At 37.3% G+C, this 136,830-nt stretch overlaps 2 protein-coding genes across 7 annotated transcripts; one reads left to right on the plus strand and one right to left on the minus strand.

Annotated features, from left to right (window-relative positions):
- Positions 1 to 16,530: 16,530 nt before the first annotated feature.
- LOC106928322 (inhibin beta B chain) lies at positions 16,531 to 21,269 on the minus strand. The gene is made up of 2 exons (XM_015004498.2): positions 20,387 to 21,269; positions 16,531 to 19,551 (listed from the first exon to the last, which is right to left on the minus strand). The coding sequence occupies exons 1-2, from the start codon at positions 20,754 to 20,756 to the stop codon at positions 18,770 to 18,772; spliced, it is 1,152 nt and encodes a 383-aa protein (XP_014859984.2). The 5' UTR covers positions 20,757 to 21,269; the 3' UTR covers positions 16,531 to 18,769.
- A 3,083-nt stretch (positions 21,270 to 24,352) lies between these two features.
- Positions 24,353 to 74,739, plus strand: r3hdm2 (R3H domain containing 2). Of its 6 annotated transcripts, none has more exons than XM_088005736.1 (27): positions 24,353 to 24,648; positions 24,979 to 25,032; positions 33,494 to 33,551; positions 48,452 to 48,611; positions 49,874 to 50,033; positions 50,153 to 50,372; positions 50,753 to 50,797; positions 51,697 to 51,783; positions 51,910 to 52,033; positions 52,555 to 52,633; positions 53,243 to 53,302; positions 53,971 to 54,111; positions 54,477 to 54,585; positions 55,318 to 55,413; positions 56,518 to 56,567; positions 61,322 to 61,557; positions 62,717 to 62,892; positions 64,711 to 65,004; positions 66,086 to 66,221; positions 67,649 to 67,806; positions 68,092 to 68,231; positions 68,424 to 68,524; positions 70,489 to 70,658; positions 70,855 to 70,999; positions 71,990 to 72,084; positions 72,594 to 72,678; positions 73,235 to 74,739. In XM_088005736.1, exons 6-27 carry the CDS (start codon positions 50,214 to 50,216, stop codon positions 73,615 to 73,617), a joined length of 3,069 nt encoding a protein of 1,022 aa, XP_087861862.1. In that variant the 5' UTR covers positions 24,353 to 24,648; positions 24,979 to 25,032; positions 33,494 to 33,551; positions 48,452 to 48,611; positions 49,874 to 50,033; positions 50,153 to 50,213; the 3' UTR covers positions 73,618 to 74,739. The 6 variants fall into 6 exon arrangements, with proteins under 6 accessions (XP_087861862.1, XP_087861866.1, XP_087861861.1 ...); XM_088005740.1 differs by lacking the exon at positions 33,494 to 33,551 and adding an exon at positions 63,471 to 63,569; XM_088005735.1 differs by lacking the exon at positions 33,494 to 33,551.
- The last annotated feature ends 62,091 nt before the right edge of the window (positions 74,740 to 136,830 follow it).

Below are 136,830 nucleotides of genomic sequence, written 5' to 3' on the forward strand. Positions count from 1 at the left end.
CATTAATCTTAAAATGGTATAATGTAGCTAATTAATTCATTCTATCTAGATATGATCTAGTTGTTTGTTTATTTATGTATGTTTGCTGTAATGTTACTATATCAGTTGATGAGGAGCCGTTGACTTCTTATGGTATTTTTTGTTTGTTTGATTTAATTGCGTAATAACCCATAAAATATTAATGTGCTTTTTACAGTGCTTGTTATTGAATAGATCTGTAAAGATTTAACAGCACTAACAAACAAAAAATATTGAATGTGTTAAGTGTTTTGTATTCAAATGTTTTGCAGAATCCAAACTCATCACCACGGAACCAAGAGTGTTTATTAGCCGCACGTCAGTGAATAACTACATTCATGAGGCGGTTTTATTTTCAAAGCAGCCGGGAAAGCTGAGTCAAAGCCTGAACAGTTGGTGACCCGAGCCAAGGCTGGAGTCCATTCACAGCATACGGCCAGTGGTTAAATCAGATTTTGTCAATGAGAGTTGTGGTGGGCTTTGGGCCCAATATAGCTGCAGCAGCCAAGCAGGGAAGCCTTGGCTGTTAACCCTCCCACAGATGCTGCAACCATATGTTTCATCTGACAGAGGGGAGAATCTCACACCAGCTTCACTTCAGATTATCAATGAGTGGGATTAAAGGTGAGGAGAGTTTATCGTAGTTGTCGTTACGAGCTTTTTTGGGCCTTTCTGAAACTGGAAAGCATAACTTAGCTAAATATAGGAAAATATATTTATACTTCAGATTTATTCGTTGAGAAGATTTGAACCAGATGGTTTCAGTGCAAAGTTGATGAAGATGACAGCATGCATACAAATTTTTCAGTTAATCTAGGAATATTTAGCAAGTAGTTCATCCACTCACTATTCAAACTTTTGCATGCTAATCTATTAAATAGAGATATTACTCAGCATCATGAAAAATGTTCATAGTAGAATAGTTTATATCAGTTTTGTATGCAGGAATATACAGACAATATTATACTCATACAATATTGTATACATACAGAATTTTGTTAGCTAATGTTTGCAGTTTTCTTAAAAGCTAACATTAAGAAAACATTAGCTATTTGTAGTAAAGGGAGAAAAGGTGAATGGGGCAGAAATAAAAAGTTACAGATGTCCACCTCCAAAGCCTGTAGAGGGCTTACCGCACCAAACAGATTACCAACAAGGTAAGCCAAAGGAAAAGCTTTTAGTACCGTTAAGGTCAAGAAAGGACTGAAAGCTGCTGACAGGATGAAGTCTCACTGTTTGCTAAATTCCTAAAACTGGTTTTGCACAGTGTTATCACATAGTCTTCCAGTGTTTTATGCACAGAAATGTCTTAAATATGTGGAATAACAGAAGGTTTAGTATAAGATTATATGCACACCATACAGCAACAAAAACATTTGAAACCATATTTAATATCCACTAAGTGGAAAGAAAGTGAAGCCCCTTTCCTCATGGTGATGAATCCAAGGTTACGGAAGGCTATGGAGGATCATGCATGTTAGCCAAGTGAGTAGAAGAGAAAGCAGCTGTCACCAAGGCTCAGGGCATCTGGACACCATTCCCCAGTGCTGCAAAATCCAGCAAATCTTTTACAGGATTTGTTTTTCCATTGCAGATGGTCCTCTGCACATGTTTTCCTCCCATTGGCTCGGGGTCCCGGGCTGGCAGTGCTGCAGCCATGTAGGTACCACATATAAAGGCTTGCTCTGTCTGCAGCAAGCCTCTGCATACTGAAGGGAGGAAACTGGAGTTAAAAACAACAATATGACCTGCGGCTGGACATCTCCATGAGCGCTTTAAGCATTTTCGTAACAATCAGGTGCAAAGGTAAGCGCTGCACAGATATTTTATTTCTAGTTAAAATGTTAATTTATTGCAGTGTCTGCTAAAATTTTATTCTGATTTGTGCTGCATGCACAACACATCACTATCTACCTTCCTGTAGAAATGTTTACTTCGTCTTCCTTTCTTTCTTTCCCTCTTTCTTTTGTGTGCTCTTAATTCATTTTTTTTCCGTTGTCATGTAACAGATAAAAAATATTTAGTAATCAAAAGTTAAAAGGTACACATATATAATTTTAAGTACAGAACTTAGAGTTTCTCTAGGTGATAAATTCTTGTTGATCTTATGGAATTATGCATTATTTGCCAAGAGCTAATATTTGGTGTGAGATAATAATTGGTGTTAATTGGTGTGAGAAAATAATTAGTTGAGATCAAATTCATACCCTTTCACATAGATGTGTAGATATAAAATAGAGAATTTTAACAATACAAGATAGGTTTAAAACAAGAAGCATTTTTTTTTCTTTTGCCCCTTCTGACATTAAGCAGTAAAAAAAAACCTGTTTTAGGGCGATAGTCACTAGAGGGCAGCATTTTACAAGCCGACAAGCAGACAGAGGAAATGCTCCATATATAACATCAGACACAGATACAGGTGCTGGTCATAAAATTAGAATATTGTGATAAAGTTCATTATTTTCCATAATGTCATGATAAAAATTAAATTGTCATATATTTTAGATTCATTGCACACCAACTGAAATATTTCAGGTCTTTTATTGTTTTAATTTTGATGATTTTGGCAAACAGCTCATGAAAACCCAAAATCCCTGTCTCAAAAAATTAGAATATTATGAAAAGGTTCTCTGAACGAGCAATAAAAATAATCATCTGAATCAACAAAGTAACTCTAAACACCTGAAAAAGATTCCTGAGGCCTTTAAAAACTCCCAGCCTGGTTCATTACTCAAAACCGCAATCATGGGTCAGACTGCTGACCTGACTGCTGTCCAGAAGGCCATCACTGACATCCTCAAGCAAGAGGGTGAGAAACGGAAAGAAATTTCTGAACGAATCGGCTGTTTGCAGAGTGTTATATCAAGGCACCTCAGTGGGAAGTCAGTAGGAAGGAAAAAGTGTGGCAGAAAACGCTGCACAACGAGAAGAGGTGACCGGACCCTGAGGAAGATTGTGGAGAAGGGCCAATTCCAGACCAAATTAAATTTTCATCTCCATAAAACTTTTCAGCAGATGGAAGCATGAAGTGCTCCAAAACCTTCTGATAGCTGCTGCATTGATCCTGCCCTTGATAAAACCCAGTGGACCAACACCAGCAGCTGACATGGCACCCAGACCATCACTGACTGTGGGTACTTGACACTGGACTTCTGGCATTTTGGCATTTCCTTCTCCCCAGTCTTCCTCCAGAGTCTGGCACTTTGATTTCCGAATGACATGCAAAGTTTGCTTTCATCCGAAAAAAGTACTTTGGACCACTGAACAACAGTGGTCCAAAGTGCTGCTTCTCTGTAGCCCAGGTCAGGCGCTTCTGTCGCTGTTTCTGGTTCAAAAGTGGCTTGACCTTTGACCTGGGGAATGCGGCACCTGTAGCCCATTTCCTGCACACGCCTGTGCACAGTGGCTCTGGATGTTTCTACTCCAGACTCAGTCCACTGCTTCCCCCAAGGTCTGGAATCGGCCCTTCTCCACAATCTTCCTCAGGGTCCGGTCACCTCTTCTCGTTGTGCAGCGTTTTCTGCCACACTTTTTCCTTCCTACTGACTTCCCACTGAGGTGCCTTGATATAACACTCTGCAAACAGCCGATTCGTTCAGAAATTTCTTTCCGTTTCTCACCCTCTTGCTTGAGGATGTCAGTGATGGCCTTCTGGACAGCAGTCAGGTCAGCAGTCTGACCCATGATTGCGGTTTTGAGTAACGAACCAGGCTGGGAGTTTTTAAAGGCCTCAGGAATCTTTTTCAGGTGTTTAGAGTTACTTTGTTGATTCAGATGATTATTTTTATTGCTCGTTCAGAGAACCTTTTCATAATATTCTAATTTTTTGAGACAGGGATTTTGGGTTTTCATGAGCTGTTTGCCAAAATCATCAAAATTAAAACAATAAAAGACCTGAAATATTTCAGTTGGTGTGCAATGAATCTAAAATATATGACAATTTAATTTTTATCATGACATTATGGAAAATAATGAACTTTATCACAATATTCTAATTTTATGACCAGCACCTGTAGAATGCCAGGAATTTGTGATGTAAAAAAAGTCCAACCCTTCACCATGATGTCAGCTTCAACTGAGAAATAAACAAACACGCTTGAGGGGATATAAAATAAATATAATTGCATAAGTGAGTATATCTTTTGACAAATACTCCGTTTTATTCATCTTTTGATTTATCTCACTTTGCATTTAGCCTTCTTGGATAGACACCTCACATTAATTTATAGCAAACAGTTGAGTTGTCATTTTAGGATTTTTCTGTCAGATGCATCTTTTTTTTTTATGTGTGAACTAGGAATAACAATTTCGTCTTTTTTAAAGCCTATTTCAAAGAAGACATTGAGCCCTCACTTAAACATTCAGGCTAGAATATGTCATGGTTTGACAAAACCAGACTTAAAGTTTTGTGTTACAGTTTTGCCACAAAAATGACAACATAGAGCATCACCTAAAAAAAGCACCATACCAATACAAAACTTGGTGGTTGTAGGATCCTGAATTGAGGTTGTGTTTCCTGACTAGATGGGCCGGGGTATGTTGCAAGGTGAATGGAATTAGGAAGAGATCCAAATACCAATGGATCCTGACTTACAGTCAGGTAGCAAGTTGAAGACAAAGTGGGATTCCCTTTTTCAGTGCCATAGTGGGTTCAATGCGCCTCTCAAAGAAGCAATAGAAGTTATTCTATATAAGGAAATCAAAGGTTTACATCTGAGATAGAAGAATGCTGTTCTTCTTTTTATTTTATTTTGCTTCTACGGCTAAAGCACTAAAGAAGATGTACAAAATAAGTGTGATGAACAAGAATTAACGTTATTCTATAATTTTTGTATTTTTTTCCAAATTGATTTGTTTATTTTCTGTTGAAAATAGAGCTTCAAGTTTACAGGATATATATGGGTAAAGATTTTTTTTTGGTTTGGTATTGTTTTAATGGTGTCATTTTTTAAACCCCAAAAACCTAGCACTTCAATGGGAGGACATTCAATTTTGAAATAATTTTGTTGTATGACTATGTATGTATAGCAAAATCTTTCTTACAGAAATCGGTGAGTATGTGTGGTCTTTTATAGTCTATTATATTCTTTATAAACTTCTAGTATTTATACTCATAACCTTTTCTTCAAGCAGACAAAATCTGTGAAATGCCGCTGCTGTGGAATAGTTAACATTTATATCAAACCGTTTACCTCTCATTTGTGTCTCTGCGTGATTTCTTTGTGTTTGTTGCAGAAGTTCTATCATCTGGACAGATCACACCAGCAGACATTGTCATGAAACAGCAGGAGATAGACTGAAGCGCTATCTTCAGATCAGGAAGGTATGCAATCAAACATTGCGTTGCAAGCTTCTAAACATTGCAAACATGATCTTTTTCTAAAAACCTGACCTAAAGGTTTATGTGAAAAAAAGGTCAGCCCTACTAAAAGATATCTCAACTCTCCACTAGGGGGCAGTACATTCGTTTGCAGTTCTGCTTCACAGCAAGAAGGTTTAAACCTGAAGGTGGGTGGAGCCTTTCTGTTCAAGGTTTTGTAAACTCTTCCTTGTTTTTTTCTCCTGCTTGTTTCTTTCAACTCCCACACGTTTTTGTGTTTTGTATTTGCTTCGTTTGTCATAATCTTAATCAGGTACAGTTTATTTTATATCATTTTATGTTCTCTATAATGCAGCTTAGAAATGCTGAAACATTGTGAAACATTCTGCCTTGGTAAATATATATGTAACCTTGTCCACCATACTCCTAATTTCCTGCAGCAACTCCCCAAGCTTACATTTGTAAGGTGTTACATTACACACATTAGATCCTGACATTCATTGCCCTGATTGGATGGATTCTGTTAAGTTGCCTCTGACAGAATTAGGTCCCCATCGGAAATTGAGTGGGGTAAGACCGGTTAAGATGGAGGTAAAGCAAGAACTGTGGCATTAAGTCCTTTAGCTGTGCTGATGCAAGCTCCTACTGGATCCTGGACTGTGTAAATCCAGCAGCCTCTGCTCTCATTTGAACACTTTCATTTATCCACTTTTAAGCACGTAGTGGGTAATAAACAGATATTCTGAGGAAGGTTATCGTTTTTCATAAGTCAAAGTATATGAAGTAAAATAGGTATCTAATAAATGCAGTAGGAAATTATACTTTTTGTGTGTTTTGGCAACATGAGCAACCACAGTAAGAGCTTTTGTGTTATCTATTTTACTGATTTTAATAGGTACCATCAGTCCAGAAAATCTTATGATGATGACCATAAATTAAATCTTTGAACTTGGATGAAACAGCAAGAACAATTTTTGAAATAATATTCAAAGGGAAAACTCTAGAACAGGGATTTCTGGTCTCCTCCAGCATCTCACTCCCTCTCAAAAAAAAAACCAAATCCACAACTGTGACGTTCCATTCATACGTTTCACTGATGTTGTGGGGTTTACCTGCTTTAGCTATGTAGCGCCATACATCATGCTTCAGTTGTCTTGTCATTTGCAATGCTAACACTACTGTCAGCTGTGACCTCAGTTCATTTAGCCCTTTGTTTAAAAAAAAAAAAAAAACTCTTGGAGTTTTGCAAACACTGTGGAAGTGGAGCATCTTCAGAACCAATCCAAGAAAATACCAAGTTTAAATAATTATGGTCATATTTGTGCCAAATTTTTAGTTACTTTGCTTGGCCCGGTCTTCTTACCCCTGTAACTTTAATTACTAAGAACCAATCAATTTGGTAAAGTTTGCTAAATTATCAAAATTACTTTTTCTGGTTTATTTTTTTATTTTTTTTCATTATGTTGTGCCCCCCTGAAGCTCTCTGGTGACCCCCAGAGGGGGGCACGCCCCACACTTTGTAAAGCCCTGCTCTACAATTTATGATTCTGCCTAACAAATTGGTTCCCTCATATACTCCTGTTGTGGCAGACCTATAATTTTCACTCTTTAAAGCTGCATAAAAATATTTTCTCTTGTGACTGTGGTGAAACCTAACCATGGTTCTGTATGGAGTACCTGCTGTTGGAGGAAATACCCAATTAGCTGCCAGCTGCTGAATTAAGTTGGCTGCTGGAAGTTTAGTGGAACATAGAACTGAAAGGGAAAGCAACACTAACATTTCACAGGTGAGCTCATTTCATTTCAGCACTGATATTTTGTCCTTGTTAAATTGGGTGATTAATTTATGAAGTTATAGATTAAAGATTATGTCTTCTGCAACACATGCACTTGTTTCTCTGGCTGAACGTGCCGCAAAATTAGCAGGAAAAAGACTTGCCATGTATCAGTTAATAATTTCAGAAATTATTTTAACCAAACATGGTGTCACATGCACTGAAAGGCATATCTTGGACACTTTCTAATGGTGCTTTTCTATAATGGTTCCAGTTCCTTCAAGATAAGATAGGGTGTATTACTGAGGCCCTCTGCTGAAAAAAGAAAAAAACAAAAAGACAAAAGCATTACTGTTAGATATAGCAAAATAACAGTTAACAAGCTTTCTCTAGCATTTAGTAAATGCGTCCGCAGTACAGCTAGGTGATAGAGGAAGTTTGAAAGCTATAAGTGTCCATGAGTAAAATGAGGACTCAGAGAATAACACTCAGAATTGTTTATTTATCTCAATATGGAGGTTTTAACAGGGCAGATCATTTTTGTAGTGTGCTATTTACTTTTTAACATGAGTACCTTGCTTTGATTTAGCTGTTCACTACTAGTTTGAAAACTTTTCTAGGATGATGCAATAGGTCAAGTGTTACCAATGAAGTGTGAGGGGTTGGCAGGGGTCAGGAGGGTATTATTATGATATTTATTCCTAAATTAAGGTGTAATATTGACATAATCAAGTCAAAAGTGTAAAGCAATTTGGTTATTGCTAAGAAACCAAAAGCTTAGCTGTAGCAGCGGAAAGGAATTTTCTGCATTAAATTACATTTTTTAAAATGTACTGTTGAGTCATTAGTACCTTTACTGTGTGGCTTCCACTTGTTACCCACTAAATTTGGACTTTTTTCCAACATGTTATGCTTGAATCTTGTACTCTGGCAGATCAATTCTTGATCAGAATCATGGTCTTGTGAGGCTTGTCAGTATCCACAAGTCTTCTGAGGCATTTTGCTGCCCTCAAGTGGCCGTAAAACTGTTCATTTTAGATTACATTATGAAATTCATAGTTTTATCAACCTTGTTTAAGCAACAAACTGTTTGCACTACAATAGTAATTTGAAGAAATGTTAGAAGTATTGCAATTACTGCTTCAGTTGTTGTTCCAGTGTGTTGTAATCAAATAATGCTAGGACATGTCTTCCTTACATACAATTCTTAACTAACATCAATATATGTGTGTCTATTGCAGTTTTCCAAGTGTGTGCCATCTGTAGCATCTATTTTATTAAATTATTTAGCTAGGCACAGCAGATGTACAACTGTTCTTCTTTCGACAACTCATCTGAAAGTGACCAATTATAAAGCTTTACGGTGGTTCAGCACTGAGGTCCTACACTGGCAAAGGGATATAACCTTAGAAACGACCATCAAATATGTAATACTTGATTGGGCAATGTATATAAAAATGTTTAAATTTGTACACATATGAGGAACTGACTAAAACCTTTTGCTCTTACATGGTACTTTAGTTAGATCAGCATCATTCCTGGCACCTTTATTTGAGATCCCCAAATTTCTGTCATGTAACTCAAACACATTACAGTAAAGAAAAAGCCTCAAAACTGCAAAAGTTGGACACATTCATGTAGCAGTTTGGGAACAAAATTAGCTTCCTTAAGCAGCATTAACTTAGTATTTTGTCTATTGCAACTGCTAAACCACAAGCATGGCATTCATCAACCATTCCTGAACCAAGTCTCTCAGAATAGCTGGGGATGCTCGTGAGGGAGGCTCGTGGGGTTGTTGCTTTATAACACATGTTCATCACTTGCTCAATTTCTTATCTGTTGGAGTACTTCAGATGTCACTGTAAAAGTACATATGGATTTTTTTCAAACTGTCGTTAAAGGTCCCATCTGCTACAAATTCATATACCCTCGACATGTTGGCATATCTGGTGCTCCAACAAGTTTGCATTTCAATGAAAGAGGCTGATTGCTGATACTGCAAGGTATGTAGTTTCCACTAAAGAACTTATTTGAGTTGCTGTGTCCCAAAAGTAACTTTCAGTCAATGGTTTCTGAATGTTCATAAAACTACAGTCTCAACTCCCATTGCTTGTCAAACAAAATGCTAAGCACAATCAAAGTCTGGACACTGTTTCTGCCCTGCTCGTACTCAAGTATACTTTTTGCTAGGTACTGGTGGCACCCAGGAACCTTCAATCTACCACTGTCCGAGATAGGAATGCAAAAATGTGATATGCTGAAGATGTAAGCATGTTACTTCTTTTTCATAGTTCGCTTAATTTGGTTTCAAACAAATTCATATGGTGTTTTTTGTGTGACAGATAATCCCAAGAGACAGTCAATCATGTGAGAATATTTCTTTAAAGCACGCAGTCTTCTTCAACCTCAGAATTATGAGATCACATAACTGCCCCTTTCTACTTTTGGCACAGATTTGTGTCTAGATTGCAGGCATTTAAAAGTCCATAAAAAGTTTACGAGGCAGTAAATGTAAATGTTTTGATATGTTTCAACCTGTGATTCAGGCACAGATTCTGACTTGCCCCAGTCTCAGGTCTTAGAATAGATTCTTTGTGTTTTGGGTTTCAAGATATTAAAGGTAGGTTGGAGAATGCTGTTAGTGAAGACTCTCTAAAAATGAGTATTCAAGGCCTATGCTTAGTCTTTGTAAGTTACAAAAAGGGTGACAGCATACCGGTATCTTCGCCAAACAGCTCTAAAAGTTCTGTCAGTTCAATACTCGAGGGATATCTTTTAGATTTCAATCATATATGAAGGATCTATTTAGTTTAGTCTTTTATTTTACAAGTTTTAGCTTCTTCTATTGACCCTTTCCATTTTAGCAGCTAGAAATCTATTTCAACCACAAATATTGAATTGAATAGACCACTTATCTTACCATTAACTTCATCTAAGTGCTCTGCCGCTTAAGGAAATCATCCTAAAATGAGAATTTATTCATCTATACCAACAATGCATGAAAAAGCACTTGGGGTACAGGTATCAAAGAAGATATTTTGCACAGTCTTCAGGGTGAATTCCCAGGGATGTTAAAATGTTAGTACCTGAAGATGTTGAGTATCCGCTGTTGCTCTGATTAGAGTGGCTAATGGTCCCTAGATCCTTTGAGTCTTTCCACGGCCTATGAGTAACAGTCATACACCGTTTGTGCTAAAGTGCTAGTTACCATTAACATCTCCACTGCCATCAGCTTTCACTCATTCATCCTTAGAGAAAATCAGTCTAGTGCCCTCTGCTGTCCAAACAATGAACAACTAAGAAAAAAAAATCACTGTAAGCTGTATCTTCAAGTATAATGGTGTTAACACCATAAAAGGAAAAAAAGAATGCATGGATTAAGCATGCGCAATACATCTGTAGTGTGCTATTTACTAGTTCCTGCTATGATGGATTCAGTTCTCTGGATGCACCACTGATTTCAACTTGGATTTCGTATTCAAATTATGTCTATTTATGGAATGTGATTACAAATATCAGCAAAATCTACACCCCTTAGGTCCTCTGATGCTAAGTGTTATTTGTGTCTCAGTCTGACAACATTTTTGAGTTAAAATATTAGGATGCAATGGCAGCGTAAATAACATGATTACGGTAAAGTAAGCGTTAGTTTAATTGGATTATTCTCAATAGTAAATCTGAGAGTGATTCTCGGTCTTCTTACTTTAGAAACGCCACCATGTGGTAAAACTGGATCTTGTAGTTCATTTCATGATTAATATTTGTTTATCAATCCCTATATTGGTATGGTACAGCCATATGCAAATGTTAGTAAATAAAAAATAGCAATGATTTTGTATTCACAGTCATTTACAAACTTATCTTGAATCATTTGTATAAAACACATAAGAAATGTTTTAGGTAACTTATTAAAGCCAAAAAAAAACACATATTCAAAATTGATGAACCAGAAGTGAATTTAACACTTAATATTTTAAAATGATGTAATTTAATGCAAGTTTATTAAGTCTTGATTTGCTGTCATAATCTAATGTTGTAATATAAGTATTTTTATTATTATTATTATTATTATTACTGGTATAAGACTGTGTTAGCTTTGTTCTTTGTCCCTATTTTTTATTTGAACAAACACACTCAAAAAAATTGTTGGACTCAGATGAGAACTTTTAGGTTAGAAAGTAAGTTAAGAGTAAAGCTTTGCCTAGGTTCCCGTTACAGGATATTGTTCTGGAACAAGGTACTCCTGACGTAACTCAGAGAGATAAAGGAAGTAACTGGGACTGTCGTAATGGGATCATCCTGTGGATTTAAGAGTTATTTGAAGGTCTGTGTATGTTAAAACTAGAACACAGTAAACAGTGCTGTTCCAGATTCTTTAAAATGACATTGAAAGTGTCTCCTAAAGGTCTACTGCATTCCCCTATTTTACCTTTCAGAGCTGATGAATTGCAACCATGCACAGTAGAAGATAATCTATGACTTTTATATTGTATTCTGGGACCTCTGTGATCACTGGTAGAGTTAAAGAAAGTTACAGAATTTCTCTTTATTTATCATGAAAATTGGCATCTATACAGGAAACATTTCAAATTAGATATGGAATATTATCAACGTCTAATTCTCTTGATAACCCAAGTGGCTTTATGCAGTGAAGAAATACATTTTCTAGCACCTGGTATTTAATTTAACAAGACTTAACATGAAATCTAATTGTTAATCCCAGTGAAAGTCCCTTTCTAACCATTTGTATGAATTGCTGTCATTTATTTGAATCTTAGAACGTGTATCATACATTTAGTAACTTCGAGACTTGTTACATGGAAGGATCATGTAGCTGTTGTTGTACACAGTAATCTTCTCACTAAGCCTTGCATCGTTATTTACTGTTTACCTGAGGAATCAGTGGAGAGAGTGGGAACAGTTTGGTTTCACGTCTCGTCCTGCCATGACACCTTGAGCAGCGACTCTGGCTGACACCTTTGACCTTCGGTAAAGGATTTGTGGGATTGTGAGTGGAGTGAAGGATTTAGGGTTTTAGTGGCACATGGCAAAACAGTGGGTCTGTCGGTCAGTGTGTCAGTATATCAGTGAGTCAGTAGGCTTTTCATTTTCCCAAACTAGGTCAGCTATCTACTTTCATTAAATGAGGCTAATGCTGGAACTTCCTGGTGTCACTCTGCTCACCTGCTCACATGTCAACATATAACTCTCCTCATGCTCATGTTCCAACACCATCACACGTTCACTCACACCTTTAGCCTTCACCCATAGTCCTCACCAAATAAAAACAAAAAGCATTTATTCTCTGAGTTGTTAGATAGAAAGGCAAAGTGTATTTTTTTTTTGTATGTTGCCAGTCACATTTGAAACAGATGCAAAATCATGCTTCAATATCTGTTTCAACAAATCCAGCCGTGCTGAGCCGCAGAGAAAACGTGATGTCACAGGTTACTTTCAGGAATCAAATTACAAAACGTGTACCACTTAGCTGTAACTGAGGAGATAAAATTTAATTGAACCGCTTTTAAATTTTCCACATTTTTCTCACAATTTATGTTTGCGTTCAAGCCAATGTGAACCTATCCAGTTAAGATTACCAAAGCTAAATATATTTACATACTTTGCATAAATTTTCTTAGTATGTTTCAGAATTATCTGTTAAGCTTCATGACATGGGTAACCTTACACGATGTTCTCTCCATTAGTTGGCCTGCAGTGTGACTGACTCAGGTTTGTTGGCCACCATGCTGCTTGCACACACCTTTTCAGCTCTGCTCGTTCCTGCTTTGAGCCATTGCATTACCAATTTTGTTGTCATTAAGCCAAATTGCAACCATCGTGCTTTGGAGCTTTGCATGCGAGCTTTTACTTTCTGGTAAATATTTTTAAATGGTCTTTCAATAATGCTGTTTCTTCATGATGCCCGCAACTTTGTGAATTGCACCAGTCCTTCCTGTAGCGTAACACCCCCACAACGTGATGCTGCCTGCCACCATTGCACTTCACAGTTGGGATGATGTTCTTAGGCTTTGAAGCTTCCTTCTGGCTTTTCAAAATGTTGTTAAATGTATGTTTCTCTGTGAAGTTAAGCTTTATTTGGCTTTTCATGTCACTTTTGGAATAATGACTTCTTCTTCTGTGTGGGATTTCAGCTTTACCAAATAACCTTTGACAATTCTGGCCTTTAGCAAGCACCTGTTGGAACTTTGCATCTGCTGAGCTTCTGTTATGAAATATTTTGCAGTCCAGTGCACTGACAGACGTTTGTAAGTGCTTACTAGGGGGATGTTGATGTGATGACATGCTGAAGGTGGTGTGTAATTGCAAAGGAACTTCTTAAAAAGACAGAGGCTCAATTTCAAGTTGTTAAATTGTGAAGTCAAATTTCTTTTAAGTCATGTTTGATATGTACATAATTTTTATAACAACTGAAAGTGACAGTTACTTGATTGTGCTATGAAATGACACTATGTGGCTGGAAAACATACAACACTGCTCCTTTCAATATTTTTGTTCACTTGTTCTTATTGTTGTTTATTTTTTTCACTTCATTGAATTGTACAGCACTTTCATCAATTTCAGAACTGTATGTGCTTTATAAACAACTTAACATTTACATTCCAGCTGCTATTAATAGAGGACTTGTTTCACTGTGGATGATTTATTCAACATCTCCTCAATATCTTTTTATTTTTTGTTCTGGGTTTATGCATATACTTTGAGGCAAGACAGGTTTCTATAATAATTTCCTTGAAACCCAGAGGTTACTTTCTGGCTGGAAATGACACAAGTATCACCCAAAAGACCATAAGATAAGGTACAATGGCTTTTTGAAAAAAAAAAAAAAACAATCTGAGATGTTCTTTATGTCTTAACAAATAGTGTCATATTAAAGATATTTCAGGCCCTTCTCTTCAATCGTTGGAGACATCTTTTTTTCTTCACTAGCTCACTTTTTCTTCTCACAGCTGTTGACAAGCTTGTGGCATGTCTGCACAGGTATTTCCACATTTCTTTTTAAACATCATCGCTGTCTTTTAGAAACCATGTGCTCATGGAAATTACATTAAAGTTATAAGAGACATAAACCAAAGAACCTGCAATGTAACTGACAAAAGGTGGTTCACTCAAGAAGCTGAAGAAAGATGTTCCATACTGCAGGTTTTCAGTTGCGAAACATATGAATCTTAAATAAAATAAATACATGGTTAGTTGTTACATGGCAAAAAAAGCTATTTAAAAAATTCCCTTCTGGGCACTGAATGTGGGGCAGTGTTACTGAACTTTTGTTCCTCAGACAGCAGAATTGGTTGCCCAATAATTAGAAGGTCAGTAGTTTGATCAATTGCTCAATCTGTCCACATGTTCAAGTGTTCTTGTTGAAGATATTGAAACTGGAAGATCACTTTGTTTTAATGTGATTGTTTTCCCTGTATATTTTCTAAGAACCTTAAGAGGTGTAGAAAAAATATCCTTCATTTCAAAATGTTATGTCGTGGTTATTTCTTATGGCACTTCAAACCAAACTGTACAAAGCAATAGGCCGTGCTACTCCAAACTATTTTCTGAAGGAAGAGCTGTGATTATTTGCCATTCTTAGAAAATCACCTGTGATGATTGATAATTTGCTATTGACAGCAAAACAAAGTTCTCCGATATAGCTCACTCCAAACGTTGGTCCTACAGCTGCTCAAACAAGTAAACAAGCAATGTGCAGAGTGATTTTAAAGTGAAAGTTCAGTTTTCTGGCTCTTTTAGGGTCATTTAGGAATTATTTTTTAACTAGTAGCTGACTGAAATTTGATTTTGCACCTGATGGATAAACACTGAGATTGTCATGTTCAAAAACTTCATGCAAAGGACACATTTTTGAGAATACATCTCATTAACTATTCTTTTCTCTGCTTCTTGGTAATTTTCAGGTTCCCTGTGAAGTGATTCCCTTTGGTTCAACAAGGTGCTGTCACATCAGACATGATCAGGAGTTATTCACCAATCACATCTGGCAGGTTCCTTCTGATGTATGTCACAAATAATCACATTCACAAACTCAAACATATTTATAGTTCGTAGTTTTTACCAAGTTATAACCACAAACAGTGTACTTTAATGGGACTTTAAATTGTAAACCAACAAAGTTAGAAAATAAATGCAAACTTAATGAAAAATGTTACGTTATCTTTCTATTTTTGTTTCAAATTAAATGTAAAAAAAAATTTGAGAAATCTGTATTCAGGCTTTCTGAATTAATTCCTGTAGACTCACCTTTTTCTGCATTTTTGCTGCTTCCATCTATGTTGCATCTCATGACAGACATGTATCTTCCTTAATCCTCTCAAACTACTTAATGATCAGAGAAATTGGATTTGTGGCATCTGTGAACATTTTCTAATCTTACACAAATATTCTCCACATTTAAATCTTAGCGGATTTAAATGTGAACTTTGACTAGACCATTTTAACAAGCTTTTCTTCCACTGCTCGACCAGAAAAAATGTGTGTTGCTGATGATAGCGCTCAAAACCTATGGGTAGTCAAAGAAATGTTACTCAGCTGCGTGACCAAAGTTGTGCCACATAATAGTTGAGTTATTAATGATGAGGATTAGGCATTTGTTTGGGATCGAATATGGATAAACAGCATCTTTGCTCAGAAAAACTTTTTTTTTGTGCCAAAGTGCCTCAGTTGGTGATTATAGTCCATTTTGGATGATGTAACATGACTGTGCTGTTGGCCCTGTAGATAGAGTTGAGAATTTTTTTTTCAGGGAAAGAACAATATGTTATGACCTAATGATTTTCAGGAAAGTCAAATGTCAAGGTTGTCAGCATTTCACAAAATTAAACAAATTCAAAGCTAAACATAAAACATGTTTATATAAGTGCAAATGCAATTTTTCTTCTGATGTTCAAAATGTTTGGAGCATTACCTCGCTATATGTTAACATAGTAACAGTATTTTATTGTTTCCTTGCATAAATGATTATTTACTCCGATAGTAGTGCCTCAGATTTAGATTGCAATCAGTCCATAATATAAATGCGTGATATGAAAGCGATTGCATGCCAAGGGAATGGGCCGACTGTTTACTCATCAAACACAGACGGTCCATAAAGCCACTTCTACTGTTTGTATGAGCAAGCATGCTCTTTGCCCTAGAAACTGCACCAGTATGATCATAAAACACGTGCATCTTCTTGGAACTAACAAAAAAGCAAGACTGATGACTGTGTGAACAAAAAATCTTATTGTAATGAATTGATAGCTTATTTTCTTTACATAGATGCAACTACATGAGCGTTGCTTACTGTGAATGTTTAAATAAGAATGAGATTCATCTTCTCTCATGGGTTCAGCCCATGAGCCTTAAGAGTTAAGGACATGAATTAAACATACACAATTAATGCAACACAATATATTGGTTTATAATATATATTTTATTGAAAAATGCGCAGACATTAAAATTAAATAAATTCAATATTATTTTAGTTTAAAAGTCTATTATAAATTGTCAGTCTTATACAAAATATAGAATCATACAAAAATAAAGAAAATGATTATATATTTAAATAGACACAGAATGGCTTCTGTCATCAGCAAGTATATTTACAACATAATATGTTTGAACAAAGCTAAAGCTTATGAAAGTAAGCAAATGGACATTAGCTCCCTGTAGGACTGCTTACACGTTAGGTCATGCCCACTTTAGCTGTAAGTACAGTAGAAAAAAAAAAACCCTCTAGCAAAGTTTGCACTGAAACTACAGTAAGGGTGATAAAGTGCTTGCCTTAGTGGTGCTGCGGTGGCACTAACATGACACAATAAGGCCTGGGACAGGAGATATTAGAAGATATAAACAGGGTAAGCCACAAAAAAAAGACTAAAAATGTACATTCCATAAATAGAAGATATTAAGATCAGCCAAGAAAAGCTTTGATGATTTGAACCAACAGAGAAATAGTTGCCACGAGGTCCCGATTTAAGGAGAACATTGGGTTACTGAGATGTTCAGCAACTGAGAAACACCTTATTGTGAACTATGCAAAGCTATATTGTAAGCAATTTTATCATTTTTTTTTACCTCTCACTTACGCATTTGAAAATTGCAAAATAAGGCAAACGATGAATGAACAATAAATGAAAATGTGTGCTCATATACCATAACAAGCAATTTGACCACCACCGTGCTTTAAATTAAACTATTCCCATTGAGGTTGTTAATAATTTTAAACATCACACCATACATTTTCCAAATATGACTATTCTGGTTCAATAACCAAAAAAACAATGCTAATATCAAAAGAGGGGATTCTAGAGCTAATAAGATGTTCTAGCAAACAGAGACAGCTTTATTATCTATTACTGGAAAGATACTAAATTTACATCAGCCCTGAAAACTTTAGACTTTGAAGGCTATAATTGCCAACGTGCATCAGCACATGCTCATTGACCCACCTGCCTCACAGACCTTCACATGAGCAGACACTGAGGCAATAGCTAAATGTTTGCTCATGCTGCTGAGAAATGACCATGAGTTCATAAACTGTCGAAGCCACCCAGCTCATTAGAAACTTGTGTAAAGAATACAGTGAAATTGTTGTTCAAACATATTTCAAATGCATGTTGCGACTGGCTGCCCACAGTCACCTCTACATCTATGTATGTATCTAGATATCTATGCATACAAATGTAAAGCATATTTTTGATTTAGTCTTTTCAATGGTGGGATTTCACATTTCATAAATCTACAGAGAGATCCTTGAAATTGTCTTAAATGTGTTCAAAATCCCTGCAAGACTTCAATATGCATTTAGAAAAAAAGTGAACATATTTTGCCATCAGTGCTTGAATATAAAGAACACAACCAAATAGCTAGCTGTCTCTTCACACCCTAAGAGGATGCAAGGAGTTGAAGACATAAGCAATAAAATAAAGATTTCTAAAGGAATGTGGTATCTTAACTAGTCGGCCTACAATCCAGGCCTGAAAAGCAGTAAATAGAAAAAAAAAAACATAAAGCACATAAACAAAAACAAAACAAACAACTAAATAAGAAAAAAATAAAAATGAAATGGTGCAGAGATAAAAATAAAAATTGTATTACATGCCCCTGCCTCAATTTTTGGAAATTATATTGTAGATTTCCATTTTTCTTCTTTTTTTTTTTTACTGCAGGCAACAGATAAAAAAAAGATAATTTACTGAGTCTATTAAACAAAACAACAACAAAAAAGAACATTTTAAATCAATCTGATTTGTTTTACCCAATCAATGTCTCTGAAGTACTATTTATTGTTGTTCTATCTAACTTTAAAACAATATTCCAATTCTGCAAATATAAATCTTTTTTTATTTGTTTTTAAAAAAAAAAAAAAACTAAAAACTTTTCTGTAAACCCTTTGACAAAGCATTTTGTTTCTTAAAATCTCTAGAACAATTACTAATAATACCATAATTTATACACAGCGATTCAGTTTTAAAAAGTACACGGAAACGTTACAATATAGGCATTCAGTGTCTTTGGTTATATTTATCGTGTTCTATTTTAGCCACGTGTGAAAATCTCCTACTACTGTAGGCTGTCCAAAGCAAACATCCCCCTTTAATTTTTCAGTCTTTAATATCTGCGTATTTCAGATTGCCTCTAATGCTATTGCTTATGTGCATCCGCAGGACTCAACTATCATGTCGGGGACGTCTGTTTTGACGATGCTGTGCTGAGAGTTGAAGTAGACCATGGACAGAGGCCGGCGCTCGGTGGGGATGCAGCATGAAGCTGTGGCTGTGTTGATGCCATTGACTTTAAGCTGGCTGAAGACCGTAGCATGAAATGAGGATGCTATGCCCGGGGAGCCGGCTAGATGCTGGGGGCACTGACCCATGCAGTAGTTCATGTGGTAGCCTTCAGGTGCAATGATCCACTCATCCCACTGGATATCTTTAAACTTGATGTAGAAGTCTTTCTTGCAGCACACCGTCACCTCATCTCCGCAGCGCAGTGATCGCTTTCTGATTAAGTGCTTGGAGTGGTCATCATTCAGACGCACCTGGGCCACCATGAAGGGCTGGTTTGCTTTGTCAGTCGAGCTATTAAAGGAGCAAAGGTTCCTTTCACCCTCTTCGCAGCTGACCTCAAGCCGGAGTCGCCGCTGACCTCCGTCCAGAAAGGTCTGCAGCGTGTGGGTGATGGGGAAGGTATGCCAGTTGTTCTCCTTAACCTCCAGCATCTTTTCTATCACCAGGGTGCGATTAGAGCCTGAAGTCTCTTCATCTGCTGAGAGGAAGAGCTGGGCAAGGAGGCGGGAGCTCCGGTGAGGATCTTCAGACGATTTGGCATAAATCCACAGAGAGGACTGAAGGACCTGGATGCTCTTGCCCCGTTCCTGCAGAAACTGAAAGGTAAGGCTAAGGCTGGCCTTGTCACCGCTGTCTGAATCATCTATGAAACAATGACAATTTAAAAACAAACACAGACTGTTAATATTTTGAACATTTCAAGAGGTTGTCACCTTACAGCCAAAATGGAATGTACTGAAATGATTGCAAGATAAAGCTATTAGGTCCACTTTCTCTAAATAAAGGTCAGGTATTTTCTTTTACCTTTACTTTTTACTTATGTGTTAGTTTAATCTGGCATGAAGAAATAATTCAGCTGGAGCTCTTTAGCTATGTCTTAGATCCGCTTTCAAGCACTTGGCTTTTGGTGCATCCACATTTTCTTGAAAAACTTTAATGTAGCATTCAACATACACAACATTTTAATCCCAATAATTCCTATATGTTTAAAGGTTATGTTGTTTACTAAGTTATTTGTTCTGCTTTCTAAACTTGCTTGGGCGTCAAGCATCCTAGTTATTAGTAAGTCGGCTGCCTTTAAAATGAGCCTTTTCTTTTAAAATATTTCCAAATGGAAATGTTCTTTTATTACAACACAGTCTCCGACCTGTTTTAATATTCCAAATGCAAAAGCCACAATGAAATCTTCAGGACTGCTGAAGGGGGCGTGGTGTTTATCTAAAACCAGAATTTAACTAAATGAGCATTTTGCGCAGGTATTATCTAACTTCTCTGTATATGAATATGTATATTTGGAAGTAATGCGATTTCACTCATTTCTCACATGAGTATAAGAATTCAAAATAAAATAAAAAATTATCAAATGGGGAACACCGACACTATTACGCACGAACTTGCGCAAAAGGTGCGCTCATACAAAGTGTTTAAAAGTAATGCCAGAAAAGATTTACAGTATGGAAAATGAAAGAAAAACTTACTTATATCTGCAAAGCTCACTATTTCATAGCCTTGATCTTTGGTAGGTAAACTGTTTTCTAGTTCAAGGGTACCATCCTGTCTGACGCGTCCCGAGTGCAGCTTGCGCAGCGCAGTTAGAAGCGCCACTTTTGGCACCGTCTGAGTGATGTTCGGTCTCTCTTTCAGGTGGAGCTTTTCCAAAAGTTGCTGTTTGGCGAACTCTATCATCATCTTCTCTTCTGCGTCTTTCTCCATTGCCGGTAAGCCACAGGACGCGCAGGCTGGGGAGCCGCTGACCCGGAGTCCCTTCAGCAGCAAAGTTGCCAGTAGCAGCAGTGAAATAAGTGAAAAAGACGGCGTCATCCTCCAGCATAAAGAAAAGTTTTGCATTTTTTTTTTAGTTGGAGTAAGTTTACTAATAACAATAAAAAAAATCTTCTAAAACCTCTCCCCTGAGTGCTTCTTTCAACCCAATGTTGTCAGAGGTTCTTGCTGGCAGCTGTGACACAGTCAGGACAGAAGCTGGAAAGCAGAGTGGCGTCTCACCCTCCTGATGCTGCAGATATGTGGGGTAATCCACCAAAACTGGTGACACGTTGGAGAGACGCACCAATGAGCGGATCGGGGCACCGGGGAAATTACGCATCAGAGTGTCCTCTCCCACAACACGGACAATCACACACAGCACGCGCCCACAGGTTGGCAGTCGACTCACGATTACTTTTTCTTAACTTTGTGACTTTGTGATCTCATTTTATGGCACCATAATAAATGCGTAAAGTTATCGGTTTGTGGGCATAGATCAGATCTTATTTCTGTGCCACGTTGCGCTCTTTGGCACAACCATAACATCTGAAGCGTTCAAAGTTGCAAAGCTTTGCCCTTTAACCCAATGTACGAATGGTACCCGAGAAGCACAATCAGCCGTAGTTCAACATGTGAGTAAGGGCTGGGCTCTGTGAAAGCGGGGGCGGCATTTAAAGAACAGGTTCCGTCATGTTGTGTGCACGGTCACAGCACAAGAACCATGCAGCGAAGAGGACGCCTCGCTCATGTCTCTGCTGTGTGACGAAGAGGAAAAAAAGAGCAGCAGAAGAATAACTCCGTCAAGCCGCTACAAGTTTTCTCAGCCAGGGTTGTGGTGATGTCTGTCAAACAGTAACCAACAACTTTGGAAAAAATGTATATATATTTAGATCAAATAATGTGCTACACGTGATTTGCAATACGTTAGTAGCACCAGTTCTCCGTTACATAACTTACATAAGCCAAAAATACTTGCAAACAGTTATTCGATAAAGTAGGCCACTATGTAATGCTCAAATATGATGTGGCAGTTGCGTCCTTTGATACTTGCATCCATTTCGTAGTGCATAGCTAATGATGTTAAATACACAATAATGAGGTACAACTTTGACTGTTTCCATATAAATTCTAAGATGGTTTTAAATTTCCATTTAATGTTTATACCTCAAGGCGAAACAGTGAATTTTGGGGGGCGGAATTATTCTCAAGTCTCTGACACATGATTAGGCTACTTGCCTGCCGACATGTGGGCAATAGGAAGTACTACAACTAAATCCACTGGCTGTCCAAAGTGTAATAAAAGATTAAAAATGATGAAAATCTTAAATAATATAAACTATGTTCTAAAACACAATTATGTTACTGGTCAAATAAGATTATTTTAAACCTTTATCTGTCAGGGTTGTGAATAATTTTGAACTTAAGAGTAGTTTGCTTGGGAATTTTTTTAAAAAATACATTTTAATTCTTGCAACAGATTCCCAATTGAGCTCGGTCTGGACTTTAATTCCAACACAGATTAAATTATTTCACGATCTCTCTTTTCATATGATTATTTTTTTTACAGGTTGAAATTAAAACCACAGAAAATTTTGTGAATATGTGTGTTCAACTGATATTTGTGAATTGCACAAGATTGGTGAGTGGAAAAATGAAGTGGAACTCCTTCCACTTTGTCACAAATCAACAACTGGTTAAAACTTTGACAGAGTTGGATGTTCCGACAGGGTGATGACCCCAAAACATGTCAAAACTGGTTTTAGATATAATAACGAAAGGTGACGTCGTGCTGCTGGAATGGTGGCAACCTCAAAACTATTGTAAATGCAATGACTATTCTTAAGAACTGCCCCACCCATACCAGAAAACCTGATCTACCCTTAGGTCTACCAGAATTATGACAGAAGCCTGTTGCTTGATACAAAAAATGTTTTTCTTAGACTTGCCAAGCAACATTTCCACAAGAACAGGTGAGGCTATCTGATAATAAATATTGACACACACAGTATAGAAAGAGACCATTTTTTTTCTCTCTGCCTGAGATTATACCAGATTTTCTGTTTTAGGTCAGAGGATTACTGTAGAATAATTAGCAAAATTACAAGTAGCCTTAATTTCTGTTGTGATGCTAATGAAAACTCAACATCTGAAATTAGTGTATCACATCAGACAAACAAAAAATCTGACAAATGTGCCTCATTGGAATCAATATTCTAATTTATTGCATATGACTAAACATCTCCATAGCACTTCTTAGAATAACCTTTTAAATTTGACCCTATGACTTCGGTCAAACATTTGCTTTCACAATCTTCTCATTGATTGCTCATACACACCTTTTCAACTCCGTTCACAGCTTTTCAATGGAACTGAGGTCAGGGCTTTGAAATCCCTCTCCAAAACATTGACTATATGTTGTCCTCAAACCACTTTGAAAGTGATTTGGTTCTATGCTGAGAGTCAATGTCAATTTGAGAGAGTTTTTTGTATGTTTACTGGTTGATATGGTGGGCCAAAATGCACTTTCTTGCATTGGAAAATTACACAGAACAACAACAACTACAACAACAACAATAAACATATCTCCTTGGTGTTTTGGCTGTTTTATTTTTTTCTGTTGTCAGACCATGCATCCTATTCAGGTTTTTTAAGAATATGTTCTGCCATTTCAAGCATACTATATTGTCACTGTCCTAAAATAATGACATACGTCATTATTTTATTCTTAAGTTCTTCTTAAAGCTAAAAAAAATGTTGAGCATCATCCTCTGTTATTTTGACACTGCACTTATTGATAAAGTAATATTTAAAAAAACAAGTGTTAACCTGAAAGTACTATTTATGTGGCCCAGAAAAAGTTGACACAAAAGGCATCAAAGGGAGTAACCCTTCATATCACCCTGGAACCCAGAAACCAACAGATCCTGATAGTTGCACCAAATCCTCAATACCACCAATTACCTAATCAGAGGTGGGATTCATCCACAAGAAAACTACTCAACCACCCAAGTACTGCCTGATCTTTCATTATTCAGGAATTTACCGAATATAAATAATTTTGGTAATCATAGCTGACCTAAAACTGAAAAGGTTAAGCCTGAGAACTGGTCCTGAAGAATTGGTCCTGGCTCCTGGTGTGGCCCCTGTACTGAAGAGATAATACTAAGTTAATTTCTTATGATGATATGAGCTGGCACATAAACTGTATCTAAGTGGTCCCTTTAACTTATTATTATATTTTACCTTCACGGTTTTACTTTAGCAATGAAGTAAAAAAAAAAATGGTGTTGCACTTTTAGTAGGATCAAGTATGTTGACAGGATGACAGTTTTCATCTGACAGATCAGGGGTTTGCAACCTGCAAACCCCTGATATACTAATTAAGTGATGGAAATTTGCATTGTTATTTTTTTTTGTTTTGTTCATTTGTTTTGTGTTTCCTGTGAAAAAAAAAAGCAAAACAAAACACTGACCCTCTTGGTAATTTACACCACAACTGCCACTGGCTTCAGCTGAAGGTCCTTGTCTGAACGACAACCACCTACCAACGACTAAAAGGGCACCCTTTGGTTTTCGCTTATTGTTTTCGTCTTTTTGTCTTCTATTTAAGAAAGATAACGCTTTAACAACTTTCTCCGTACTCTGAACGTCTCTGAGTGAGCGACGGAAAGGTACGTCACTGACGTCAACAGTCAGTAAGGGGCGTGGGGGGCAAAAACTGACGCTGACACTCAAGCCGGAGCTGAGAAGAGGGGGACTAGTGTTTTGTTTATTTTTTCTTTAATTTATATCGTTTTATTCTTTAGTGTTGTGTTTGTATTTTGCAGTACTCCATTGACAGTATTGACTGACCTGCTTTTAAGCGCTTGCTTTACTGCCGTTAACTTTCGTGGCGCTGTCCCCTCACGCGGCGCTATTTTGACAGTCGGGTCGCAGTGATCCAACTCAGGCTAGCAGCAACATCACATTAGCAGCGGTAAGTCATTCTGGGAGCTAGCAAACCTAATCCCCCTATTTAAGGACACAACAGTGCTTGGATTGCTTTATAACAAGATTCACTTCGCTGTAGACATGTACTGTCTTGCCTGATAGACGTTGTTGACTTAAACAGTAGGATTTATGAGCCCTGGATACTTAGCGTACATTGAAAAGAAAAGGCTAGCTAGCCTGGCTAATATTAGCTTGGTAGCTAATTATACTCTTTGGAGGAAGCAGGCTAGAACGAGAAGCTAGCTATTGTTAGCGGCTAGTATTTTCAGTCAACTGCACAGCCACGACTGACCATACTGCCGTATATCCTTCACAGTGACAACTTTAAGGATTTTCCACACGGCAGTCTAAACACACGGCCACCAAAACGGTAAGCTGAACCACGAAGATGACTTGAGATAATCTATAATTGATGATCTACTATATTTAGTCCCATTTGTAATGTAACATGAAACACCATCTTTAAAGTCCGCGTACTCAATGGCAGGCACGAGATGGCTAAGATAGCTCACAATCTTCTTCGTGGTGTGAGAAAGATGTTGCTGAAACTCGGCGTTTGTGTGAATAAAGTGGAAATTAAGGCATTTATAGTTGCGGATGGGTCCAAATGTTAAAATTAGAATACATTTAGAGAGACGTTTAAAGCACGCAGCGCAGTCAATGGTATCATCACCGTGCTGTATCAGTATCAGTATCAGTAGTATATATATATACAGTAGTATAGTATCTGAAAATGTGTATCTATGTAAATATATATATTTACATACATACACATTTTCAGTGAATACAAGAAAAATGACTGTAGTTATGCTATAGCAGATGAAGTAAAATAAAAACAGAACAAAGTTTTCAATTGGATGATTATGTCAGTTTTTGTTTAGAATATGCTAATCTTCCTTGATTGAATGGATGATATTGTTCTGATACTTTTTATTTAACGTTAAAGGGACTGTATTATGGATTTTCCAAGCTTGTAGTGTCATTTTGTAGCATAATCAAGTAACTGTTACCTTCAGTTCTTATAAAATGGTGTATATGTCAAACATAACTTAAAAGAAATTTAACTTCACACTTTGACACCTTGAAATTAGGCTTGTGTCTCTTTAAGAAGCTTCTACTCTTTCTGGCATCCTGCCTTCAGCTCATAATAACAGTGCCTTTCTATTATGTCATTTCAGCTGGTCTTGGGTGTGTTGGCCTGAGAGGTGGTTTACATGATAAGCTCGGCAGATACACAGTTGTACCAGGTGTTTGCTAACTGCTGCTACCGCTAGTCTGGTGGAGCAGAGTGGGGAAGGCATGAAGGAGGGGTTGTTCAGTGAGGCAGAAGCTCAGCTGGACACTGCAGCTCCCAGGTGGAACTTTGTGAGATTAAGTGTCTAGGCAACCCCTAATGGCTGCCATGGGAGATTCAAGAATTTCTCAAACATGCATGAATGAGTCAATGCATCACTCCAAGTATGTTTTTGATGAGGGATTAATATTATAATATGAAATAAAGCTCAAAGTCAATTTTATATTAAAACAGCCTTTTAAATTGCAATTTTAAATCCCTTTAAAAGTACTCTTCATTCAGAAGCAACACCATCATGGAAACAATACATTCTTGAAAATGAAAATAATTGGATTTCATTGGAATTGAACTGAAGATCTCTTCCTACTTGAAGTATAGGTGGTTGTTGTGCTCTCCTTAAGCAGGGTTCTTGCTGTGCATTTATTGACCGTCCCAGCCTAAAATATTTAATTGTGAAATAATTATTTTAAAAATCTCACGTTGTAAGCTTGTTCTTGTGGTTGATGGTAGAGGTGTGCTGATTGATCGGCCACAGATCATAATCGGCCGATTTCCATGAAAAAGTGTATGATCTGTGATCGCCGATCACTGTCTCTTGTTGCTAATCACCAAAACCAATCACATTTATTTCACTTCGTAGCCTGCGTGTGTAGTGTATCTCTTCTTTCCTTCACACTGCGCAATTGCGCGGCAACAAATCCTGTCATGTGGAACTATAACACTCGGAGTGAATGGGCACATTTGCATGTTGTGGCGGAAAATTACCTTGGGGTGAAGCACATCAAAATACATCATCACAACAAATATAATATGGCATTTAAAAAACAAGCACTTGACAGGGTTTGGCTAAATCGAGGCTCAATGCAGGAAAAAAAGGACATCTGGAACGGCCAGATAGCAGGTAAAGCAGCGCACAATACCAACACTCACCCGGATTAGCATCATGGTCAGAAAGCTAAACAAATAATCTGAAAAATAATTTAAATCTTCAAGCTGGCGGTGTAAGACGCTGGTCCTACTTTTGCTCTTGGACCGCCTTTATGTGCTGCTGGTAGTAATATTTCACAGACATATCACCGCTCAACCTCCACCAGACAGTGAACTCTCACTCCGAACATCTGCTTAAAGCTGCAGCATGTAACTTATAAAAAGAACAATTTTAAATGTGTATTAAAAAATGTCTATTATGTCTAAATTAGGTGAATTTATTGCCAGATAATTTTTCCATTTCGCCAGATAACATAGTATCATGTATACCTAAAGCGAAAAATTAACAGCCATTCCAGGTGATCGGCCTCATGGATGATCGGTATCGGAATCGGCAGCAAACCATCAAGCCTAGTTGATGGTTGTTCAGTGTGTCAGGTGCATCTCAGCTCTCTCTCAACTAAAAAAAAATAAATGAAAGGTGTCGAATATTTTCTGGAAAAATTGAGCAGTGTGACTGGCACTGTGACTGTGTCTGATTCGTGCCCTCTTTTGCCCAGCCATGTCTCAGTTCCCACCTCCTCTCCCTCTTTTCAGCTTCTGACTAACAATAGGTCCATTAACCACTGTAACTCAGCAGCAATTTGTGCAATCTAGTGTCTTCCATCTAGCAATGTGGCACAGGTTACCATTAAGATTTTATAATGTCCTGCTTGCACAGTGTGACACATTCAAGTCGTACGATTTTGGAATTCGCAGTGTGTTTCGGGCTTTAATTAAAGGTGGAAGCTGACAGCAGAATTTGAATGTGATCAACAGGACTATGACATTTTCAATTTAGTTTATTAATATACACTGCTGTAGATTCTCAGTCATTTGCAGCTATTTACATAGTGCTAATTCGCAACAAACATTGCCCCAAGGAATTTTACAAGCAGACAAGTCAATCCAATCGTGCAGACAGACTTATAGTCAGTTACATGCATTTCAAATTGATCATAGTCATCAAATAAAGTTGGAAAGTTTAATTTTCCAATTGTATAAAAAGTTTTCTAAGGAAATCTAGTTGATTGTATTGAGTCACTGACTTGCAGCTTTCAATCCTATAGATAGCAACAGTGGACAGTTGCTTGCATTGCGTCATTGACTTTGCAGCAGTCCCTCATTCTGAGCGTGAATGTGGCGACGACGAAAAGGAAAAGTCCCTTTTTAACAGGAAGAAACCTCAAGCAAAAAAAGCCTGGCTTGGTGTGAGTGCCAATCTGCCACTACTTACTGGTATTTTAAGAAGATAAAGCGTAAATCAAAACAAAAAATGCAGGTTACGTACTGGTCAAGGATTTGCTTTTATGTTTTATGTCCTCATTTAGGATGGAAACACAGCTAAATGGATAAGATTTCAGGTCCAGAGGATAAGACAGAGCACAAAGTTGCTCACAAGAAATACTCAGCCATTGTTCCTCAAAAAGTTTATTCTTTTTGAGGAGAGACGGAGAATAAACTTTTTGAGGAACAGATATTCCTTAAATTATTACTCGATTAATTAAAACCCTATGAAGTCCTACTTGTTGAAGCCATAGATTTTTTTTTTACACTTATTTTGAGGTATTGAATCAGTATAGGTTTTCTGTAAGTTTTTTTTTTTAAGTCTAGCATTCAATAATTTTAATTTTAGACCTTATAAATAGGGGTGCACTGATTGCAGTGTCCTGGCCGATTGCCAGTCAAACTTTAATAAATCTGACCTTCCAATTGATATTTTGGCCGATACCAATTTGCAGAAAACATCCATTTAGATTTACAAAGTTTTATTTAACTTGCTTGAGCTATAAGCTCTAAATGCTTTATTTTGGTGTTGTATTTATATCTAAATAGTTTTTTAGTTTTATTTTAACTTTATGCAACTTGGAAAAAAAACTTGACTTTTGCGCAATAGGTCAGTTCTTTTCTGAATGAACAATTGCATGCTTTCATTAATTTAGTTACTGAATATTATGTCATCAATATTAAACAATGGAACAACGTGGACTGTCACAAATCAAATAATTTTCCTTTGTAACTCAGGGTGTTGCAGGTTTATGGTTGTCATTGTCTTTGTATGTACTTTGTGAATTCAGTAGGCAAGTTGTGTGGCTATTAATATGTTTTGCTTAACTTGGACAATCCTTTTGTTAAACTCAAAATTTTCCATTTGGAGTTTGAATGACATTTATTTCTTTACAGATCAGTTTTCACTATATCAATTTTAGCTTTACATAGTATTTATGTCTTTTTAAGTTTACTGTCCCATTGAAATCTAATTTCTCGATCTGGAAGATTAATTTACAGTTTGTAAAACACATTTTTGTTGAAAAATGGTCATTGCTCTTTGTGTCTTGGCTATAGCCCTACTTTTTGACAGTGAAGCTGAAAATAGCAAGATTGCTGTGATAATTAGATGGGATCACAGCACAGACTTTCAGAGCTGTGATTCAACCATCTGTTCTGGGAAAGCGACATGTGCATTTGTAAAGGGGAAAAAAAAACATTATTTGCATTCTCAAATGATGTGATTTTTAAAAATTGCCAATTGAGGATTACCAGCAGAGCCACATTTGCTGATAAAATTGCCATGAAAATCTGTTCTCTAGTAGTTTAATGGGCTATTATAGTTTTCTGTGGTTAAAGTCTCTAACAAGAGCAATTTTCCATAAAAACTGTAGGCGTCACTGAGAACTAGGTTTTCTGTTTGAGTTGTTAAAGTGCTGATTCTAGCCTAGATATGCTAGTGCTACTATAGCACCAACTGTTATTGTCCAGAGCAAAGAGCAGTTGACTTCATAGTGTTTGATTGAGACCAAACAGACTTTTTGTGCCACCTATTTAAAATCCAGTGCAATGGAACAAGATGCATTATGAGTTTTGGCCTGCCTAGTGCTTTGCCTTACATTCACAGTTACTTTTTTCAAAGCTAATATTAAAACAGTACTTGCAACATCACAATTTATGCAGTTCATGAACTAAACAACTAAACAGTTCACATGTTAGGATTAAAAAGGATGCAGGTGGAAGATGCAGGGGGAAAGATTTGCTTAAAGATTTGTCAGTAGAAATGTTCAGTGATAAACCAACATGACTCTGCTGTAGGGAAGAAATCAGACATGAGCTGTTATCAAATTGAAGTAGGGCTAGCATCAGTTTCTGGTTTTACAAAAAAAGGCTTGTTGTGGCTGCTGTCTCGATGAAAATGTGTTCTCTATACCAAAACATACCCTTCCTGAGGTGTTTGTGTAAGGGACAAATCATTGAGAAAAAATAATCTATAGTGAGATCTGCTTGAGGTGAGTCATTGAATCCACAATCTACTGTTGCTAAGGCCACCAGTGAGAGAGAGAAAATAATCTGCTTCTCTGACAACATATTTTCCCCTTTTGTACCCTGCAGCTTGTGAATCTTTGTGGTACATGTTTCTGCATTGCATGAACATTTGTAAATGGATTTAAAACGATTTGTTTTGTGAAGGTGCTTATTTTACTCTGCTAACGCCGAACTACAAGTTTTAAGACCAAACCTTATTGTTTTTGATTTCTTATTAAATACTCATAATAGCCAGAGTTATCATTGCAAAAGTATGATTTGAGTATTTTGTAGAATACCATCATGAAAACACTTGACTGTAATTATGTTCGATGTAATCAGTTTGTCAGCAAGTATCCATATCAGCTTCTATCTCTGAATCTGTCTACAGAGCAGCATAAGTAGAAGAGTGTCTTTTTCTAGAGAGATTTGAAGAGCTATTTATAGATCTCTGCCAAAGCACCAAGCGTGGTGCTGTTGCTGCTGCTTCTCTTCTCTTTACCACTCCTGAGTCTGTTCATCTCCCTCTCCATCTTTATTTGTTCCCCTTTCTTTCATGTTCTTGTGACTCCTATTGCATATCCGTTTTTAGTGTTTTTGTTTTTCAGTTTGCTTTTCATGCCCATCTTTAGCTTCAGTTATATACATTATTGATCTGAGTAGAAGGGAATTGACAGCATAAAGACTGGCCTGAGACTGGGTATGTGTCACTTAAGTGTCAGTGATCCAAAAGTGGAGGGTTCTCACAGAACACATAAAGGGAAAACGGTATGCATGGTTATACCAACATTTTAGTTTTTGCTTGGTGTTTGTGTATGCTTTTCTTATAGGTTTTCTATTGCAGCAGGCTTTACTCGCCTACTAATAAGCTCATAATGAAGAAATATATTTTCAATGAATTTTTCTTTTCTTTTTTAGTTTCTCTTTGGTTTTAGAACAGCAGTACGTTGCATGTCAAAACTGAGGGATAAACCTCATCAGTCTCTGTTCCTTTGACTGTTTATTCTCGCTGGACGACGACTCTTTCTCTTCGCTACTTTCCATATCTAGCAGTTCTGTAAAAGGAAGCAACCAGGTTGTTCAAGTGCAGTCGCAGCTGGACTTGTTTTAGGCATTAGATGGCATTAGTGCATGGCATCCCCTTTATCCCAGTCATGTGGTCACCCTAAGACAAATTTGTCCAGGGTCATGCTAGGATTACAAAGTCATCGATTGGTTTGTTGTCTTAATGGATATAAGGTTTGCAAGTTTTAATGAGAGTAGCAATTCATTTTCTCAACTTGTTAATGTTTTGCACAGTTCTTAAATTGTGAGTGTGTTGAGGTGACGGCACTCATCACAGTCAACATTGCAGCTAATGCTGCCCTGTTGCACCTAAGTAAAATGTATGATGTAAGCGTAGAAAATGTGTCCTTGATAAGAACAAAAAAGACGATGTAAATTTGAACTTTCATCTTTTTACCCATGGACAACCTTGAAGGTAAATGAAAGGGTTTCCCTCCGTGCTTTAGGTGCCTAACGAACAAGAGAAACATTTAGAGCATGTAGGGTGATTTCTTTTCAAATGAGCTGCAGATTATTGGCATTGCTCAATATTGTTTGGCCTTAAAACCAAACGTTAAAGCTTACATGGCCAATAAACATATTCTGAAAGCAATGTGTTGCTTCAGTACCTGGGCTTACTATTTATTAATGCAACTCTAAGCTTTCAGTAAATTATATTTATTGCATGATGTAAGGACAACATGCTATTAACGCATTGATAGTTATCATTGCAATAACTATATTGGTTGCAATTTATACACATTTTCCCAACTCTAATGTTGTTTCTTATTACCACAATGTGCCCACCACTTTTTATGGTTTTATTAATTATTAGTTTCTCTAAAATCTGTGTCCGATGTGGGCATCAAGGGCAGTGAAAATCCACTCAACTGGCTAGATTTATTTTTTTGCATGCTGGACATGAATGCATGTTGCTTGAAATATAATATCCTACCAAATATTGCTTACAGTCAGTTAGGGCTGTTGTAAACGAATATTTTAGTAATCGAGTAATCTATCGATTATTCTTACGATTAATCGAGTAATCGGATGAAAAAAAAATAAAATGAAATATTGGTAAATCTGGCATAATACCGGTGTTACTATCAGATATCAATATCAGTCTAATTTTTCATATTTGAGCATCCCTAACAGTTGCTTTTTTGTAGTTTAGAAAACTAACCTGTAACAATAATAGCTCACTTTCTAAGTTAACCAGAAGAAAAGTTATAGAAAAATCAGAAATTATATTGAATTTAATAATAAAGAGGTAGGCTCACAAATATGCATATAAAAAATGTCTACAATCCAGCTTTTAGTTTATGTATTCATCTTCAGTGAGTTTAATAGATTAATTAAACTCACCTTGCCACCTAACCTGTCACGCTTTGGGTTTGAAAATACGGGAAATGCCGCCTGGAGTGGGAGGAGAGGGCGAATGAACGAACGTAAGATGGGGTGGAGGGGAGGAAATAGACCAGCGGACTGACGAACCGTTAGACCGGGGGACGAACACGGGGGGAAGCAATACGGGATATTTACGACACCTTCACTGGTCACACTCAGAAACTCATCTACCAGCCATGTACGATGCGCTCCGCCACCCGTTTCTTCAGACCGGGATATGAAATTTATTGTGCGGTTCGTCGGTAAAGCTACATTTACGCGGTAAGCATCAGCTACTCAGCCGCCCGCCCTGTTCAGTCTATCCGCTCACCTCAGCGCTCTTCCCGCCGTTCGCTTTCAACCAGCAGCCCCGGAGGAGAAATGACTCCCCCAGTCATTTTAAGGATGCTTATTGGTTCCCCAAAAACGATAAAAAGTCGGGCATTATCATCAATCAATAAAATCCCCACGGGCCAATCTTGAAGATTGGACTTTATGCCGCTGAGACTTGGCTTTTGTCAACAACTCAGAGGCGGAAGTGAGAGCTCCGCGCAACGCAAATGAAGTCCCGGCCGGAACACGGTGCGCTAACTAATAAAACATAAATTAACGAAGCTTCGAGGCAGGTAAATTTTCCTCGAGGAATTTTAGTAATCGAGGTACTCGAATCATTCGAGGAATCGTTTCAGCCCTACAGTCAGTCATTTGACTGATTAGATGCAATCAGTAGACATTGATGCCGTGATGACATTTGTGATTCAATATATTATGAAGCTGTTAAGTTGTCTACGCTCAACAAAACGGTGACAGCAGTCATCATGTCTTTGGCACTTTTGTCTTATAGTTAAATCCTCCATGAAGATTGATTAAGAGCCCTGTGACATGTTCCTGTAGCTGCTGTGGTAAGTCTGTGGAAGAAATGCATTCAGTGAACTAGATGGCAGTAAGATGAGTTCCTTAGCTCATATTTATCTGACTCTTATACACACGTAATCTGTTGTTTGAGTATTAGAATTAGAAAGGCATATAATAACTTAGATATGGGGCAGAAAACTTGCAGAATTTTGGCTTCTTATGAGTAAAGAAATGTTTATATGACATTAAAAGTGAAACATTCAAAATAATTCAACAGTAGGTATCTAATCTAAGAAAAATGGTGACTATATAAAATTTTATAGATTTCATAAGATTAGGGACATTGCTAAATGTTTTTTTTTAACTCGTATCTTCAGGTGACAAAATACATAATTCCTCCATGAAACATCAGATTGACATCTTTAGAAAATGTTGTTTATGGAGTAGAACAATTTTAAGTGCAGGTTTATAGTGATGTAATTTTTATGTTTTCAAAATGAATAACATTATAGTGTCATATAACGGAACTGCATATTTAGAAGTGACAAACAATGCTGACAGTGTTTTTATTTACTGTTGTATATTCTTAACATTGTAGGTAACTTTGATTACTGTTTCTGCCATATTATCTACATATGGTGTTTTAGTTGTCAGAAACTGGCACGGTCACTATTATTCAAAGATAATTAGAAGCTGGGCCAAAACCTTAGTTGACCACACATATTTCAGTTGAAGCTTTACCCAATCAGAACACAGCTACAGAGCTTAAGTAACAACCTTACATAAAGTTTGCTGCTAAAATAATTGTTGTCGCTGAACTTTTGATTGCCCCTGTTCCGCAGCATCTTTCAGCTGACGTTTGCAGTTAAGTGACTGTATGGAGAACATGCAAATATGTTGTCTAGTGGGAGTAAGGTTTTTCTTCCTAATGAGGTGGTTTAATTTGTTTCTTCCTCAATCTCCTTTTCTTCCCTTCTCACATTGCTCCCCGGGTATAATTTTTATTTTTCATCCATTGCAGCAGTGCTAGAGTTTCACCAGCAGCTGTCAGTACTTGAAGCTTATTCAGTTTGGCCAGACACAGGCTGCAGATGATGACAGAGCTTCCGAAAAATGGAGAGTGATGAATGGCGCCTAGTGTGTCCTCAGACTATGTGACGTATCTTTTTTTTTTTTTTATTTTTTCTTTTTTTTTTAACAGAACAAAACCAAACCTTGAAACTGCATCTATTAAATTAACATTTACTGCAATTAGTCATTACAGAGAAGTGCTGTTGAATCAACTGATGTGGTAGTGGATCCAAGGAGCCCTTTTAACAGCTGGGCTTCTTGAATGCCCTGCTTCGGCCGTCATTGCAACTATATTGTTACAGAGGCAAAGAGCAAACAAGATGTGTAGGGGAGAGAGTGAGAATCTGCACGAAAGGGAGGGTTTGAGGAGCAGGGAGCGGTACAAACTGTGCGCATGATAGCATAAGAGTGGTAGGCAAAGAGGGGGCTAGTTTGCGAGCAAGGTTTTTCTCTTTTCCGCTGTAGTGCCACATTCAAATAAAGGGGGGGAAGCCAGAAGAGACTTTTTTTTTTTTTTTTTTTGTTGTTGACCATTCTCATAAAACCAATTAAAAAAGCAGAGCTGATAGTAGCTCCAGCGAGGAAGGTAACGCACCAGCCGTGAAGATGAAGAAAAGTACAATGAGCTGAAGATAGTGGCAGACCTGGAGTCTCTTGAATCTCTCTTCACTTGCTGCAGAAAATGGAATTCCTTCATTTGTACTACTACATGCTGAGGTAAATATTTTAAAAGCTTGGTCTTGATTGAGTGCTGCATTCACTAATCTTTTTTTTTTACTGTGGTAAAGTTCTTTTAGTTGTGAGACTCCTGCCTTAGCATAAGATCAACAAGGCTGTTATCTACATGCAGTTGAGGTTGTGTTGCATCTGTGTAATTGTGAGCTTTATTAAATTAGTGTATGATGTAGTCTTATTAGCTATTATTTATCAAGCATTGGCACTAATGTAATGACTTGTAATGGCAAGAACATCTTTTAAATGTTCTTCCTTTTATAAAAAATTTAAAAGATCCCTGCAGCATAGCTAAAGTCCTAGAGTAGCTTGGCAATTGTGGCATGTATCTTAAACATTTCCCCATATATATCTAATTTAATTTAGACAGTTCTGTTATGGTTTTGTTATTGTTGGTGGTCTTTAATAGATGCTTACTAGTCAAGTTTGTGCTTACTGGTCAGTTTGTGCTTAAATGGATGATATAGATGTACAGACAAACATTTTTTTTTTCTGAAGCATTGATGAGGTAATAAGGAATTCCCTTCCTCTGTCTCTGTGTGGGAGGGTGGGGTTGGTCTGGTGGGGTGGAGAGTCACCAAGAAGTAGGCGCTTCCTTCCTTAAGCAGCAACACTGACAGCTTGAGGAAGGAGGGAAGAAGTGAGGGTTTAAAACCACTTACACAAAACACATTTGACATTTCGTCATGACCTCCTCCCCAATAGACAGATAGGCGCTTTGCAATTAAGGGGCATTCAATATATATAGATTATATTGTTTTTAAAGCTAACCTTTGACCTTTCCTGTGAGTGAAATTCAGGTTTATCTGAACATTTGCAATTGCGTCTGCACCTTTATTTATGGAACACTGTGTGCAGGAACAGAGAGTAGATAGGAAGGTGAGAGGGAGGCTGCACAAGCGTGAGAAAATGCATAACAGATCCTTCTTGAATAAAAAATCTATTGCTATAAATAGCAATCCATTCTAATGGTGTGAACACAGATTCAGGTTTAGAGGGCCAGACTTGTCCTTCCTTTAGCTTGTATGGTGGTTCTGCCGTTTAAAAATCAGCACCACTATGCTCTTCATCATTTCTTCCCCTTCTGTTTTTTTTTTTTTTTTTTTTTTTTTTTTTTTGTTCACTTGGCCTAAATCTGTCTTGTGTTGTATCTGGCCTGTTTATATAATGAGTGCCTCTATGTGTATGTGCATCTATCTCAGCATTAAAAACAACAAGCATACATCTCCTCCTCATCAGCTGCTGGATCTGTTCAGTTTGCCTTATTTTTACGAAATGCAAAGGATTTAATGATATTCTCATCAGTTAGAAAAGACAAATCCCCACCAGACATTAGATAAAAAAATAAAAAAAAACTGCCTGGGTGTTAGTTTTCAAGACTGTAAGTTTTTGACTGTTATCTGTTAGTCAAAAACTTACAGAGAGATGGGAGCAAAGAATGTTTCCCAAACTGCACACCATGAACTGATGTGACCAAAGATGAATGTATACCTTTGAGTAAAATTCTGAAATCCTAATCTTTATTATGGGGAAATAGTTTTGTACATGTGATTAATAGTTGCGTAGTTTGCAACTTTGTAAACTGATTTCCTATGTTGTGCACCTACATAACACTTCTAAGGGTGCGTTCACAACTGCCCGGGTTAGTCCACTTTAATCAAACTCTAGTTTGTTTGTCTAGAAAGTCCGGTTGGTTTGGGAGGTGCGAAGGTGCAATTGAACTCTAATGCAGAGTTTCAAACTTGAACGCTTGGCAGTCAAGAGTTTGGAAGTCTTGAATGCCAAGCTGGCTGTTCCTGCTGGGCATTCTGAGTAAATAAAACCAAAACAAATGTGTGAGTCTTTTACTAGTGGGAGAAATTACTTTTAATTTTTTACCAAAGACAAAAGAGAAATCCTGCAACCATTAATATCCGACTCCACTCCACTTTTCTTTATATTTTATGATGAAGGAAGTTGTGCTCTTGTTTTCTTTTGAGGTTTTTGTGTCGTTTTCTTCAGTGCTTTTCAGTGCAGCGGCACCACAGGCAAGGGGATGAAATGGTTTTGTTGAACACAGTGCAGAGTGAAAACAAACTGCACCAGCAGGAAATGCAACACATGTTGTAGTTTTGGTCCCCAATTGACCTGAGTCTACTGGACTATCAGGTGTGAAAATGCCTGAAGTTGCCAGTATGCTAGCTGCTGAGGACTGATTTTTTTTGTTAGAGGAAGCAAAGAGAGGAGCAAAATAAGAAAAATAAATCTTATAGCAAACTTCAGAGTGAAGTAAAATTTAACCGTTATTATTGGAGAAACTATATACTCTGATACATAACAGGTTATGAAGGACAGGAGACTTATGAGGAAGAAAGAAAGATGAAAAATGCTTCAGATTTTAAGTATAAGACATCTTTAACAGATAAACAGATGGTAGAGCACATTGCTGATGTGACACTGCTGTCAAGTCAGCTATGTGACCCAGAGACTAGCTTCTAATCTGAGCCAGAGCAGCAGTGACATACACACTCACTTTCACACAGATATTATAAGTAGGAAGCAAAGCAACCATGAAATTAACAATGGGGTATTTCAAATCAAAGGACCCGGTGAAAACATGACTAACAGTTTTCGAAGTTTATTAGGGATAGAAAACAAGTTGTAAAATGTCCACTGAAGTTTAGGATTTGCTCTCTTGCAACTTTGTGTACGCTTTATAGTGACAGCCTGGCAGTTTGATTGACTAGATCTTTTTCCCAGCATGAGGCTAGCTAGCTGGCAACTCTAGAACCTTGATCACTGCTAAAAGTGTGCATGGTAAATCAGTGCGTTTGTGTTTATCACAAAGGAAAATTCTCGTCATTTGAGACAAGCCTGTTTTATATACAAAAAAAATGAACATGTAGAGTTTGATTCTTACTTTATTAACTGCCAAATTTGAAGGACTCTAATCCCTGGTTCTGTACTATAACTTCAGCCATATTAATAGAATGAGTTTTGAGTTTTGCCTGACTAAAGTAGAAAAGCACAAGGCTGAATCTAAAATCCTGAGTTCCATAAGTTTGCCAACCTAGAGAAAAGTGTAAGGAACTGGAAAATCCGTTGTTGTTGTTGTTGTTGTTTTGGAAAGATATTAACATTTATAAAAAATGTAGTTTCAACAAAATACTGAAAAATAATGAAAAATAAAAAAATCTTTTTGTGTTGAATATCAGGTACCTGCCATAATCATTTCTATTGTTCAAAATACAGCCCATACCATGTAAGCAAATATGAATGTTTTGAGTTGTTTTTAAAGTTGTTGGAATTCTGCAGTGAATAAAATTTAGTTGCATTGCAGAATATCCTAAATTTTCCTGATTTGCATAGATGGGACTACATCTCTTACAGTTGATCTCAAGTGTACAAACTTCTTTTAAAATGCTTGGTTGTATAAGCAAAAATTGGGACCATCTGATTAATCTAAAATAAAGTTCTGTCCCAGTAGGATTTTTCTGACTTTTTGTCATCTGTATCCTACATCCATGTACTGGTTTAGATTGTGAATACAAAAGATGAGAAGGATCTTGCTGTGCATAAGTCATCATACTAAAATATTAAGATTGAAACCAACACTTTGAAAAATATTTAATAGTCAATAGCTTTTTCGTTACCGTAGCAACTTTTTTTTTTTTTTAAGTCGCTGGGTTCCTTACAGTTAAGAGCTAGCATTTGTGGCATCTTTTAGCTTTTTTTTTTTTTTTTTTTTTTTTTCTGTTCATCTGCCTCATAAGAAAAGTAACTCCAGAAGATTTTTTTTTCTTGTTGGCTAAGGAGGGTTGCTTTTTTTTTTTTTCTTCTGAATTTACTTGCTATGTTAGCAGATTATAAACCTTCCAGCAGATTATTGTTTTAGTCATGTAAGCAGCTGTGGCGAGGGAAGGAGCTCTGTTGTTATTGCATCACTGTTGCTGGAAGAAGTGTGACAATTTGGGTAGGTGTGAATAGACTTAAATTGATTTTGACGCAATTGAGTATCGATGAATTTTTAATTTTCTGTAGTTTTTTTACATTGAAATAATGATTTGTTTTTCTGACAAGAAAATAATAGGCATAATTTACATCACAGCATTTGTCCCTGGCATAGTGACAAAAGTCATCAAATATTGAAGTAAAAACTGCACGCCTCTTTAAAATTAAGTAGAAGAAAAGACAAGCAGGTACTTGTTTGCATCCTACATGTAAAGACATCAAGACCCTAATAAAATCTCCCTAAAGGAAAATGTATTTTGCTCTGATGAAACAAAGTTTAAAGTTCTGTGATATTATCCAAAAAGCGCTTGCCATCTCCCAAGAACACCCTGTCCATCTTGAAACATGGTGGTGGCACTTAGCTCTGGGGTTCATTTTCTTCAAAGAAAATTAGAATGTGAACAGTTTGAAAAACCAATTAGTTTTGAACTACAGCTAGTTGAATATAGGCTAGAAAGATAAATAATGAGTTTGTTTTTCAATATTGCATTGAGTCCAAGGATATATCCTTTCTCTTTCTTATTGTTTATTCAATGTCACATGCTGTTCTTATTTTTTTTCTTTAATTATGTAAAGCACCTTGAAATGCCTTCCTGCTGAAATGTGCTATACAAATAAAATTTGGTTGGTTGATTGATTGATTGATCCTAGTTCACATAAAGAACGAGGTTATTAGAGGAAAATCAAAGTTCTGGAAAAGCGTAGCCAGGGTCTCAAACCTGGTACTTCAACGAGGAGTTGTACATGTTTGACAGTTAACTATTTGACTCGAACATTAAGATGAGTAACCGCTAACTTACCCATGAATACAAGATAAGCTTTGCATGTGAAGCTACCTACTATCTTTCCCATTGAAAAAATTGTAGGCTGTTTAATAAATCTGGATGTAATAAAGCAATATTAATACTAGCAGCAATATCAATGTCAGTAATGATGAAAGTTGGACATGAAAGTTGTCAAAACATGTTGAAATAAATATAAAGACATAAGTATAATCAACAAGGGTTTTGCTGTAATGGATTATTGTCACACCAGATTATTTAATTGCTATAGTAAACTATATGTGATTAAGACGCAGGTTGATTATTAAAAGTCACATTTATCACAGTTTTTTGTGCTTTTTTTGTCCAGCCTTATTTGGAAGTCTCACTTTGCTGATGTAAGCTCAATCTGTTCATTTCAAGGTGTAGCTTTAAGAGATCAGATAATCTCTGCCCTCATCAAGATGGAGTGGAACAGAACTGCGTGTGGTTAGACAGCGTGTTAGGGAAAGCATTCGTCTGTCTGCTCATTTCAATAACTGTGTGTTTGTGAATGAGTCACCTTCTGATCTCTCTGAAAATCCCAGAGTGTCTGTGTGGACACCTCCAAAGCATATTTTGTTGCATGTGTGGGCTTCGGTGTGTATATGTGATGGATCTGGGTTAACCAAGATTTAAGTAACTCATATTGCTTCTGTTGTTCTGTATGCTGTTTTATTTTTATGATTTTATGCAAGCATCTAAAGAAAAATACACCGGGCCTTGTGGTTGGGAAAAGCATGGGTCATAAGAGTGAAAAGGAAAGGAAAAATATGGGGGTGTTGAGGGATATGGCAGCTTTTCTCTTGGTGACAGAGCCTGTTGCCATGGAGCTGGTCCTCCCATTGGTGGAAGCACAGTCCAATCACATAAGAGTGCAGATTGTTTCATCATTGAGAACTTTTTCCTCTCTTCCTGTCTCACTATCCACCCCTTGCTCCTCCATGTTTCCCTCCTGTCTTCTCTTTCCTATCTCTCCAGCACCCTCTTCCACTGCTCCCTGCTTCCAACACTGAAGGAAGCCGATAAATTACATAAGGTTTATAATAATCGCAGTATCTGCTACCCATTTTTATTCCGTGAAAGACAAACTAGCCATACTGGCACTGCAAGCCGAGTTGTCCACAGATCTTAACATTCTTAAGAAGACAAGCTACTTAAGCACTTTGAAAATCAAAATCTATTAATTTCACAGTTAAGAAATGTCATTTAGCTGTATCTTGTCACAAAAGGTTTAAATGTTTGACGAGCACATTAGAGACGGGCCAGCAGCTAAAGGGTCTCTGGTGGTGTTAAATTTTTTAGTGCCTGCCAAACTATAGTGAGGTATCTTTCTCAGACAGCTTAAAGATAATATTATTATATTAGGTGACTGTCTTTACTCTGTTGCCTTCCCAAAGCTTATCTCAGTTTAGTGAACTATGTAGATTTATTAGTAATTCTGAGTTGTTTGTTTTTTCTATTTAGTTTTCTGTGCACAGTTTAATTATATGTTTGACTAAAAATGCATAGCTTGAGTACTTGGAAGCTTGTTTTTGATCTTGATGGAGCATAAACAGCTCTTTGTAGTTCAAATGTCATATAGAGACACAAACAGATGTTTACTTTATTACTTTTGAACACATTCATCGTAGTTTCTATTTTGTGTGCTATGATTGTATGTATAACTCCAAACCACGAACTGCACTCAGATATAAGAAGCCATGTATCTCTGGTGTACACAGTCAGTGTTTAAGAATATCACTCTGTGTGTATATGCACAGCTGCAGTGAAACAGGATATCTGCATTCATTTGTTCAGAAAGGATGATTATTTAAAAATTTCCAGTGTAAAATATTATTTCTAAATCTTGCTAGGCAGATTTCTTAGAAAGGAAATACACTGGGGAATTACCGCTGGGTTTGTTGTTTGCCAAATTATTTTTGTTCTTTTTACAAGAAGTTAAGTCGTGCATTTGTCTTGTAATCTTCACTTTTTTTTGTCAATCCTGACAAATTTTACCTGTCCTCTCAAGGATGGCAGTGTTACTGTAATACTGTGTGGAAGATTACAATTGTTAGAATTGTTATCCAACCAGAATGGCTGAGCAGTGTGGAGGTAGCCCTTTAGCAATTGGCTGATGTAAGAAAACAAATTGAATAATTACTGTATGGGAAAATGTGAGTGGCTTGTTTTGTAGCAGTTTTTACGTGAATGAGTAAAAGAATTATGATGTTCTGTGTTTATTTTTATCATATTTTCTGCACTTTTGTCACTCTGGAGTACAAGTTGCATCATTCAAAAATGTGTAAGGAACAGAAAATAAAACACACAAGTGGCATTTATTTAGAAATCATCAAATGTGAGGGGAATCTTGTACATGTTAATCATTTGATCCGGTCTTGTTTTCTGTTGCCTGCACCGTTCACAAGACTCTTTCCAGTGGCATGTTGTTTAAAAAAACCCCAACTATGGACTTGTTCTTCTGGCTCTGGCTATCTTGCTTTCAGCCAATGATTAGCCTTCCTCACGGCTGCAGATAGTAATGTTTATTCTTGGTTCATATCATTCAGTGTACTAGTCAAAAAGTGCATCTTGATGAGGGAAAAAAACATGTACATTTAAATGTATACCTCACAATAAGTCGAAGGTCCAGTCAAAATATGAAACAAGTGTGCCTTCACTTATTGTCTGGAAAATACGCTAAAATATTAATTACTTTGACAACCCTGTTATATAGACATGAATGTGCCTGTAATGATCCTAAGTCACATGTATCTCAGTGCCAGTATTTATTTTAAGATTAATTCAGTGATTATTTCAATTTTACTATTTTTAAACAAATTAGAAGGAATATTTGCATTATGTATATGTGAAAGAGAGACTAATTAGGAGGAAAGTAAATTAAAGTGGGAAAATGGGAAATACAAGTTGCTAAATAAATAGCGAGGAAATGTATACTTGTTGCTAGGCAACATCCCAAAGAAGGAAGTTGTGAGACTGTAGGAGCAGGTTTAGATTATGTGAGAAACCTGTGAAAATATTTTTGGAGAGTTGATGTTTCTTCAGGCTCTATATGTTATCAGCAATGCTTCATTTTAATACTGAGATTAAGGTTTTATCTTTGATTTTATGTTTTCTAAACTCTCTTGAAGAAGCGGTTTCAGCAGTTGTGTTTTTTATATTATTGACAAAACTTCTGTTTTATTTTAGGAAAAAATCTAAAAGTGTTGGCCAGTAAATAGTGTTTAAAGCGTTATCTAGTCTGTTTTTTTAATTGCTTGAGAATACTTTTGGAAAAATAAGTTCTGTATAGAATAGAATAGAAACAGCCTATGAATAAATAGCCCTGTTTAGTTCTTGATGATGTAGGAAATCATTCAGTTGCAATATTGTCGTCTATTATTCCAGTGAAGATATTGGTTGCAATAAGCCCTCACTTCCCTCTCTTTATGCTCTGTTATCATCTCATGATCTATCTCTACCGCTTTCATTGAGCTCAAGCATTTCAGCCACCAAAATCTCAGGTTTGGCCATCTAGAGCGGTCTCAGACCATTCTGCTCATCAGATTGACAGCAACATAAATGCATTTCACTTGAAGTGTAAAAGTTGACAAAACCATGCATCCACACAGTCCCAGTGGTTGTGGAATTGCAAACATTAAAATATGAATAACAATTAGATAAATAATGCAGCTATGTATTCTCAAGAATTTTATGTTTTTTCTTTGTGAGATTTTTAAAGTTTTGATTTTTGTTCACAAACACTCATTTCCTTCCATCATGCTCTATCTTTCTCTCCCATCTTCGTCAAAAATGCATTTGTGATCAGGATCCCCTGGTCGTCCTCTTGAATGCACTCCTTATGGAGAGTATCATGAGGACAGGATTGTCAATTTTATGGCCAACAAATATATCTCTACTTAGCTTTGCACTTTACTCATCTGTCTAATTTATCTACACAAATCCTTGTGTCCCCTCTTTCTCACAGAACACGAAGCATATCGGTGTATGTACTTTATACCTATTAGGAGAAACAGAAGAGATGTGCAGTAGAAAGGTAGGCTGGTAGGTAACTAGGGAGGGAGGGAAAAGAAGGAGAGAATGACTCATAGCTCGTCCCACAGGACTGAGTGGGTTGGCTGAGTGGAGGAGGATGGCGTCACCAGCAAACCCGACAATTTAAGAAAATACTTCAAAAGATGACGAAAGAGGGAGAGAAAGGTAACTTTTAGTGGCAGGTTTAACAAGTAAGATATTGATGTTCGAGTTCAGCATATAAGGATGGGGGTATCCTCATAACCAAGAGGAAAAAAGAAGATTGAGTGGCAAGTAGAAGTAAAGAGACAGATTAAAGAGGAGAAACCCTTTCTTCCTCTGCGTTTGACAGTTCGTGATTCCCTCATCTGTCTGTGTGTGTTTGTTGCTGGTGTTCTTTAACCTACTCTCGCTTTGTCATCCATTGATGCACTAGCTTTTTAAAACTTTCATTGATAAAAACGGGTATCTTGGTGTCAATACTGTCGTATCTAGCTAAATCTTATGTAAGGGAAGCAGAGACGTTGTTGAATTACAGTTCTCCGTGGGTTTTTCCTTTACAGTCCCTCGTTCTCTGCCATCCCCCTGCTCCCCGCCCTGTGTGAAACTGCAACCAACGCAAAGGGGAATCCTCTCTGACACAGACAAGCACTGGTGCGCAAACACTGTGAGGGCTGCTGATATATGATATGTGGAGGCACTGAGCTTGCACAAACTCTCCCGTCACCCCCTAACCCTCCCACACACACACACACCCACACACCTACACCCCCCCCACACACACACACACAGTTCAGCCTCCAATCGGTGAAGACATAACCTTACTGCCTTGAGTGAAATGAGTTCTCTCTGACGTCAAATGGGCGAGGTGCGCAGCTGAATACAGACGAGCTGAATTGGGTCGAGTTGCCTGTGTGTGTCTCCCACTTCCTTCTGTGGGTTTGTACGTGCATGCTCCCTCCTTCTTTGCGCCTCCATTCACCATTTCATTCATCTCTCATTCAGTTTCCACCAAAAACAGAGGCATTTTTACTGTGCATTATTCTTCATTGCAGACATTTTTAGGTAGTTGGGTGAATTAAATGACTTGAGCTGAGTATCAAGTGCTGCCCGTAAGTATAAATAATAGTCTTCATTTACAATGTGTCTCTTAATTAAAAAATGCTAATCAGGCATATGGCCAGAAAAAAAAAACAATGTGGTATTTGTTTTCTTGGAGTACTATGTAAGTTTATTCTTATGTTGTTTTACAGTCTTAAAGTTGTTTAGAGAAGGAATTAAAATGTCTTGGATAGAAATGTCTGTTTGGGTTTTAGGACTATATAAAATGACCTCGCCACACTTCTCAGCAGCTGTGGAGAAGGGACTTTCCCTTTTATTTCTGCAAGTGTAAACTATTTGAGATGTTGTTCTAGTTTGACAGTTGAACTTGACAAGAAACCTTGTGACATACTTTATTTTGCTTAGCCCACTATCAGATTCAGTGTGGCTGCTTACCACCCCAGTGTTGACCATTGTCATTACTCTTTCTGGCTTTTACCAAATTTCAGCTCAGGGGCTGATGTGATTTTATAGTGGTAACTTGATGCAAAGAGGCAGAGTAGGAAACTTGACCACAGCGTGTATCATCTGTTTACCTGTCATAAGGCAGCAGGAAGCAAACTGCTTATTCGATGCAGCAGTAGTTGCATATGGATTAATTAGTAATTTTATCATAAAACTGTATCATGATGATCATTAAAAATAATTGTTAATCCCAAAAATATAACCTTTAGCATACATTTATAGAATTTAGCAATCTATAGGCCAAAAAAGCAAACCTTTAATTGAAAAAGAAATACAAATATTTTTCTAAAATATAAGTATTTTAGAAAAATAACTTTTCCAAAGGCAGATTTTATGTGCGAATGCTTTACCCCATGTGTGCACCTGGGAAGCGTTTACATATCACATAAAACTTAAACTGACTACTTTTTTACTTAATGTCTAGAAGCTTTTGGATTGACCTACTTATTAATATAAACTGCACATTACAGTGCTTTATTACTTTTGAACTCTTATTTTCTTTAATGGATGCATATCACAACTTACGATATCATTTTAGACATTGCATGCTGCATAAATTGCTGTGCATCAAATACATTGACTGTCAGCCAGTCATAAATGGATACACATTAACTGTGATGTCTTATTCTTTGAAACCACTGGAGATTTAGCATTAGTTATCAGAAATCTTTATTAACTAGAGGTATCCTTATCCTTTTAACACTGACCTTTCTAAATTTTAAGGGGTGCATTGGGCAGTTGTGAAAATGTTGGTTTGTGTTTCTCAATTAGAGAACTCTTGTTTCACTGAATGTTTCGTGTGAACATGAAACATACATTTCTGCACTGCATGCTTTCTTTAACTCTCTACACATCACACACTGTAAGAAATGCATTAGAACCCAAGTTTTGCATTCCAATAATTCAAGGCCATAGATGGTTAACAATATAACAATTAGTTAGCGATATACAGAAGATAATTTGAGTGAGATTGAATGAGGATTAAACAATTTGTCTTTGCAGCTAAATGAAGTCCAGATGTTTGCTGTTTGGTGCCAAGTGACTGACCCATAGGATGGCGCTTTAAACAGATGATTTATATTTTTCCATAGGTTGGAAAGGCTACTGAAAATGTATGTTGGTAGTGTAGCAAGATACTTTAATCTGTTGTCTGTAATCATTAGAAGTTTTGCTATTTGCTATTTTGCTATTGCCTGGATATCTAGCTCACCAGATATCCAGGCAATGTAAAATGACCTCAAGTTAAAAGAACCTGGATTAAATGGTGTAACTGTCGTCAGTGTTTGTCTTTGTATTAGCGATGGTGACTGCTCTCTGCATTCAGTGTTGTTTATTATCACTCTTTCATTCATCCCCACTTTACTCACTCAAATCAAATGGCAGCAGTTAAGAATGACGTTATCGTCTCCTTGGCAACCCAGTGGGCAGCATCATGTCTGTGTTGAAAGAAGCTATGGAGTGTTGATGACAGAACTGTGTAAACATAAGAGGACTGGGAGGAGAAGCTGGTTTATTCATAAGCATCCCATTAGTAGTTTTGAGCTGCAATTTTTTTCCTGCTTCCTCTCTGTTATTAAGCAAGGACTGACATTTGAAATGAATAATTGTCGCTGCTTGGTAGTTCAGAAGCCTTCCCTCTGCTTCTCCCAGAACACACAGAGAACTATTTTTGGAATGACTGAGTCAGATCTACATTACAGTGTGGCTGTTTTTTGTGCTGCTGTGGTAGATTTCTGCAAGCAAAGTGAGGTTGGGGAATGTGGGTGTCGTTGTCAATGATCTAGTGTTGCTGCTGATGCTGTTGATAATGACGACTTTGCTGCTGCATCACCTTGGTCTTTCCCACATTGGAAATCCCTGCCTCATCGGTTTCCTCATACCAAACAATACAGAGGTCTTGGTAAATGTATTGTTTCCTTGCTTTGTTTACGCATGTCATCCATTAAACATATGCCTAAATTTGTGCCTCCTGGAATTCTGAACCCCCTACCTGGAATCTACCGACTTGTAAAACTGATGATCAGTAAATGTGTTCTTAGTGAGCACTATAGTTCAGTAGTTTGTCTTCCAAATTGCATTTTTATTTTTATATTAAATATAAAATCTAAAATGTTAGTTTTAGCCAGAATCGTCATAGTTACTGCTGTAAGATATGTTTTTGTTGATGATGACCTACCCTTTGTTGTACAATTTGTAATTGGAGTTGAAGGTGTGGAATGTAACAAAGTCTGGTAATTTAGAAATATTTGTGTTTGCATGGATCTGAAATGACAGCAATGACACAGTTTTTGCATCCTTAATTTCTTTGTAAACCCAGAATAAAACTTAGACTTGTTTAAGCTATTCTTTAAATTCTCTAAATTCTCAATTTTTTTTATACTTCCCTAATTATTACCATTAATGGAGAGCAGCTATAATAGGTGGAACTGGAATCTTAGGTAATCTGTGATTTTTTTATTTTTTATTTTTTTGTCCCTTTGGTGCTTGGTCAATTCTTTGCGATGTGAATTTTCAGAATTGCAAGCACAGCTTTCAAATGCTCATGCTCAGATAGATTTTAGCATTCTAAAAACATGTCTTCCAGGCTGTAAAAGTCAAACACTGAACAGTGAGCGTTTGTGCTGATTTTAAAGCCCATTCCCAGTAACCTCTTAGCTCTCAGCTGCTCTGTCCTCCTCCCTGCCAGAAATAGCAGCAGCAGCAGCGATGAGTCACGCAGTGTGTGAAAGATGACGTCATTCGTGTCTTCCTCTTCTGTTCATGGTGCCCAGGGCTCCAGACTGTAGGCAAGACCATGCTACTGCAGTAAGCCGAAGGCAGAGACGAGAGGCCCTAGACGACCTCTAAAGGTGGTGACTGGCCTGTTGGTGTCCCCCCTCCACCTCACACTCGGCCTGGCAGAGTGCTGCCTCTTCAATTCATCTGACTGCTGTAAATATATTTCATTTCATGTGTTTTTCATTATGTATTGTTGTTGATATTTCCTCACTAAATGTCTTTTGCAGCAAATGTTTTTTCTGTTTTGAGACAATTACTGTTTAGAAGTTTCCTTTGTGTTTTAATAGTTTGCTAAAAGGAGCCCTTAAATGTCAAAATTGTTTAATAAACCAAAAATCTCAGTTGAGCTTCACAAAATATGTTAACACTTTTCGGCCTTAGTGAAAAGTAATACTGTGCAATGTTATTTGTTTATAGCTCATGCAACATTTCACTAAAGAAATGTGATATTGTTAAAACAACAAATGATCTCATTTGATTTGTTTGAACAATATTGGAAAACACAATACTTATTTTTGTTGGTGTCTTTTGTAAAACACAATAAAATATTGTGGTAAAGCTTTAGATGACTGTTTAGTTCCAAATATATTTTTTTTCTCAAACACGTTGACACCTGGAGTGTTTAATTTTTCATTATCATAGCCGGTCTTCAGTGTAGCACAATTTTATCTAGAAATTGCTTAAATATATTTCTAAATTGTTTGAAACATAGTATCATAAGAAAATAGCACATTTCTGGTGTCTAATGCATTGTTTGCAGGATGACTCAATGAATGAACTAGATTGTTAGAATGCATAAGTTGTATTTGTTGCCATAAAGGTAATGAATCCCTTTCAAAAGAAATGTTTATTCTGAATATGTAAAAGTGGAGGAAACGATATTTAGAGAAGCAATGAGAAGAACTTCGATGCTGATTCCTGTTTTTTGTGAATCTTTGACTTGCATAAAGTAATTTTAACTGATTCTGATTTATTTTTGTAAAAATATACACAAAGAAAACATTTCAAATATTTTATTATAATAGGAGGGGAAATGATGTCATGACACTGCTGCTGTCAAATAGGAATTTGCTGTCACTTTAAAACGGAGATGAAATTACTATTGAGTTGAGATTGTAAATTGAGTTTTTTTCTTAGCAAGGCTAGGATTACACAAATAGCCTCTGTGTAAATTCTAGAAGAGGAGAGGGCCTGGTGCTTACTGAAGCTCTGAAATTTCCAAAACCATAATTTTCCATGACGCAGAGGTTGAAAACCATAAAGAATAAAATAAAGCACCGGATTATACTGTAAATTAGCAATATTTCTCTGTGCATCTCCAAACAGTTATTTTGCATTTAAAACCATTTTGCTGTCTTAAGTTGTACCTTTCATATAGTTTATTACATTTTTTGTTGTTTTTGTTTCCCCGACAGCCTTTACCCCAAGACCCAAGGCTTGCTATGGAATTCACTTTACCCCCTGCTGCTGCCCAGCCTAGTACACTACCTTAGTGGATTCCCTTCATCTCCCTGTGTGTGGTTCTTACTCACACTCACTGTAAAAAGTTCAACATAGACCTGGTACCTCCAACAGGTAGCTACTTCAAAGGACAAGGAACAGCATAAAACTTTGTGCTCAATTGTAAAAACAACAACAACAAAAAAAAAAAAAACAATTAAATCTCTTCTGAAAATTTTCTTTTACTCTCATAGCCACTACTGGGTTCTCCACCAATCCCCTCCCCACTCCCACCCTCTCCCCTCCCCTAAGAAGATGTCACTGAGCCTGACAACAGACATCCAGCAGGAGGGAGAGAGTGGGCTACAAATCGAGCCCTGCAGTCGAGGTAAAAGCTCTCCTCAACCACAGAGCACCAAGGATGGGACAGGAGAGGGACCAGAGCCAGATGATAACTCTCCACAGGATGCACAGGTAAGAGGATGTGACAATGAGAAGTCCTATCTGTATCTCACTCGGTGAATAAATTCACTTGGTTTCTCAGCGGGTTTCTCCGCTTTAAAGTTGCACCTGATCTGCACAGTGTGATGAGCTCTACAGCAGCATGGATGTCTGAGACAGGAAGATGTCCACTTTAAATCAGTTTTTGAATAGAGATCTTTGTCATTTTTGTGCTTTAACAATACAGAGGCCTAAGAAAACAGAAATGTTTGTCATGTCACTTAATATTTATGCTGCGAATAGAATGTCCTTTAATCTTTGACTTTTATAGCTTCTAATTCTAATCCATTATTGTTATGGATATTTAAATTGCACCCTAATGTTAAAGTATTATTTTTCTTTTGCTTTAATAGCAGAAGCGGGCTACTAACCACAGCCATGGCAGGAAAAGGGCCAAGGTAAGTGAATTTCAGCATAATTGATATTACTTTATAATCCTGGTGCTTGAAATGACTTTTTGCTCATTTGCTGCGTGGAATATCTTTTCATCCTTCCGGCTTTGTAATCCACTGACCTACAGTCAACTGTCTGCATTATATCATTGGCTTAAAATCCTAAATCTGATAAGAAGGTTAACAGTAAATGTGCTACTGACCTTAGTAAGGCTTTGGAACTGCACTTTACCTGTTGAACTAACTGAATGTTTCATATAATGAGAAAAAAATAGCAGAGCAAGCCAATTTCTTTTGAGACTAGAATGATAATTTCTTAAAACGGATGGAATTGGTTTAATACATCTTTCTTAGGCGCTTTTCTTTTAAACTAATTCCAGTTAACTAAATTTGCTTACTAGATGAGTGTATACATGCTATTAAAATATTATTAAATGGCTATTGTGAAAACATCATCTTGGAGCGGGGTTAACCGTCTATTCAGTTTATAGTCTGACTACATAGTTCAGTGACTTTCTCATCAGTTTATATATTAAACTGTTCTTTTTATCCTTTTCCATTTTCATGTTTTATGGGAGTTAATTTGCCCTTTTGTAGGCTTATGGCAGGTTTTTGCATTATGATGCTTTGGAATATATATTGGGTTCTTTGGAAGCAGAAATGGAAAAAACTAGGCAACAAAGGCAATAACCCGTCTTATTACAACTAGCCTCTAGATTTCGCACACATGGCAATTGTTGTGCTGTATTTGAAAGTTTATTTTATTCTTCTCATTGTAAACATCAAACATGTCAAATATTTGACAGAAAAATGCAAACAAAAAAAAAATCAAATCTCAATCTGGATGTTTTTAATATTATCATATTTTATCAAATTTCTTCTCAAATTCATCTTGTTTGTTTCAGTCTAATGCCAAAATGAAATTAGTACGGAGTCTGGCAGTATGCGAGGAGTCCTCTGGTCCTTTCCCCAACGATGGACCCCCAGAATCGGTACCACTTTTTTTTTCCTCCTACAGAACCAGTTACCACAGTCTTTAACTCTTATCTCATCCCTGAGCTTTCTTTTTTTTATTCATTACAAATATTAAAAGGCACTTTTTTTGTTGGTTTCTAAAGGAAATCATCCAGCTTCACATCAGCTGCCCATCAGACAAAGAGGAAGAAAAGTCTTCAAAGGACGAGTATGAAAATGAAGAAAAGGAGAAGAAGGACAAGACTCCTCGAAAGATGCTGTCACGTGGTAAGACAAGGTTTGATGGTGGTCGTTGTTTGTACCAGAGACTGACATCATTGTGCTGCTTTAGATCGTAGGATATTTTGTAATGTGAATCTCTCTTCATCAGTGCTAAGAGATACTTTTGAAACAGTTTCAAAGTACAAATAAAACAATTATAGTACACTGCATTCTTTCTCTGCAAGACTCCTCAGTGTCATATGGAGAGGAGCAGAGATGAAATGGCTTACCTGTGTGTCTGTGCAGTGTGGTTTAGAAGTAATGTTGCCCTCTAGAGGGTGTTTGTCTCTGTATATTCTGAACACAGCTAGCACATATCTGACTATTTTCCAAAGCATAAAACATGTCTATTCATCTTCAGCCACTTGAGACATGTTCATATGGCATATGTTCACAATGCATCTTGTTTTATTTATTTATTTATTTATTTATTTATTTATTTATTTATTTATTTATTTATTTTTCTTGGTTGTTTGTTTTTAGTGAAATGATTTTTATTCATTCTTTTTTTTTTTTTACTCCAATAGATTCCAGTCAGGAATACACCGACTCCACAGGCATCGACGTTCATGAGTTTTTGGTCAACACACTGAAAAACAATCCCAGGTATGAGTACAACCAAAGACTTATAAGGTTATAATGAACATAGTAAATAATCCAAACAGATTTTGTTTCTTTAGGCATAAAAAATAAATGCAATTTATTTGTTAATGTTGTTTATGCACTTTGTAAATATTCATGCAAAATGTATTTAGAGTAATCACAGAATCCCACATCTGTTTCCATCATGGATAACAATACAATTGATGATAATATTTCTATACACTTTTTTTTTTTTTTTTTGCTGTGGAGCTTGTACAGCTTAAAGACTTACCAAAATAGACTTACCAAAGTAGTAAAATCATTATATTGTTGCTAATTGGGTAATCGCAATTGCTATTGTTGTGTGCAAATGTTCATACTATTATCACATTGTATGTTTTTCTGCATTTTTTTTCTGGCTTAAGTTGATCTTTAGAGTTCTTATAAAGTGGTTAGATTAATGCCTTCAATTTGCATGTAGAGAAACTTCTGGTATTTTCTTCTTAACTACCATCAAAATGATTTGTTTTTATTGATTTCTCAAACTTAAGTGAAGAATTTACTATATTTTAAATGGAGGACTCAGTGGTCCCCCTGAATTCTCTAATTTGTTTTCTCCCTTTGACCCCCCAGGGATCGAATGATGCTGCTTAAACTAGAACAAGATATCCTGGAGTTCATTAATGACAACAAGTAAATATGTCTTTCATTACACTGAATTTATTTTTACACTTAAAGATCATATTTTTTTCCTAGATTGCTACATTAGTGCATTAATCTTTTCTTCCAAGTGAGTTTCCCCATTATCCCATTGTCTACAGGATCCCCATTATGTGCCAGAAATAACTGTTACATTTAGACTCTAAATAGCTCTAAATTTTAGAGCTACTCAGTAGAGAATCTTGGCCATCATCACAACCCTAATGTGTCCACTATCACATTTGAAAGTGATGCCTAGATGGCACAATTTAATGAGCTGTTATTTTGAGTGCCATACATTCACACTAAGCATACCAACAAAGACGGTTTGACTGAGTTTTTTACCATTTGATACCCATTTTTAATGACTGAGAAGGTACAGCTCACAGAGAGTGATTGAAATTATGTTGTTTTGGAAAAGAAAGCATTGAGGGAGGAAAATGGGCATTATTTGCTACTGATGTAGCCACCTCAGTATTCAGCAATAATATCACAGTTACATTCATACCTACTGTGGTTCACCCCTAATTTCAAGTCCCAACTTCTTGCTTCTCTTTTATGCTTTTTCAACATTCATCAAGAAAGAATTAAACTTAAGAGCAAATACCTTAAAGGTCATGTAACAATTACTAACTTATTCTTATGCTTTTTTTCACTTGCAGTAACCAGTATAAGAAATTTCCTCAGATGACTTCGTATCATCGAATGCTGTTGCATCGTGTGGCCGCCTACTTTGGCATGGATCACAACGTAGATCAGACAGGAAAGGCTGTCATCATCAATAAGACTGGAAACACCCGCATGTGAGTGTGTCACAATTTAGTACTGTAACCTTATAAATGTTTTGAAGTTTTGTCTAGTGGCATGTTATGAAGTTCATTTGCAATCTTGTTTGGCATACAAAATACTTTTGATTTTAATTTGGAGATGATGGAACGTAGTAGATATGTGCCATGGAAAAATCTGTGATTAGGCAGATTTTTGGCGAGTAACTTGGACTCACAAAATATATGAACCATGAATAGATGAATAGACAAAGGTCAACTCTACAAGAAAAAGCTTTTTAACATTTTTCCTTAGTTCCTTGCCTTTTGCCGTCTCTTAAATGTGGTTCACTGTCTTTTTGCATCCTTTAAAGAATAACTGTTCATTATATTTTATCCAACAGCCCAGAGCAACGGTTTTCTGAACACATCAAGGATGAACGCAACATGGACTTTCAGAAGAAGTTCATCCTTAAAAGAGATGATGCTAGTATGGACAAAGATGATAATCAGGTTGGTTGGTTGTCATTACCAAATCCATTTAAATCACCATACTTTTTTTATACCGACATACATTTGTTAGTGGTCAGTAAGTCACAAAAGGTGTCAAGTAAACCAAAGCGAGGCAAAAACAAAGTGCTTAATCTTCTATCTGCACATTTGGTGTCTTTCTTTTAAATCCTGATACATACAGTCTTAGAATTGAAAAAGAGAAAACTTGCATATTTGTCAGCACTGTTACTTTCTGGAACAGTAGTTTTTGCAATGCAGACGAGGAGTTTGCAGTTTGTCCACTTTGCTGTCAAACGACTAAACTTTCTCCTCTTTAGGAGTCACGACTACAGCTAAATGACAGGGCAGGCCATTTGTTTCAAAATTGCCCTGCTGGCAAGTTATGAAATCTCAGCATGTTCTATACTTTGTCCACTTTCAAAGTAACAACTGCACTATTTTCCATTTGTTTAAAACTACCCATACACCTTTGTAAGATTTGGTACTTTTTCTTAGTGCTTTATTTAATTTGGTCCAGCATTTTTCTTTAAGCTGAAATAATTTTATTTAGCCCTGTTTGCATAGAAGATATAGGTCCAATATTCAAATGAAGAATCTCTAATTTGATCTTTCAAATTGTTTTCAGCATTTTCCCTTTTTTTGACATGTTTAGCGAGGTGAACAAACATGGGATAGATTATCACTTCCTTTACCATTTTAAGTTATAATACATTTTGTCTTTGCAAATTTTAGATCCGTGTGCCACTGCAGGACGGGAGGCGTAGCAAATCTATTGAAGAGCGAGAAGAAGAATATCAGCGGGTACGAGACAGGATCTTTGCCCGAGAAGTAAGTATTTATTTTCTACATTCCTTTTTCTTTATTTCATGTTATATCATATTTGCAACATTTGCTTAGAAGATTTTTGAGTGTTTTCTAATTATTGAGCAATTATTTGGAGAAGCTTTAGATGTCTTGGGTATTTTAATTATATAAACTACAAAATTGTGGTAAGTTTTAGACTAGTCAGGAAATCAGGAAAAAAATTGTTGTACAAAAAAAATGTTGAACTTACATGTAAAGGAAAGTACACTGTAATTGCTTTTCAGTTATAAGTTGATAATTACATTAGGACAATCTGAAATTGCTTCACTTTCAGAACGTCAGGGAAAGAAAGTTGTGCAACCTTTTGTAGAACATGCTGTTCTTAAGAGACTTTCAGACAGGTAAAAAAAGAGAAGAAAAAGTACATTATGTATTTTGTCTAAACTTAAAAGGCTTATGTAAGAATGTCTCAAAAGGGAAAATATGGCATTGAAGGCCTTATTATTAAAGTAATTCTTTTTTTATACAGTGGAAAACAAGTTATTGTGCCTTTTTCTATTTTACCGTAATCATCTAGTGCTAACAAATTATTAGTTATATCCTATAAGGGTAATCTTTGGTTTGGAGGAAACTCCTGCTGGGTTTTCTTAAGGCTTTTCCACCAAAACTGTTCCAGTGCTAATTCAGGTTCAGTTAATACACCATTTTGACAGCATTTGTGAACAACCCCAGCCAAGCAATCTCTGTAATCAACATTTTTCTGAGTGGATGTGTTACCCACATTTACATATGCAGCTCTAAATAGTGTTTGTTGGGCAGATTAGAAGCCAGACTGACTCAGGAGTTTTAACCATGATATCACAACATCTGATTTGATTGTTTGCCTCAAATCTTCTGAAAAAAGTGGTTCTCTCTTTATAGACCGGCCAAGACTTAGTGTTGTGATAGAACAGATGTTTTGTTGCTGGCAGCTGTAGAAATGGAAAAACCTGGTGCTAAGCCAGCATTTGCATCAGTTAGGTGGAAAATCCTCGCTGTAGCCTAAACTGTTGAATTTTGAAATGTTGACAAGCCAAAATGATGCTGGGAACGTGTCACTAATAGAATTATGCATTTCATAATGTGCAGGTGTCCTTTTTTTTGCAGTCGTCTCAAAATGGATACATCAATGACAACAGGTAAGTTGGTGATTTCCTTTGGATAGCTTTGTGTGTGTTTCATATAACTGTCGTTTTCACCTCTTTCATAATTAAAACTGCTTATTTAGTTCTCAGTTGAGAAGGGGGATCATAAGACATTGGTAATCAAGTCTTGTACATTGGTTCCTCTAAACTTGTCTTTGTAGTATTTCCTTTAATGAGAATCTATGAAATAACTTGTTTAAAGATGTTTATTTTTCACTTACATTAACTACTACGTTATTTATTATGACACGCAGGTTTATCATACATTCTGTGAAGCTAAGTTTTAGTAATTTTGCTGTTTTTACTAATGAGTTAGGTCACACAGCAGTTAGTCTCAACATTTAGCTTGGTAGATAAGGGCCTAATTTGCTGAGAGTGAGACAAAGAAGCAGCGTGGGCTTCTCATGAGTTGAATTTCTGCCTTGTGTGCATTTTACCCTTTCTTCTCTAGGGTATTTTAAAATTTTTTTACTGTGTCTACCTCCTACCTTTCCTTTTCTTTAAGCCATTTCCTGTCCTCCTATTCAGACTTGTAACCTGAGCATTTTCTCCTAATGTTAACCCCAACAGACTTTCCACTGAGGGCTACTGCTCTAGCTCTCAAAAGAGGAGACAGATCTTTAGGTATTGGGGAGCTGCTGACTCACTAGTGTGTTGCCATGCCCATATTTTTGAAAGTGGTCTGGTGATGACATTGGTGACCTGTGGTGATTATTATCTTTGCTTGGCGTACTGGGCTGATAAATGGCTACGTTAGCATTGCACCGTGGATGCATGGCTGCTTTGTGGTTTCACTGGAAACTGATCTACTCACCCTTCCACCCTTCTACCATCAGCTACACTTCAATGGAAAGTATCCACATCAATTTCACAGTGATCTGCTTGTTTTGTGGTTGATTTAGCTGTGCAATTATCAAACTGTTACCCAACAAAAAACTTGTTTGGAAATTAACATGATGTTCTTCAGAACTTAAAATAACATTAAAATCTAGAATAATAATTTTTTTTTTTTTACATTAACAATTTTATTTTTTAAAATTTGAGATGTGCTAATTTTATTAATAGGTCAAAATTTATTCCATTTAATATCGACAAATAGTGAAATCTTAGATTTATTTTCTGTAGGATTATTAGACCAACCAAATATAAAACATTCTTAGCAGAGCCAATGACCACTTTTCTGCAGGTGCTAACATGGGGAAAGCGTAACCTTCTGAAGTGAATTCATCCAATCAACAAACCAAGATCATTTATGATTTATAGTTTATATGCTACATAATGTCTTTTTCACATTGAACATTGTCCAGAGAGATGCTGTTTCTTTGTTGTGCACACACACATCTGTCCCACCTTAATTCTCATCCAGAGAACCAGTCATTCACACAGTGCAACCATTCAGCCTCCATCTTAGTCTGGCCAGACAGTTTTAAGGCTTTATGTCTTTTTTTTGGTTGTCTTTTTAAATATAGTTTTGTTTTCTTCAAGGTTGCATTAATCTTGCTCTGACCAGATGTAATCTTCTAAGTTAGACATAAGTTGTAGTTGTAATCACACTTCAGGATGCTCATACACTTTTTACGCTGTCAAAATTTTCTCCCAGTCTGTCTCATTCATTAGAATTGCCATCACATGTAATTCACTCGTGTCTGAGGTGGTCCAGAAAGTTTAACTTAGACTGTTTTAGGCTAAAATGGACAAAATATTCTTCCATCTTGGGCCCACATGTATTGATGTGCAAATCACATAGTTTTTTTTTTGTTTTTTTTACTCAAGCATCATTGGTCGCAATCATTGCAGACCATTGAAGCGTCACAAACCTGGCCATTTATAAGCAGCTGTAACAGCTGGTTTCTAGTGGGGTTGTAGTGGGACTGTTGAGTGAAATTAGCATTTCTTTACTAAGCAGTGTTTCTACTTGCATCTGATCAGAACGCCTTATTTTTCATCCTTTTAAGATGTCACTCCATTTATATTTGCCATGATAGAAATTCAGGTTTTATAACGGTTCAATCTGTGTATGTTGCTTTGAAGATCTAGCTTGTGATCTGTGTAAGCATCAGCTAGACTGTACAGATTAACTTCTCCAAATGTGATCTATAGCATTGTAACAATGATGGGTAAGCAGTATAGTAGTAATTATTATTTTTTCATTCACAGACCTTCAAACACTTAAGTTCTTTGTTGAATACTTCTTGTTCTTTACCTGCTTTTTAACTTTGTTGCCTAAGGTAACTTCAATGTCTAACATGCCATCTTAAATATTTTGTATTGTAAGGACAGGCTTTTGCAGATTAAACAGTGCTTCGGTTAATTTGAGATCATATTCATATTCATCATATTCAGTCCACTGATGGTTTTTCTTGCTATTCTGTTTACATGTGAGAGGTTTGCTGGCGTGAGAAATTGAGATCAAATCTCATGTGATCAACAGCAGAATCCCTTCTGCTCTCTTCTTTTGCTAATCCTGGCATCGTCTTTGTTTGCAGCGTGAAACCAGTGCGTGCCAGCCTGTTCAGAGCGTCATTGCACTCACCCTTCCCTAAGAGGTTGAGCAGCACACAGCCTCAAAATAGTTCCTCCATTAATTAGTCTTTCTGAAATATTCATGAGCCACATTAAAAACTACTTGCTGTTCAGTAGTGTTTTATAATCTGAATCAGTTCTACCATAAACAAAGTTGCAAGTCCTTTAAAAAATTTATAATTTTCCCCTCTACATAAATAGTCATGTTTCATCACTGTGTTTTACCTCTAGGATGACAATACATACAAAGATGACAAGTGTTGACAGTTAAAATTTTATTTTATTTGAAAATTGCAGAATTGTTATTTTTGATGGGCAGGATGCTGTTGAGTACAGGTTGCACATGTAGTGTGGCCATTACCAGAGTGACAGTTTCATATCATAATAGGGTGGCAGAGAGTAAAAATACCGAGTGCTCATCTTGTAGGTGGTGTGTGTGAGCCTGAGTGTCGATGCACATTTACTTCTTAACATTATACTGTTTATACATTTAGTGTTAGAATTTTGATATTTGTCTCATTTGCTATTACTTGAAGAGGGCATGATTTTTTTTCTTTCCTTGTATTTAGCACCTTTTGATGGTCATTTCATTCACAAGATCTTTGATATAAACTGTGCCCATAGTCTTACATGGTTTGCTTTGTTGGGAGTTGAAATTGTGAAACTTTCTCATCTTCTCACCCGAGTAACACCTGGTTGATGTTGAAGCATCTTTTCCCCCTGCATGCTTGTTCTACCCATGAGTGGGTTTGTTTGTGGGAATGTGTGTGTGGTTGTGTACTTGAAAACCAAAAATAATTTGCTTTTGATATGTTGCCTGTGTCTGTACTTTGGTTACACAAAACCAGCCAATATGCATCTTTGTTGAATGTTCTATTTGAGGCTTGTCAAACTGTATCCTTCCTAGCTGCTGATGACCTTACTCTGCTCTTCTTCTTGCCTATCTTTCTTCTTTTGTGTCTACTTCTACCCACACCTCTCTTTCAAATACTCCAAGAACACATCCTCCTTTTTTATATAGTTAATCTCTCCAGTTGCATGTAATATTATTCTGCACCTGCAAATAATAGGTGTTTGCAATAAACATATTGCACAATAATTTAATAAGGGTAGCTAGAGAAGACTATTACAAGGGTTTTTAGAAAAACAATTCAACATTAAATTTTCTTTTCAGTTACTATTGTAGAATTGTTCATAGGGGCATTTTGTTAATCAGATATGGTTTCAAGCACCCTTGATTCAAACAATCGAGGATTTGATTAGGTGCGCCAGGTGTGCTTGAGATAAAACAGCTCAAATACTCGGACTAATTAACAGTAACATTTGAATGCATGTTAGAAATACGGCTAAGTCGAAGGAATCGTTTAGAAAATTTAAGAAGATGAAAGGACAAGAAAACTTGAAAAGTCGCTAAATTTTCCTAGAGGTCTGACTGGAAGCACGGGTTGCTATGCTATGTAGCTATGGAAGAACAAGGAGGCTACCAAGGCTGCCATCAGATTCCTGAGGTGGCAGGTACTCAGAAAGCCTTGAGTAATTGAAAGACTTGAACCAAGACTTGAACCAAGACTTGGTGGCAACAGCCGCTAGTTTTAGTTTCCAGTGTAAATGCCAAAATGCTGAAAATACTCCATGCCTGATCTCCAAAATGTACACCTGTACTGGCCCAAAAGCACAACAATAGAATAAAATACAATTGCTACAATTTCCTGTAGCATTACTAATTACTAAGCCAAAAAGGTATGGAGGTTCTGCTAAGAGGTGGAATGAATCAAAATTTAGCCTTTTTATCTCAATGGATCCGTGATATGTCGGTAGTTGAAAAACGTATAGGCTGAAAATAACATCATGCACCCTCTGGCTTGGACACATGCAACATATGGAGAGCAAGATGAATTTCATTATCAGGAAATCTTAGGAGAAAATGTTGTTCTGCCTGTAAGGAAGCTGAAGCTTTGGTATCATTGTACTGTCAAGGGGAACAGTGATCCCTGGCAGATCTGAAAAAATATTAGGACCATCATAAAAAAAAAGATTTCCTTTATTTTGCCAAAGAATAATTTTTAAAAAGGTTGAATAATTTTAAGTGCAACTGACTTTCTACCTCTGCTTATTTTTGCTAACTTCTTGCACTTGAAAACTTTACCTCACTTCTCGACTCAACTGTTTCTATTTTACAGTGGTCACTGTAAAATCTTGATCCTCCCTGTTCTGTTGTGTTTTAGAGGGAACCGTGAGAGCTCCAGTCGAGCATCAAGCAGTCGTCAAAGCAGCACAGACAGTGATATGAAGTGTCTGGAGCCACGACCTTGGAGCAGTACCGACTCAGACAGTTCTAACCGCACCCTTCGGCCACCCGTGACGAAGGCCAGCAGCTTCTCTGGCATCTCCATCCTCACCAGAGGGGACAGCCTTGGCAGCAACAAAGGATCACAGGGAAGCTGCAAGGGCTCTCGCTCTGGTAGGGACTGAAGGAAAAAGCTTTCGGGTCTGTTCAGTAAATCTCATTAGGCCTAAGAACAAGCAACTTTTAGGTTAAACAAACTTTTCATTAATTGCATACATGTGCCTTTCTAACTGCAGGTCAACTCTGGATATATTGGGGTTTTCCAAAATACTACAAGTAATAGAAACTTGTCTCACTGCAAAGTAATCTTCCTTAGAAAAGTGTTTTCTGTATATTTTTAAGAACCAAAGATGGTTATTAAAGTTGATGACTGAGTTAAAGAAAAATCAACCATCTTAGTGTTTGAACAATAAGTGAAATAATGCCCACTGATACAAGCTTACCCCAAAATAAAATGAATATAAACTTGGCATAATAATTTTGCCTGCATAGAGCAAAGTAACCATGCAGAGTCATTAAGGCCATTTATCAAATCTTGTTGAACTTTTCAGAAAGTACCTGACATGAAGTCAGACCTAGTCCATTATCAGTTACTAAAAACGTGAGAGTTTATATGAAACACTTTTGTTTTCTATGAGACCTTTGTGATTTGCGGACCAAGCTGTTTGAGGATTGAATTAAGCCTTTTTTTTTTTTTTTTCTTTTTTTTTTAGCACCACAGATGCCAGGAGAGGCTTATGACTCATTTTCACACAGGAATTTATATCCTATGTGACAGAAACAGAAACCCATTGGGTTTAATACTTCAAAGCACTAACTTTCGAATTATAAAATGCAAAAGCTGAGTAGCAAAGCAACACGACAGGCACAACACACCATAATAGTCACAGTCTTGTACTAGTTATTTCTTCACCAGAAAACATTGTATTGCTGCTTTTTTTCTGGTCCTCTAGTTATGATTTGTGCATAAATAAGTTAAAAAATGCACATTTCAATTAAATCAAAATTGAGGACAGGATGATGCATCACCTTGTTGTCTTCCAGTTAATGATGAAACATTCTATAAACAGCAATATTTACAGCTGACTCTGCTGTTGGCTCATTGAAGACAATTAAATATAGACATTAAGTTCAGTTGCTTATTACTAATAATGGCAAAGTAGTGATTTTTACTACTTGTAAGTTATATTCGGTTGTGAAGATTTTATTGGAAGCCTATAGTGGAAAATAAAATACTGCAAATGTGGTGTTTTTGTCTCCTCTTCCTTTCCAGGCTTGCCCCTAGTCAGTCCTGATGTTTGCCCGCCGCCTTCGGTCTCCCAGTCCAGCCGTAGCCTCCTACCCTGCCCGCCGCAGCCGCCACAGCAGCCGCAGCCCCAGGCTCCGCCTCAAACCGCTCTGCTACCCACCCCGCAGCAGCACCCCATGGGCAACCACATGATTGCTCAGGTAAGAGCCTTGATTTCATTACAATAAAAAAATAAATGAGGAATAGAATTATTTTACATTTTTAAAGGCCAAACTGGAACAGTCTTTAAATCAACTGTCTGTAGTATTTGAGAGTCTAACAAGGTGGGTAATCCTGAGACAATGCTGAAGTTTTGATTATATGCAGTTTTATGTTAGATATAACAGGATAAAGCCATATTTCTAGACATTTCCCTTTGTTTCATTCTTTGTAGTTAGAACAATTTATTTTAAATATGGGTTGTGTTGCATTTGCATATTTAAAGAACTGCTTCAGTTTCCATTTCTCTCATTTCTGCTCATTAAAACTTCACCAGTGTGTTCTAACCCTCATTTTTCCTGTCTTCATAATTCTCTCTTCTCTTCTCTTCTCTTCTCTTCTCTTCTCTTCTCTTCTCTTCTCTTCTCTTCTCTTCTCTTCTCTTCTCTTCTCTTCTCTTCTCTTCTCTTCTCTTCTCTTCTCTTCTCTTTTCTTTTCTTCATTTTGCCCTCTTCTCTGCCTTTCTTCACTGTTTTTATCCTCTGCCTGTACACTTGCTCTTTCTTTCTGGTGTGTGAAGCCGGTGGCGTCTCTGCAGCCCTCTCAGCCTGTCTCCTACTCCAGCCCCTCCTGCCCCCAGGTTCTCCTGCCAGTTTCTCCTCCCCAGCAGTACACAATGGTACTGATGCCTCTTGTAACTTCATTACTTCTGTTACTTTAGTCATAGATTACATCAAGGCTGACATCTTCAAACATAAAGGATGGTTCTACTGAAAAAGCTCATTCTGCTTTTTTGCTGTCATTATTATTATTCATTATTATTAGATGGGTATTTAGCCGCCTTAGTTTTCTTTCCATAGTACACGCTAACACATCTTAATCAGTTTTACTAAAATAGATGTAGCAAAAGTGGTAAAAAAAATAATTGGGTGAAGGCTTTTAAAAAAGAAATAATGATTTATTTATTTTTTTGTCTGGAACAAGGTTGCTTTTGATCTATGGATTAGATTTCAGCTGAACATTTCCAGACTTAGATTTGTTACTGTTTTTTATATACTTCCACACAGAATATTTTGATGGCTATGGTCTTTAACTTGCATGCTTTTTCTTTAACAGCGTTGGAAGTTCTGCTTTGACCTTTCATTGTGGTTTTCTTCTGCTGCTTTATGGCAGTTGGCAAATGAATTGACATATGACCAGCTGTTAATAATTGCTCATGTCTAAAACATATATCACTGTTATAAGGCTGCAACTAATGATTATTTTAGTAACCAGTCACTTATCAATTTGATTAATCTGCTGATTTTTAGAATTATGCTTATACAATATTAATATAAGCATAACTAATATGCTTATACTAATATAAGCATATTAGTTGTATATTTTTTTTATCTTAAATACAAGATTTATATTTTTGCAATTTTTATTTAATTGCTGCTCCGGTGTTTCAGCAAAATGGCATTTTTGTGAGTCTGTATACTCCACTTATCAGTAATCAATTACTAAGTTATTTGACAATTATTTCAATAATTGATTAATCCAGTCATTGGTTTCAGCCCTACACTGTAAAGTAGGGCTGAAACACCATGTGTACAAACATTTTCACAGACATTTTGATAACGGGAGTATTTTCAGAACAGATGGTTTCCAATAACACATTTTGGACAGAAATGCTATGAAGCTATTAATATTTTTAATAGAGTCTTATGATCACTTTGTCATTTTGTAAAATATGAAACTCCAGATCCAGCTGTACTGAATGTCCTGACATAATTGAAACCCTCCATTTCAATCCTTCTAATCATTCCCATTGTTTCCAGGGAGATGAGCTGGCACCCCAGTTCACACAAATGACTCTGAGTCGGCAGGGCTCCAGCGAGAACCCTGAGCCCCCACCCATGTATCAGCCCCCTCCCACCGTGCTATCGCAGCACCCCCCACCCCAGCCTGGCTACATCATGGCTACGACAGGTCAGCCTTTGCCTCCACCATCTGGCTACCAGCCCAATACTGGACACCCGCATCCTCCTCCGCCTCCGCCTCCTCCATCCCAGACTGTCATACAGGCTCCTCCACCGCCGCAGGGCTACATCCAGCCCCCTCCACCGCAACAGGTATGTGGGTTTAACAAACGTCTGATTACAGGAGTCGCATATAGTTTCAAATTCATCTTTAAACTTTTAGTGGAAGAGCGTAGCTCCTAACATCAGTATTCAAAAATATTTCTCTTTACATTGCAGGTGTGCGGTGTAAAACATTTTTTCATAGGCTTCAATACATGTTTAAAGAAGAAAATAATACCATTTACATGTACAGAGATGTTTTTCATCCAGGAAATACTGTGGAAAGTTATTTTCCGTTTCTCCACTGCAGCAGGTTTAATTGTGTTTGTCACAGACAGCTTGTTGTTATAAAAATAAAACTTATTTGTGTGACTGGCAACAAGGACAATATGGACAAGAATATTCTGAAAGCTTCCGCAGAAAGTAACACTTCAATAAATGTGACTGTAATTTACTGGTGGGGATCAGTTTGGCGCTGCAGACGGTTATTTAGTGATTATCACTTATCAGTCTTTTCTTCAGTAGATATCAGGTTATGTCTATGTTGTTTTCTTATTCAGATCTCACAACATTGTTTCAATAACTGATTCAGACAACCTGCTGCTACAATCCAATAACAGATATGTTTTGTTTTACATGTTTGATAGCTTTTGGCTCTGTCTGCCATCTTACAGTTTGAGTTTATTAGACTGTGACCTTGAATTTCTTTCTTAATTTTAAACGGCTTAAAGCTGGTTTGCTTTACCATACGAAGCCAACCCCAGTTCTTATGCTCTTGTCCCTCTACTTTTGCAGAATGAGGAAACTAGCAATGAAATATTTTGCCATGGCAACTTGTAAGGGGGGCGATACATCACACAGCTCATTTCTGCTGACTCCCCTGTGGCTAAAATCTAATATTCCAGGTTTAATGAGAATCATAATATTGATCATGGGCTTCAGAATAGTGCTTGCTCAACTCTTACTCTGTTATGTCGAGTTAAAATTAAAAGTCCTGATAACATATACTTTCACTACACTTTAGGAAGCCATTGATGCAATAAAATTAACCAAATAAATAAGTGGGGATTAATGCAATGCCTTCTTTTCTCAACTGGACTTTCTCTGATCTGTTTGTTGTTTCATTCCTCAGATACAGGTGTCATACTACCCTCCTGGTCAGTACGCCAGTTCAGGACAGCAGTACCGCGTGTCCCAACCTATATCTCACCAGGTGTCTTATCAAGCCCAACGCACACAACCAATGCCTCCGCCCAATCAGCAGTCAGGTCAGTACATTCTGATGTACTGCAAACTTTGAAACAGTCTCTACTTCGACTGTAATGTGGCTGAAAAAGCTCTGTCAGTGTTCTCATGGCACATCGCCAAAGTTAGAAAACACACATTTCTTTGATTTGATTTGTCATTTGTCATCATTTGATTTGAAAAAAATTCTGCTTTGACACATTTAATATCGATGTTTAATTCATTTGTACAGCACGATGAACACATCAGTTGACCAAAATGCTTCATAATTACATCCACAATTATAAAATAGTAAATTGAGTAAAAACTGTAATAAAAGTAAATAAAACTGAGTTGAGATTCAAAACTAACTCGATACTAAACACCAAATAATTAATCAGCTACAGAGCAGAGAAAAGAGAGGAGTTTTTTTTTTCTGACATTTAAGTGAGATTGCTCTCTAGAACAACACCCAGATTCCTGACTTGTACTGGACGTACCGGGACATCAAAGAACATCAACTGCGTAAGAGTAGAGATATGATTTGCCAAACCAGATGACCTCAGTCTTGTTTTTAGTCAAAGTTAGAAAATTTAACCTCATTCAGCCGTTATCTTTAATTAACTGGCATCTTGCTTCAGCTATCTTCTTCCACAGCCACTGATCATTTTTGTTGTAACATTTTTCATCTCAGTTCCTGTTGAATTTTTTTATGAAAGCTGTTTCATCAGGGTCTTCAAATACAAATTAGCACTATTTTGATCTGACCCTCATGTCACTACAGGGGATCTAATCTGCATGTCCTTATTCTCTGTGTTTAAGTCATAGTTTCTATTAGTAATATTCAATGCTTTGTCTGTCTTGACGATCTTTACTTTGACAAATATTCGCTTTTAGGATATTTAACATATTTGATTCGTGTTGTACTTAAAACTGAAATATACGATGAATAGACTTGCTGTCTCTGACCTACTTTGAGTCATTCGGGTGAAAGGTTTGGTTTAAACAACCTTTTCCCTGCATTATTCAGTTAAGTAAATTTGGCACAGATCAATATTCAGCTCCATGTCTTTCAAGGAAAAAGTGGTACAGCATTTGGACTCTTTAATTTACGCTATGCAAAGTTGATCTGTGTTAATATATTGAGCGATAAACATTGTTGACGGCTGAAATGGACTTTGACTTGAAATGGTAGTCTGCCAGTCCACATAGCTAATAAATACTAAGGTCAGTGAGATCTTGCATCAACTATAGTTGCCATTTGGATTTAACTGTGAACACTCATAATTTGATAAGCCATAAACTTATACGTTTTGAAATGATTTATTGATGATAATTGATAAAATCAGAATCATTTACTTTTTAAGTTGGCATGAAACACATGGTTTTTCTGCATTTTTAATATGTCATTTGAAATTAAATTGAATACTTTGTCAAACCTCTGTCTGGTTTTGTATTGTGCTCTCATCAGGTCTGCAGACCATGATGCCTAGCCAGCAGCCAAGCTATCAGAACATGATGGGGGTGCAGCAGCCTCCAAATCCTGGTCTGCTCAATTCCCAAAGAACGAGTATTGGAGGCCAAATGCAAAGTATAATGGTTCAATACCCACAGATGCCATCATATCAGGTTTGCGCTCTTCTGATTCGTCTGTTTTATGTCACTCTTTTAGAAATCATGCATAAATTCAGCTTGCAGAGTTGCTCTACTTCACTGTAGCTCTAATATACATTTGTTGCAGCAGTGGGGATATATTTGGAGCTGAATTAAATGCTTAGAAATCTGATGTGGTTTGATTAGCATTAAAATTTGAAGTTGACGCCTATACAATAACTTATTGTCTGACTTTTAACTCTTGTGAACCAAAACCATTTACATTTTCTTCCCACTCAATATTTCCATTTCCTGCGTTAGGTGCCAGTGGCAAATGAAAATCAGCAAGTGGTGCAGCAGCAGTACCAGCAGCAGGTCATGGTGCCTGTCAGCCAGTCTGTCCAGGGGCCTATGCCTGTCTACTACAGTGTTATTACACCCACACAGCAAAATAGCACAAGGTACTAGGATTTGTGTGAAATGTTTGCCACCTGACCTCATATAATTTGAATGTTATTCTTTTTAATATTAATTCAACATATTTGAAAAATCAGGATAATATTTTATCATCTTTGATTGCTGTAGACTAACATTTTCTCTTTTTTTTACTTTTAGAAAGTAACCTTTAGCTTTGATTCTGGTTTGTGATTTAGCCCGTCAGTAGGTTACCTGCAGCCTCCCAGCTCAGAGCAGTTTCAGATCACACAGTCACCGTCTCCCTGCAACCCTCAACCATTGCAACAGCAATATTCAGGTATGGCCTCCTGTCACTAAGTACTTAAAATTACTATTATCAATAATAATAATACAAAGAATTCATTTTAACTGTTTGTTAGATATTTTACTCTTATACAAAAGTCCCTTATTTGTTTTATTTTTTTTATTTTTTTGAGTCTGTACTTTGGCTGTACACATCACCTAGACTGAGAATATGCCTGATTTGAAATTTACGGCATAACTAACTGAGATTACAACAAAGTTAATCAGCCATCAGACAGTAATAGAATCACATCTGTGGTTTGCAAAACTGGGTGAAAGGTGCTGTGGGGGAAAGGTCACTCAGGTTTGTGGCGTGAGCTGTAAATAAATGTCCTTGAAAGAGGCAATGTTTGAAAAAAACAAACCGAACACGTTTTTTCTTTTCTACTCCTGATCAAACCTGAACTTGTTTCCAACAATAGTCACTCTATCATGTGACATGCTGTCCTTCACTCTGTTCTGTTTGTGTCAAGCTACCCTTTGATCTTATTTTTAACTCTGCAATCTTATATGCTTATTTCTTCACAAGTTAACTTGGCTCATCTTCTAGTTAGGGACTAAATTTAGTTAGTTTTAGCATTTGATTGTTATTCCAGGTACCGTATTTTCCGCACTATAAGACGCACCTAAAAACCTTCAATTTCCTCAAAAGCCGACAGTGCGCCTTATAATCCGGTGCGCCTTATATATGGACCAATATTGAGCCACAACAGGTCCAGCAACGGACCTTACCACAGGGGCCGCGTTTCATTGGCTAATGCTCATTTTAGGTCACAGTGCAGCTACCACGTGCGTGACCGTCTCACAAACACAAGCTACAGTAGTAAACATATGCTAATGTACATTGTGGACCATCAAAACCATGAATGCCGACTTACCCAGCCTTGCAAGAACAATAGGCATCAGTGATCTTGTCCACAGCTATATTTATGCTGAGGGTGTGAGGATCTGCTGTTTTCCTCATCTATCGGTAGCTTTTAGCTGTGACGCGCACAATGTTGGAGGCATCCAGTGGCTCAAACACCTTGATGTCGTCCAAAAAAGATGACATGAACTTGTTGGTTCCCCTGTCCATTGTCGTGGCTGATATGTTGTGAAAATCCGGCAGAAATGCTACGCTAATTAACTCAGATCGAAATGAAAGACGTCATGTTTACACAGACATGCAGTAGGCTGCGTACGTAGTTGGTCCACTACTGTAAGCAGCCGCCAACTTCTTTTTCCCCCGTAGAAGAAGTAGTGCGCGGTGCATGCTGGGATAGTTGTCAGAACACTGGTTTGTTAATAAAGTTTGATAATACATTTAAAGGGGGGGAGGGGCAGGGGAAGAGAGACAGAGACTGCAGCGGCAGCGTGTCGGTTGGTCTGTGTTACCCAGAAAGCAGTTGGGCATAATATCGCAACACCAACACCGTGAGTGAAACAACGACTGGGCCAGCCTACTATATAAAGTACTCGGGGACCATTTCTTTATTAATGTGGATGTGTAATAATAGAGTATGAAGCGTCTATTCTATGCGCCTTATAATGCGGTGCGCCTAATGTATGAAAAAAGTCCTAAAATAGGCCATTCATTGAAGGTGCGCCTTATAATCCGGTGTGCCTTATAGTGCGGAAAATACGGTACTTCACTATCTCTAGTTCTGTTATTGACAGTCTGACGGTTTTTATAATAAATCTGTTTTGAAGTCTGACTACAAATCATTCCTTGTATTTCAACTTCTACAGTTGTAAATCCATCCTCTGCATTTATAATTTTACAGTGGCCTTTAGTGACATGTTAAAGAAAACATTGTTTTCAGTGGGTAGTTTGAAGCTACAGTTAAGCTGAATTAAATCTTTAATATGTTTGGCTGCACATGAAAAAGCACAGGGCCACAGATAAGGTCAGCTCTTCCCTGTCTCATAAATCATAAATCATCCATTTATCTTGGTTTTATCTTTGCTTTGCTCCTGCAGGAGTGGCTCCTCCAGGGCCTGGGGTGATGGTCATGCAACTCAGTGTCCCCAATGGACCGCAGCCTTCCCAGAATCCTCCTCTCGTTCAGTGGAACCCGTGCAAGTACTACAGCATAGAGCAGCGGCCCAGCAAGCCAGGAGAGCTCTACAAACCTGACAACACTCCACAGGTAAACAAAAGCATCAAACACCTCTTCATTATGAATAATGTTATTTGTTATTGCAATACCTTTATTATTCTTTTATCTCCATCATCCTTCTCTGGTCAATTGTAATAATGATTTACATTAGTGTGTAGGTGCTGAATTAAAACTTTTGTCCACTTAATAACCAATATCATACTAATCTTATTTTTTCTTTATTTAGGCCAGCACTCAGCTGACCAGTCCCCTTGCCTCTCCCACTCAGTCCCCCACCCCATCTCCCTCTGGCAGTGTCAACAGCGTATGTCCAGGCCTCGGACCACTACCCCTTATTTCCCAGTTTCAACGGCCGGGAGGACCGGCTCAGGGTACGTGTAAAGGTCCAGATAAATAACCCTCATAAAATCAGATCCTGATGTTCCTGGACAAAATGTCCAGAGAGCGAGAGTGAAGAAATTATATTTTTATCTTTGAGAGCCAGCCAGTGATGTACTTTGAACAACCAGATATTCTGCAGTTGTAGCTCCACCCTAAATGGAGAGATAAATAAAGTTTGTTTATAGTATGAATCCTTAACTTTATGCCACGTCATTTTTCATATTTCTCAGAGACAGATTCTTATCTCGAGAGTAATAAAACTTGTATTTGTAAATATTTCCTAATTATCAAGTACTCCTACACTTAAAAAAATTCTACTAACCATGTTGTATATCAAAATCTGGTTGGATTAAAAAAAAAACCTTCTCTATCTTTGGGTTTTAGCTGTGTTTATAAACCCCCCACCATGACATGGCCTTTTTTCTTTTCATGCATACCTTTTAGTTTGACCAGGTGGCTTTTGGCCTCAAACCAGTAGTGAGATCACTCCGCCTCAGCATGCTGAAATGACTGGCATCATGCCACGGGGTCAGACGTTCTACATGACTTTACCTCATGTCTGTCCTCTGACCTATATTTATTTAAACTCTGAGCCACGCCGTCTTTACTGATAAATAGATCAAAGATTTGGAAATCACCATTATACGTAGAAACCTGGTGTTGCATCAGTCTGAAATTCTCGTCTGTACAGCACAGCATCTCAGAAAAACAATTTGTTGGGCATTTCCATTTGCATTCACCAAAATCCTCCTCCTGCTAAAGAAAAAAAAACTTTTGTGGTTTATATGCTTCTTCTCCTTTTCCTTCTCCTTCTCATTCTCATTCTTATTAGTATTAGTATTATTATTCCTAAAAGCTTTAAATTGCTGCTGTGGAAATGTAAAGATGTTTTTTTTTCTATTTTTAATGAACACAGCTTTTTCAAATCAAACATTTAAACTTTGCAGTTTTGATCTTGACGTGCGTTTTATGTCCTTCAGGTGACGGTCGATACTCTTTATTGGGGCAGCCTCTCCAGTACAGCCTGTGTCCTCCACCCCTCATGCATGGCCAGTCCTCCTATAACTCCCACCAGGTTAGTCTGGGCTTTTCTTTTTATATCAATAAAATATCAAATAAAGCTTCATTAGGGATAAATTCAGGCTATGATTTGTCCATTTGAATAAATATTGTTCTCCAGACTTACAATGTTGAATCTTCTGAATTATTAAGAAAAAGGAAACAAACTTGGTTGCTAGATTACAAGATAATAAACTCTGTGACAGGCCTGAACACTCTCTTCCCATGATGCACGGAGACTGATCAGGCTTGCAGGTTAAGCGTCCGTCTTCAGTCCTCAGTGGCTGATGTCCTGTATGTTTTATGCATCTAACACAGTTGAGCTGAATACATGGATTAGCTCCTCAAGGTGTCCTTAAGTAATGAAGCTAGGAAAGATGTAAACCATTCAGAACAGCAGCGCTTGAGGACTGCTTTTGGACACCACAGGGTTAAGGCCTCCATTTGTTGCTTATGTCGCCACCTGGTGTTGCAGAGTTATTGCAACGCATTATTGAGCTCTCTAAAACCTGTTCCTGTGTTTAGGGCCAAGGAGTAATCAAACACGGAGCACGAGGAAAGAAACAAACACTCAAATCTGCATCAACAGATCTTGGCACCACAGATGTTGGTAAGTTGGAAACTGCATGAGACACGGGTATCTTATTTAAAATCTCTGGTATTGTAGTTTTTTAAAAGTACGTCTCAGACCTTAGATTAATGCACATGTAGTCATGTTACCAGCATTTTTTTTAACATGGCAGCAAAGACATGCTGCCTTTTAAAAATCACCACTGGAATATTTTCCCCTTTGGGATGTTGGCATTCATAAATTAAGCATCACAATGAAGAGATACATGGGAGGGTCAAATGTTGAGCACCACTCATGCAATGTATGACACGGCTTGTGATATTCTTTTAAAAATAATACTGGAGACGACCCTGTTCGATCACAGAAATGGTTCTTTATCACTACATGTCACTCTGATGTTTTCAAACATCAGAGTCAAGCTTTATTGTTACAGCTACTGTCTCTCTAGACATCACTCCAAGAAGATATGTCATCTAAAGTTTAATTGCATTTAACTTGCTGAAAGTATTAAGCAAGTTGTGGATTTTTGTTCTACTTTGGGTAGTTCTTAAACTGAAATCAAAATGTTGTGCGTCTCTGCTTCTTTCTCATCCAGTTGTGAGTCGAGTACTCGAGGTGACCGACCTGCCGGAGGGGATTTCACGTCCGGAGGCCGAAAAGCTTTTCAACCAGCTGTCGATGTGCGGCGCTAAGATCCAGTGGCTAAAAGAACCCCAGGGAGGCCGAGGAGTAGCCGGAGGCTGCGGTCCCTGTGTCGGAGCCAGCGCGATGTCTGGGGTCGGCATGGGAGCAGGGGGAGGGAAGGGAGACGGCCACGACCCAGCGCACCTCTACACAGTAGTTGCAGTGTTCCCCACCACCATGGCTGCACAGAGTGCTTCCTTCAAACTCAACAACAGCGGAGCCAGCCTCTTCAAACTCCGGGCTGCCAAAAAGAACTATGACCTTCGTGTGCTAGAGAGAGCCAGCTCTCAGTGAGACGAGACGAGAGGAGAGGGCGAGGACAGACAGACCGACAGAGACAGACACAGAGACTTTTGGTGGAAAAGGAAGGACAACTGAGTGGGACTGCTCTTAGTGTAAAATTTAAAATCAAAATGGGGAAAAAAAAACAAAAAAAAACTTGAGTTAAATGATGTGTCAAATGTATAAAAGGGAAGAAGGTGTGAATCATGAGGTTGCTGGTGTTTGGTTGCAAATCAGATTTTTGTTGTTTTGTTTTTATTCATTGGTTTTGTTTTGTATTTATAAAGCAGAAGAGCACACAAGACACGCAAGCATGTGTTTCACTGTTGCCGTGGAATGTGTGCTGCCATGATACAATTACACACACACAAACACACTCGCAAACAAACCAAAAGACACAGACAGATACACAAGGTGCAGGTAACAGGGTCACGTAGCACATAACAAAAACACACTGGACAGTCGATCTCAGTCAAACCTTTTCCTCCTCCCTCCCTCCGTTTCTCTTTCCTCAGCTCGCCGCGTCCCGATTGTCTCTGAATCTCACATATTTATAAATTTTCATACGCAGAGTTGCGCACCCTTTCTGCTCTCCCCAGCTGCCATTTCTCCTCTCACGCTTCCTCCTCTCTTTCTCTGCTTCTCTGTTCCTCTCATGTAGTGTCACTGCGCTCTCCTCTCTTGCTTTCCGTTTGCCTTACTGCTGTTGTGGATTTCTGTATTGCGCTGTTTCTTTATTTCTCAGAAGTTTTCCTTTTTTGAGGGTTCAATATATTTATATAAGTGATGTAAGGAATTAAAGAAAACTATATATTCAGTGATTTTTCTTTCGTTCCCGAGTGACGAAGTTTAGGCCTTCCTTTACTCCTTCCTTCTTCATCCCTGCTCCTCTTTGCTGCCCTCTACCTCACTTCTTCAACCCTCTTCCTCTCTCCCGAAGACCGCCCCGCCCGGTCCCCGACCTCCGCCCCGACGTCCCCATTGTGTTTGCGTTTTTCGTTGACAGCCGTGCAGAACGTATCAGAAGAAGTAGTTAAAGTGCACAATGATTGCATATGTCTACTGTAAATTTTATTTAATCTGTTATTTTTGTTTGTTTTTAAAAATATAAAAGTCGAAAAATCTATGAAAACACGTCCTGGCGTCGTGTGGTTTGTTTGAATTCAAGGAAGTTTTAATTAAAGCTGAATCTTAATCAATATCAGAGTTTATTTCAAGAATTCATTCATAACACAGCGATATGCATCTTAAGAACTATTCATTAAAAGTTAAGGGAAACCCCAAATATTAGTAAATAATTTAGTTTTACTTGAGACCAAAACGATTTTTATTCAAAAGCGTTAAGAGCAACACTGTCGGGATCAACACTGCTGGCAACATTCATTACCCAAGCATAATTACTGGGAAGTTGAGTGGAAAGAAAATATATCAGCAGGGGTAACTGCTTCCTTAGGATTGTGAATCAAATCCCATTCAAGAGTTTTGGGGCAATTAATAAGCTGTAGGTGAAGTCACTGCTTTTAGAGTTACTACACTCACAGGTGTTAAGAAATGAAACTGCAAATGCGTCGTTTCTTCAGAGGGAGTTGCAAAAGAGCGCAACACAAAACAGCACGACACCAATGTGATTTTATGGCACAGAGAATCTAGTAATGACAAGTGAAGTTGGGGAGTAAAAATACTGTTGAGTGTGTGTGTGGTTGTGTGTTTGCAGATGTATTGTAAACACACACGGAGTTGAACACAATACATCTCTAGTGGTCACTGGGTGAAAGGTGGGGCCCGCCCTGGACAGGATACCAGCCTATCCATGACCAGAGGAAAATGTTAACATTTCAGCCTTTGCACATTGATCCAAAGCTTTAATTTGTGAGCATACAAATTATGCTCACATAGTTGTGTGTGTTGTTCAGACACACAACTATGTCTAATAAGAAGAAAAACAGCTGAACAAAAATATGAAGAAACACTGAATATTTTGGCACTTTTTGAGCTGTGTCCTTGTTAGCTAACATATGTACCTAGTCATTTTTCACCAACAAATTAGTGAATGATGAGACGGGAGCATTTGCAGGTCTTCAAAAGAATGCAGAGCATTTTCCTGTTGGTACAGTGTAATTAGACTGGTTTACTGTGTGGCGATGATCAAGAATGCTGGAGGAAACCTTCATGATCACAGGCTTGAAAAGGCAAAGATTTTCACCTCAGTCTTCTGCCTGATCACTTAATCATCGTTTGTTGAATCAGCTGCACTTCACGTGCTTCTGTAAATGCTGATGCAGATTTGTTCCCTCTTTCTTTAGTTTCCTCTCCTTCGCATGTCCAACGGAGCTCAGATGACGAGCCGCCCAGGCACGCCTCCTCCTTTCTTCTGCTGCCTGTCAGAGGAAAGGAGCTACAAGGCCTGCGCAGGTACCGCCGCCAGGCTTCAGCACTCCTCTGATTGGAGAAGAGAGCAACCCCTCAGACACGGGTCACTTCCCACTGGGAAACGGTGTCCGCTTCATGCCGCTCTGGACCAAATCACTGAGAGGAAGAAAAACACAGCAGCTGTGTTGTCATCTCCAACCTCCTGTGACCCTGCCACTCCAGACAGGAGGGATGAAGGAGGATTGCCAAAATGCTTGTTGGTGTGTGTCTGTAGGTGGTTTGGTGTCGTTGTGTGTAGGTGAGCACACTGGTGAAAGGCCAAGGGCACTGAGGAGGAGGCGGCTATAAGTGTGGCAATAAATCTGCTCACTTCAGGAGAATTTCTATATCTGTTAGGAGTGCACCGAGGAGCAGATTTCCAGTTCACGTAAACATCGAAGCATGGGCTCATCTGTAACCTTCAGTAACATCTGAAGCCTCACGTTTGACTTCGGTTCAGTTTAGTTTGTTTAAATCAATTCACAGCTGTTTCTCAAGGCATTTTACAAGACAAAACATCCATTCAAATTAATCATCTTCTCCAATCCAATTGTAGATGTCCAAAGTGCCTCCCATCAGCCATCTGTGACCCTCAGAAGGATTTTGTGCAACTGGCACTTGTGAGTAAAGACAACAAACAGAGGAAAGTTGATGAAAAGGTTAGTTAAAATATAAACTACTAATCTATTATTTACTACTCATTTTTTGTTTAATTCAATTCAATTTCACAGGATCACAAATATCCAGTGACTTTTACTCAAAATCAGTTTTGGGAGAAGTATTTTATTAGATGTATTTTATTAACTCAATGACCCAAATCCTGTCTTTCCCAATGAAACAAAAAAGCATTAAAAATGTAACATAATTGTATTCCACCCTTTCAATATGCAAACAAATGAGAAGGTCTTTTTATGTTTCAGATTTAACATTTACAAACTGTTTTTCTATAAAAATCAGACTAATTTGTTTGGTTTGATAAGCAAGTAAGAAAATTTAATAGTAATAAGAAACATTAATGTGTCTTTGCTTATTTGGTTTAAAATAATATTTTTTTCTTTTTGTTTCTACCTTCAACTTTACAATTTCACTGGCAAACAATGTGGACACCCCTGATCTAGATGCAAGTATTTGGCCATCTGTCTGACTGCTGAAGTTTACTCCAAACTGTGTCATAGAACAGGACAATGACTGAAAGACCCAATCAAAGTCCAGACGCAGAACTGATATGAAATAACATGGCTCAACCATAAGAGCAAAAATAAAATTGCTCCCCCCAAAGTGAGACTGAAAGACTCCTACATCAAGCTACTGCAGCAAAATGTGGATTTTTGGCTTCATCTTAATGAAACAAAAGCATAAATGTATAAAACTAAAACACATTTAAAAGGTAATTGTATGCCGTAAAAATGTATTGCTACGTTTATCCAACAGAGGTCGCTGTTGTACTGGAAAGAAAGCAAACCCTACTTAAACTGCCACTAACCCAATTTAACACACTGCTGGCGCCCAGCGTTTGATAATGACAGAATAGTTTTAATTTGCACGGAAGATTAAGACAAAGTGTGTTGGGCTGGTGAAGAATCATGTTTGGGGATTAAAGCTTTTAAAGCAGCTTTGAGGTTTTGAGTGACATCTGAATTTCTGGCATTTAGTTAACCTACCTGTTAAATAAAGATCCTCCTTTCTTTCAATTCCTGATTTGTGTTACAGCATCCATCACAGAACCAATAAGTGTGCCATTTGCAAATTGTATCAGAAAAGCATTATGCAAGCATTAAAAAAATGTATACAACTTTGTGGGGCGTCAAGCTGCAGCAGCCGTGGATGTGCAGATAGACGCATCCCTTTTTAAAGAGCGCAGGCTCTGCATCATCTCATTGAACCGCCACATTCAGAATCACATTTAGCATCAAGTCGAAGAGAAAATCCATCTTCCCTCCGCCAGCCGCTGAGAAATGTTGCAATGTGTGAGGAAAAATAATAACATAAAACTATATTAGAGATCCTCTTTGCCTACTGTAGCAGAGAAAGTATTGATTTTTAGAGAAATATTTCACAAACCCTCTTCACTGGGCCGATGCTAATGTCACCTCTCTCTTTTTTTTTTTCCCAGGTGTCAGGGGCAACATTTCCCTTTTTTTCAGGCTTTTCATTGAGCTTTTAAAGATTAATTTTTTTTTTAGAAAGTTTTTACTTTCAGGTTCCTGCAGGGTTTTTTTTTCTTGTGAAAACTGATCTAATTTCATGATTTCAAACCAATCCTCTGAAGTACTGAATTAAAAAGGTGACACGATTCTTTTAATAAACGCTTAACACGCCTTTTATTTCCCTCTATTTTTCACTGAGGTGTTACAATTCAATTATCTAATCGCATTTGGATGAATATTAATCTCAATTTCTCTTACAATTTAAGCAACTCCTGAGAAACAGCTGAGATTATTATTTTTTTTATTTTAAAAAAAGTAATGATGTAGGTAACGGTGTCAGAGGTCAGCGTTTTGGACCAGACAGTCCTGCAGACAGAGACAGTTTCCTGACTGGCACCATTAATCTGTTCAGAGTGTTAATATAAAACCAGCTGCCCTACCACGGGGGAAGACAGTGGCAGCGGCATTAAATTGTGCCTGTGGGTGTTTTCCATCCTGTCTGTCCATCAGAGACGAACAAGGCACATAAATACATAAGTGCTGGTTAATACATGTGATTTTATCCATGTGCAGTAATAAATTGAGGGTTGCTGGTGACACCCATATACATAAAGTGACAAGACAAGTTTACAGATTGAGTCCTGAGGCCCACAGAGACGGAGAGAGAGAGAGAGAAAGGGAGGCGGAGAAGCAGCGGAGGCTGGAGAGAAGGCTGCAGGGTTGGAACCAATTAGGCCAAGAGAGGCTCCCTCCACCTGCACCTCCAGGCCCCTAGGGAGAGCCCCAGTGACAAGATGAGGGATCATCATCATTACCATTATTTATTTGCTAAGCAGAGGCCGACTCTGGGGCCAATCCTAATAGCATTCCCGAATTGCAATGAGCAGTTTGCATTTGGGGGCAGCAATGGAGCTGGGGAGGAGGGCATGTGTGTGGATGTGGAGTTGCAGCGCGGTTACCACCCGCCGAGCACGCGTTTGGAAACAAACACTAAACTATTGCGACCGACCGATGCTGAAAGTAATGCTGTTCAATCAATTATGCAGGCCTATTGTAGGTTCCCCAAACTATCATCTATAATATATGAGGCTTACCACGGGGTTTGGTGGAGGAGTCAGGTCGACCTGGCCTCTGAAATCAATCTCGCCATTTCAGGTGAATGCTATTAAATTCAGAGGAGCAAAAGCAGCCTGTTCATATTATTACTGAAGTTTAGAACAATTTAGAAAATTACCTGTTGATTTTTTTTCTCTAATTTTTTTTTTGGAATCTTTAAAAAAAAAAAAAAGCACCCAAAATGAGCTCATGCCCAGATGAGCTAAGGAAATATTTTGGAAGGAAATGACAAAACGTAATTTAAAATTTTACTCTGTCAAACAGAAACCTTATTTAGCCTGTACATATGTGAGGTCGGCTGCGGCATCTGATATTCTCTAAGATTGGAGAATCGGTTTTCATAAAAGACTCATCTGCCCTGGCTTGAAAAAACATTTGCCCTCTCAGGCTTTTTTTTTTTAAATGTTTCAGATGAGTGAACACATTTTAATATCAGACCAAGATAACGAGAATCAATATCAAATCAAAACTAACTAAAATGTTCTTACCAACTTGTCCAGTTTTAATACAGTTTTATTTTTCTACTTTGCAACACAAGAGTCACAGAGTTGGACTAGACTTTGTTTTTTTTACAACACATTCAGTTTTCAATGGCGCAAAACTGACTCAGTGTAAAAGTTATACTAGAATTTTCTTAGGTTCAAGTGGAGTAAGTCCCAATGTATTTAACTAGTTTAATTCCTAAATGGAAATATCGCGCTGATTTCTTGGACTGCTTTTGCGATTCACTGCTGCTAAGATACTGTGCACTGAGAACTACTCGGTATAACCGCCATTTAAAACTATCTGGACTACCTTCCCCTAAAATATCCATGAGGGAGAGACGCTCCACTCTAACAACATCTCCAGCAGGACACAATTGTTTGCTAAAACAAACTTTGACTCTACCCGTTAGCACGCCGCTCTGTCAGCCAGTTTCATCTGAAATCTAGAGCGTAGAAGTATGCAACATTCTTGTGCTGCCATGTCCCGATGAGGTGTAATACTCCAGATATCCTCCTCACTATGTCCATTTCAGCACTTCAATCTAATCTACTTTTATTCAGCAGAGATCACACGTTCCCCATGTTTAATCACTTCAGTCGGAGTGTGTGTCTGTGTCAGAGAGAGAGAGAGTCGGGGGTGGGAGGTGTGGATGATACAGCGTCTGTCTGTGATTCAGGTGTTGTGGTGGAGTGACTATAGTTAGTCCATAACTCATGATGCTCTCCATTCAGAAGACACCTTAGGGCCGCATAACACCCTGCGAGACTCAATCACAGCCTGCGCTAAATCGATAATCCTGGAGATAGTTGGGAGAGAGAGGGAAAAAGACTGAGAGAAAGTTGCTGGAGGAGAGAGAGAAGGAGAGAGAAAGAGTGGATGATGTGAAAAGGAGACGGCTGAGAGGGAGATCAGGGGCTGGAAGAGGGAGATGAAAGATGAGGGCTGATTTTCCCACAAACCCCCAAAGGCCCCCTTGCTGACTGTGTTTTTATCTGATGATGTGAGGACATTGTAGAGGCGAAAGGTGAAAGGAAAGGAGAGAAAAGAAAGCGAAAGATGACTGAGGAAAAATAGCCCAAGGAACAAAACTGCGCAGTGCGAGTGCGAGTGTGCATGCGGTGAAAAAGAAAAAAATGCATGTTTGCTTCAAAGTTTTAAGAGATATTTGGAGATGTTATGATTTAATCTCTGCCTAGCTTTAAAGGAAACAACCATTTTGTTGTTATCCCCTGTTTTATTTACATCACGTTTTAACCATCTAGTAACTTCAGACCAAAGCAGTTTGTCTCGTAATCCTGCAGAGGTCACTATTGTATCTGCTTGACTATTAGTGTGATCTTTTGACTTCCTAGAAAGAAAAGCTAATACCAGTCTTTTTATATATTTATATATAAATGAAAGAGAAGAATTTGAAAGCATTCTTAATCTTAAGCTGCATATTAATCACAAAGATTGGTTTAGGTTTGTACTATCTGTTGCTAAATGTGCAGATTTACCCCTAGTGAAGCATTCTCTGGCACAGCTACCTTCACACACTGCCCCCCAGAGGCTTGTAAAGATGCCATCACAAATAAGATTTGGATTTAATTTGTTTTTGCAGAAAGGATTTAGGAAACTTTGATGGGACTAACCTTTCCTCTCCTTCGTCCGGTGGCTCACATTAGAGGTCACCGTAGCAGCTCATCTCCTCCCCCTCTCACCTTCATGTCTCTCCAACTCTCTTCAAATCTTCCTTCACCACATCCAGGGAACTTTTATGTGGTCTTCCTGCTTCTGCGCTCCATATTCAGCAGCCTTTGTTCAATATATCCACTAACACTTCAGTGCAAGCCATCTCTGCCTCGCTAATTTTGTCTCCAAGCTGCTGGTTACCATCTGCCTGTCCGTCCATCTATCCATAGATTCTAGACTTTTAATAAATGAAGCAGCAGCAGCTACACTTGCGGTTAGTACTTCTTTTGGAAGCGTCTCTCGGGCTTTATTTCTTAATTACAAGTGAATGTTAAAAACATCTCAAATGCCAAAGCAGCTAAAATTTGGTTTTATTGTTGATTGGCCACAAATTATTGATTAGATGCCAGATTTTAATCCCAGCAGCAGTTGTTCTTCTGCTCTAAAGCAGGACAACAAAGAAGTCTGCATCTGCAAAATCCTTTTAAAATTTGAACTTGGAGACGATTTTTATAAAATCATCAGCTCTAATTTTATTGCTCTGATTTCATAACTAAAAATCCCATTTTTTATGTTTGCATCTGTTGCTTATCTCACATTCAACATCACTGTTGAAACACCCCTAAAGTAATTTGTTATTAAATGGATAAGTTAAATGAATAAAATGCTGACATTCTCTTTTTAAATACAAAGCCTTACTGCATTAATTGTAGCTGTAGTTTCACAAAAGAGCAGAATAAATCTTATGTTTTTTGAACAATAACAATGGTTGTTGTTAAACTGTTGCTAAGAGATGAGCACGTTTTGTGGTAACAGTGATTCTTGAGAATAGGGACAAAACAGGTCCTATGGATAAAGCATGAAATTTGAATAAAATATACACAAAATATATTTTTTTCAAATATCTAACTAAACTAACCTGGGTCATGTGAGCACAACAATGTATATTTTTCTTTTTTTTGCTGAATATTTTTTTATTTTAAACATTGTAGTCGGTGGATGATGCCTGTAAAAGCCCTTGTCCAGGAGCAGAACTCAATACATTCTTATAGTTTAAAACAATTAAAGAAATACTAAAATTATATATTATGACAATTAAGTATAAGTAGTCATATAAATAATTATAAAAGTATCGATACATTGAATTAAAAATAATTTTTAGATATTTTCCAACTCCGTTGAAATTTGTCCTTAGTTTTTGTCAACACCGTCAGAAATGAAAAGAATGTAAAAAAATCAGGCATTACTGGGGGGCACCAGAACTTCTGAGGACCCCATGACGTTGTCTTTTCTCTTCCTTTGCTAGGAGGGCTAGTTAGCTCCGGTTAGCTTAAGTTATTCTTTAGTTTTTTCTTCTGTTTTATTCCTAAGTTGTTTGTCACAACCATGATGTGTCAACTCCATAACTGACAATTTACAAAACTTTGATGAAATTTTGCGAAATAAAAGCTTAATTTTGGTATAATGTAAAGATTTCATGGACCTGACGAGCTACAATATGGCCTCCTTCAGAATAACATCATATAAATTGAGGTAGTTTGGCATTTCGTCAACTCCGTCAGATGTCAACTCCGTCAGAGTTTTTCTGACTCTTTCAGTGAAATTGTTGTCAAATCTCACCTAATTGTGCAACTAATTCATTTTAATGTATTTTACATGAATTGCATTACTTCACATGTACCAAGTTTTTCATTTTACTCACTAGTTTGTCACCACCTTCAGTTCTGTGTCAACTCCGTCATGCACTGTCAACTCCATCAGATGGACTTTTTCTTGTTTTTTGTTTTAAATAATATTTATTTTATTTCTTGAGAAGCATTTGTCTGTAAGTTGAGTAAAAATATCACTAATGGGGTATTTTAAAAATCATTTTAGATTTATTTTTGTCAGATGGTGATGACAAAGTTCTGGGTCAGGTCGATTAAAAATGTAATTTTTAAAAAAAAATTCGCAACTGGGAGCCTGTACCTTAGCATCTTCATATTTTCTAAACATTATTTGTCATATTTGCATACATAAGGTTGAGAAATAATTAAAAAAAAATATGGGAAAATTAAAACCCATTTTGTCCCTATTCTCAAGAATCACTGAGTGCCACAAAGTAAACATCTGATTTTGCTTTTGCAAAAATCACCAACTGTAAATCTGTTGTGTCTGAGCAGATAAGCATGAGCAGATAAGATGAAATGTAAACATCTGATTTGTTCTGTAGCAAAAGTAAAAATTAGAAGGCAATACATCAACATTAGCACAATGTGCTAGCCTTTTCTCTTAAATAAGCTTTTTAGCTATTTTGTTATTTATTAACCATGTTTAGCACTCTGAATGGAGGAAGTCAATGTAAGACAACATGCTCTTGATATCCCACATGTCACTGGCAGCATTTAGGCTAACATTAGCATTTTGGCTAATTTTAGCTCATTTTAACATACTTAAAGGAGTAAGTCCATGTTACTCAATGTGCTTGCGACTCTCCACATGCTATTGTAGCTTACTTTAGCATTGATGCTCATTTTTAGCATCAGAACACAGGGTTCCAACTGACTGGGACTTTGGCAGGCCCCATTTAAATTTCTTCAGAAATGTTCTAGTTGCACAATATTCTCTGCCATAATAAACTATCACATGATTTGATGTTGCAAAAATATGTGCTATAGAAATAACCAAGTTATTTCAAAAATTGTTTCCACAGAGGTTTCATGTTGGCAAAGTCAGTTTCACTAAAGCAAACCTACAGGGAGTTGTGAGAACTAGAAAACCACTTGTTTCAACTTTTAAAATATTGTTCTAAAGTCCAAAGGTTACACTTATTACGTTAGCCGTCACTTTTAAACAGTGGTGGGAAGTAACCACTACTTAAGTACAATTTTCATGTATCTGTACTTAAGTAGATTTAATAATGCGTACTTTCTTTTATTCCACTACATTTTACAGTAAGTATCTGTACTTTCTACTTCACTACATTTCTACAAAAGTGTCGCGTTACTCGTTACATCCAAGTCGCAATGCTCTTTTTTTCCGTTAAAATAAGAAGTTCAGGGACTTAAGGTGGCGCCGTAAAATCAAAGCAATAACGTGACTTAGTGTCTCTGTTACCCATCGCCTCCACCTTTACTCGCACGCGGAGCTCCAGACATGCGCAGTGGTTTCCTCTGAGCGGGAGATGTCGTCTAACTAATCGATAATACAGTAGCTGCATAAATCATAAGATATGGCGACATGTAAAACCAGCAGTGCTTCGCTTTCACAGACGGTGGGGACTTTGTCCAACTTTTAGCGTCACTTCGAAGGAAAGCTTAAAGAAAGGTAAGATCTGTGGACGTGATGCTAGCAAAGCATCTGCGATGAAAAAAAGTTGTCACTCATGAGCTGAATTATTGTGTGGAGGTGTTGACTGAGGTGTCGCTTATATGGGACAACGCTGTGACCAAAGTGCAATATAGTGATATGACATTCAGGAACGATCCGATTCTTCTGGACGGATCTTTACTAAGGTTGATGGGACTGAAGCCTCACTGAGCCGTTCTTTGTTCTTGTGTACACTGCACACATTTATTTAATTGCCGAATAAGTAAAAGTTGAACGTATGAACACAGAGCATGCTCATTGATTGATTTCATCTCCTGTCATGGTGGCAAACATGCAGAGGGAGGGAGGGTGAGAACAGTCACGGTGCTCCTTCTGCTTGTGTTGGACAGTGTTCATAGTGTTGTTCACCGTTAATTGCTATGTTTCATGGTTTAATGGTGCAGACAGTTGTGGTTTCTGACATGGGCAATATGGGCAACCACCCAGGGCGTTATTTTTATAGGGATGGCAGGAGACCTCTGCGGATTGTAGCACAGCGATGAAAGCAAAACAGAATGAAATGAGTTTTAATTGATACTGGTTAAATATATTTCAGCTCTAAGTATTTAATATCTATGTGTTTTTATGGGAATGTGGATCTTTCAGATCAATCTGTGAACCAATTTTGATAGGTGCACTTCATTTTATTTTGTCATGTAGCGCAGGGCGTTGGTCTTGGTCTCGGGTTCGGTGGTCTTGACTACAACTCTGCTTCGTGGCTCCTCGATTGCATGTCTACCCCCCTACACCTTCGTTCCATTCCCTTTCAGTTGGATTTCTTTCTAAATAAATGTCACTAATGAAGTTCATGCTATGTTAGGACAGGAAACAAGATGTTTCCATCCCTGAAATTATGATGCATAGAATCACATATCTAAGTCTAAACTCTTACAGAGAATAAACAGAATAAGAACATGTTTAATCTTTGACATTGTTTATTAAAATGTCACATTTATGATGTATTCAAATTAAATACTATCGGCACCCTTAATGATATTAGCGATTAGGTTATGTATTCAGCAAGTACTTTTACTTTTAATACTTAAGTATTTTTAAAAGCCAGTACTTTTTTACTTTTTACTTAAGTAAAATGTTAATGTGGTACTTTGACTTTTACTTGAGTACATTTTTGCCTGTGTACTTAAGTACATTTTTTGAGTACTTTCTCCACCACTGCTTTTAAAGAATGAGGACTATTCTATTATAATAAAACAGATGCTCAAAACATCAATCCAGGCTTTCTGTGAAAAAAAAAATTAGAAGAAAGTGATAAGTTGCTAGGAGCAAAACACCAATCCTCTAGTTTAACAGAAATGTGCAGACAGCAGCATCTCTTAAAGATTGGTATTATATCTTAAACTGTAAATTGTTTATTGGCGAAAGCATGACATAACATGGAGGCAGCAGAAACACAAAGGAAGAAAGCTGCAGAGGAAGTGAAGGTTTGAAGGTGACCCTGAGACAGGGTTGTTCATTTAGGCAGGCAAGCAGCAGAGCAGTGACAGCCAGCACCTGAGCAGCGCTGGACCCCTGGAGAGAAGCACTGTGGCAGATGGAATAAGAAAATTTAGATTAAACAATCCCATGCTGCAGAATGTCACCATGTTAATGCAGTTTACTTATCAGAGGAGGTGTTAGAGTTGGAACCTAAAGGAATGGAAACATGCAATGTAGTGTAAACTGGAATGAAAGTACAGTCATTTTCAAATAAGGTATTGAACTGACTAAAATGTAGGGCTCAATATGCAGGTAAACTAAATTAAATTTATCCATATATTATTTTACACATGTTTAATTTTGTTCAGAGTGATTTATTGGCTGTTGGACCTTTTCTACTACTCATTTGGCAAGATGTAGGGTACACCATGTAGAGGTTGCAGATTCATGCAGATGCCAAAAAAGAGACTCTCCATCTACACACACTGGACCAAACTCAGATGTGAACCCAAGTCCTACTCTAGCTAACTACCACTCTACTCTCCAGTCCAAAGACAAATATGTGACATTAAAAAGAATGAAGTAATTAAGAATGAAAGTCAAAGCTTCAAAGGTGGTTAAATGTTGTTTAAAGTCTGATAATAAATGATATGAAGTGCATAGAACACAAGAATTTACTTTTCAGCTTCAAAAGCAGATTTTTAAAAAATAGTTTCTAAATATCCATGATGTACTTTTATGATTTGCCAGTGTCTTGAATCTCCAGTTTATCTACAATGAAAAGAGAGGCTACACCTCCAACTTTAAAAATTGCAGTGGTCACAAGTGAGCAAATTAACTTTATCCAAGTTGTTTTATTCAGTTTATTAAGTTGTCAAGGAATGAAAACCTAAAGCAATCCAAAATAAGATAAACTTCAATTGCTTGTGAACAAGTTACACAGTTAAGTTGGAGATGCAAACCTCTTTTTCAGAGTATAATTGATCCTGAAGCGTCGATGTTCAATCATTAATTCATTTCAAGTGTCTTGTGTATATTTTTTGCTAATTTAGAAAAGCTTTTAAAACAGATTAACCATAAATAGTGATTAATTCCTTTTTTTTTAAAAAAATACATGACCACATAGGCTATTAAAAACTGTGACTGCAGTTGAGGATAGGAGATGCAAATTTTAAACATTGATTTTTATCTACAAGAACAGTTTTGTTCAAATTCCTGGAAAACATTTTATTTTTCCTGCTGGCTGAAGCACAACATGCTACCATGTTGTCCAAAGTCCCCTTATGATTGGCTAATTAGGTCCTGTTGACGACTCACTCCCCAGAGGCTGCCAAGAGCTGAGGCAGCTGAGTTCAGGAAATCTAGGAGAGAAACAGAAAATGAGAAGCAGCAAAAATCTGCCCAAATCACCTGGTTTGGTAGCCATAAATGTTTTTGTCCTACACGTTGTGATTTTAAATTTTCGTGTGAAGAGAGGCATCCACCCCTCTGACATGTTTAGTGTCCCGCTGTCATTGTCGTATAGAGACAAAGCCTAAAGATAACCAAAACTTTCTTGCTTTAGTCTCCATGCAGAAGAAAGGGAATGTGAAATAACCAAAGTCTATTTGTTATCAATATTAAATATTTATTTAACCAGACAAAATATATCTTTCACAAGGGTGATATGACTAAGAAAGGCAGTAGCACACATCATGTTGGACAGACAGGACAAATAGGGAGCAATAAAATAAATAAGCAAAACTTATGATTCAACCATAAAATGTTCCTTCCACCGTACCAAAATATACTTCTCCTGGATCTCCCTCCTCTCCAATCTTCCAGCATATCACAAATATGTTAAGAGATGTTTTTTTTCTTCTTTTTTAGCAGAAACCTAAAAATGTATTATTCCACAGGTTTGAAATTTACATCACTTGATAATTTTTTATTAGATCATGCAGTCCTCAAATCTAAACATTTGTCATTTTTTGCAATGCTTTTTTGTCCCCAACATAAAAAGCTACCACCAAAAGAGGCCAAATAAGCTCACACCAATTAAATCCCAAAGTTCAGAGTCTAGGAGGACGACAGTAACACTTCTGTTTTGTTGTTGGCTTAACAATGAGTAAAGAAAAAAATGTATTTAATCAACACATACACTTTTATTGTCCAACTTGAATAAGAATCTAAAATTTACAGAACAATAACCTCATGCAAGCTAACGTAAACTTGGTTGTATATCAAAAGATGCATAACTGTTTTTTGTTTGTTTTATTCTTTGTTTTTTTTCACATTTGTTATTTTTGGTGCTGGTAAAAGCCTAAAAAAACATTTTTCAGGAGACGACGACCACATGTAGAAAACAATCTTGTCACAATAAAAGAAGTCAGAGGGACCACACAGATAACCAAATCCATCTTTACTAGATGGTGTAGTTGAATTTTTTTTTTCCACGTTTGCCTAATTCTTCACTTCGAGGACATGGTTGCTCTTCAGAGCGTTATGACTTTGTGGCCAAGTCAGAGAGGCTCTTTCCATTTGGACTGGTCAGTCAACCGTCTGATGTATTACATCTTCTGATTACCCCCCATCACGGTCACTGATAAGATCCCAGCAGGAGCAGGACTTGTCTTCAAGTGCCTGCACTCAGTCTGAATGCCATTAATTCAGCAGCAGACAGCCAGGACATAGGTAGGTGTTTGTACAGCTACTGAAATATCAGTATGTTTTGGTGAAAGATAGCAAACACGGGTCCAAATATAAATCGTAGGCTAAGAAAAAAATATTAATGAAGCAGAAAAACAAAAAAATAGTTGTAACCTTACAACTGTGCCCCTTGGAAATAACCAGAGATATATATTTTTTTAAATCTCACTGTTTGCTGCTGTTGCATTTGTTGAATGCAACCACGATTCTGCGATCACTTTGCTTTATTATCACCATCCTCATGCCTTTATTTTATGACAGAGCCATTTCTCACCAAGACACACTCTTCGAACTAATTCATTTTCCAGAGGGAGAATTTATCTTCCATTTCTACACACAAACACAAACACAATCAGATTTTCTTTCCAGTGAAAATGAGGGAAAAAAGGCTTTTGTTTCCAGAGAATGTGTTTTAGAAAAAAACTGTGGCATATTCCTGATGATCGCGTTACGCTTCTGAATATAAACAGTCTGCATATAAAACATGGTGCTGACTGATGCATTCATTTTCTCTGCCACTTGATAGATTAAATATTATCTTAATGTTTGCCGGTTGTTTGTAATATTAGTGTTTCAAACCTTCACGAAGCAATAGTTAATATAAAAAAAGCAAAACTTTAAAACATTTACTGAATGAAATTGGTTTTTCAACATTGATGTAGTCGTGTAGAACATAGCTTTTAAAATAACTCTGATCATAATTTGAGCTAAACAGTTTTGTCTGCTCTAATCGAACTCTAATTCGATTGTCTAAAAAAGGTCTGGTTCATTTGGGGAGGTTTGAATGAGAAATAAAACTGACGTGATAACAGCAAACTAACTAACTAAAAACCTAGGTCTCGGTGGGGTTGAAGTGAACTCTGGTGCGGTTCAAATGCATATGTGAATGCCAATGCAGACTTTTAGTTATCAGCTCATCTTCCCTCCATCTCACACCACCAACCTCTCAGGGAACTTTTCTTTCTTCACCCTCGTTTCCTCCAGAGGGTTCATCCAGATTTATCATTTGCTGTCAACATGTCTCCCGAGGCTCGTCGTCCCCATGAGCCTCTTCTTTAACTTCCCTTCAGCTGCTAAGTAAATCAACATCCCATCTTATTTTAAAAGGTGAACCCCTATTGTGCTCAAAGCAAAACTTCTTAGGAGCTAAGAGGTGTTCTTTAGGAATTATGTAACTTCTTTTTATCAACCGCTTGATGAGAAGTTAGAAACAAAATTTAGGAAACTATCATTCAGAACTATGATTTCATGATGTAACTATTTGCTGTTGCACTGCATTTTGAACAAAATTTGTTTTTGATTTCGATAATTGTGGTCCTATGATCTAACAATATTTGTTAGACTCCCTTGCAGTCCACTAAACAGCATCAAGCATCTGACATTTCTGTCCTTTTAATTGCTCTACAATCATCCTTGCAATCTGTGTGTGTTTGGGTTTTAGGAAGGTGATGAAGATAATCAGCTTTGTTTTATGTAGACTAGATATGTAGACTGCAAACTAAACAATCTGAGCAGGAGGAATGAGGTTAAACATGACTAAAACTGGTGACAGAGCTCACCAAGTGGGTGAGGAATAAAAGATGTGTAAAATTGTACTTTTCTAAATATGGCTGTAATGTCTCACAGCTTATTTCAGCTTGGAGTGTGCAAAAAGATTTGATCATTTCTCATGATCAGAGGGCACATCTGTACACGATGACCGCAGAGGGTGAATAACTCTGCTGCACCCACAGGTCACTTTGCATTACTGCGGTGTTAATGTTGCTTCCAGGTTTGGCTTAGATCATAATGATGTCATGCAAAACTGCAGATTAAATTGACATCATTTCATCCAGTGTGTACGGGTTAATCCAGTTATTTTCAGTTTGACATTTCTGACTTCCATCATTCCTGTCACATTTCATCTGATTCTTTTACAATCAGGGGCTGAACAATTTCCTTAAATCTAACTAATATGCATAAATTGTGGAAAATAGGCTTGACTGATGGTTTGATAAGGTTTTATGGAAATGTGAGGAAGTAGAAGTTAGACTAAATGAAGGAACAAACTGGCTGCCAGCCAGTAGTTTTACTCAGACAAATGCCAACACTTTTCTGTCAAGCAAACTCTAAACTGGAGCCAGTACTGAGAGGGCAGTCTGTTCCCCGGTTTAGAGAGAAATAACCCCTTTGACATATTTTCAGTGTAAATACTTGGTTTTGTTTTCCAGCAAATTTCTTTTTTTTTTTTTTTTTGGCTGTGGTTTAACTTTTTACATCTTTAGATGTTTTTTTTTTTAAAACAATCATGTTTTTTTTACATGTTGCTAGATGGTTTTTAGTGTAAATTAATTAAGATTATGTTACTGTTGTGAATGATCATTGCATTTTCCATATTTATGTAAACATAGTTAACTTATACTTAAAGTATAGAACAGTTTAAATGTTTACAGTCAACCAGATTTTACAACTGTCAGATAATTAATGTACCAATAAAACAACTATAGTTTCAACATAGATCCTTGTATAACTCTTTCTGCAGACTAGAAAATGTCTTCTCAAACGGCAAACTTTAATACATTGTTCAAATGTCAGTATGAAAACTGATCTCATTTTTCAGCCTCCTGATGAGTCCAGGTAATCAGATCAGCAAAGAAATGGACTCAAAACATATGACTGAGCTGATCCCAAAACCTGATCTGTGGTGTTGTTCGCCCAGGGCGCCAACGAGGCTAGGGACGCCTCTGATTGGACTTCAATGACTTTCACTGAAGCTACAACTAACTAACATACAGTTAGTTCAGTAGCCAAGTGCAAATAAAACCACTCCACTTTTTGTTACAGAGACAATAATCAACAAAATGTGAATTCAGTCAGCGATGCTTGAACTGAGCTGCCATCAACAATGATGCAGAATTTCAATTCTGCTGCAGCTTTTAAATTTTCGTATTGAACATTTGTTAATACTGGGATCAGACAATTTTCTTGTTTGGACTGAAAAAAAAGGTGTTTATCTGTATGGACTTGTTTAAATCAAATAATTTTACTTTAAACAAAATAGGGGTATTATGTAAAGGTTTTTTTTTCTAATTGTTTTAGGGATATTCCACAAACAAACCATGAAAGTTATCAAATGATTTCTCAAATGAAAGCATTTTCTTTAAGCTATTTAAATGAGGAATGATACAAAAAAATAAAGATCAAATTGTCCCCATCAGGTTTAGGTTTTTTTTTTTTTTTTTTTTTTTTGGGGGGGGGGGGGGGTATTTTGGAGACCTGGTATTTTCTCCGAGAATATTTGTTGATCACTGGCACCATTCTGCCATTCAGCTGGACCCTGAAAAAACAAAAACTTGAAACACTGTACAGTCAGTGCCCATCAGTCTGTCAGTCTTGTCTCGTTGGAAAGACACATTCCTCTCTGTCACCACCTGGAAATGTCAGTCAGCCCACAAATAAATACAGATACAATTAATAAACATTACATTTAAGAGTAGAACTCAGAATATATAAGCACCATGTTTCTATTTAGTGTATCTGCAGACCCAGTCAAGATCATCATTACAACTTACCAGTTTTCCTGACTTTTCAGTAGTTTGAGTGACTGTTTTTTTTTTCTGCTGAAAGACATCATGACAGTTTTCTTGAATCTCTCCCAAGAGAATAAAAACTGCTTACCTTCTATCGATTCCTCCACTTTACTCCTCTTTCTTATTCTGCGGACTCTTCGCTTTTTGCTGACCATCTGTATGTCTTGCATTTTTCACCTGCAGATAACAGTTATCTGTAATTATTTGCAACGATGCAATGATCAATAAAGCTAATATAAAATAGTTTAAGATCGTGCCGGCTGAAACCGGAATTCACATTAACATAAGAGGGTTTGAGTGCAGAAGTCAGCGGTATGACGATTAAAGGAGATGGGATAGGAGATGGACATCGAAATGTATTCTGAGTGGGGCATTCATCTGAACTGCTGAGTCATGCTTTTAATACCAACACACAAACAACAAAGCCAGAATAAGTCAGAGCAAAGTGACACAGCTTCTTTAAACCGTTTACACACATATATTTTTGAGTCGAAATGATAAGTGATGGGAAACTCTGAAATATTAAAGAACAAGGTGTGAAGAGAAAAAAAAGTGACTCCATATTTACATCTGTTTTCTTTTTCAGATGTGTTTCTTCTTCATTTCTTGGCACAGAAACTGATAATTCAGTCTTTTCACAATATGAAATTAAAGTAAGACATCACAGAAACAGTTTCTAAAATTGATTGTTCATTGTACTAAATGGATCGTTTTGATTTTGTGGAAGTAATTAAAAAGCAAATATCCAAAGTGACATTCCTTTATTTTGATACAATTCCTTCCAGTCTTGAAAATCTCCAAAGCTTACATAAATATGTTAGCCTTCACTTGACTGTCTTTCATAGTAACCAATAATTAGAATTTTCCAATTGTTTGTCGATTCATAGACATCTAAAAAATACATTTAAGCGAGTTCAAATGTGAAATTTAACTCAACTTGTGAAACACTTTTTGTCTTTGTCTTGATATGTGTGGATGAAAGGGGATCAAAATGCAAACTGGTAACCAGGAGATAATTAAAAAAATGGTTTTAATTGCAAACTTACAAAAAAGACTGCAGGGAGCCAGAGAACAACATGAGACAAAAGGAGTTTAACAGGAGGAACGAGCAATGAGTGGATGAAAGAGAGGTGGTTAAATACAGAGAGAGAGAGAGAGAGAGAGAGAGAAAGAAAGAGGGAGAGAGTGAGTGAGTGAGTGAGAGAGAAAGAGAGAGAGAGAATGGCTCAAGGGAGAAGGAGAGAACAAACAAGCAGAGGAACTAGGAACTAGACATCAATCACGCTGTACTCTTTTAACCAATCAGGAAATTCAGCTGCAGAATTAATCTCGTTTACACAAAAATGTCACAATTTGCTCAGAAATATTAGGTTAGCACTGTTAAGGCCCAATTTATAGTTTATCTGCAAAAACAAAAGTTGATTTAGGGTTTAGTAGCTCTAACAATTTTGTGGCTGTGTTGGGCTGAAGTTTCAGTGATCTATATATGCAGTATATTAGAGGACCAAATACTAACGCTTCATAACAGCTCGAATGAAACCCATCTTAAACCCAATCTATAACATTTAGGGAGTTTGCCCTTTTCTTAGTCATATAGTGTAATATAACGGTTGCAAATGTAACATGAATGACAAAATAAAAGCTCACCATTTTTCATAACTTACATCACATGTTCTGTCAATATTTGTTATTTGATCTAGTTTAAACACGATCCTGTTGATTAATAAAATGTATGTTTAGCAGAGAGATTCGTCATGATAAAGCGGGGAGAAATTGTCACTGTGCTGTGTGGGCTTTAACAAAGCCTGCTCTACTGTGTTTTCTCTCTATGGTGTTTTAGCTTGTTTTCACTTTCAAGCAGCTCCTCAAATAAAACCAGATGAAGTGACTGGTACATGGCGAATGTTCTGAGGGTGTAAGAGGGACTGGGAGTGTGCTGAGAGGGTTACAGGGGGTAGAGGGAAAAAAAAGAGACGGAAATAGAGTTGTTTGCGAGTTTATTTTGAGCTCCATTACCCCTATTACAGATGAGTATCCACTCTCCACCCTCCTCTAAATGTTGAGGATGCAGGTGGCCCACTGAGGAAGGCACCTATCAATCTCCTGCTGGCCATCCACCTATCTGTCTGCCCATTTATTCATCAGCTCATCTGATGACAATCCTCCCAGTCTGTTCCACTCTTCTTCTGCCTCTCCTCCATCTTTCACATAATCAGTCCATCAACAGATCCATCTGTGCACCCATCTAGCAATTCATCACCCCACCCATTTATCTACCCGTCATTCATCCATTTGTCTATCATCTGTCCATCCATCCATCCACCCATCTATTCTCACACAGTCCTTCTTCCATGTGTTTCCAGCTGCTGCTCCTCGGTTGTTTGAAGTGCCTCACATGAACACAATGAGCTGCAGCGCTGGACCTCCAAACGGATAAATGCAGAACAGACAAGCTCTTCGATCAATATTTAGAGGAGTCTGCATTCATGTGACTCGATAATCCTGTAAGAGACACTTGTAGTAAATAATGAACCATCGTTTGAAGGAGTGGATGATGGAGTTGATTACCAAGAGCGATAAATCTAGTAATTGAAATGGATTGGTGTTGGGAGGAGTTTCCTTTTGAAACAACAATCACCCAAAAAAAACAATGAAAATAAAACTGGTCAGTAAATGAAAATTTGTAAACATATACACAGCGAGAGAAACTGATAATAATAATAATAATAAAAAAAACTGTTTTAAAAATGTTCTACAAAATAAAGGTATATAGACAGGAAAGTGAAGGAATGAATACATTGAAATTATGGGGGAGAGGAGGAAGCACAGTATGCCGCTCTTCAACACACATTCTTGGATACGATGTTTTTCTTATTTTAAAGAGTGGCTAAGAGAAATTAAAGGGTAAAATTTTCTAAAATGAGAATATGAAAAGAGTGAAAGACTAGAAGGGATTATATTACACTACTGCTCTGTCTACACTAACACTAACATGGATTTATTTAAAAAAACACTTTAAGAAATAAAAACTTCAAGAAAAGTGTTTTTTTTTTTCTGCAAAACCCAAATGTTTTTTTAGAAACCCAAAAACATTTGGGTTTCTGCAAATATTTAGACATAATCACATAGCTTATGTCATCACATGCTAAGTATTGCCCTGTGGGTAAAACACAACCACAATCACATTGTTTTCTGTTGAACCTATGAAACATTCAAGTAGTAAACATAAACAGTAGTAACAAGCTATTTATTTGCACTTCTCTTGGTCAAAAAAGGTACCAACCATTTAGCATTTGGCAAATTTCAAATTGTGGGTGTACTTACTTCTTTAGTAATTTTTCCAATTGACTTTATTTTAGTTACATAAATGTGATGATGGAATTTGTTGTTTTTTGTACATTTTTATGGTGGACAATAAGCTGCCACTTGCAAACAAGCCAATACAGGAGCACCATTAATTTCCCCTGTTACTGATTGCCTGTACCTCCAAAAGCAGAGATAAGCAATACTATTGGTGTCCTTACAGTAACATATATAGTTAGTCGGGGCCTTTAGCAAAAGCAACAATTAACTGAAGACAAGTGTAGTAAATAATAAACAAAAAAATTGTTGCAAATAAAATACAGGAATAAACCTTTTTGTCTGGGAACAATGGAAAGCAAAACCATCTGAAGGATGATGGAGCCTGAAGATTTTTACAATTGTGACTTTTATTACTCTTTTATCTGTCTAATTCTGAACTTTACAGATGTGGAAAACAAAACATTTTAACATCTTTTACTAATGTTAATAAAAAAACCTGTCTGGTTTCTTTCTGGTATGTCCTCCTGTCTCGACAGAGAAGGTTTCCAGCTGTCTGCAGAGCAAAATGTAGCTGATAATGTCGAGGAGAGGAAAGACAAATGCAGAAGGAAGAGCTTAGCTGCCATTGCCTGACACCCCTCCAGGCCAACCATTAGCGAGCGAGAGGCAATCACCATTTCATCAACGTTCACCGCACGGCCTCTCCCCCTCTCTTTTTATTTATGTCTTCTTTCTTTTCAGTTGTTTTTCTCCAACTCTCATTTTTATTCTGTTTTCATCACCTTCGACGAGCCCTTCTCTCCTCCCTTCGGTTGACTGTGGTGGTGGACATATCTCCTCATCAGCCGCTGTATGAACTGATGAATGCTGATTTGAGTGAGGAATTCAAACCCACTGGGAATGCGTGTGTGTGCGTACGTGCGTGTGCATGTGTGTGTTTCTGTCAGGCATGTGTGATGTATATGGAGCCACCTGAGGGCGACCTGCTGCAGTTCCAGCAGCGGTGTTACTGAGGGATAATGGATGAGGTCTCCCTCGTTTGCCTCATTACAGGTCCCACATAAACGCACCCGTCCTCCACACAAACACACATCCGCTGGTTTCCTGTCACCCCGCTGCCTCTCTGAGAGGCTTCACTCCCAGGCTTATCGGCTTAAACCAGTCCTGACAGTACCAACACCTTGTCTTGAGGGCGCAGGACAATACGAAACAATTACTCCTTTAATTGACAGTTAATTAATCTAAAGTCAATTTGACCTTGCCAGTTTCACTTTGAGATTGAAGGCTGCGTTGAAGATGAGGCTAAGGTGAAAGTCTGATGGTGGGATGAGGGGAGGAGAGCAGGTAGGAAGGGATGGAGCGAAATGATAGACCGTATCGCTACACCTGCAGGAATCACTGACTCTATCTCCTTGTCAGAGTAAAGATATATAGACCTCATGAGTGTGGGATCCTGCTTGATGCTAAACATTACGCCTTATCAGACAATTAGCTTATTGTGCTGGCTTGATCACTTAGATGTTAATTATGTTTCTCATCTGAAAATTCAGCAGGGGCCTCTTGGCCACAGATCTTATGTACGTGAGACTTTTAAGTTTCTCTAATTTCAATGAGCTGTTTCTTATCAAATGTTGTGGGATAAAACATCTATGTCTGATCCAGTAAAGCTTCCCCTTGGAAAAAAAAAAAAAACACTGCAAGTTGTTCGGGATGAATCTGATTAAGAATATTGCATGTGATCACTGCAGTGCCTTTGGAAGTGCCTGTGAAGCAGAGGTGGATTTTAAAAAAACATTTACATAAGGGAGCAGGGGGGCAAAGGAGTGGCAAGAGGTGATGGCGGGCTGTCAATCCTGGACCTGCTTGGTGAGGTGTGTGAAAATCCCCGGTATGTAAATGGAATCAACAAAATACTCACAAAAACACTTAAATCTATTTACTGTATCATTGCCTTTTCTAAGAAAATATTAATTTGAAGTACAAATGTAATTTGTCTCATCTGTCAAAATAAAAAAAAAGCTCACTTTCTACAAGAGTGTTTTTTTTTCTGGTGTATTTTTTCATTTCTGTGGCTTCAGGCATCAGGTGGCTCATAAGATCAAAGATCTCAAGAAATTTAACCTGTTCGGTGAGCTTTCTGTTTCATCATGGGATCGCTAAGAAATGTTTTGAGTGGTTGTCAGAAACAACATTTCAACAAGGATTTTAATGTCATTCTGCTTTTAATGAAACACTGTGTCTTATTTATTATTAAAACCTCTCATTATTCTACGTACATATGTATTTTTCATAGCCGTACTTTTGCATCCATTCTAAGCTATCATGGCATTCATTTGTCATCTTTGGATGTAGTAATTAGTTACATTCACTCATTTACTTGGGTAACATTTTGAAAAAAAAAAGAAAAAACTTTGAGATACTTTTCACTTTTACTTGAGTGAGATTATCATAAAGCATTGTTACTCTTACTTCACTAAAATGTGTGGATCCTCCATGAGTAATTTCACTGAATGAAGAACAGACATGTTTTAACCAAGAATGCACCTGACACAGTCACACTTTATGCTAAAGTGAGACCTCCTGTTCGTTCACAAGCTTTGTTGTTTTAAAATGATTTCCTGTCTGGTGAGCTTGTTGAGCTGTAATTTTGATCTTATGGTGATCTGCGAAACTTCAACCCTTAAAACAGCAAACCTAAAACATTTTTCATATTTAGCAATTCATAAACTGCTCTTGTGTTTAGTGAAAGCAAAACTAGCTTGGGAAGTGTGCTAATGCACTTAAAAAAATCACACAAGTGAGTCACTGTCATCAAGCTATTAATGGATGTATAAAACAGGGACGTCTGTCACCTTCAGCGGGCATTTAATGTTATTGAAAACTTAATTAAGTGTGTTAGAACATTACCTGGAGAAACTGAAATATGATCTCATGTTTTCCTTTTTATCCCCATTTCATTGCATGACAAGGGAAAAGCAAAGTTTTGGAATGCAGGAGCAGTGAGCTACCCTCAGCTTCAATAGCTGCTTAATTTCTCTACTATTTAGCTCTTGATAAAAAGGACGTGGCACATTTTTAGGATTATTTCATAAAGCTTAATGGAAAAAGAGGGAAGGAAAGCTCCCGTAAAAGGAGATAACTTACGTTGCACAATTAAAATGACTCTTCATCGGTCAATGACCTCATTGCCCACAAGTGTTTTTCCACCCTGCATGTTTTATGCATTTCCTGACTTCAACACACTTGATTTCAATTGATGGCTGATTAACAGGCTTTTGCTGAACTATAAATATCTGAATCAGTTTGGCACAAAGTTTGAAATAATGTTTTAATCCTTAAATCTGCTTTAAAATTCCAGACATGTTTAGTGTGTTCTTTGGACTTCAAATGCTGTTTGTTCACTACTATGAAGCTTTCACATAACAGCTGTATTTATACTGAGATTAAATTACACACAGGACCAGAATTAGATGACTTTTTACAGCACTAATTACAGAATTAAATTGTATTCGTCTGTGTGAGAGTAAATGAGACTAAATGCATATGCATTCGATTTTATTAGTTAAAAAAATACATAAATTTCCTTCCACTTCACTGTTATTCTAATGTTGACCTGTCACAAAAATCCTAATAAAATAATTGAAATGGGTGACTATAAAGGGAAAAAATGTAAATAAAAAGTTCAATAGGTATAACTTTAGCAAGGCTCTGTTCATACAAGCATATCTCAAAACACATGGAGAATATTTTGATTAGGACTCTGCACACAGACTGTGCCACATTCATCCAGCTATTTTTATATATTTATATGGGTGTATATAATATATAACAGAATTTCTAGAATATTTCACGAAGCTATTGCATGCTGCTATATCAATGTGCATTCAGTACATTTATTCCTAGGCAATCCCACAACCACAAGGGCAAGAGACATTTTTTATTCCCCTTTACCCAGCTTTCTGTCTTCACAGCTGTCGCGTTCATCTTATTGCAAACTAACAGCAGTCAGCACACGTCAAAATAGTATCAAAGCCGACCTCAACACAAATACCACCATTTACATTTGGGTCCTTTTCTCGACAAATGCCATCACTTTTTCTCTATCAAAATCTATGGCATGCTGGGTAAATTTGTCTCCACTTTGTGTTGCTTTGACAAGACAGAACTCCAACTTCATGGCCGACTGAGTTTGTGTGATTAAAGAGATGACAAGCAAAACCATCTGCTTGTCACATCCATCTGTCATCACCCAGCATTCGCCATCAGCCGCACATCACTCAAAAACAACAGCAAGTCATAGAGAAGAAGAGGAGGCAGGGGGGCATACACCACGATGCCTCGGAGTGGAAAAGCTGGATAAACAGGGAAGTTCACAGCTGAAAGTTGGAGAGGCTGTGAGTGAAAGTAAATGAGGGGGAGAGGGTGCAAAGACAGAGCGGAGGGGTGACAGAGAAAACTGCAAGACAGATGTGGGGTTTCTACATCTTTGCTCATCTCTGAACTGACTAGCTGATGGCTCCCTGTGTGATCTTTGCACAAATGCCTGATAGGAAGTATTGTCTTCGTTCCCTACAGAATTCACATCTCACCAAAGTGCCACTTCCTCTACATTTTCTCACTCACTCCTCCCATTTTAAGAGGAAGTGTTCATTGGCACCTTGGTGATTGGTAAGTGTGACAGATATTTCCCCAATAAAGTCACTTCCAGACCTTTTGGGTAATTATTTGGTAAAATTTATCAGAAGTCTTTCAAAGTATGAAGTAGACTACAGTCAATCTTTTACCAAAGTGAGAGTAGTGTGTCTAATTGTATTGTATGTCATTCAGTCTGTGCATCAGGTAAATTTGTGACAGTCTCTCATCAGGGCAGTTCAGACCACAAACCAGACGTCCAAGCACGTCTCTTACTTACAGTTGAATCAACAGAAAATATTAAATGTTTCAGTGAAAGATGTGGAGGGAAATTTAATGCAATGTTTAAATCAATTTAAATTGACAGTTTGAATTTGCTTTCAGTTGAAAAACTACTCTATAATAATCTATAATAATGCTCTCCTATGCGTTGCTATGGCAGACCCCAATCAGATTCTCAAATGTTCTTATCAGAACTAAAATCTCTTATATGTGGAAAGACAACAGATGTAATGGAGCTTTACAGAGCAACCCAATTTACTCAGTTCTTACATTATGCCATAATGTAAATTGAGTCATCTTAAGCTCAACATGCTGACTTTTAAAAATTAAGATGCTCTCACTGGTAAGTTTTCTGCTAAACTCTCCATAAGACCTAAATTAATTCCTATTTCCTCAGTAATTACTGAGATATCTAGTTTTTAGCCTTTTGGACCTTCCCTATTGATCACAGGATCAATCTAGCAATTAATCACCTCATTAATTACTTCAGAAAGTGATTGTGATCATATTGGAGGTGAAACCAGAGAGAGAAGAGACAACATACGCTTTCACTGAACCATGGCTTTTCCTGAATCAAAGGAAAATTTTTAGATTTTACTTTTAACAGCAGTTTAGTGTAACAAACAGCACTGATATGTAATGGTTTTACTGCATGCATACAGTGCTTTACTTTTTCCATATGTTATGATACAGCTGCATTTATTAATTTAATCTGAAGAAATATCTCAAGGAGGATCAGTGGAAACAGTTCAGTTTTGATCTTCATTGCAATTCAAAGGAATTTTGAGGAGGTTAATTTAATACAATTTGGAATAAGGCTGCACCATAGCAGAATGTGGATAAAGTGAAGCGCTGTGAATGCTTGCACTGTATCTACACATTTGTATATGCAGATAACAAAACAACCTGTTTAGCATTTATTTAAAATACAAAACAATTAAATATTTTTCGGTTCTCTGGTTTTTCATAATTTAAAATATCCCAAACACCCCAAATGTTCTACAAGAAATATACAGTTAATCCACAGCTGAATGACCCTTCCTGAAACATGAAAGTTATGATTTTTCTTTCTCTTTATCAGCCTGTTAGGCTCGTGTGGCAGGAAAAACGCTTTTGCTTTTGTCGTATCTGCTTCAGATATGAACGTTTCACGAGTTTGGATCTCTTGCTCTCACTATCGGAGAGGTCTGATAGTACGAGCCAGAGCCGTGTGAGATAAGATCCTGAAGGCTAATACTTCACCTGTCTTCCTTGATAACTCACAGACTGCATCATAACATTACCTCCTGCCTCTTCCCTTTCTTATCGCCCTTCTGTAAGAAGACCTCATTGTTTCAATCAGACTCAAACAGCAATCGTTCCCTGTAGGCACCACTCGATGCTTCTGTAAGTGTTACGCTTGTTGGATACTAATTGCATTCAACCAGCAGGTAATTGAAGTTTTTGCTCTACAACTTGCGGTCAGCACAGAAAAGATGACCTCAGTCGCCAACCTAATCAGAAGGTTGAGCACCAGCGAGAGCATGCAGGCAGCGCGGTGAGTTGTGAGACGCAGCGTGGTTCCCATTAGTGTCAGCCACGCGGGGAAATATGGAGGTTATTTAGCTCCAACAGAGGGACTCGGAGCCCGATTCTTAACATTGAACTGTCGTGGTTAAGAGGCTCCCTGCTCTGCAGATGCTGGATACTTCCTGGAAGAAAAACCTTTGATGATAATTCACAAGATTTTCACCTTCTCTGTGAACTCATTACGTTTGCATAAGGGGCAGCTTGACCTATAGTGTCGCTGATTCATGCGTCTTCATGATATGCAAAATTTAAATACTGAGTATATAAATCTCCATTCCTAAATAAGGATTCATCGACTGTAAAGGTACCGTTTTCACCAAAGAGAAATAAAGTGAGCACTGGGGTGTGATCAGTGTCTGGTAGGATGTCTGTGATTAATTTTAATGATAACATTGGTGAGCAGCTAATTAAATTGTATGACTGCACATGGAGGGGGCTGATTAGGAAAGGTACTCTGAAGGCATGGAGATGACAGCAGGTTCTTATTTAATCCTTGGGCAGTCTGTCTAGATATTTAGAAATTAGCGAATTTGAAACCATGAGGGGTCGCTCACAAAGTACACACCAGCAGACGAAACATTTTTCACAGACTGAATAACAAGTTTGCTAACTAGATAGTAATATACTGAGACCTTCAACATATCCTTCACATACATTTTCATAAAACCTGGGTCAAATGTAGAATAAAAGCATCTTTCTCTAGAAATGAATGAACGTTCAACAATGAAATTAGTGCACTGATTTAATGGAGAACAAAATTCATGACAGGTAAACTGACAACACTGTACATTTAGGATGTTTTTCACATTTTAAGCAATTCCAAACAGAAAGAAAACTTGCAAAAGTTTTAAAGACCTAATTCCTTAAGTTTAAAATTAAAAAAATATATTAAACCTTAGAATAAAACAAAATGGAGAATCAGTTCTTCCTTACGTGTAAACATGAGTTGTTCTGTTTTTTTAATAAGTCATAATGCACACTCTTGAAATTGTAACTTCAACGTTATCCAGTTTTTGTGTTTCAAAAAATAAACCGAAACATAATTAAAGAGCCAATATTAAAGTGCAACAAGACTCCAACATAAAAAACTAAGATAAAAAAAATGACAACTACTAAATAATATGACGCAAAACAAATATTGAGTCTGTTGAACTGCCCAATCCAAGGATCTGATCTTATTCCTGTATTAATTTTCAAAGTTTTGTTTCATAAAAGAAATAACCTAAACAAGTATCTAATTCTGGTTAAATGTGTGAAGTGTTAATGATTCTATTTAGATTTATTCAATTGTTTTGTAAGCCCTTGAAATCTGAAAAAAAAAAAGTTGCATGTTTGTCATTTAACAATTCTGCAGTGTGGATCTTAGTATTCACACTTCATTTATTACCATGTCACTTCTGATTTATAGATAATTCATCTTTATTCTTTTATTCTAAACTTTTGGGACTTAGACTACAATCACTTACACCACACTTCAAAACTGTACACTGTACACCACACATAGCTTTTATTTATTTCTAAAGGAATGTCTCAGTTCAAACATACAGCTAAAAATGTCTTCATCAAACATGCATCTGGTTCTGCTGAGGATCTTTGCTTGGAGATATTTTCTGAGCTGCTAGGCTAATGTTTACATATGATTTGAAATGACTTGTCACAATATATTTTTGTTTAAGCAAAGTGCATTTTTTTTTCACTTCAAAAACACATCGGTTTGATTTGAACTTTTAATGTTAATGGCGAGAGTTGTGTCTGTGTGCTGCACGGTGCTCATATCTTTGCCACAATGTGGATGGTTAAGCATTGGCTGACTATGCCCTGCAAATGAGGTGTGAACTGGATCCAGAATGTCTCAATGTTCGGTTCAGATTATCTTGCTTCGAAGGAGCCAGATGTCCTTGTAATAATTTAACAAGGTTTTGATAGATAGTTCTTGAGGCTTTCTGGGAGATCTTTTACATGTTTTCTTTGATTGTTCTGTTCTTTGCTGCTGTTTTTCTCAGTTCTTATCCAGTGGCTGTACTTATGGCAGGGACAGTGGGTGCTCTTAGAAGTGAAAAAAAGACAAGTGAAGCACTAAAGAACAAATGTCAGAGCTAATAGAAACATCTCCAGCAGATGAACAGTGTCTGAAAGTCAGGTCTTTGCAAAATAGGAAAAAATGACTTTATATAGATTCTTAGAGACACATCAACCTTCAGCTGAAGATCTACTGTGTGTGAAGTTTTTGGCTAATAACTCTTTGGGAATCATCATCCTGCTGCTAAAACACTTCTTTTCTCAAACTAAATTCTTTTTTTTTTTCCTTAGTTTTTTCACAGAATGCACTAAAGACGAGGAACAAATTATGGCAAAATCTCAAAAGTTCTCATTTAAAGTAGTTTTCTGCAAAGTTTTCTTTTGAGTGTAGATATAAAACTTAGAAACATGACTAAATATGTTTACTAGCTAAGTATATCTTAAATAAAAGCATTTCTGAAATTAACAAGAGTAAAAAAAGTAGTCTGTGTCACACAACCTGATAAAATTGACAAACCACTTTCACTATTACAAGAAAGCAAAGCTTTTTGGAAGAACTGTGAATGACTGAGGGGTGTTAGCATAGATTCCTACATGGATGCGAATTAAAAAAGACACTGATACACAAACGTCATCAGGATAAACATTGAAACATTTGCTCTGCAGAACTCAGAAATAACCATGAATCAGCCTGATCACCACCATACAAAAATGCAGTCAGGGAAGGATGTGTCACTTCTGATCGTCAGTGGAGGGAGACAAGAGGGGAAGGGATATGATCTTGGTGTTCACTGGATTTTCTGCAGAGCGGCCTGAAAAAGAGAAGAATTGGGGTACTGAGGCAATTCCAATTTGTCGTGAGAGTGTCGCTCGTTGGTCACCGAGAGTTAATGAGGCGAGGACCCGAGCTCTAAGTCATCCTGCCACTGCCGCTGATCCCAGCCCTGATTACTGTAATGAAACGGTCAGGGGATTATTAACCAAACGCAGCTATATAGTATATGTACACACACAGGCAAACAACCGTGCACAATGAGTGAATCTCCAGCCTAACAATCAAGATTAACAAAAGTCAACAGAATAGAACCGCTGACACAGAAATGATTACATAAATATGTCTATGCAGAATTAACATAACGCTGTGTAGCTTCTCTGCTTCAGGGGATTTCTCCAGACTGACAGACTGAAGATAATACAACCAGCTGTTTGTTGTGAACATGTAACAGTGTTGGACTTGTTGGCTTTGGTAAGCTCTTGTTTGCCACAGAGAGATTATGCTTACAAGTTGATTTGTCTGAGAATCGTAGCACCAAACCCTCCAGATGTAGGTCCTTTTTCAAGTAATTAGAAAAAAAAAAAAAAAAAAAAGGAATTGTTAAGCAGGAACAATCATTATTAAACTGGTTGGTGCTTGAATCTTTAATGCCCATTTAGTGGTAAATTCAGAATAAAATACATGCACTGGCCTTTACAATCTCTCCTTGTTGTTGTTCACGTCTCTTTTGAAACTCCCTTAAATATTCAGTCTTTGAAAAGAAATAGTCTTTTGTTGACGTTTAACTTGTTTTTATAATTTAGATCTGGGAATGAAAGTGGTTTCTTATGTGTTGACAACCTTGTTTTGCTCACCCAACAAAATATATATACTAAGGAAAAAGGTAGGAGAGCTTAATCACAATAATTTGTCTACAACAAAGCTTCTTGTAACTTTCTACCAGTGTCTGACATTGGTCTGAGCCACTTCTCACCTCCAGCTTAAGAGGAGAAAAATATGTCTCAAAGACTACGACACACTGGATTTCTTTTTTTTTTAATAGATTTAGAAAAATGTGTTGTCCTTAGTATTCCAAATATAAGCTGCACGGTAAGAGAAATTAGCTACTTTTTCTGTATCCTAAAGTTATTGCTCTCACAGACAGGTTGGATTTACCGTAAATTATTGCCAAATTAAAAGTAAAATCTATATGATTAGATCTTTCCTAAAAAGATAAATATAACTGCACAGTTAAAATATATTTCACTTATTGTGCTTTGAAAGATAAAACCACTGAACCCAGTTTAAATCTGAGCAGTTACTCCTCTCTTGGACAGATGAGAGCAATCAGTTCGTGCCGTTCGTCCGTCTGCTGCTCTGCTGCTCCCACAGAGAGCAGTGGTATTTTTCACTGAATTATCTCCCCTTAATGACCACAAGATTCTAATTAAAGGCATGATTAGGAATCGCTCTTAAGCACCTTATTGGAAATTAAGTACAATCCATTCTGCCTGACAGCGTGTTTCGAGAGATACACTTTTGCTGATCACCAGGAACTGCAGGGGGGAAAGATGCTCAGTCTTGCTTTTTTGTTTACACAGGCACAGCAGGGCTGTTCTACGGCCAGTTTTCATCCACAGATATATTGTTGGGATGTGTTTCCCAGGATTAATGAGACCTCCTTCTCCCGCTTTCCCTCAGAAGAGACATCAAACACTTTCATTTTTTCTTAATCTCCCCAATATTTCCTTACTATTGACACCTTGTAGAACAAATGAGCCCCTTTTTCAAGGTCAAAGCTGATTATTTTTATTTCATATTGTCTATCACTGCTCTTATTGTGTGCAAATTTTCAAATGTAACTTCTGTATATATATATATATATATATATATATATATATATATATATATATATATATATATATATATATATATATATATATATATATATATATATATATACATACAGAAGTTATATATATATATATACTTTTATATATATATAAAAGTATATATATATATATATATATATATATATATATATATATATATATATATATATATATATATATATATATATATATTTTGCTTTTTTGCTTTCTAATGTATGTAGAATACATGTTGATAGGTACTAAGACCTTCAATTAAAAAATAATTATCTGTAAGTTTAATATCATGTGTATATAGAAAGCATCCTTGCATTTTATGAATTTGTCCTCCAGCGGGTTATAAAATACAATTCATTTTGTAATTTGCACACACATCAAATATAGATGCCACAGACCAACGTATACAAACGTAAATGAACCTCCAGCTACATTATCTACAAAACACACCACAAAAGCAATTCTACTGTATTACAGCCTATTGATTTGCTCCATGCAGCAATAACAGCTGCCGACTATTGATTCCAGTTAATTCAGTTTACAATATCTGGAACACTTTACTGGGGGTCTCACTAAGCTTAAAAGTCGTTATTTTCGACTAAAATAGGCTTTACCACTAGTACATAAGGTACTTTTTTTTAAAATAAACATTTGCATAAAAATAGTTTCTTGATCCTACGTTGTCTTTTCCTGAAACTTTAGCATTTGTCATCACAAGTGAGGAGGGAAGCTCCAAAATATTTGTTTCCACCCTTTAGCCAAAACACTTGAATCCATTAACTCACATTTTAAAGATGTATTTCTTGTGTGCTGCATCCCTCACTATTCTAAGTTTCTTGAAAAGGTCATTTCTATCCTGTTAGAAATGAAAATCCTTTAGGAAGAGATTCTCTACCCTTTTGTAACCTTTACACAAGAAATCCCATCGGGTTGACTCATTGTGCAGCAGAGGGGCTCATAAATCTATATCCTATGGAATGGACATATCTAATCAATGGCTTTCGGTGCTCGTCTCGTCTAATCACCTCGTCCCACCCATTGATCATGACAGTTGGGTCAGAACTATGGACGCAATTACCAATCACAGCGAATTATGTGCATGCTTGAATGCTTGTAGCGGCAGCATTTCTTGCTATAAGTGTTAATTGAGCTGCTGTGGGAGTAAATGGATTGGGGAGTTCAGGCCTTACGAGCTGAAGTGTAAAGCCTGTGTGTGTGTGAGCCTGTGTGTCTTTGACAGGAGGGGGTCAAATGTTCCCTGGGGCCTGCAGCCACTCCTGACCTCCCTGCAACAGCAATTTAGCCATCAGTTACTCCGCGCACGGCATGGCGTGGGCCGTCAGTGGCTGTAGACGTGAACAGGTGACATCTTAACTAACTCTGCTTCTATCAATTAGAGTGAGGAGGAAAGAGCCTGTGGCACCAAAGGAAGGCCAGAGGTCAAAGAGGGACACAAAAGAAACAGACTTGTGGACAGAGGAGGCTTAGAGATGCTGTGAATAGGGTGGCTGTTCAGTCAAAGAGTATCTTCAGGGACTTTATGAGGAATTTTACCCAACATACTATGAACGAAGTTTAATGGCAAATAAATGAAGAAAGGAAACTTACACTGATAAAAACATCAGTGAAGCATGGCAGGGACTCAGTAATGCTCTGGGCTGCTTTAACTCTTCACGTGTGTGGAGTGCAGGGATCAATTATCAAGAATTCCTGGGAGAGAAAATCACACTATTTGTAAACAGGAAAGTGAAAAAAGTACATATCTTAAAGTTTTCTTTTTTCAGAAGAAGGCCTGGAATAGAATCCCTGGGTCAAACCTCTGGTGGGATTTGATAAAAGATAGGTGCAAAATGGGTGAGCTTCCAAGTAATGTAGACGGTTATTGTGACTTTTACACGTGGAATTATGTGTTTAAATCGGAAAAGCCACTTGTAATATTGGTTGTGTTGAGCAATTTACATTGTTTTTGTTCAGTTTATTTCAACAACGTTTTGGTTTGAACCCTAATTTGCAGGTTGAACTGAATTTTAGGTGCAACTCTACCTTTTAACACAAACACTGAAATGTTTGCAAAACACTGCAGAAAAAACATCTTTATGGACTAGAATCACATTTTGGCGGATAAATAAGAAAAATCCAGGCGCTCTTTTAAGCCCCACAACCCATGCATGCAGGTAAAACACCATGCAAAGTTTACACAGCTCAGCTTATTGGTTAAATATTAAAAAGGGTCTTTTAATATGTAAAAAATGCTTCATGTTTCACCACCAGAAGGTCGTGTCATAACCAGCTGAGGAACCTTTTTTAAAGTTTTTTAAACGTGTCTTTTGAGGCTTAAGTTCTGTTTTGCAGGATGTCGTGTGCTTCCTCTCCACCGGTTTCCATGGAAATCTGGGATTCACCATAGCAACCACAACTCACAATTCCTTTGAAACTTTGGGTGTGTCTAAATTGAGGGACTTCTTCCTTTGAAGGCCACCTTTAAAGGGCGATTACGTGAAACTCCTTGGAATATGGTCCACAGATGCGTCTATCTTTTCACTGGATTTGAAAGACGGCTTTGGTGGGGGTTTTTTTCACAACTTTACCACCATATCACAAGATCCACGGCAGTTTGAATTGGGCATTTTTACTCTACTAGCAATGGTGACAAAGAGAGAACCGAAGATGAGTACAGTTTTAAATGTTCTCAACTCTTTACTTTTCTTTATCCAACACATCATTGGTGCAGCTTTGACCTTCTTACAATGGCTAAAAAAAAAAGAATGGTTAATGTTTTTCAGCTACAGGTGCATTGGCAATTACTTATGTGCTTTATTAACTTAACCTTCATTGGGTTTTTAACTGCCTTTCTTCTTGCTAACGTTAGCAATTTCAGGACCAGTTTGCTCCTTGACAAAAAATATGCTCACACTCTAGAGAAGGCAAAACATTAATAAATTAAAGTAAATATTAATAAACAGACCAACAGAGATTTTAATATAAAAGCTGACATTCTAATACATACTTGCTGTTTAATAGGTGTTCCATCACACTCAGGCTGAGATGTAGATGTAGTGAGCTTCGTGTGTTTCAGACAGAGCCTCATCCATCTTAGCAGTGCTGTCCCCACAACAAAAAGGAGAGGAAAGCAAATTGCTGTATTTAATTAATGCACTGCCTCCTTTGTTCCACTGCTGCTCAGCATCTTTCAGTCTGCAGTCGGAGAGAAGAAACAGGAGAAACTCACAAAGCACAAACAGTGCGCAAAAGAGAGGCAAAAAGATGGAGTCAGGAAGAGGGAGAAAGCCGGAGAGGGTCTAAAAAATGAATGGTCGAGCAGAACAAGCTGCATCCATCGGCAAACTTTATAATGAATAGTAAGTTTGGCAAGCATGATGGATGAGTTGAGAATAGTGTTTGTCACAAATGCAATCTTCTTTGAATCGCTCCGCTGTTTCCAAGTTCAGGACAAGAGCTTTTGTGCTGTTCCGAGGCAGACCGAGCGGCGCCCTAATCGGGTCATTAACATTTAATGATCTGACAATTAGCTCAACGACTTCAGAGCACACATGTGTAACTAATTCCTCATATCAGTTGTGTAAATGTTAATCGTGGTTGACGTTTACATTAACATATTGGACAATTAAGACAAAGCCACAGCATATTCAATTATGTTTTAAGTGATGTTTTGTGGCTGCGTAGCTGATCTGACATAAAGCTTTGATGCTGGTTGTGGTGAAGGAAATTTACATTTTCAAAATTCAGCAGATGAAACAATTTTCACAAACATGTTATCAATTCATACTTTTAATGTGAGGACTGTAAATATTAAATAAAGTTTAAATACAGTAAAAAATAAATTTTTTAAAAGTTTTTCACAAACTCTAAAACAAACATTCTTGAGAAATATCGAAGCAACATCCCGAGAAATCAGTTAGGAAAACGTGGGTGCATATTGGTCTTTCAAATGAACATTGGCCCCATGTATGCTGAAAAAAAGCTATAGTGGCTTACTGGAAACAAAATGAACGTTTCAGACAAAAGCCCTGATATTGGTCCGATAGAACATCTTTGGACCATACCAAAAAATTGTTCAAAATTAAAATCAACTAATTTGATAAACTTATGGAATGGTATCCAAAATGTTTCACTCCAGTTAAAAAAAGATGATTAAACCAGATTTGATATTTCAAAGTGAAATATACATATTTTAACTATGAATAGAAGCTATGAGAATATCTATTACTTTTTGTCATTCAGCAAACAGAAAACATTTTGGTCACATAAATGATCTAAAACATCAAACGTGTTTTTGCTTGCATGCCATCTGTTTTCAACTATGAAAACTGTTATGAGAACTGTTGTTCTCCTGTTTTCTAAGCAGAAGAGTTTTGTCAGCGACAGTGTTCTTAGTCTGGAGTACAAGAAAATTTTCCGGAGATGTGGGCCGGCTGCTCGGCCACCCATCAATATCATGTTGCAGTGGCCTGCCATGCATGTCCTATCTGCCTGGATCAATAACACTGACAGTTTGCACACCCACAGCAAACCACACATCTTTACTTCCCCCTTCTGAGGGATTAAAGTCAATCTCTTCAACATCATTATCATACATCCTTTTACTGGAACGTCAATCATTTCTTCAGATTCTGCTGCCGTGATTAACTCTGAGACACAACATGATAGGTTCTAAAATAAAATCAAGATCTTTGATGATGACCCAAAATGTATCACCAGACTTTACTTAATGGCTTTTAACACAGCATGTTCGTGTTTAAGAATAACCCTGTTAGACCTTATAGCAAAATCTAAACATTTATGGTCAAAGATTTGATCAATTCAGTCTAAAAGAGTCTCTGGGCTTGTGACGCTCATAGAGATAAACCCCAAAACACTTGAAGCTGTAGCTCTGTTGCAAAATGTGTTTCAACAAAGTATTTACTCAGAGTTGCTGAAGACAAAAGCCCATCTTCTTGTTCAGCAATTTTTGTGGAATATTTTGAAAACCACTTAGCATTTTCCATTCGTTTCCCAATCATTTTCTGTTGGTCTGTCACATAAATTCCTAATAAAATAATCAGTAAAGTTTGAGGTTGTAACTTGACATCATGTAAGAAATTAAATGGGGCATGTTTTATGACACAGCACCGCTCAAAAGTCCTAGTTTGTCGTCATTTCATGTTTTGTTTTTTTTCTTCAATGAGGCAACCCTTATTTTTTCACCTATTTTTAATATGGCATGTTTCCTCCTATGTGGCAAACAGACCAAAAAACGAGAAGTGACGCATCGATCAGACTGAGTCAGTATTTGCTTGATTTTGTCCTTTTGTTTTTGTCTTTTAGAACAACTGGTTTAATACACTGACTCTAGGTATTTCTTGATGTCCAACAGTGTTTGTTTTTCTTTTGTCCCCTCATTTTATTGTGCACATCACATTCAGATACAACGAGCCGGCATAAATTAAGAGGAAAAAAATATTTTAAATAAGCTCTAAAATGCTGGGAACCTTTTGATCAAAACTGCTTGAACATTTGTCCCAGTTTAAATATCTAATGGGGTTTAAAACTTTGCACAAGACTTAACTTTAAATATTTTAGTAACACCTGTTCTTGTCAGTTATGCGGCACATACTGTGCAGCAGATCTACAAAATGTGTAAAAGATCCATGGCACCCCTGTGAATAACAAGAAAACATCCCACATATAGGTCAAAAACAACCAAAGGAGCTGTGCCACACGCTGCAGGTCTCTGTGGAAAAGAGGACATGTGGGATGAAGGGGGAAGAGAAAAAAAACAGGAGAGAGAAAGGAGAAGGTGTTCACCTTGAGAGTGCTCATCCATTACAGGAAGGCTGAGGCCCGCTCTGTCACACTGTCACAGTGATGCCACCTCTACACCACCTGAAAGGTCACCTAGCAATTCACTGCATTGCTTTAAACACACGCACACACACACACACACACACGCACGCACGCACACACACACACACACACACACGCACACACACACACACGCACACGCACACACACAAGCCGCCACACACGCAAGCCACACACACTAGTCATGCATTTACAGAAAGGCAGATGGACGCACTCCCATCTGTTGCCCTGCCACAGTAAAGTCATGCCTGCAGCCACAAATAAGCATGAGAAAGAGATGGCTTTCAACCTGCCAGTTTTAAACAAAACAAAACAAAAATAAAGCAAAAGCTCTTGAAGCTTAAAAGGAATCCAAATATTGGCAGATTTGTTTTAAAATCCCTCTTCTAGGTAGTTTATATATATATATATATATATATATATATATATATGTATATATATATATATATATATATATATATATATTTTTTTTTTTTTTTTATATACTGGGCCAGACAACATGCATTTAATAATTATTGCAGAGGGGAAAAAAACTGAACAGGTGGAATAGCTATTCAGTGTTACATAACATGTTGCATGGGAATTTACAAAGGGGATTATTCAAGTTAACTGGTAGAGATTGCCAAAGAATGTTGTGAGGCATCTGTAGTGGCCATGACCCTTTCCATACATGTGGACACATTTGACACTGATGTCACTTTTGCAGAGGGCCTTCATCATGACACTAAGATGAGCCAAAATAATCTCTCACTATGCAAAATGTTCCTGAAATTGTTAAACCCAACAACATTTTTTAACCTGTCATGAAGTTTTTTACATGATATTGGCTTCACTCATGACCATTATGACCATGTGATTTTTTGTATCACGTGGTTATAATGACTTACAGTTAAGGAAAACCCAAATTTGACTGTCTCAGAAAAATAGGATATTGATAAGAAATTACATATTGAAATCTCCCATTATACCCTAATCAGCTTATTAACTAATTGGTATCTGAGCCTGAATCAGTAGGACACACAATCATGACGGTGACCTTACAGATGTCCAAAAGACAAATGATTGACACTGTCCACGAGGCGGGTGAGCCATAAAAGGTCAAAGACAGTGGTGGTGTGATTTAGTTGCTAAACTATATCACCAAACTATTGCACTGCAGATGTGTGTCCGTGTGCTCACACCGTTGGGCTTTCTGTTACAGCGCAGTTGTTACCTGTACATGTTTTTCCTTAACAAAAGCTTTGACGAATACTTCTAGTTAAACTGATTTTGTGTCACTAGCTAATACAATCCAAAAGGTGAAGACCAGATAGTTGACCAGCTGGAAGATCACACTCAACTTTTTAATGACTGAGAATGTCGCACTTATAAACTGATTATTATCATTATAGGTTTCTCCTATGACGTTAGGTCTCCTCTAGCGACAAATCACCCCATTAATAACATAGTTCACAAAAGGAAAGAAATGTTAATTTCAGTACCTGTGATTGCATTTTTTTCCCCTCATCTGTGACGTACTGTCTGCCAACATTTAGCACATTTACCTCGATTAGAAAACACACCTGACAATCAAAAGTTACAGTTTTTGATTAAAAAGTGTAAATGAAGCACATATATGTGCAGTTTCTTCCTGTTAAGTTTAACATTTGAAAACTGTATATGGAATGTGAGGAGAAGATAAAAATAGAAGAATAACTCAAAGAGTTGTCAGATTACAGCCACAAACTTTGATGCGTTTTATTGGGTAGTGTGCAATGAATGGCGAACGGAGGGAAAACTTCTGATGTATTTGATTTTTTTTCTCTCTTAACAATAGTTTTCTACCTCTTCCCACTCTTCCATTAAGTCCAGATTTGTAAAGTGCATTCTTATAGTTATTGACACATAACCAACCAATAAACCAACTAAAGCCAACGAGGAAATTCCCACGATTAAGGTGACACTAATAGGAGGTATTCTTAGAAGTTGGACAGGTTCTGTTTCTGTGCCACTCCCGCATACGATAAAATGAAATAAATAAAAAAAATTAACTTAGCGCTCAACAAAGTTCATTCTTAATTACATTTCCCCAACTACTGGTTTTGTGTTTGTTTTTAAAACAAACATAACAGTAAAATAGTTACTTTAATATTTATGTGAAATGTTTGGTTCATTTCAATTCCACATTTCAGGACTCAGTATGTTTTAGTCTGAACTATCTTACCACTTTACTTTGTTTCATCTCTACTCAACTGTGTTAGCTGATACTTGTATAATGTTCAGTGCTGTTTTGCATTTACATCTATAGTTTTGTGCAGTTACAAGTAATCTCTTTTTTTTTATGACCTGAAGCTCATGTCAAATCACTGCCTTTATTTTCCTTTGGTTGTTGCAAACCGTTTCCAGTTGGGTCTGTGATCAGATCACACTATATGACTGCATAGACAATCTACAAAGTCCTGAGTCCACTGTCTCTATTCTGAGTCATCCTCAGAGGATGAAGATGTCTACGACAGATTAACTTTAGGGAAGCACTACCTTGTGCTATATTGACGTTTATTAGCAACACTTATCCTGTCAAAAAAAAAAAGAAAAACAGTCTTAAGAAACATTTCTTTAAGCAATTTGTCAATGTGTATTTTATCTGTATGTGTATTTTATATTTTTTCTCCTATCTGTCATAAATGTATGAGAAAACCACAATTTTCACTCTTTAGAAAAAACTGTAAACTTAAATACCACAACGTCAGCCAAATTCTTCCTTGTCAGCAAAAACACTTATTTGCTTATCATTTGACAGGAAGCCCATTCTGACACATTCATATAAAAAAAAAAAAAATCCTGAAATCACAAGAGGGAAAAAACTGAGAGTGAAGTGGAGGACCACAAAGGCTGGAGATTGAGTGTTAGTGAGTCAGTGAGGTAAAGCATGTGTGAAGGAGAGTGTGACGCTCTGTGTCTTTAGGATCTGAAGAGAACAGGTGGTGATATGATTTCAGCACATTGCTTGAGAGTCTGCCTTGCACAAATGTTCATCTAAGCATGCAGTTAGCAGGTACCACAGCATCTGCTTGTAGAGAAGAACCTCACAGCAGGACATCTGAGACCATTGATAACCCAATAAACCTGCAGGATCTCTGCAGCGCAGACCTCAGCAGACTGTTTAAAGGATAGCTGATATTAAAATAGCTGGAAATCTGTACGCATGTGATGAATTTTAAGATCTCTTTTCTCGCAAAATTTGCTTGTCTTAATTGTTGTGCTTTCTGAGGTGACTTAAAGGTCCTGGGTTTGAATCCTTTCTGCATTAAGTTTGCATGTTCTCTCTGGGTGCTCTGCTGACTTTCATACAGTAAACAAACGTGACTATAGCTGTTAAAATATTATTTCTAAGTAGTTACTTGGAATACTTTCAGATATTGTCTATTTATAGAATTGAAATGTTTCGGTAGAACTCATTTTGCCTAAATTATGTCTAAAAGTACATGTTTCAACATGACAAGTTTAATTCTCATATAAGTTGATCTTAGAGAGTATTTCTTAAGTTTAATTTTAAACATTTTTATTTGCTTTTTCAGAAAAGCTCTCTGTTTTCTCTGCTTTAATTCATTCCACTGAGCCATCTGAGGTTTTGCATCAACAATTTATAATATCCTTCAGACAGTGATCAATATGTCTGAAGTGCAGTTTCCATCAGTGCCATTAATTATCAACGATGAAAGTAAGTGGTTCCCAGGGTGTTGTAGGTTTTTCTAAGCACTTCACAGCTACACCGTTTTTTACAAATCTCTGTGCTTAGACAGAATACGAATGAGTCAAAAATGGCATAAGAGCATATAATTCACAACCAAATTTATTTCAAATTTTTTATAGAGTGCAGGAAAAAGTCAACCAGACAAATTTACAGTCTTATATTTAGCTGTATTACTGTGCTTCTTTTATTAAGCATGTCACAACAGGAGATTTGCACACAGTTTTGCTAGTGGGCAAACCAATCTTGATGTTTATTGTTAGATTTTAAAGACAACTTTAGGTTCACCTTTAATTGTCCTGACTTAGTCTGCAGATGGTGATTTAAATGTAAGAAAATGTTGAAGGAGGTCATGATTAGAAAAAGATAACAGCATTTATGTAATTTTCTAAACATTTTAGCAATTAAAGAGGTTTGAATTCATAGACACATTTTCTACTCCCATTACAACCACTCTCACTGCTGTCCAGAAACACTTACTTGTTTCCTGGTTTAACATTAAACTAATTTGAGAGCCCAGATATTTCGTTTGACTATTTCGAATTGAAGCAAATGGCGTAGATGGTTGTCTCTGAACTTTAGATTTCTAAAGTTAGACTGTATGGTTATAACTTGTAATAAGTTGCAAGCAGAAAAAAATAAGCTCAAAAAGTTGGTGCCACAAATATTAAAATGAAATGCTCAGATATTTGTAAAACTAACAAGGCTTTGAAAAAGGTTTTACAAACTGTGAAGCAGCTACTGAGCTGGTGCTTCAGTACATTTTTACAATATGCAACTTTTTAACTGGGGCACTGGATCAAGCAATAATGGAGCATGCATGTATTAAACATAAATTGTGAAACTCGTGCTGTGTGTGAAAACCCCACAAAGTTCTGACATTTTTCTTTTCATTTGTAAAGGAAACATCTTTACACAAACCTGGTGAAGCTGAAATAAGTCAGGCAAAAAAGACAAACAGAAATCACAAACTGCTAAGTTAAAATTTCTACAACCAACTTTTTACGACTCAAGTCAAAGAAATCTACACCACCAGAACTGCAGAGTGAAGGGCCAGATAAGAGACGGAGGTGGGGGAACAAACCTTTGGAGGGAAAGGTTAATTGTAACTAAGAATACGTATGACTCTTTGCATTTTCAATCATTTGCCAGGACCTATTGCAAAGTTCTCTGACCTTTTGTTTGTCGCTGAATGATAAATCGCGAAGAGACACTCGTTCTTCTCTCCAGCTCCGGTCTGTGTATTTACTGTTGCTGGAAGTCCATGCTGCATCTCTCTCTCGCTCTCTCCCTCTCTCTCTCTCTCTCTCTCTCTTTCTCTCCAGTTCGTCCCTCTCTGTAGTTTCTCTCCACTTTGTAGATAGAGGCTCTGCATTAATAACACTGACACTCCATAAGAGGGTAGATAAAAGAAAACGAAGATGGGAACCAGTGTCTCTCAATATGCGCACTTCATCATATCCCAGACAGCCACAGGAACAAGGGGATGAGGATGCCAGAAGAAAGGAGATGAAGAGAGGGAGATGGTTGAGGTCAAAATCATGGTGGTTGAGCATGATAGAGAAAAGAAGACGAGTAAAGTGAATAATTGTGAGATACAATCTCTTAATATATTCAGAGCATCTGGGAAGGGACAGATTGAGGTTTTGTGGCTTAATGTAATCAGTGAACACGCTGAAAAGAAGTAGCATTAAAAGACAACAAATGCTGGAATTAAAAAGAAATTTCTTCTTCTTGTGCATTTTCATCTAACTGAGCAAATTTTAAAGTCTAATTTTCATCTTCGTCACCTTATTGAGACATCAGTGGCTTCTGTATAATTGGCACCATCTTCGTGCTGTCAGCAGATGGTAATGATTAATGGTGGTGTGCCGTTAGCAGACTTAAAAATAAACTCCCAGAACCCAACTGAAACTGTATTAATAAGATTTTTACTGAGACTCTGGTAATAACATTGACAGTTTGCTTGCAGGCTCCAATTTACATTTTAACTTTATAATGTGCAGTGGCGTTTCAGAGCTTCTGACTCGATACAGTTGTCTCCTCCATGTGTGGATAATCAAGAATTTATTGTCAGAAAACACCCTGGGAAAGATAAAGACAACAGTTAAATAAAAATGAAATGCTTTCATTGGTCTTCAGTTTGTCTGAGAACCAGATTGGTGCTGGAGTTTCTGCAAACTCATAATGTTTTCAGTTATGAGTTTGCATTACATGTGCTCATTCAATTCATTTTGAATTTTTTCCTCTATATTTTTTCAAATTGCTGACAAAACGTTTACCATCTCCACTCTCTCCAGCGTTTATTTACCTTGTCTATCTTATCAGCTAGTTGCCAATAACCCACCACTTGATTCTACAAATACATTTACCCTCATGAAAAAAGTTATTGATAAACACGCTTCCTCTTTATAACAAGTTTTGTTTGATTTCTTGGTCTGATCCTGTCTCTTTCACTTGTTTTGCTTTTCTTCTCTCCATGAAAAATGTTGTTAAATTCTCAGTTCTGCTTTTGAACTTAACCGAATAAAATGAAAAGTGTAGCTTTTTCTGAGCTTGTAATGGCATAAGTACCGTCTGTACTAACTGAAGCAAACAAAGAGAGAACAATTTTAGTTGGAGCTTTCCTAAGTCTGAAATTGTGCCATTTAAAGGTGTTATATTTCAAAGAGTAGCCTTGTTGCACAACAGCTCCTGTTATTACAGAGTGTAGGAAAAGCTCATGTGAGTCATTAAGGACTGCATTCCAGTTCTGCAGCTTTGTAGGCTTGTTATCAACGTTCATAAGTGCAGAACGTTTCCTAAGTGGAATGCAGCCTTCATTACAACAAATGTTCCTTTAGTCTTTACTACGAGAAAGACCAAACCCAGCCTCTCACTGCTGTTTCATCTCCAACTAATTTCAAATCATATTGGTTTATCTACATCCTAAAACAGAATAGTCCTATACTTTTTTGTTCTTCCTGGTTCTCTAGCTATTAACTAGAAATAGTGCAGTTAACTTCCAAAAGACTTTGAATAATAGCCCTCATTTTTCATTGATTATGCAAGTTCAAGGTATATAATATTCAAAGTAACATATCCCATTGATCAATGAATACTATTTTTTAGAAATATAAGACATTCTAACAAAATTAGAATAGCATAGAAATATCATTTTCACATTTGGCACCAAAGGCATAAACTTGGATATGCTAAACTTTATTTCTATTAGGAAGGGAAGCCAACATAAGCACAAGAACTCTTAAAATAACTTCTTCAATAATGTGGGCCAGTTTTAATGTGGATTTTCACAGGTACTGTGAGTAAAATGTTGTCAGTAACAATACAATAAGTTTCTTTCCTAACTGTGGTTTTTGTTTTTGTGTTTGTTTAGAAAAGGTGTTGTGCTTTAAATCTCACCGAGTCAAAAGAAAAAACAGCTAAAAGAGAGTTTGGAAAAAAGTCCTCAGAAATGAACCTTCTTAAAATGATTATTTTTGTTGTATTTTGAACAAATGCTTTAATAATTAGACATAATTTGAGTTTTGTTGCAATGCTTTGCAGAGGATTTGATATTTTTTCAGAAAAAAAGTACTCACCACATTGATATTGTTGGTTTTTAATAAGGTTGAGAGAAAACTTGTTGCATGACGTGATCAAAGTTGCTCTTCTTTTTATCAGTTTAATCGCCATCACGTTTCAGCTGCAATCAGAGGAAGTGAGAGTTTTGACAAACAAAAGAAAAATCTAATTCCTTTTTATCTTAATCTTTGTGTTCTTTATACTAAAGAACACCATGTGCACTTTGTTTCCAGAAGCTGATTGTTCAAAACTCTGGCAGTAATTAAGCAGGGAGACACAGATATAGAGAGCGTAAACACAAAGACATCCTCAGTGGTTTTAATTGGAACAACATCTCACACCAAACAGAAGTGTCGTTCCTTTCTCGTCAGCAGCAGCAGACCCTCGGATTGTCTTTGTGCCCGCGCTTGCTCCTCTTTTTCCCACTTCGTCACTCTGGTTTTCTTTGCCTTCAATTAGCGCTAGCCAATCAGTTGACCAATTAAGCATTTTTATGACTTCCAGCCTTTCCTTTTCTCTTGCTGATGAACCTTCAACAACTTCCCAATTAGAGGAACATTCATTAAGAATGATCTGCACTGTGATAGCTTTAGGAACCTATTTGTTAAGAACTAAAAATATCACTCTTCATAGAAACATCGTAGCAACGTCCCGATAGATTCACAATCCATTCAGCAGAATCGATTTGACAGGCCATCAGAAGGGAATCTTGTAGGTCCATCCGCGCCCACTGTTTTCTTTCTGCTGCCGCTTTTTTTCAGCTGCGTTCCTTCTTAAGCAGAAGGAGGAGAGGCAATGAGTCAAGGCGGCCATGCATGGCCCTCCCGTGCTGCTCCGTGAGCTTTGTTTGAGCTCGAGGATGCTCAATGAGACGCAAAGAGTGTCATTTCTCAGGCCTGTCCCGCAGGCACGCCGAGAGGGCGGAGAGGGGAAAATAGAAGTGTTACAAACAGACTGTTCAATTAGGGGCAGGCTGGTGTGAAATTGCCTCCGAATGATAAGCTTCTATAATAGCCGTGGCTGCGTGTTCGCCTGGTAGGTGAGTCGTTTTCGTATCACTTATCAGTGAGTGTATCTTCATGATAAAACAAACATGACGGCTGTTATACTTTGTGCTAAAGTCTTATGAATGAAGCCATCAAACTGACTTAGAAAACAGTTACAAGGTGCATCAAACAAAACCTTCTCCCAGAAATGTTGCCTTTCATGTTCAGCCGTAGAGCCTGTCTATTTCACAGAGAGATGTCTCTTATTTAGCTCCATCTAACTCCACTGAATTTAAGGTTGGAGAAATGCCAAGATAGCAGCATAGCTGCAAACAGTTGCCTCTACAGTAGGATTAAAATTGAATTTAAACTCAAAATGGAAAAAAAAAAAAAAAACTCACAAAATCATGCCAGTATTTTCTACATCAAAGTTATTGTTTCCTTACATGAAATATTTCTAGTCAGCAATATAAATTTCAAAGGTAAACATGAAGTAATGTGTGAAAGCAAAAAGAAAAGCAACTTCTGTGAGCAGAGGATCACACTAAGTTGGGACTTTTAATTATTTAAAGGCAATTAGAAAGATAACAGTTCTGTTTATGGCTTCCTTGCCCCCCTTCTGTGCTGTCCTCGACTTCTCTCTGACATTATGGATGCACCGGCCTACAGCCACTCCTCTAAGCTCATATATCACCGGGTAAAGGTTACAGAACAAAACTCTCTTCAGACAATGGCCCAGGAAAGGGCATGTGTAAGTTATTCTGTGGAGTTTTTTTTCTTCTTTTTTTCCCCCTTCTCCTTTCAACAAAAAGTTAAAATTTTAACTTTGCGGAGCAGCATTACTCACAGAGTTGCAGTCACTTTGCAAGCACTTCTAACTTGAGAGGAGCTGATTAAGAGTTGCAGTGGCTGTGGAAATCAGGAGGGGGCACTGCGATGATTTCTCTGGCTTCTCTTTCACCTCGTCTCCACCAGATGTGAAGCTTTTATCACCAACTCTAAAAGGAGATCTCATGTAAACCGATGAAGGAAAAATATGCATGAGTCACTTTTTGTTAGTTTAATTGGACTTGTGGCTGAGCAGTGCTTGACCTAAAAAGACATGAATTTGACTTCAGACTTATTGATGTAAATGCAGCATTTAACATCCCTGTGCATTATGAGGCACATATAATTAGCTTAGATGATGACATAATATATTCACCAGTTCTCTGCCCTTCTGGTATATAAGGACAGAGAACAGGTGAATAGATTATGTTCTATATATAGTATAAACACACAACCCATTGTTCCAGTCTCTGTTAACATCATTGCCCACTGTGGATTTAGTTTTTTGTCCTGGACTTCATGTTTCATTCAGATTTCTATTTTGCATTCATTTTGTCTGCATGCATGACTATTTAATGCACTAACTATTACAACACACTTGGAATTAATTAAACTTGAAATTGAGTACAGAAAAATAGTTTTAGAAATTATTTTGAACCCTTTTTGTTATTTAATACAAAATGCACATTCACATAACATTGACATAGAAACATTTTCACTGGACAGATGAACTCTTCTAATAATTTTGCTTTGGCAGATGAATTCAAAATTACTAAAAATTGACAAAACCAAAAGGCAAAATTGAAAGTCTTCATTCAATTTCAATATCAGTGATATTTTATTTTATTTTTTTGGCATTCAGGAGGTGCTAAATATTAGAAGACTAAAGAAAAACTAGACATACATCAAGAGACAAAATATAGAAATTTACCCCAGTGACAAAAATCACAGTGGAAAATAAAAAAAACAATACTTTTCAAAGGAACAATAGATCTTTCCACAGTGTCTAGAAGACAGCAATAAAAAATTCTGCAGGTTTTTGAAAAATTTGCTATAAAGGTGCATGTATTTAAAAAAAAATAATATGAAGCATTAGGTACAGCCTCTCTGGGGTGACTACTGGCTACAATCAGCATTAAAATTGCTAATCACCATAAAAATGTGGTGGAAAATGTCAATGACAAATATTTAAAATTACAGGGAAAAAATAAGATGAAATCTGGTATTCAACTCCTGTTTACAAGACTGCTTGAACTGCAGCACAGGCAGTGGAAGCAGGAGGCTAGAAAAATAGCACAGTAATGATAATGAACTTGTATCAAGATTACCAAGCATTTTTCAACATCATTTAGAACCTGTTTGCTTTAGAAATATATCTATAAACCTGATCCTGTGGATTATGAAGAACAAATAGGGTTAACATAGTGGCTATAGAAAAGGTTCAATATTAATGCTGGCTCACAATAACGTATGCATTCAGTCATGGTGGTTGTTGTCTGGGTTTGACCCGGGTCTTATCTACAAATGTAACGGGGGTCAATGTGCTGTATCCCCAGTCTGTTAATACCCCAAAGGGATTTTAGCTTCACTGCCCGCCTAGCGCCAGCTGCCAAAACCCACTAAAGAGAATAATTGCATTTTTATGGATGGCTTTATCAAGCAGAGTAAAGAGGCTCTCCCACTAACAATGCCATGCAGGTATGATGTTTAAATCCCAATCCTGCTGAAATCAGCAGAGCATACCAGTGCTGTTTTTCCTCAAGCAAGTTCCTGACAATGAAAAATGTCCATATCTGCAACTACAGACTGAGATGTCTGTGTGTGTGTGTGTGTGTGTGTAGGTGTGTGTGTGCGTGTGCATGTGTGTGTGGGGGTGTGTATGAAAGACACATAACAAACAGCTTTAGAGGGACTGCCAGCAGTGGATAAAGATCATCTTCGTATTTGCATGAGTCTGTAAGCGGTTCCGTATAGAGTTGCAAAGTGAATTTGTTAGTTTAGTTAGCTCCCTGCCTCTGTTATCCTTAATCAGTGGTGTAAAGTAACTCAATGGGTCCCTGTACACTGTGTTCATTACCCTACCAGCTGGCCCATCCAGCACCCTCCTCAGACAGATAAAAACTCCACCTGTATGCGTGTCTGAGCATCTCAGAGACACATTACAATCCACACCTATAAGACCACACCAGACAGGCTTTTAACAGACCGAGAGGAAGTGGTAACCACCCTCACCCCCAAAGCTATTATGCAGTCGTTCAATTTGTGAAGAAGTTTGAAGATTTATGGCTGACAGCTTCTGGGTAGGTCTTTTTATGCATTCCCTCACCATTTTTCTTCCTCCTCTTCTTTCCCTTTGCTTGCCGCACCTTTTGCTGATCATGCTGACGTAAGCTGAAAAGTCTCGCCGAGATGTTTGGGTCTCTTGCAGCTATGATTAAAAACCCCTCAAGAGAAGGTTGTGACCTCTCCATACAGCGCAACACCAGATGTCTCAAGGTAATGATGTCTTTAGCGTCGATAGAAAGATAAGAGGCACAGACGTTTAAAAAAAGCAAAGAGCCGAAGATATTTCCTGTTGGTGATTAACTGTTTGATTCATCCGCCCACCCTCCCCTCTCAGGATTGCCAGATACAGCAGGTGTTCATGCACATTTTTTTTTAAAGTGCATGTTACTGCATGACAAACATGATTTAATTAAAAAGTCCAATCTTCTGATTAAAATATTAACAAAGATACTGAGATGTCAGAGCATTCATACATATATAATTATAGTGCAGGTATTTTCTACATTTGCAACATTTCATCAAAATAAATGTCTTTGGAAGTGAAGGCTTCTAGCTTGTATCTACCTTGTACTACATCAGGTTAATTTGAACAAGTTCTGCTAAATGTCAATATTAATGTAAATGTTAATATTAGCTTTTCTGAAATATTCTGATTAACATCCATTCAGTTGTCCATGATTTGTATTCAATTTATTTCAGATATGACTTTTAGGGAAACAAATCAAAAAAAGGAAACCCAGACACCCAGAGGAAGGAAAAGACTAGGAGGTTTGATTACATTACCTAAACTGTACAAAATAAGATTCTATAAATTAAATATATTTGATGAAATTAGATCGTTTTCTGTTGCTTCTGATTTCTGACTACCTTCAAAAATGTATCTAAAGAGACACATTTTGGATATAATCACCAGGTGTAATTTTATCTGCATATTAGTGCAGCAAATATCTTTGGATTCTAGTAGCATGGCATTTCAAAAGAAAAGCTTTGTCTACTTTTTTTTGTAATAGCTTTTTGTAATACAATCGTTTTTTTTTTTTTTACTCAAATAATTTGACATTAAAAAAACCTAGGGTTAAGTGATGCTTTTTCAAAAATAATTTTGCCTTCCATTCGACTGCTTTCACCTAGAGTGAAGGAGCAAACCAAGAGTTCACTGCAGAAAGAAGCTAATAACACCCATTGCGTTTTTGTAAAGTAAGAAATGCAATTGTCCAAACTTCCATTAGCAGTTGGATGACAAAGGTGACTTTAGGGCATGAAAATGAGCTGGTATATAATGATAATAAAGGCTATAAATTATAATATGAGTCCTATCTTTTTGCCTTATACTGCAGATGATATGGAGGGACACCACTCCCAGGTCCAGACCCCCAGGAGCTGAAAGAAGCAGAAAATGATTGTCTATTTCTGTTCATCAGTGTCTACCGTTTCTCTTTCACCTCCCAGAACTTTTCTAACACTTTGACTCTCGGGCTTTAATTATGCCTCAGGCGCTACCAGCAAGCAGCTCTCTGAGCATAAATACATAAATACGTGACAAAAAAATAACATACAGGCAGGTGGACAAAAAGGCAGAAAAAGCTGTGGACCACAGAGCTCCACAGAGACACATCATCTGAGCTGCAGCGAACAGCACATTAATCCATGTCATTGGAAAGTAACAAAGAATATGTCAGCTGTGGTTCCTCAATCCAGCTAGACAGTCAGATGTTGTCTGCACTAAAACCAACTCTGAATATAAAGCAAAGCAGTCATTGTAATATTGTCTGACTCCGTTATTATGGGCTGAGCATGACGAACAGAATACACGCGTGGGGACTACAGTATGCACGGACCATTAATCAGGTACAGGGCCCGGAATATGATTTGATTTGAATAGGGAGCACAAATCCAATACAGGGATGTGGAACTAAACAATAAATTTCCGTTACCATGTACTGTGCATGCCGGATTTTCTCACTGACAACCAGAGCGAGGAACGTTTCAAGACTGCATTAAAATCCCCGATCAGACGCTGGCAGTGTTTCCAGCACCTTCAGACTCCATCATTACCTATTCAGAGCCTATTCCACTGGACTGTCATGGGACTCATTACTCCATCGCTTTGTGAAGCCGCAGACAGCCGCAACGCTGTGCGGTGGGTGAGAAAGAGAAGGCGTGCGCTGACCCAGGGCACAGCCGCTGACATGGAGTGTCTATCAAAACACACACAGAGTATACAGGCTTTGACTGCACCGAGAGAGGTTCAGAGGTAAAACAGTGGCACACACAGTCAACCAAATGTTCAGGGGCCTCAGTGGAGTCCGTGTGAAAAAAGATGAGATTGTGTGAGGCTTTTGATAATTGGGAATTCAAGTGTTGTTTGCCTCATGCTAACTTATCTACATGCAGTGGAAGCAAATGCCTGGCCTAAAATAATTGAACATTACTTTATTACTTTAGTGATGCTGTAAACAACTGAAACATATATCTTCTCAAAAGGGACTTGCTTTTTACTTGCATATTTTAATGTAGAATTAAAACATACATCATAAAGTAAGGACAAAATTCAGAGCCACATTCTGATATAACTCGAGAAGAGCAAAAAAAAAAAAAAGCTACGATGCACCAATGAAGACAATGATCCTCCGAGACATTTAAAAACTTACATAGGTGCAGATTCTCAATCAGAAGCCACTGTTCAGAAGTCTTTTGCTTCCTTCAATCTGTATCTCCAGCTAAGCTAAACTTAAAATTGCTTTAAAAAAACACTTGCTGGGAGTTTTGGTGGCGTAAAGGTAAAGCATAACCCATGTATGGAGGCCTTAGTCGAACCTGCGACGCGGCTTCCCCAATCAGTCCCCACTTCCTGCACTAACATCATAATACAGAAAAGTGAAACTCTGTACTTGTTATACATATTTGTGAACAACGTTCAGTAAATTTGCTTTTCCAGTGACCTAAATTGTGATTTTCAATGTGCGTAGTAAAATGAGATGGTTCAGTATTTCATCTTGGCATACATAAACAATGAAAAAAAAATATTTTGTTTCCCAGGACCAGAGGCGCTGGTTAAATCAAAATGAGACGAGTCTGTCATGGGCCTCAGTTGTTAACAATGGAACAAATTTTAAATATAATGAAAAGATTTTAAAGAAACAAAAGTGGCACAAGCCGGTACCCTATGCACACATCAGCAATTACAGCTAAACATCGAGGGCACACATACATGCAGCTCAGTGTGTTATGATCCAGAAAGAGTGGGATAATGGAAAAGCCCGCCGGCGTGAGTGGATTGTGTCTTCTCTCTAGCAACAACCCTCCACTGTCGGCTGCCTCACAGTCTGTCAGGCCACTCCACTGAAACCCACAGCCAGGCTTCACAACGCAGCTCATTACAGGAGCTTTGCAGCAAAAAGAGCAGGAACCCACACATTGCAGCAAAGCCCATTTGTTTAATCTGTCTTATACCCAGGGGGTGGCTACTCAGGCAGCGACTGCTGTGATCATGCTAAACAATGTCTTCTTGCACCAAATGTGAGTTTAAGGTGAGACGATGCTGATCCAAAAAACTCAGTGTTGTGCACTCAGCCTGAGGACTTCAGATTTTAAATTTTAAATACAACTTTCCAGGTCACATTTCATCACACATGGAGGAATGACTGCATGGATGTTTTTTGTGTCTGTGTGTTGCCCTCTGATGAACTCCTACCTGTCCAGGATGTACTCTGACTCTCTACTAATGACTGCTGGAGATTTCAATAGTAGCGTTCCAAGACTGCAGAATCAAGACATGCGAGGCAAGATGTTTTTTCGAATAACTGCAAAGACATATAATTCAGCCTCAAAACTTTATATGTCCCTAATTCTTGGATTATTCAGGATTATTCAGGATCATGTGACATTGATCATGCCTATTTGCTTCTAACTATGTTTTTTGCTACAACTGGACAAAGACAAAATCTACTTTTTATTACTGCTACCAATTGTAAGCTGGCCTTTCCTTCCTATGTAATCTGCTTGATTCTAATCTCTCTTCAGTGCTCCATCTGGACTTTCTCCCATTGACTTGGATGCCCTCTGGGAGTGGCGCAAAAAGTGGGTATGCAGCACATACAACGCAAAGGGGCGCTGCACCAAAGGGGGCGTCAAAACCCCGTCTGGAGGGGGCGGCGCGCCGATGATGCCTTCGCATACACTTCACGGCGCCCTTACGCTCTTTTACCTCGAGCACATGTAAATGTAAATGTAGCGAGTTTTACCTTTCACGTGTCTTCGTCTCGGGGGGGAGGAGTAGAGCGACCGTATGTTTTCTACGCTCCTTATGTACCTTCCTTCGGGGGGGAGGGAGGGGCGCCAATTTATGTTTTTGCATACACCTGAATAATATGTAGTTGCGCCCCTGCCCTCTGGTAGATTTTCTACCGGGCCAATCAGCGAACAAAAGAAGTTTTGAATGATGACGTAGATTTTTTTTTTTGCACTGTTTTAGAATTGGAGTCTCCTTGTAAATTTTCGCAATGGCAGCAGATAAAGTGAACAAGATAATTCAGTTCATGTGGGCCATTTTTCCAAATATTGGATTAACGTTAACAGACGCCTCTTTCACCTCGGCTCTTCTCTCATCACAGTGGATGATGATTCACAGCGTATTCTCAGTGAGTTTCATGGCATCCAACTGGTACATGACATACGTCACAGACAAACGTTAGCGATTGGCCACAGCAAGCAATCGTTTCTCAATGGCCGGCGGTCCAGTCCCTCTGCACGAAGCAACAGAGGGTTTGGGCTTATTTTTACCAGACAAATTATAAACTGGATCAGATTTTGATAATCTTCTGTAGATATTTGGTTCTGAGTCTGTCATACTGAACCTCCACTTGTCTTCACACTGCTCAATTTGGCCTTCATCAGGTACAAGGACATAAATTCATTTGTATTAGAAATATTTAGTTTTAAACTATTGTTTAAAAATCATCTTTTTATTTCCCCCATTAATTGTGTTACGATGGTCTTTAAAGTCAACCTGAGAAGCTGAGCTGCATTAACACTTTAAAAAAAAAAAAAAAAAAAACTTGTTAATGGCTCTTATTTTTTTTTCTGTGAAACATTTTCACACATCTCATTGAACTGATGACACAGCTTTATTAGCAAGAATACCCCTGTGAAACAAAAGGCACAAGTATGGAAAGTTATGTGGTAAATATAACAGAAATTATGAACTTTTTTAACAATCAAACTTTTATTCTAGTATCAAAGTGAAATCTTCCAGCTATAAAATCATTAGTTTTTTACTGATTTCTCTTAAGGTGGAGTATTTATGCATTTCTTGGCACAGAAGTTTGCAAGCTTAAGCAAACTAAGCTACTGCATTGCAGATCAATTAATGAAACATTAAAAATCAAATAGATTTGACAATGTGGAAATGCAAAAATGTAAAAGAATTGTAGTTTGACATTATTGTTTGAACTTTCTTTAAATCTTTACCATGTCTGTATTGAAAATCTGAGTTCAAGAATGAAGTAGTCACGTACTCTATTTTTTTAAAGGTATAAATGTGCTATTTTTTTTTAAAATTATGCAAAGAGTTGGTGACAAATTCATTGTAATGCAAGCAGCTTAGATTTTACATTTCACCTATAAGAGTTGTCCTTTGTCCAGATCTCTTTAAATTTCTTGTTCTATTGTGACATTTTTGGGGACAAAAAATTAACAAATTGAGGTTTTCATGAGTTTCCATAATTCCCTCCCTCCCCCACCCCCCTTTTTCTTTCTTCCTAGATTAAAGTAATTAATTATTTAAGAATTACAATTACAATAACCTCCTAAATCAAATTTCTCGCCAGCCCTGGTTTGCAATGTTTTTAAGATGTACTGTATTGTTTGCAACTTTTGCTGCATTCATCCTCCACTTGCTGTCATTCTGATCACTCCTAAATATGGCAAACTGTGGATCTGCTCTCCTGGGAATCCAGAGCTATCTTCAGACGACTCCAGGGAAATCTAGCTGATCTGAGTGAGGCTAAAGGAGATGGTGGGACATGAAAAGAAGGAGGTGGTCGGGTCAGGAAGAAACAGGCATGACATCATTTAATTCTATTCAAATATAGAGACAAATAAAGGAATGGGATGACTGCTGGTAGACAGTTGTTCCAAGGGGATTGCCCCTTAACAAGCTCCCTGGATGTAAGGGTAACTCATCCCATTGATAATGAGAAGACACAAAGGAGCTCATTATGAGCTGCAGCCCGTCCCTGCTAACCTGCCCCGTCCTGCTCCATCCACATCTCTAAATGAAGGACAGGACGTGAGCCTTGCTTCCTCCTTTGGACAGCGCATGATAATGAAGCTCTGAGCTGATGTTTGATGCTGATGGCTTGGTTTATAATTACTCACTGCAGAAGGCTGAACTCTTCATGGCTACCATCAAGTGTTTAGATATTTCAAGTGTATTCCTCTTCTCAGGTGGATCATAATAAATTCATGGTCCTTGCAGTGGGAAGCTCTGACAATAACATAGACGGCGCTGCTAGTGGAAGCAGAGAGCTGCTATTCAAAAGCACAACAAAACAAGATTTCATCATTTATTGCAGATGAATAAAAAATCATTACTTTTTATTTTCTAACTAGTTATTTTTTTCTCCCCCCTTTTCATGCTTTAGTGTTTTTGTGTCTACAGTTCATGGTGAAAAGAAAAAAAAAATTCCAATCAAAGGCTTTTTTCCTCTTGTGACTTTCAAACACATTTAATTGCGCGTGTTGGATGATGTTAAGGGCTCCAAGCCTTTGTTGTTAATTTTGAAGATGAAACCACTGGACTATTATTAGCTGAATTTTGTGCTGTAAATCTGTACTGGGTGTTTGTTCTGCCTGTCAGCTACAGCACATAAGGTAGCGTATTATTGTTGTTTGTATTATAAGTTATCATGTGGACGCTGCTAATGTTACATGAACTCTCAGCTTTACTTCAATTGACTAATTACATGCAACATGCATATGCAAGCATTATGTGCCTCTTTAAATCATGTCAATGAAATTAAAACATGAATCACACCTCCCTATGGAGTTTTTATTAACTACCATCTTAAAGTTAAAGACATTTCTTTTTAATTTCCATATTTAGATTTTGAAAGAATAAACATAAAAGCAACAGTGTAAGAAAGATTACAGAAAGAATTGTACCATATAGGCTGCATGGTGATGCATTTTATTTTATGGTTGCCTCACAGCAAGAAAGACCTGGGGTTAAATCTTAGCCTGGGATCTTTCTGCATGGAATTTGAATGTTCTGACTCTTGCAAGCATGTATTCTCTCCGGGTACTCCTTTGATTGCTCATTTATACCCAAAATAAGCAATCAAACTTGGGTAAATCTCATCAACAAATCAAAAACAGACTTTTAGACAATGTGGTTGTTTCATATTATACAGCCAATGAATTGAAAGGAATTAGGAGTTCTTCCTCTTCAACGTCTCAGATTTCACAGATGTGAAACTCTAAAAAAAATCAGGTTGTCAATAAAACCATGTCTCCTAAAAGTTATTCTGTATGCTAAGCATATTTTAAACATGTGATCATTTCACAGGAAAACAGCAGCTGCAAATTCAGAGTGTTATCATAATGAGCAGTGTTTAACCTTATGGTGAATAATTATAGGTTATTTTGATTAAAATTAAATAGATTCATTTTTATTAAGAGTTTGTGTTTTTTCATGAGTTCAGTGTAGCTGCAGCTGTCTTGCATAAATAAAGCGATGCAACATCAGTTCCTAAACATCACAAAAATCAGACTTATTTGGAGAAAGAAGCTGCATTTGATCTCAAGTAGGAATTCATTTTATAACGTAATATAATCTACGAAGACATTTAAAATGGGGAGAGAAGCAGATTCCTTCTCAAGATAAAGTTCGAGGTTTTGTTCACGCTACATGTAATATTTGCACACTGGTGCTAATAAGACAGTTTGTGGTGATGGAATTGTGTTAATTGTATTTGATCAAAATATATATTTTATTCATGAAAAAGCCGTTCATCTGAACATATTAAAAGGTTTCTGTGCAAAGTATTTTAATGACATCTTCATTGTGCTGCACCATAGATAAAACATAGATGCAACAAAGACAGTGTACATATATAAATATATTTAATAATATATTCTTCTGTTCACTAAAATTAGCGTGTTGAGACTAAATTTCACCATGTTAATTTCTTGCAAATACACTACAATCAAAGCACAACTTTTGATATTTATCCAAAACAGGCTCTGATCCCTGTGACAAAAGTCTTATGTTATTTGCAGGAGGAGGGTGACTAAAGACTTTACTGATTTGATTTTAGAAAATAACTTTTTGTCAACTGTAATGTAAATAATGAGAGAGAACATCTTTAAGACATTCATCTGATTTTCCCCTGCACAAATCTAAGGCTTAAAATAAGACATGATATCAGAGAAAGCAGAATTGTCTCCGGTGTTTTCTATTTAAAGCACTTTTCCAGTTTTAAAATCATTCGTCAACCATAGACCTAACCAGAGTCATTTTAAATTTCAAGTAAGTCTTGCATTTATACTATATAAAATAAAAAAAAGTCACCTTTCTTCTCCTGAAGAGCAATAATAAGAACCAGCGTGGCACCCAGACCTGTACTAGCTGGCAGCACTTTGCCTGGAGGGGAAGTTCACACTAATCAGCCTGGTGTGAAGGTATTATCCTCGTTGGTGTGCTTGAACTGCCTCATTAAACACCTCACTTGATGGTTACACCACCATCTAGAACTTTATCTTCAGTCTCTCTTATACGAGCAGCCAGTGCTTCCAGAGGAAGGAGAGCACCAGCAGAGCTGTCCACTGTTTACAGAGCTGCTTTTAAAAATACAATGAAAACTAGGAGTCAGGCTGTGATGCTTTGAAGGGATATTTTTCACAGTACAGATATGATCTGGGTTTTTTTTTTTTGACAAATTCTTTACAAATTTACAAAAGTATTACAAATTCAATAATGCATATTTCTAGTGAGATATCAGAGGTAAAAAAATTTATAGAGTATTTTCATGCGCGTTACAGTTTCTTCCTCCTGTGCCTGTGTATTTTCCTCCTGCTGATTTACATCAGATACAGTGATGGATTAACCTTCCACCTGTCAAAATAAAACATTTGATGACATAAAATGTACAGAGGGAGATTTTATTGTACATTTGCGGTCTAAAACCATCAATAAAACTAACTTATCTCTGATAAAACTAACTTATGTAATAAAAACATCAACATTTTATGGACAACCATCAAAAAAGCAGCAAGTAATCATTGAACTACAGCTTAGGCATATGAACATTATGAGAAAATCAATAACTTTCTATACGTCTGAATAATTATGAGCTAAAATTCAACACAAATCCTAAAAGTAGACAATGAAGCAACCCATCTAATAAATTTCAATTGACGAAAAAAACAAAAGAATTACAATTGACTCTCTGTTTTGGGTCCTACTTCCATCGACAAAGGATGATTGTTGCTAATGTTTGAGAGTTGTGTGTTTGAACCTTTACTCTTGAAGTTAGCAGCGGCTGCTTCCAGTCATTTCCAGTATTGCTTAGATGTCATTTATTGGAAGCTGATTTATCTGCATTAAAAACCCTTAAGAGGTATTTGGAAAACCTTTCTGTAAAATGCAACACAACTTACTTAAGATGTAGTCTGTCGGATATGAAAAAGATTAGTATTTGTTCATTTTATGTTGTGTATTTTTTTCATGTGATAAAATCTGCCTTTTAAAAGTATTACAAATTCAATAATACATATTTCTAGTGAGATATCAGAGGTAAAAAAAACAAAACATATAGAGTATTTTCATGCGCGCTACATTTTCTTCCTCCTGTGCGTGTGTATTTTAAGCTCAATTTCAATTACAATTCATCAAAGTTGTTTTGATGCGCTGTAATATTACCTGCACAGTGGATTTTAGACGTCTTTAGATTAAAAGTTTTTAAAGGTTGCAAAAGAAAATCCATTTTTTTTTATGATTAGGTGTTTCACAGAAGAGAGGAAATGCAACAGCAGCTGCAGACAAACCTGTTTGAAAAATAACAAGTGCGGAAAAAACAGGCACTTTTCCTAACCTACCAACCTCCCTGGTGGCTGCTGTGGGCAGCAGCTTATTTGCTTTAACAACACAGTGAATAAGGAGTCAAGTGGTTGGATTAATTTGTTGGAGTGCAGAGGGAGTGCTCAAAGTTAGGAGTGCTGCAGGAGAGGACGAGAGGGAATGAATGTCGGAGGATAAAGAAAGATGGCAGGCTGTAGGAGTTCAGAGGTAGATAAACCTGGAAAGAGAACAGACAAGAAGACTAAAGGCAACACAAGTAGGAAGAGGACAAGTGAGACGGAAAAGAGAGGCTTCAGTTCCCAGAGCTCTCTGACAGCCACTCATCCCCTGAGACCTCTTATCTACAGGGGGCATCTTTGACTTGATAATCCTGCTCTTCTTCACCCGCGTCACCCTGAAACCCCTTCTCTCTACACACATCTCTGGATCTACACCCCTTCCCAGGAGGGCGAAGCGCTACCTGTCACAGTGCCTATACCTCCAGGCTGCTTGTGGGGCAGGATACTGAGGGAGGTGGGGGTGGTAAAGCTGACACTGTGCCCGACTAAGAAGTCACCTTTCTGGGATATGAATCCTAATGAAGGCGACGACGAAGGGGGTGGAGGGTGGTGGAGGTGGAAACAAAAAGCATGCTGCTGCTGCTGTTGCAGAATGTGTGTGTTTTTGTGTGTGTGAGACAGATGGGGAGTTGCAGAGTGCTGACAGGCCCTCTATGCTTCCTGGCTGCCAGATTATTTTTGGTAATTTATAACCATTGTTGCTTAAAGGAGTTTTTATTTACAACAGTTACAGAGGCAGCGGCACTCCAACAACAGCAATGAAACTCACCTACATCCAAAACACACACACACGCACACACACACACACACACACGCACACACACACACACACACACATATATATGCTCACCTGCATGTTTGAATGCAGGAGATAGAAATACTCTCTTTGTGAAGCAATGCATAAATAAACAACAGACCTAAAGTTATGTTGCAGCATTGTAAAAATGAAAATAACAAAGAAGCACAAGAGACAAATAATATATCCTTATTTGTTTAATTGCAACCTCAATTTATTTATTTTTTATTGAGGTTGTTTTATTGACACTAATTTGTTCATCAGTGGCTGAGCCCAGAATTATTCATACCCTAAGGAAATTTGGTTTTAAATTATTTTCATTCAACCAGGAAGTTTGTTTCTGGCTGGAAATTATGCAGCTATCTCTCAAAATGAAGAAATACTCAAACAATACAATACAAGTAACATCTGATTTGATTTCTAGAAGTATAAGTGCTTTAAAAAGAGCAATTAATTAATATAATCAGAAAATAAGAAAAGAAATCCTTATGCCAGAGGTAAAACCTAACCAAACAAATTCAAGCATGTCATTATTTATTAAATGAAGATAAAACCATAAAAACAAACAGAAGAATTAAGTAAGTAGGTTTAGGAATGAAGCTGTTTAGGAAGACCGCTTGTCAATTTGCTTGTGATATATTATTGTTTGATTACGTCAATCTGAATTATTTCTGTGGCATAAGGCTTAGGTTATTGTGTCTAAAGTTGATTAATAAAAGTAGTTAGTATAAAAACTGCTTATCTAGACTTGACTCAAGACCACAAACGTCGTCCTGGAACTACTGCTGGAGGAAAACTCATGAGGTTAATGATATGATGCTTCAGTGATAATCCAACCAAAAAGTTAAGATAATTTTGCATTTCACTGAAAAACTGGCAGACAACCTGCAGAAGAAACTGAGACTAAGAATCTGTTTCTTAAACGTCTGTACAGCCACAGACTTTCACACTGTGGTCGAGTCAAAGTCACTTCAGCCGCAAATTATATCCTGTCCTGTTCTGACAGACGTAATCAAATCCAATTATTCCACTCCTCCATTTAATTCCCATTAGTGTTCATCTCCCATTCTGCTCTCAAATTCCCATCCCGCAACAAAACATTTGAATGACAATGGCACAGTCAAAACACCCGCAACAGGCTCCCTCCTCAGGCTCAGGCTCTTCTTCTCAGCCTTTCTCCCTGTTTCTCTCCTGCCCACACCTCCTCCTTTCTGAAATCGATAAAAAGGAAAACAAAATGACAGGGTTTCATATCACCGCTGTGATATCCCGAGACTACACAGGGAAATGACTATTTCCACACACAAAAGGCTCCATTACTGCCAGGTGACCTCCTGTCTTTGTGTTCCTTAACCTCTGAGTTAGACACCCCAGGATCTGCGCTTCAGCGTATGTGGCAGAAGGTGTGTGTGTGCGAGTGTGTGCGATTGTGAGTGTGTGTGTGAGCAGTGTAATTGTGTCTGTACTGAAGCCTGTCATGCAGTGGTGAGGAATTTATCCTGTCATTCATCCAAATATTTTCCCCTCACATTCCTTTTGCTGTCATGTTTGTGCTGATGACATGTCCTTCTATTTTTAGAGCTTAAACTTCCAGCTATTTAAAGTGTCAGTCAGTCTAGTCAGGTTTTCACTTGGAGCTCACTCATACTTGTATTAACCTGTTATTATCTGTAAAACAAACACTGTGATGGCCCTTTTCCCACAACCTCTTCAGACT

The sequence above is a fragment of the Poecilia mexicana genome, unplaced genomic scaffold, assembly GCF_051168715.1.
Source record: "Poecilia mexicana isolate PSO_F unplaced genomic scaffold, ASM5116871v1 scaffold_5, whole genome shotgun sequence".
NCBI lineage: Eukaryota > Metazoa > Chordata > Actinopteri > Cyprinodontiformes > Poeciliidae > Poecilia > Poecilia mexicana.

Excerpts from the sequence above, each read along its gene's own strand:
- LOC106928322 (XM_015004498.2), bottom strand. The coding sequence starts at position 20,756 with ATGCAAAACTTTTCTTTATGCTGGAGGATGACGCCGTCTTTTTCACTT. Across the intron at positions 19,552-20,386 it reads AGTGAGCTTTGCAGATATAA|ATGATTCAGACAGCGGTGAC; the intron begins GTAAGTTTTTCT and ends ATTGTTTCATAG.
- r3hdm2 (XM_088005740.1), top strand. The coding sequence starts at position 50,214 with ATGTCACTGAGCCTGACAACAGACATCCAGCAGGAGGGAGAGAGTGGG. Across the intron at positions 52,034-52,554 it reads TCGAAAGATGCTGTCACGTG|ATTCCAGTCAGGAATACACC; the intron begins GTAAGACAAGGT and ends TTACTCCAATAG. Across the intron at positions 62,893-63,470 it reads GCAACCACATGATTGCTCAG|CCGGTGGCGTCTCTGCAGCC; the intron begins GTAAGAGCCTTG and ends TGGTGTGTGAAG.